Here is a 136,242-nt window from a genome sequence, read left to right as displayed (position 1 = left end):
TGCCTCGCCTAGAGACTTCAGACCTCCATGATGGTAAGACTTGGTCATGGGACGGCTGCTGTGTGGGGGTCACACATGAGTCTGCTGCTTGATGCTTCTGGGATACCTCAGAGACCGAGTGCACGCAAAGCTGCAGTCTTAAACACTAGCTGCAGACCTCACAGAAAGGGGCCCTCCTGCCCTCGGCTTGAGAAACCCAACCTTGGTGATTGTTTAGGCTTTAGGCAGATGCCTTCCAGTGACAAATTGTCACAGCAAGAGAAGGGGTTGAGCCTTTATGAGTGAGTCAATAAAAGCTTTAAATGGTACTGAGATGAGAAGAGAGAAGTAAGACCTGGAGGCTGCTGTGTTCTTAGGGGATGGTTTGTCACAGGGGTGAGTCCAAGCTCTCTCACCTAGAGTCCATGCTCTGACCTAGAGCATGTCACTTGGCCCTTTGGATCTCATTTATGAGTGGAGGGTGACAGCAGCTGCTTGTGTGGTGGCCCCTGTGTTTGTCTAGTTTGGAGGTAGATTCTGGAGTCTGTCCTGCACAAAAGTAAATATAACCCACACAGGCCGTGGTTCACAGAGAGAATGAGTGGTACTGGGTCCAGGGAAATGGCTCGGTGGGAGAGAATTGGCTGTGAAAACATGAGGACAGTTGAAGTCCCCGCACCCACAGAAGGAAAGCTTGAGGTGTCTGTGTGTGCCAGTGTTCCCAGTGTGGGGGTGCAAAAACAGGTTGATCCTGGGAGTTCATCGGCCATGCAGCCTAGCCAAATGTGGAGCTTCCGGATCACTGGGAGACCCTGTGTCAAGTGAATAAGGCAAAGAATAAAGAACAGAAGGGCTAGCCGGGCGGTGGTGGCGCACGCCTTTAATCCCAGCACTCGGGAGGCAGAGGCCGGCGGATCTCTGTGAGTTCGAGGCCAGCCTGGGCTACCAAGTGAGTTCCAGGAAAGGCGCAAAGCTACACAGAGAAACCCTGTCTCGAAAAACCAAAAAAAAAAAAGAACAGAAGGGCTGATAACCTCCTGTATCTTTGCTGGTACCGGAACAGGTACATGTACCGTTCCACAGATATCACACTTGTACAGCACACACAAGGAGACACGGTTTCCAGTCTGTCATTCTTTTTTTTTTTTTTTTTTAAATCTTTTTTTTTTTTTAAGATTTTTTTTTTTTTTTTTTTTTGGTTTTTCGAGACAGGGTTTCTCTGTGTAGCTTTGCGCCTTTCCTGGAACTCACTTGGTAGCCCAGGCTGGCCTCGAACTCACAGAGATCCGCCTGGCTCTGCCTCCCGAGTGCTGGGATTAAAGGCGTGCGCCACCACCGCCCGGCTTTTTTTAAGATTTTTATTTATTATGTATACAGTGTTCTGTCTGCACATATCCCTGCAGGCCAGAAGAGGGCGCCAGATCTCATTACAGATGGTTGTGAGCCACCATGTGGTTGCTGGGAATTGAACTCAGGACCTTTGGAAGAGCAAGCAGTGCTCTTAACCTCTGAGCCATCTCTCCAGCCCCAGTCTGTCATTCTTAATTAAAAGCAAAAGTAAGGACTGGAGAGATGGCTCAGTGGTTAAGAGCACTGGCTAATCTTTCAGAGGTCCTGAGTTAATTCCCAGCAACCACATGGTGGCTCCCAGACATCAATAACAGGATCTGATGCCCTCTTCAGCATGCAGGTGTACATGCAGAGCACTCATACATAAAATATTTTTAAAGAGGGCTGGATAGATGGTTCAGTGGTTAAGAGTACTGACTGCTCTCCCAGAGGACCTGGGTTCAGTTCCCAGCACCCACATGGTAGCTCACAACTGTCTGTAACTGCGGTTCCAGGGGACTGGACACCCATGGCAAAACACCAATGCATGTAAAATAAAAATAAAAAAGTAAAAAAAAAAAAAAAAAAGAGGGCTGGAGAGATGGCTCAGAGGTTAGGAGCACTGTCTGCTCTTCCCAAGGTGTCCTGAGTTCAATTCCCAGCAACCACATGGTAGCTCACAACCATCTGTAATGAGATCTGGTACCCATAAAAAAAAATATATAAATAAAGAAAAAAACAATTAATACATATTTTTTTGTTTGTTTTGTTATGTTTTATTTTGTTTTTCTTTTTCTTTTTTTTTTTTTTTTGAGACAGAGTTTCTCTGTGTAACAGTCCTGGTTGACCTGGATCTCAAGTTGTAGACCAGGTTGGCCTCAAACTCACTGAGATCCACCTGCCTCTGCCTCCCAAGTGCTGGGATTAAAGGTATGTGCCACCACCACCCGGCTTAGCACATATTTTTGTGTGTGTGTGCAGGTCAGAAGACAGCTTATGTGAGTTGGTTCTCTTTCACCCTGTGGGCTCTGGTGATTGAACTCAGGTGTCAGGCTTAGGTGCAGAGGCCTTTGTTTATTCACTGGGCCTTCATATCCATTCTTTCTGTTTATTTTGTTGTGGTGTTTTGTTTGTCTGTTTTGAGACAAGGTCTTACTATGTAGTTCCAACAGGCCTGGAACTCATTATGTAGCCCAGACTGGCCTCAAACTCAAAGATCCACCTGCCTGCCTTCTAAGTTCTGAGATTTTTAATATTTAAGGTAGTAAAATTTGTTGGTATGCCAGGGATGCGACCCATGGCCTTGTGCATGCCAGCAGGCAAGTGCTCTACCACTGAGTCACACACCTCCAGCCTTGAAGTAGTTCTTGTTTGTTTGTATTTTCTTCTTATTTTTAAATGCTTGGGTGTTTTGCCTCTATATATGTCTATTTACCATGTGCATGCAGTGTCTGGAGGCATCAGATCCCCTGGGACTGGAGTTAGACAGTTGTAAGTTGCCATGGGAGTGCAGGGAATTGAACCCGGGTCCTCTGGAAGAGCAGCCAGCACTCTTAACCAAGTCTCTCCAGCCTTGGAATAGTATTTTTCAACATTATTTGAAAAGGTTTCACATTCGGATTAGACTTAGAGTCTGTAAGCTGTCCATGGAAGGCTTCTTGCCGTGGACCCTCCCTTGGGTCACCAGCCTCACAAGGGTATTCCAGCATCAAAGCCACTGTTGTTGTCTCCCAAATCCAAAGTGTTCCTGTGGGTCACTAGACCAGTTGGGAGATGGGACAGATGAGACCCAGGGATGGGAGGGCCTTTGTGGACACACAGCCAACCAGTGAAGGTGCTGAGTCTAGAACCTGGCTACCTGGGCTGTTGCTGAGATACCATCCCATTTCTGTCCTGCTGTGCTGAGTAAGGTGACATCTCTCTGTCCTCTGACCATGGGCTGCCTCTGTCCAGTCTGTGACCGGATGTGCCCATCAGTGGTCAGCTTTAGGAGTTGAGTGACCTCTGGTCCTAGAGTGTGTGACTGTGATCTTTGTGTCATGACAGGTGTAGGAGAGCCTCTGGTGAGCTCCCAGAGCACACAGAGCCCTCCAGAACTGCTGGATCTCGAGGCTCCCAGCTCCTCGGGCCCAGGATGCCTAGGGGTCCTGGGCAAGGTGAGGAGGGGCCCAGTGGAATCCAGTGTGAGTCAGTCAGATGCTGAGAACACAGCCCACTCTTGCAAGGATGAATCGGATGCTCCACCCCGCCGCCGAGGGCGACCCTCCAGGAGGTTCCTAGGGAAAAAGTACCGAAAGTAGGTAGAGTGGTGCAGAGGTGAGCTTGCCAGGCTGGTGGGAGTTTCCTGGGCCTGTAGCCCAGCCAGTGGCTTCTCCTTCTCCATCCCTTCCTGGCAGGTACTACTACAAGTCACCCAAGCCACTGCTCAGGCCTTACCTGTGCCGCATATGTGGCTCACGCTTCCTGTCCCACGAGGACCTGCGCTTCCATGTCAATTCCCATGAAGCTGGCGACCCACAGCTCTTCAAGTGCCTGCAATGTAGCTACCGCTCCCGCCGCTGGTCCTCACTCAAGGTGTGTCCTCCAGGAGGTCACAGGGCAGGAAGAATCACAGTAGGGTGTGGAGTTGCCTATGCACTCTGGCCATCCAGCCTGTGAAGGATGCCTGTGGGTACTTCCTTCACAGTACCTGAGTCCTTCCAGCAGGTGGCAGTGGTATGCTTCAGGGAACCGCTCCTTTCCTCTCGCCCCAGAGGTGTTGACCAAAGCAGCCCACACCGTGCCCCATTGAGGTTCCAGGTGTTTACTGTACCAATTTACTGCAGAATTGCAACTTGGCCGCGCCCATGCTGTGGCAAGGTGGAGCGTAGGCTCGTCCTTCAGGCCCTGGTGGACAGTCCTGTGCTTTTCTCCATGTGCTGCTGCTTCCTCCCACACAGAACACACAGGCCTGGAGTTGTTTTCTAGGCCCCTCAGGACTGTCCCATAGTGAGCTGGGAAAGGGCTATGAGGCCACGCTGCCCAGCTCCAAGCCCTGCTGTCACAAGGTCCTTTCACTCTGAGTGTTGGTTTCCTTTTTGGTCAGATGGTAAGCCAGTACAAGGACTGGCACAGCAAGTGTCCTCTAGGAAGAGTCCAGCCAGGCAGCAGGCTCTGCTGTCCACACTCACCCCAAGGCAGGGAGCGCGGGTCGGGGTGAGGAAGAGGGAGGAGAAGCTGAAACTGCAGCCCTGTCTGTCTGTCCCAGGAGCACATGTTCAACCACGTGGGCAGCAAGCCCTACAAGTGTGACGAGTGCAGCTACACCAGCGTCTACCGGAAGGATGTCATCCGCCATGCAGCCGTGCACAACCGGGACCGGTCAGTGAGTTGTCAGGGGCAGGGAATCTAGGCAGGGAGAACGTGGCCAGAAGCACCATAGGCCCTCTGAGCATACCCGCTCCGGGCCTGCCCTGTTCACACGGTTTTAGAAACATTCCGAAAGGCAAGATGAACCCTCCCTGATTGTTGGTCTAAGAATCCTCAGGGCCAGGGCCTGGAGGTACCCAGTTCAGGCTCTTCCTTCAGTGGGAGCTTTAGTTTCTCATCTGGAGAATGGAGACAGTTGTAGAGGGGCCTGAAGGAAGTTGCATGACTACAGGGTTCATATGTGATGAGAAGGTCTTGTGCTGGTCAGGTGCAGGCCCTCCGTCAGTGCTGAGAGCAGATTAGGACTGGGCAAAGCCCATGTTTTCAGGCCTGCTGGCTGCTCAGTGAGTTATGGCTAGGCCTGTGGCTTCAGCAAAGATCTTTGGCATATAACCTCTGAGCAGAGAGTGGGTAGAGGGACCTGTGGGGTTCTGGAACCAGGGTGTGTGACAGTTTTCCAAGATGCTTACAGATTTCTTGAAAGAAGGGATTGTGTAGCCTGCTAGGATTCTGGTCACCAGGTTGAAGCCTGTTTTCTAGGGCTTTCCCCTGTGAGGCTTCTTGGAGCCTGTAGTACAAAAATGTGTTCTGTGAATGGAGGGGAGAAGACCGTGACCCCACTTAACCAGCACAGAGCATGTCGCCTGTGGAAACTTAGCATTCTCCCAGTGGACACCCGCTGTTTCTCCATGGGTTCAGAAGAGGCCATGGGTAACGAGGCGGTGGTCAGGGCTGAGACTGGGTGGCCATGGGGAAGCTGTGCTGTGACACTTGCTTTCTCCTTTCCCAGAAAGAAGAGGCCAGATCCGGTGAGTGTGGGGCCTTGGCCTGGGAGGCCCTGGACTGCTGATAGGGGTGGTGGCTCAAGAGGTGAGCGCCCCCTGCTCTCTCCCCTCTCTCTCCCTCTGACCTCTCATTCTATCTTTCCAGACCCCAAAGCTGAGCTCTTTCCCTTGCCCAGTGTGTGGCCGTGTGTACCCCATGCAAAAGAGGCTAACGCAACATATGAAGACTCACAGCACTGAGAAGCCACACATGTGTGATAAGGTGGGTGGGTCGGGGCAGTGCTGTGGCTGGAGGCAGGGCCTTCTCTGGGCCATCGCCACCTAATTCTGCCTTTCCCACTGCCAGTGTGGCAAGTCCTTTAAGAAGCGCTACACCTTCAAAATGCACCTGCTCACACACATCCAGGCTGTAGCCAACCGCAGGTATGTTCCCCCTGGAGGTCCCTGGGTTGGGAAGGGACCCCTCCTGTTTCTGAGCTCCCTGTAAACCGCCTCCAGGTTCAAATGTGAGTTCTGCGAGTTTGTCTGTGACGACAAGAAAGCGCTGTTGAACCACCAGTTGTCCCACGTTAGCGACAAGCCCTTCAAATGCAGCTTTTGTCCCTACCGAACCTTCCGTGAGGATTTCCTGCTATCCCACGTGGCTGTCAAGCATACAGGTGAGGCCAGCCCTCCAGTCCCAGCACCCCAATCAGAGCTCAGCTCTCTTTGTCCTCTCAGCAGCCCAAGCCACAGAGAGATCTACCCTTAGGCTGTAAAGGGACTCTGTGGCATTCTCTCCCTCCTAAGCCCATGCCAGCGGCTTCCTTTCTCTGCCTCAGTTATGAAAGAGTGAAATGGGAGGTATCTACTGTGTCCTGGTTAGGAAGGTGACCTTGAGAATGGCCCCTAGCAGAAGGGCTAACTGTGGAGGTGTCCCTGGTCCTTTCGGTTTAGTTCACCAGAATGGACAGCAGTGTCTGTCCAAGTATGGTAGTGACTTGCTAGAATGAGTTCAGGGCCCCTGGGCCCCCAGACGGCCTCTGGAAGGCTGCCTGGGTACAAGCCTTCCCTGTGCCCACAGGGGCCAAGCCCTTTGCCTGTGAGTACTGCCACTTCAGCACTCGCCACAAGAAGAACCTGCGCCTGCACGTCCGATGCCGACATGCCAACAGCTTTGAGGAATGGGGACGGCGCCACCCTGAGGAGCCCCCCTCCCGCCGCCGCCCCTTCTTCTCTCTGCAGCAGATAGAGGAGCTAAAGCAGCAGCACACTGGGGCCCCTGGCCTGCCCGCCAGCTCCCCAGGGCCCGAGGTAGGTCCTGCTGGGAGGCACACACACCGTGGGACAGGCAGTGTCCTCTGCACATTGTGATCAACGGGATGATCCCTGCTCAGTCGCTGTGGTAGACACCAGCCCAGTTACAGTACAGGTCTAAGCTTGGAGGAGGGTAGCCTTCCAGCCCTGGTCTGGATGGCAAATGTTCCGTTGGCTTAATTACAATAGCAGCTTAATTTTCTTAGATGTGAAATAATTGCAAAGCCACAGCAGTGGCTTCAACCCTGATGGTCAGGGTCCAAGCTGTGAATATTTTCAAACAACATCCTAGGATCTGTCTTTGGTCTTTCCGGTTGCCCTCATGGTCCAGCATAGCTTCAGGAACACCTTCCCAGCCACATTCCAGGCCCGAAATGGACTTCCCAGAGTGGTCCTCTGATAGCCATATGTGCCCTGTGGCACTCGTGCCTATTCACGCATACACACAAAATAAATGTAATTTTATTAAGAGGAGGATGGATTGGATTTGGGGTAAGCAGCTCGTATTCTGTCATGGAGCTCCCAGTGGCTCTAGAAGGATGGCCTCACTGACAGTACATGGGCTCTGGGGGTGGCAGTCATGGATTCAAGTCCCAGCCCTTCACGTTTTGAGGCTCACCCTCCACTGAGCACTGAGCTGGTAAATACCTTTAAAATAGTAGGTGAGATAAACCAGAAACTGGTGGGAAATGCACTTGGATCTGGCCACCCCTCTCAGACTTGACCCATTTCCTCCCCAGGCCCCCCAAGAGCCAGCACCTTTCCAGTCACCTGAGACTCCCCCACTACTCTGTCCTGATGCCCTAGGTGGTGCCACAATCATCTACCAGCAAGGTGAGCCTTGAAGAAGGAGGGAGTAGGGTAGGATGATGACAAGGGTGGCGTGGGGGGCCAGGTGTCCAGCCTGTTCTCAAGCCCAGGTCCACCCCACCCAGGAGCTGAGGAGTCCACTGCGATGGCCACCCAGACAGCCTTGGATCTGCTGTTGAACATGAGTGCCGAGCGGGGACTGGGAGCCACAGCCCTGCAGGTAAGCACCCAGGACTTCCCCGCCCAACAGCTGAACATGCCAGCCTGGCTGACGGTGGTGTAAAGGAGAGTAGTGACTCCAGCCTACCCCTTGGGGACAGATCCACCTAAACCCGATGGGCAAACTTGAAGGAACACAGGAAGGCAATCTTTCCCAGTGCACTGTCTAGTTACCAGTGACCATTTGTCTCAATCACGGTTTCAGTGCTGTGAAGAAACACCATGACCAAGGCAACTCTTATAAAATCAAGCATTTAGTTGAGGGCTGGCTTACAATTTCAGAGGCTTAGTCCATTGTCATGGCAGGAACATGGCACTGAGTGGTAGCTGAGAGCTACATATTGACATACAGACTGAGGAGGAGAGGAGAGACAGACAGACAGACACTGGGCCTGGCATGGGTTTTTGAACCCTTAAAGCCTACCCCCAGTGACACCCTTCCTCCAATAAGGCCACACCTCCTAATCTTTTCAGAGTTCCACTCCCCGGTGACTAAGCATTCAAATATATGAGCCTGTGGGGGCCATTTTTATTCAAAGCACCACACCATTTCCGTGCTGAGGGGTACGTGCTGCTGTATGTGGGTTCTCCTGTTCCTGTGGGGAGTCCTCGGGTGTAAACACCACTTTCAGCCAGAACACTTCCAAGGCTTTGTCTAGCTCGGAGCTCTCTTGTCCCTCAGTGGCCTTGACACCATCTCATACCCCACACCTCCCCCAGTTCATCATCTTCCTCCATCTCTAACGCACAGGGAAGCTCAGCAGCGCAGCACCTCAGTGCCCTGGCCTCTCAGGAAGGTGAAGCGTGAACCTGGTAGAGCATGGACCTATAATCCCAGCACTTGGGCAGCGGAGGCAGGAGCATAAGTCGGAGACCAGTCTTAGCTGCATACTGAGATGAGGCCAGTCTGAGATACAGGAGACCCTGTCTCAAAAGAACCACAGGGCTGGAGAGTTGGCTCAGCGGTAAAGAGCATTAGTTAGACCCAGGTTCAATACACAGTGTCCATATGGCAGCTCACAGTTGTCTAACTCCAGCTACAGGGGACCCAGTCAGTGTTCTCTTCTCGTCTCCAAAGTCACTGGACATGTGTGGTGCATAGACATACACATCATATAGGCAAAACACTCATACACATAAACTTTTAAAAAGTTAAATCAGAAGGTGAAAGCCTGAGCATGCCTTCCCTGCCCTCAGCTAGCCAGGGAGTGGGCTGGGGAGAGTTCTCCAGACTTTTATTTAGGTGCAAACCCCTAGATAGTCCCTTAGACTAGGTTCATTGCTCTGCTACTCAGTGATGTGGTGTTCAGGTGTGATAAGCAGTGTGGCCGCTGTGTGCACATGCCATTCTTCATAATGTGTCTCTCAAGTATATTCTGACCCATCATTTGGGAGGCAGGTGGATCTCTGAGTTCAAGGCCAGCCTGGTCTACAGAGTGAATTCCAGAACAGTCAGGACTACACAGAGAAACCCTGTCTTGAAAAACCAAGAAATAAGAAAAATAAAGTATAATCTGATAGAGGTATAGTTTATGGTCCTACGTTATAATTGTGTTACATTACATAGAGGCTGGACTTCTGTCCGTAGGTTCAGTCTGAATTACCTGTTTGTTGCCTGTCTCTTTTTTACCAAGTTGCTAGGCCTTTGTTATGGCTTGGCAAGAACTCATGGGATGTTTCTCTCTTTTTTTGGTTTTTGGAGAAAAGGGTTTCTCTGTGTAACAGCCCTGGCTGTCCTGGATCTTGCTTTGTAGACCAGGCTGGCCTCAAACTCGCAGAGATCCGCGTGCCTCTGCCTCTGGGTGCTGGGATTAAAGGTGTGTGCCACACGCCCAGCTGAGTGTTTTAGGAAGTCCATGGGCCGTGCAAATGAGTGGTGACAGGCTCTGGTAGGGTGGTAAGCTCTAAGGCACCGAGGACCTTGGCCAGCAGCTCTGTTCCATTGCTGTCATTGTAGGTGGCTGTGGTGAAGTCCGAGGGCATGGAGGCAGAGTTGACATCTACTGGTAGGCAGCCTTCCCCTGAAGACCCCACTCAGCAGGTGGTGACACTTCATGTAGCAGAGCCAGGGAGCAGTGTGGCAGCTGAGAGCCAGCTCGGCCCCCCTGACCTACAGCAGATTGCCTTGCCATCTGGGCCATTTGGTGGGGCCGGCTACAGTGTCATCACAGCACCCCCTCTGGAGGAGAGGACATCAGCTCCTGACACACCTTACAGGTACCTTGACTCCTTTCAGCCTTTCAGAGGGGCTCCCCACTCCAGCCTGGTTAGCGGGAGGCGGAGTCCTGGTTTGTAGGAGGAGATTGTGTCCTGTGCAGAGTGGGGAGCTATCATTCTTTGATCATTGGCTCTTCTGGGAACTTGGTGCTAATGGTCTTGCCTAGCTAGCTCCCACAAGATCCAGGTTTCCCTGCTTTTACAGATGTGGCAACAGGCTAGTGAGGTTAGGTCAGATGTTTAGGAGGTGAGGCTTGGAACCTTGGTTCCCAATCCTATATACTGCCACCCCACCCCCACCCCCGTAAATGTGCCTGTGTGAGTTTGGGGCTAGAAGGTATTGGATCCCCTGGGACTGGAGTTACAACATGTGGGTTCTGGGCATCAATCCTGGGTCCTCTGCAAGAGCAGCCAGTGTTCTTAGGTGCTGCACCATCGTTCCAGCTCTCTGCCCCCATGAGCCCCTATGTCCTGAGTGCTTGAAAAGTGTGGGTTCCTTTGTTGACCTGCTGCCTGAAACTGTGCTTGGCTTCCCTCTGGTGCAAACCTTGTGACGAGTGTTTCTCTGCTCCCTGAACTCTTTGGCCATCGAGGAGCTCTGAGCGCCTCTGCCCTCTCTTCTTGGGTAGCAGATCCATTCTGTCCCTTCCTGTTGGCTGGCCTCTCCTTCTGTCCCCCTTTTGGCCAGACCTGAGCTAGACACCTGGAGTGCTGTCTTCTTCCTACCAAAGAAAATGGGGGCACCCCTTAAGTAGGGTAAAACACTGAGTTCTTGGTAATCATTTATGGAAGAGACGGTAGGGGCTGGGGTAGAAATGGTTGAACAAGCCCGACGTTCACTCAGGCTCCTTCAGCTTGACTGTTGCTTGGTGAAGGGATTCTTGTAGGCTTTCATCTTTTTCTGGAACCCCGCCTCATGCCTCCACTCTGTGTCCTTAGCGAAGAACCCCCTGGGGAGGCAGCCCAGGCTGTGGTTGTGAGTGACACCCTCAAGGAGGCTGGCACCCACTACATCATGGCAGCTGATGGGACCCAGTTGCACCACATCGAGGTGAGTCTTGGGAGTGGCCACCCCACCCAGTGTCCAGCCCTTGCCCCTCCTCAGCACCTCATGCTGTGGGTTTTTCTACAGTTGACTGCAGATGGCTCCATCTCCTTCCCAAGTTCAGATACTCTGGCCTCTGGAGCCAAGTGGCCCCTGCTTCAGTGTGGAGGGCCACCCAGAGATGGTCCTGAGGTTCTGTCTCCAATGAAGACCCACCATGTGGGAGGCCCCCAGGGCTCTTCCACCCCACCCCCTGCAGCCAGCAGTACCCTAGGCCTGGTAGTACCCACCTCCCCACCATCTGCGGCAACTTTGTCAACAAAGAAGTTCTCCTGCAAGGTATGCTCGGAGGCCTTCGCTGGCCGAGCAGAGATGGAGAGTCACAAGCGGGCCCATGCCGGGCCAGCTGCCTTCAAGTGCCCTGACTGCCCCTTCAGTGCTCGCCAATGGCCTGAGGTCCGGGTACGTGCTCCCCCACCATGCCTCTGCCTTCATTCGCGTGGCCATTCATTTGTATAAGAACTCTTTATTGAGCATCTCCTCAAGCCTAGTCCCCTGTTCCCCTCTAGGATCAGAGGTAACTCAGCAAAATCCCAGCTCTCTGGGATCTGCCTGGTCAGGAGCCCAACCAGATAGAAAGTGACTAATGCCAGACTGTGTTCCCAGTACGAAGGATGGAGAGTGTAGAGCAGGGGCAGCAAGGTATTGGGTAGGGTGCAAGGAAGACAGCAGAGGTGGCAGTGGAGCCAAGCTGTGGAGCAGAGACAACAGGAGTGGTTGGGACTGAGATGCTGGAGATGGTGGGAGGCAGGCAGACCTTCAGAGCCAGCGTGGGTGGGATGGTGTGGAAGCAGCAGGACTGCTGCCCATCAATTGCTTGAGCTCCTTCCACTGGCCGGAGGGTTTCATTTCCAGATCCCACCCCCGTGCTGCATCCTCTGAGCTCTGGAAGGGGCCGGGGCCTAGAGCCCCACCCTCCAATGGGAAAGCTAAGGCCCAGTGAGGCAGGATTGAGCCCTAGCATGCAAGAGGTTCCTCTTCAGTAAGGGACAGTACAGAGCCACAGGCTGACACAAGTGGTGTAATGGCAGAGCCTCTCTGGCTTCCTTGCTTTGGATCTGTGGTAGTAGGCCAGTCTCAGTCAGGTCCGTGCTTTTGGTCCAGCTCCTCACCGACACGTGCTTTTAGTTTTTGTGGAGACCTGCTGTCTGTCATTCTGACCCACTGGTACCTGGTCTCTACCGTGTGTAGGCTCACATGGCACAGCACTCAAGCCTGAGGCCCCACCAGTGCAATCAATGTAGCTTTGCCTCCAAGAACAAGAAGGATCTGAGGCGGCACATGCTAACGCACACCAATGAGAAGCCTTTCTCATGCCACCTCTGTGGGCAGCGGTGAGGCTGGGGATGGCAAGTAGGGGGGCTTCCATGCACACCTGGTGGAGCCACTTCACACCTACTCTGCCCTCTCCTCAGTTTCAACCGGAATGGGCACCTCAAATTCCACATCCAGCGGCTACATAGTAGTGATGGGAGAAAGACTGGGGCTTCTACAGCCCGAGCCCCTGCCCAGGCCATCATCGTCAACAGTGAAGAGGAAACACTGACCACACTGCACAGTGAGCTACTCCTGGGCCACAGGGCGGGCCATTTGGGGCCAAAGGCTAGAACCATAGCTAGAACCAGGGAAGTCCAGGGATGAGGCATTCAGGCTTTCCATGAACCCCCTAATGAGCCTCCTCCTCTGTGCCCAGCTGCCCTCCAGTCCAGTCATGGAGTCCTAGGTCCAGAGCGGCTACAGCAGGCACTGAGCCAGGAACACATCTTTGTGGCCCAGGAACAGACAGTGACTAATCAGGTAAGAACAAGGTCTGGAGCCCCTGCAGAAAGGATGGGAAAGACAATTGAGGCTAGAGGAACTGAGAGGTGGCTCAGGGTTAGAGGCCTTGCACAATCATGAGAACCAGAGTTTGGATCCCACCACTCTACAAGCCAGGTGTCTGGCATCTCTTGCACTTGTAGAAGCCCAGCTCCAAGGAGGGTGGAGACAAGAGGATTCTTGGGGTTTGTGTGGCTTCCAGCCAAGCCAGAACTCTAGGTTCATGGAGAGACCTTGCCTCAGCAGAATAGGCAAAAAAAGTGGCGAAGAACAATGCCTGACCCCCTGTTCTGACCTTACGGGCTCCATACAGGGGTGGGGCCGCACATACACACCAAAAAACACTTAACACAGACAGAGCACACGCATAAATAAAAGAACTGAGGCTAAGCTGGGCTTGGTCTTGACAGGAGGAAGCTACCTACATCCAAGAAATCACCACGGCAGATGGCCAGACAGTACAGCACCTGGTGACCTCTGACAATCAGGTAAACTGGCTCCTTACCCACCAAGGCCCACCTTAGAAGTTTCCAGACTACCTGGGCCAGTGTCCATAGTTGTGTCTTCTACTCTGCCCACTTACCTCCGCTCCCACGGGGTGGAGCCCTACCACCCGCTTTGTCCTCTCTTAGGTTCAGTATATCATCTCTCAGGATGGCGTCCAGCACCTACTGCCTCCGGAGTACGTTGTGGTCCCTGATGGCCATCATATCCAGGTAGGCCAGGCCTGGGGCACGGTGAGGTTTGGAGGAAGGCTGCACAGCCTCTTTCTAGGATCACCGGCCAGCTTCCTATCTCCAGGTCCAGGAGGGCCAGATCACACACATCCAGTATGAGCAAGGGACCCCATTCCTGCAGGAGTCCCAGGTATGGTACCTGGAGGAACAGGTAGAGCTGGGGTAGTGAGGATCCTGTGGGACTCTATTCTTACTGGCTTCTTTCTCCAGATCCAGTATGTACCTGTATCCCCAGGCCAGCAGCTTGTCACCCAGGCTCAGCTTGAGGCTGCAGCACATTCTGCTGTTACAGGTATGGATGGGGCTGGACACTGACAGCCAGGAAACTGAGGCCAGGCCTAGTTCCCGGAGCCTTAAGCTTACTGTGCTTTTCCCTCCCTGGCAGCGGTGGCTGATGCTGCCATGGCCCAAGCCCAGGGCCTGTTTGGCACTGAGGAGGCAGTGCCTGAACACATCCGACAGCTGCAGCACCAGGGCATCGAGTACGACGTCATTACCATCACGGATGACTGAGCCTCAAAGGCCCAACGCTGATCTTGGATATCGGGGCCAGCTCTCCTGTAGTCTAGGGACTTTCCTGTCCTACTTAGGGCCTCCAAATATTGGACAGTCAGTGTCCCTTGACTCCAAAGGAGCCAGACCTGTGCTTTTGGGGGGTAGCCATGGGCCCCAGCCAGGACATGCTGGGTGCTTTAGCCTGCTGGCAGGCTTTGGGAGAGAAATTTATTTTTGTTTGGATGGACCCACTGGTTCCTCAGTCTCAATAAAGGGACCAGAGTCCAGCTCTTGTAGCTCTCTTTGTACACGTGCTAATAACCTGAACCAGGTAAGGGCCAGGAACCAAGCAGAAGTCTCAAGTGGAGGCTACCTGGCTCTAGAGTCAGCTGGCCCACTTGTTACAGTGGTCCCAGTACAGGCCAAACCAGCCTGACTCAGGAGAGGACTGAACTAGAGAACCCTGCTTTCCCCATGGGCTCCCTGTCTCCAGGATCTCAAAGGGCAGGGACTATACTTCGAGGCTCTACTTCCTCCTGAGCCTTGACTGTAAGACATTTAGCAGCCTGCAAGTCTGGTTTAGGCAGAACCCAGAGATACCCAGGCAGGCTCAGCTGTAATGCTCTGGACTCCTCCAACCTGTTGAGCTCAGAAGCCGCTAGGGACTCAGACCTGCAAGGACCCAAGGATGGATGGGTGTGAAAGCCTAGGGTTCTTGATAAGGGGCACCTAGATGGGGTACAGAGTGGTCACAGAGGCAATCGCCCCAAGACCTTCACACACTCTTGGGGGAGTTTCTGTATTTCCTTTTACAAATGAAACAAGGCAGCAACAGAGTCAGTGTGGGGCTGGGAAGGCATGGGCCTATTCACAAGGGACTTGGTGCATCTGAGGGGTGAGAGCAGGGAGGGGGAGCCCTGGCAGAGTCATAATATTCCTATGTCCCTGGCAGCTCAAGTCCTGCTGCCACCCCAGGGGAGGGCCCTGAGGACCGAGTCCCAGCAGGTCTGGAACAGCACCCCTAGGGCTCCTCCTCCCCGCAGGATGTGTTAAGTGGGGTGAGGCTCTCGACTAGGACCCTGCTCCCGGCCTGAGTCCCGGTCCTTGGCCTCTGAGGAGGAGGATGAGGAGCTGGAGCCGTGGCTGCGGCCCGACTGCTTGTAGGCAGTGGTGAGCTCCTGCAGCCGCTCCGGTGTTGGCCCCCACTTGGCAAAGCCGGGGTCATTCTGCAAGAAGAGCACGGCTGTGTTGTGGACGGCCTTGTAGTGCATTTCCTCCCTGTGGGCAAAGGCAGCTGCTCAGGGTAGGGCACAGACTGGCCTGCTCACCCAGCCTGCCAGCCTGACCTGGCTTCCTTCCCCTGCTGCCCGGGCACCTACTTCTTGCAGATGTGCTGGGAGCCACTGCGGTACTCGTGCTCAAAGGCAGGCAAGACCAGCTGGTGGCGTTTGAAGCGGCTCTGCTCCATTCGGGTGAGCGCTGGCGTGGGGGGCTCCCGCCACTCGGGGATGAACACAATGAAGGACAGGGGCTCTGGTGAGCTCTCCAGCAGTTTCTGTGGGAGGGAGAGTATGGGGTGGAAAGGAGGTACGGCCCTGAAGGGCAGTTTGCAATTGTGCCTGCCCCGTCAGTTGGCAGCACACCCACCTCAAAGTGAGAGACCATAGCATCCATGAGCTCCTCGCAGAACGGAGGGTTGGCCTCAAAGGAACCACTCAGCGGGGCGAAGTCCAGGCAGGGCCTACAGAAAGGTGAGCATTGTAGCGCCGCCAGCAGCACCCCGTCCCTCACACGTACTGCCCCCGCCTCTAGACAGCCACAGTGAAGATGACCACAGTCGGGCCAGAGGCCAACATTCACCCTTAATTGTGCTAGGACAAGGAAGTGACCCTGCCTCTCGAATAGGTAACCTGAGAACGGAGGCTAGGTGTGTGTACCTGTGTCCACTAAGTCGAACTAGAGTCCAAAGCCACCACAGCAGACGCCACACCCAGGGCTTCCCCAGCTGACGAGCACAGGCCTCTCCTTGTCCACCTAGCACTTTTTACTAGTTTACCTGGTCGTCTATGCTCCTCACCCTGCTACTCTCAAGATGCTCTCCCTTCTCACCCTTCAATGCCTGGAGCCAGGGGTTCCTAATCCAAACCTAAGCCAATGCACGGAGAGGCCTACAGGCCAGCTTAGGTTGTGTCCGTTACACGGTCTGCCCACGAAGCCAGAGACATGGAGGCTCCCAGAGCTCCCTCGGCGTGTAAATAGTGTGCACACATGGTAGACAGGGAAGCAGGGGCTACCTTCAAGACTGCCCGGCTCCAAAGCCCTAAACCTTAAGACGCAACTGGCATCTTTGTGGGCAGAAGGGGCCCAGCAACCCCTGGATCTCACCCGCGGGAGCCAAAGTAGCCATCTGTGTCAGGGAAGGCAGAACAGTACTGGCGGAAGTAGCAGTTGAGAGGGGAGGCGAAGCACTCGAAACTGACGCCGAAGAGTCGGTGCAGGGCCTCGAAGACATGCACAGGCAGTGACCCCTGCAGGCCAGTCCCCTCGTAGAGGCCCACGCCAAACATCATCTGCAGATCAGCCTTAGTCAGTGTGAGGCTCAGGCTTCCTGCTCCCTTCCAAGGGAGCCCTCCCTGGCCCCAGAGCTGTACCTGGTATCGACGGAGAAGACACCAGACTCGAGGCAGGAACCTCTCAAAGGCTGAGTCATCGACACAGCTATAGCGGTAAAGGAGCCACTGTGTGACAGAAAGAAAGGCATTCAGCAGTGATCTTAGGACCTCATTCCTGGCCAGTTGCTGAGGACTATGGTCAAGGAAGAGCCCAAGCCTCCACTCACACCATCAGTATGGGCTACCCCAGCTCTCACCAGTTTGCTGAAGTAGCTGCGGCTGACCTTGACCATCTCTCCCTTATACCGGATGCAGACCACACTATTCTCCATGTGCATCTCCACACTAGGCATGGGGGGTGCCGACACAGCCAGACGAACTGGGTAGCAGTACACCAGGCGGGGCTCCAGCTCTGAGGCCTCCACCTCATCTGTGGGTGAGGAGGACAGCCCTCGTACTTACTACGCCAGTGCTCACACAGTTTCCGTCACAAAGGAAACAGCCATTTAAAAAGCCACCAGGCAACTGGCATTAACTGGTGGCATGTATCAGTACACTCGGCACTGAAGCAGACTCCATTTGCAATGCCTTTGGCCTGCCAGACAATTGAAGTATGAAAACTGTGGCCTTTGAACAGTTGAGTTTGCTTATGTAGGGATCTTTGGGGCCTCTGTGGTTTTTTATATGAACACTCACATTATCATGGCGGGTATTATTACACTCGGGGCTGGGGAAAGCAAAGTTTTAGGGATATGACCCAGGTCTGCTTAACTAACTGTAGGCCCATCTTTCATCAACTTCTGGCTCTCTGATTCTCATTAGTTCATTTCCCGGGGGAGTACTAACACCCCAGAGCCAAAGGACAGCAGGTTCTGCCCAACATTACTCCAAGAAACAGGTTCTCCCAATCAGTCCAGTCCCTGGCTCTGAGGCACGGCCTCACATAGTCCTTCAACCAGGGCCTAGGACACAGGCTAGATGGCATTAGAGCTGGCTCGCCATTTCAGCCCTACCTGGGATGTTGTTTTCCTTGAGGATGGCGAGGTGCTTCTCTCGGATCCGTTTAACATACTCCAGGGAGATGTGGTAGATCTTGCTGCAGATGCCTTCCACAGAGTCCTTGGCTGCAGCGGAGACATGGGGCCCACACTGCCTCCGCAGGTGCTCCAGGCGGTCCTGGAGAAAAGCCCTGGTCAGGACACTGGTGGCCCAAGGGCCTCGGTGGGGCTGGCAGGTGGAACTCTTGTGGGGCTATTGGATCCCAGATGTCCCAGTTTTGAAAGTGGCTCTACTGTTTACTAGCCATGTCGCTTGGACTTCTCTGAATCTTGTTCCTATCAAGGGAATTGAAGCTAGCAAACAGGACATTGTGAACAGTCAGTGTCATTCCCTTGATCCACCAAGCCCGTCCAATGAACGGCTGCAGTTTTTGTTGCAGTTCCATGGGCAGAACCCAAGATGACTAGTGGACAGGCCCACAGCGTACAGCCCTGGCCTTCCACTGGAGGGCTGCTGCTACAGCACAGAGAACTTGGTTGGTGTAGACTTAAAGGTTGTACTTTAAAGTCCTTGTAAAGAAAATGATACCTGTGAAACTGCAACGGGAGCACAGGTCACTCTGGCCAGGGCTGGACCTGTGTGTGTCACCACATGTCAAGTACACTTAATGTTGTCATGTGTAAAACGTGTCTATGAGAAACAGTCCTGAAAGGAAAGCCCATTGCAAGTGCTGACGGAGAGGGAGAAGTGACAGGCACAGGCCAGAGAGCAGAAGGGCTGTAGACACACTAAGAGCAGGGACTGAGTCTGATGGTGGCTGGCTGTTTTTCAGTATTTCGTTTGTGTGTGATATTAGTGTTTACCATCTCTTATGTCTGGATACCAAATGCATGCCTGGTGCCCCCGGCAGCAGAAGCGGGCATCAGATCCCTTATAATGGGAGCTACAGGCAGCTGTACGCCCCACGTAGGTGCTGAACTGAAGCCCAATTCATTGGCAGAGCAGCCAGTGCTCTTAACTGCTGAGCCATCTCTTCAGCCCCTGAAGGTGGCTTTTAATTGTAACATGGATACACACAAGAAAAGGCAGACTGCTCTCACAGATCTACTGAGGAGACATGTTGAACATTCATCAGGTTGAAAGGCAGCTGTTTGTATGCGTCTGAGCTTAAGATTGCAGTAAGAATGGCTTAGAGAAAGCCATGGGCCTTGAGCATCTCCACAGTGACGGGCACTGACGGGCATCACGGTCTGCCTCACTGCACAAAGGCTGTTGTGGAAGCCAGCCTGACCAGCAGAGCCTTTCACCTCACCCTGGGGCCCTCTCACCATGTAGTCCTCCTTGGAGGCTGAGTGGTCCTTCCGAAGCCAGCTGAAGGTGTCTTCCACGTTCCACTTGACCACTTTTCTGCTGTCAGGGGATGCACTCCTGCAGGTTGATCGCAAGAGAAAGCTGTACTTTGTGCAGGGCCCAGCTGTTAGGTCTCTGCTCCTCCCCTCCTCCTCCTTCACTCCCATCTCAGGCACTAGCCCCATCTGTCTTGGGCAGCATTGACAAGCCTGTGAGCATTAGCCATTTTGATTGTGTGGGGCAGAGAAAGCCAAACCTGGACTCAATGAGCCGCCTGGCAGCCTCTGCGTATTTAAAGAGCAGGCGTTTGGCTTCCTCCCGGAACTTGATTCGGGATAACCTGAGTTAGAAAACAGGCAAGAGTTAGAACCCTCCTACATGTGACCTGGCACAAGGACCGAGCAGCTGAGCTGAGGAGCTATACCTGATGGGAATGTCATTCATGATTTCACGGAACATGGACGGTGACACAACTGGTTCACAGTTGCTTGGCAGCAGGGGGTCAGATCCTTTGTCTACTACTTTGCGCTCCAGCATCCAGCGGTTGAAAGACTCTCGGGGTGGCTCAATGCCTGTGAGACAAGAGAGCTGCTAAGGACCTGGAGTAGTCGGCGGGAGTCCACTGAGACAGGAAAAGGTGTTTTTCACATGCTTATTTCTTAGACTTCATTTTCCCAAGCTATAGTCTGAGAATCATGAGTACTTTATTTTTTTAAGACAGGGTCTGGTAATGCAGCCCAGACTAGCCTGGAATTCAAAATCCTGCCTGAGCCTCCTGAGAGCTGGGAGGTGTGGGCTCCGAGCAGGCTTTCTCTAAGAATTTTGGTTCTCAACTTACAGGTGTCCAAACTGCAGACAAGTTGAGAAGCACTCAGCATCACAGAGCTGGGACCCCAACAGGTCTGTTTCCCTACAGCACACACCAGTTCCCACCCACACCCAAGTGGTGAAGCCAAGGCGAGGGAGGCTGCAGAGCCCTCACCCTCCCGCTGCTGGCACAGCTCCCGGTAGTGCTGGCGGAGCTTCAGGATGAGCTGCGAGCGGAGCAGCTCGACCTCAGGGTGTGGGGGCAGGACCTCTGAAGGAGCCCTGTGCTTGATGACAGCATTGGTCTGGATGTCCAGGTCCCAGTACACCCTAGGGGCACAGACAGGAGTTGTGAAGATGGCCTGCCCACCACTGCCACACCACACAGTCCTGGGCAGGCTGCCCATCAGCAATGAAGATACCTAAGCCAATCAGCAAGAACTCACTCAGTGGGTCGGAGTAGAGCTGCTTGCTTATCTTCAGCAGATGCACCCCAAATCTTTAGTGTTGGGGTTCCTGGGATGCTGGGGGAACTGGGCACCGACTGGCTTGTGGGTGTCACAGGTATTTCTATCTGAAGGAAGAGAATTCAAAAGGTATCAAGTCAGAAGACGCCCAGCAGCCAGGCCTAGCACCAGGCCCAGCAGGCACCAGGCCCAGCACCAGGCCCAGCAGGCACCAGGCCCAGCACCAGGCCCAGCAGGCACCAGGCCCAGCAGCTGCACTTGGACTCCCTCTTGACCCAGCCCTCGCAGGGACCTGCTGGCCACATGCCCAAGGTAACCACTTACCAGCCAGGTCCTGAGAGCCCCAGACACTTACCTTGGGCTTCTTCACACCGTTGCCACTTGGCTGCTCTTCCGAGAGCTGCCGCTTCCTGGGCTTGTTCTCCACAGGAGGAGTTTCCAAGCTTGAGTCTTGGGGCAGTGGGGTTGCATTCAGCCCCAAAGGGTCCGACTAGTGGAGGGAAAACAGTGGAACTGCAAACAGGGCCAGTGGCTTAGGAGCCCCACACTTCAGACTCTTCCTTAAGGAGGCCAGAGGTCTGGGGTGCAGATGAAGAACCCTAGACTCCAGCCTGCCTGCTACCTGCTTCCTTATGCCCTCACCTTCAGAAAGGCCATGTTAACCCCACCTCAGCACTGACATTGTGACACAAGTCAGTGAGTGACTTGGTATGATGTCTGTGTTAGATCAGTGCCTTAAGAACAAATAGCAGGCTGGAGAGATGGCTCAGTGGTTAAGAGCACTGACTGTTCTTCCAGAGGTCCTGAGTTCAACTCCCAGCAACCACATGGTGGCTCTCAACCATCTCTGGCGCTTATAATAAATAGCTAAATCTTTTTTAAAAAGAACAAATAGCAATCAAGAATCAGGAGAAGTCAGGGAATGTTATTTTTCAGATACAGAAGCTCTGCATGGACCTCCTTTAGTGACACCAAGAATCGCTGCAGACACCCTTCTGCCTACAAGCAGCCATATGGCCTTGGGCTAGCTACTTCCCTTTGAACCTCACTGTCTTCACCTGCAAAATGAAGAGGTCCTGCCTGAATCTGTATAGTAAGGGTTGCTCCAGCTGAGGGATCCAAGAGCTGAGGTTCCTACCAGATAGCCTGTGGTTAGACTAGAACATTCTTCCCCTCCCCCTTAGCCAGCCTCACCTTAAACCTTGATTCTCTTCCTTCTCTTCCCAGACCAGGATTCCCAATGGATTTCAATACATTCTTTAAATAAGTCCACAACTGGAATCCTACTATCTACCACAGAATAAGCATATCACAAAGACAGGGAGCTCTTGATGACATCTCTCTACCTCTTTGCATGGTGCCCAGTATTCAGCATACTACACTAATAATCTGCTCCCCTGTCTCTCCTATTTGATGGTAGGGTCTTTGAAGACAGGGACTGTCTTGCTTGACATTTTATCTGTAGGTATCAGCACAGGGCAAGACACCTAGCTGTTTGAGATACATTTGTGGAAGGCCAGAGGCCTGCTCTGAGACCCTTGCCCCAAGTTGGCACTCACAAGCACATCGTGCTGGCCCAGCACGGGCATCTCCCACAGGGACTGGTTGGTGAATCGGTTGAAGTAGTAAGGACGGCTCTCCCTCCGGCTCCAGCACTTCTCCCAGCCTGCATGTACCAGCTCCTCTGCAAACAAGAGTACAACCCAGACAGTCAGGGCTGTGCACAGCACCCCTGCCATCTTACCAGCCCCACCACTCCCTTCAGTACCTGGGAGGTCCTGTACTAGGCGAACTGGCTTTGGAGAACAGGGCTGGCTCTGATTGGAGGTGCCTGGAGAGTGACTTAGAAGGGATGCTTCCTCCCGGGGGCTGCCGTGATTCTCATTGGCCATCTCAGCAGCCACTCGGGACCTGCCACACAGAGGACCGAGAGTGTCAGCTCCATCCTACTCACCAATTACAACTTAGGGCTCTGGCAACTTATCTACAGATTTGAGCAATCCAACACAGTCTTGTCCTGGACAGCCAGCCAACTGGTGCCACAGGAGCAGTGAAGTTGAAGTTTCTGTCCCTCAACTGTAAGATAGGGTGCCCGCCTAGCCAATCCTCCCCCTTAGTGGCCTGGCTTACCCTTGGACTCACATCTTCCAGGAAGGCACTTTCCTGCCTCCCTGCCCAGGTTTGGTGGACAAAGCTATTGCACAGTGTCACTGAAAATGCACTGTAGTGCCTAGGTGGCTAGACCTATCGTGGGACTGTCTCATTAGACTGGGTCCAGTGCATTGCTTTCCAGAGCTACAAATGCCACCCGGACCCAAAGGAACTCTACTAATCCTGCAGACATTTACAAAACACCAAGTGGCCAACAAGACCAAGGTCTGCCTTTGAAAAGTCACTCCTACAAGGACCAGTGCCTTCTCCTCTTGGGAAGACAGAGTTTTATTGCTTCCCACTAGGTAAAGTCTCAGTGGGTCAGCTGGGGAGGAAGCATGGACTCTGGTTGTAGTTTGTTGCTAAGGAAACCAGTGTAACTGAAGAGGGCTATCTGGTTCAGTCCCTCCGAAGCCCCAGGTTAACACTGAAGCCAGCTTCTTCAGGTCTGTATTCCCGCTACTCCCTCCCAGAGCACACCCAGCACAAGCCTCAACGGCTGGTGCTTCCCCGTTTGGGACTACTACACACCTAGGGCGCCACCTGAGATCACACTGGTGATGCTCATGTTGTTTTTATATGTTACAAAACCCACAAGAAACCCTCACCCACAGTAAGACCACAAAGGCTGATAGGAAGGTTTTCTTTGCATGCTGATCAGGATCCCTGACTGGTTGTTGACGACCACATAGGAATCATTGAACATTTATTTTATTGTACACTCAGAGACTCTGTTAATTTGGAAAAGTCAATAGTTACTTTATCTGTACAGTTTGGCAGATAAAAATTGCAGCAGCAACAAGACATGTATAACAAGAAGGCCTTGATTACAGAAAGGTTTGGAATGACTCCTTTAGGGGCTGAGCCCATGGGTTTCAAGGCTGAATAAGGTCCCCTTTTCTCTCACCCTCTGGGGTCTGCAACACTAGCATGAGAGGGTTTTCTTCTCTGGTTGGATTGAACCCACTTCACGGGGTCCCACAGAAGCGGGAGGGAGACCCACAGGAAGGTGCAGCACAGGTGGGTGGGCTGGTCAGCAGTGTAGTTGACAGGGACCCAGGGGACTCCGTGCATCAGCAGCTGGAGAGCAAATAGAAGAAAAGAGTCATTGGCCTGTGACACCTTACTAGGCAGGGACAACGACACACTGGGAGGGTCTGGAGGCTCCAGGAATCAAGGTTGTTCCTTCCCAGAGATCAAGACAAGCCTAGTTGATAATAGCGTGAACCTGTCTAAATAAATGTGCTGAAACAGATCCTTTTTGTTGTTATTGAGTTGGGTTTTTTTTATTGTTTTGTTTGTTTTTTAAGACGGCTTCCCTGTGTGGCCCTGGCTGTCCTAGAACTTGCTCTATAGACCAGGCTGGCCTCGACCTCACAGAGATTTTTGTGCCTCTGCTTCCTGGGTACTTAGGATTAAAGTAGTACCCCACCATCACCTGGCTTTTAAGAAATGAAAACAATGTACTTCTCAGGCTTTCAACCAACAAAGTTTGCCTTCCTAGGCCCTGAACTTGGTTTTTCAACAGAGCTCTACAGCTCTATACTTGGCTTAATGCTTTCATATCTATCACCTTGAGGTTGGTTGGTTGTTCTGAAGTGCTAGGGATGGAACCCTGAGCCTTGTACACGACAGGCAAGTACTCTCTCGTGGGCTACATCACCAGCCCCTGGCTGAGACCACTATGTACAGCTTAAAAAATATGAGGTACTAGAATAGAGTCTAGATCCTTGCTCATGCTAGAGAATTGTTCTGCCACTGAGCCAGGCCTCTTGAACTCTTGAGGCAGGCTCTCAAAAAGTGGATAAGAATGTCTTTGAACTTGATCTGTAGTTCAAGAAGGCATCAAATATACAATCATCCTGCTTCGGTCTCTGGGGTTAGCTGAGACAAGGTTAGTCCTGTACGACCAGGACTGGAAGAAGAAACAACTTGCTTGACTGGAGATCAAAGCCAGATCTGAGGGTGCTAAGTGAGCACTCCAATAAGCAATTCCACCTGAAATCCTAGAACTGACACTTTTTTTTTTCTTTTTTATTCTTGGGTTGAGATGGGGACTCAAGTATTCCAGGTTGGCCTCAAACTCACTTGGTAGCTGAGTATGACCTTGAACTCCCAATCTGTCTTCTTTGATTTCCCAAGTGCTACGATTTCAGGTGAGGGCCACCATCATCAGCTTTCCTTTCTGAATTGGATTTGACTGTGTTGCCTAGATTGATCTTCAACCACTGAGCTCAAAAGATCCTCCCACTTCAGCTTTCCCATTAGGTGGGATACAGATACATGGCAATGGGAATCATGTCTTCATTTTGAACACTGCAGTCCCATACACGGTACAGCAGCTGTGCTAACCAAAGTGTCTGTATACCAAAGAAGAGGAAACAAAGCATATATATGCAAGACTTGGGGGCACTCTCTTAAGTCACCCACAACTAGTAAAAGACACACTGCTTTGAATAACGTCTTATTAAAAAATATTATAAAATAAAAATAAAACATGCAAACACATATAGCACATCTCATTCGCCTTTATTGAAAAATGTTTATCCCAGAAATGTGACAGGGCGCACCTCGTAGATGCATTTGTTAGAGAAGGCAGAAGCAGCCCAGCCCACTGCCACCCAAATGGGACCGCCATAGCATTTCCCAAACCAGCTGTTACCAGACTCATCTAGGGTTGCTGTACCGCCTTATACCTGTTAGGAGTCAGAAACCGGGAAGGTAGTCACAAAAGAATTGGTAACTTTAGGTTACCTCACATAGCTGGGTCCGGCCTTAAACGCCTGCCGGTATCTCCAAGTATTGAGATTACAGGCCTACTGCCCTTGCTCGTCCTAGCCTGCCTCCATCTCTTAAGGGCTAGAATTCCAGGTCTATGCCATCACCCTCGACAAGACTTTGTAATTTTTAAATACACCACAAGTGGGCCTGGGAGACAAGATGACTGATTTTTTTCACTTTACACGGCTTGAAAACGTTACCAACTTAGAATTTGTTAAGGGCTAATGGTGACCCTACGTAGTGCAGTAACTGCCAGGCATATGAGCCCTAGGGTTACAGGACCAGCACACATTATGGGCGGGCGCGCGCACGCACGCACACACTAATAATAATAATTTTAAAATTAAATGAGGCGAGTATGGTGACAAACGCCTTTAATCCCTGCACTCGAGAAGCAAAGGCAGGCATATTTCTGTGAGTTCGAGGCCAGCCTGGTCTACGTAGTTGAGTTCCAGGGCAGCCAGGGCTACTACACAGGGAGATCCTGTCTCTAAAAACAAGAAACAAAAGAAATCCGCTTAGATGGATGCAGCAGGTCTCCGGCCAAAACACCAGCTTGGAAGCTGGCCAGACCCAAGTTCCAGGCCGTGCGCCATCCCGACTGCTAAGGCCGAACCACTCGACCCCTGCACCGTAGTCAGCGTCTACCGCTCCCATTAGGTTCATGTTTTCGCTTAGCCTCTGCCTTCCGGACCCCCACGCATACCAAAGTCCAAGAAACGTAGCGCAGTCTAAAGACAAACAACTGTATCTGCGTAACCAGCGGAACCCGGGAGAGGAAAAGTATCCGACTCCGGGATTGGAGGAACGTGGGGCGGCACTTCCCAGTGTACCAATCATAACGCTCCGGCTGCGGCGGGCGGAGCCACAGGGCCGGCCAAGTGCGCAGGCGCGCAGGCGGGGCCTACCCCAGCGCGCTCCCGCGCCCCCCTCCCCCGGGCCCAGCGGGGGCGGGATGCTCGGTGCGCGCGCGCCGGCCCATCTCCGGGCTCCGCCCCCCGCCCTGCCGCGCGCTCCCGCCCCCGGGCTGAGGCGACTCAGAGTCGGAGCCCGACACAAAGGCGGTGGCGACGGCGGCAGCGGCAGCAGCGGAGGGACCCTAGAGGCCGCTCCGTCCGCGCTCTCCGGGCCCACCGCACTCACCCCAGCCAGCGGCCCTGCTGCCCACCCGCGGGTCTAAGATGGCGGCGGCGAAAGAGACCGGGCGAGCGGCAGCCCCGAGCGGGAAGCGCCGGAGGGACCTCCGCCGTCCTGCTTCGGACTCCCGGACCCTGGCGCGGCTCGCGGCGGGACCATGGCTTCCTGGGGCTCTTACCTGCCCGAAACGGACTCGAGGGGATGCGGCCACACGTTCTGCTCGACCGCCCGTTTTGCCGCCTCCGCCTCGCCCTCCCCAGCGCCGCTGCCGCCATCTTGTGTCCCGGGCCGGGACTCCGCGCTGCGCATGCGTTGGTACCGCCTCTGAGGGACCTCGCCACGGCCGCGCCGCCATCTTGAGTGTGGCAATGTTGGCTGCTTCCCCAGACCCTTGATCGCTTTCGACCCCCTCCCCATCTTCCCGCCCTTCCCTGTGGTCTCGTGTGGTCCTAGGGAGCGGGGAAAAGCAGCTTTGCTTGTCTTGCGATGTAGGCGGGAAGGAATGAATCCACACGCACGCCCTGCCTCAGTTTCCCTGCCGAACACACTCGCAGGGCTGGAGGATCTTCTGAGACACTTAGGGGGACACGAGACTTGTTTGGAATCTTCTAGGGGCTCTGGCTCAGGTGCCGACGCAGAGGCGGAATGGTGACGTAGGCCTATGGGCACCTGGGTCCTAGCCTCCTCAGGGCTCTTCTGCTTCCATCCGATCTCGTCCTCTCGGGGCCTCTGTCCCTAAGGGCCCTGGAATGTTTTCTCTCTTTTGCCCAGAGGCCAGATGGCGTGCAAAAACGAACCCTCTCTCTCCCGTTAGCAACCTGTTCACAAGTTGCTCTTGAATAATCCCCCAGTCGGAGGAGTGTTGCGGTGTGGAGAAGCTGGCTTTGGGCGGCTGGAAAGTTGTGAAGGCTACACAGTTAAGCTTAGCAGGAGACACGAGAGCTCGGGACCTTCACCAGCTCCTGCCGGAATTAGGCTACTAGCTCCACCCACTTGTGGCCCGCTAAGGAAGCTGTCACCCAGTTAAGGTAGCTTGGAAGGAGGACAAGCTTGCCACCTGCTGCTGGACTGGTGCCGCAGATACCCTAGCTGGTCAGTTCTCAGATGACGCTTGTTCCTGTAGCTTCGAGGGCTAGCAAGAGTTGGGGGGTCTTCGCATGTCTTTTTCTTTCTTTTTTTTTTCCCCCCTGTTAAACAGTCTTACTCTGTTAACCCTTGCTGGCCAGGAACTCAGAGATCTGCCTGCTAATGCTTCCTAAGTGCTGGGATTAAAGGGATGTACTGCCATGTCCAGCCAACTTTTTTTTCCCTTTCAGCCAGGGTCTCACTATGTAGACCAGGATAGCCTCCTGAATGCTGGCATTAAGGCCCCCGTCACCATGCCTGGCCAATCACTTTTTTTTTATTTTAAGGAGTGGTTGTGTGCTCTGCTAGCACTTGGGGAGGTGGAGGCAAGAGGATCAGGAATCATCTTTGGCAACATTGCAAGTTCAAAGTTGTCTGCATTACATGAGACCTTATCTAAGCAAAAGTGGTAGCAGCTGGGCCTTTTGGCTCATACCTGTAATCCCAGCATTTAGGAGGCGGAGACAGAAGGGTCACCGTTAGTTTGAAGTTAACAGGGCTACAAGAGTAAAATCCTGCCTCAAAAAGGAAAGTTTTAAAAAGGGGTTGGTTAAGGGTGTCTAGCTTGATAATGGTGTTTCCCTAGTCCCTGAGTCAGTCCCAGTACTTTAAAAAAGTAGTCGTGATGGTGGTGGGCTCCTTTAATCCCGCCTCTGATCCACCTGGGCTTGCAGTGCCGCTCGAGGTACATAGTGAGACCTGTCTCAGATGAGAAGCAGATGGAGTCAAGAGTGTGCACACCTGAAACCCCAACATACCTAGCACTGGAAAAGCTGAAATGGGGACTCTGTCATAGGTCTGCCTGGTCTCCATCGTGACCACTATGTAGTGAAACACCCAAGCAAATCCAGAGTAGCACATGAGAGCCGGGCATGGTGGTCCTTACCTGTGGGTCCAGATACTGGGAAAGCTGCATGAGGAGAAAGCTGGATAACGGAAATGGCATCTGAAGAAGTGAGCGTGTGTACGGAAGCAGTCGTGTAAGGTACACGAGGACAGTGGGCTGGACAAGTAGACACTCTTCTGCTTTTGTAGCGGTCTCCCCTTTACAGCTGTGCTGCCCGCACGTTTAGCCTTTTTTAAAGATTTATTTATTGTGTGTACAGTGTTCTGTCTGCATGTGTGCCTGCATGCCAAAAGAGGGCACCAGATCTCATAGATGGTTGTGAGCCACCCTGTGGGTGCTGGGAATTGAACTCAGGACCTCTGTAAGAACAGCTAGTGCTCTTAACGGCTGAGCCATCTCTCCAGCCCACATTTAGCCATTTTGAGGCCAGCTTGAGCTATATAGCAACCTGTGTCTGTGTGTCTATCTGCCCCCTGCCCCCTCCTGTGTATCCCGAGTGCTGTCTCTAATTTCTTCTCCCACATGTGGCTAAGCACCAGGTAGCCTCCCTGAATTCCCCACCCCCCAGTTCATCCTCCCTCTGCTGTGGTCTCAGAGTGTGCTGAGCTTACTTTCTCTGCTCTGCAGCACTGTTCTTAACCAGACTGCACTATCTTCAGGAGTGTGCCTCCACCACTTCGAGAAAGGTGGCAGCTGGGTCTGTTAACCCCTCCCCTCATGGACACAGGTCGGGGGGAGGGGCCTGGGCTCTCACCTGAGTATTCCGCCAGCCACTCTGCCCTCATGTGTGAAGTCTTGGGGGGGGGGGGGGGGCTGGAGGATGTAGGTGCCAAGGAGGAGGAAGGCGGTTCTACCTGTGCAGCCGTTGGGGGAGCCATCATTTCTTGGTAACTTGACCCATTCTTCCATATGTATGCCTAATAAATGCATTGCTGCCACCCACCCTGAGGTGGAGAGAGATCTTTGGTGGAGCTCTGCCTTGGGGTGCTGTTGGGACATTGGAGTAAGGGTAACCATTGTATGCATCTTTCTCAGGAGGAATTTACCAACAGCCCATTAGACTGTATTTGTTTGATGACCACGAACAGGCCATACAGTGTGGAAAGCCGAGTGACTGGTTTAGGCATCCCCGTTTCTAATCCAGGCTCTGGTTTCTGCAAAGGAAACATGGAAGTGGTTCCCTTGGGAAAACCTAGCAAAAAATGAGCTATGTGCTAAGGCCCTGTGGTTGGTTTAATGTTCTATAACTATGATCCCCCTCCCCTCCAGATGCTGGGGATCAAACCTAGGGCTCTCATGCTCCTGGGAGAAACACTCACTGAATTACACTATCAGCCACTGAGACGGGGCAGAAGAAATGACTGCTTTTCTAAAGGATCTGAGTTTGGTTCCCAGCACCCAGGTCTGGTTGCTCACAAATACCTGTGCCTCCAACTCCCGGGGATCTGATGCCCTCTTCTGGCTTCTGCAGTCCACACACACACAAAATTAAATAGATATTTCAAAAAGCCAGTTTTGTTGATACAGTTTCAAAAGCCTGGAAAGATCATGCCTATGAACCCATCACTCAGGAAGTAGAGGTGGGAGGGTCAGGAGTTCAAGGTAGTCTAGGCCCTAGGGCAATTTCAAGACCAGCCTGGGCTACATAAGACCTTGTCTCAAAAAAAGACCAATGAGATGGATCAACCCCTAAAACCAGCTTTAAAAATCCTTACAAGCCAGGTGTTGTGGCACATGTCTTTAATCCCGCCACTGGGTAGGCAATGGTAGGTAGATACGAGTTAGATCAACCTGTTTTACATAGTTCCATGACAGCCAGGGGCTGTGTAGAGAAACCCTGTCTTACAAAACCAAAAATAAAAAATAAAAACGAAAAGCCCTATATGAAAGGGACTTTCTCTGTAGTTAAAATCACTTGCTGTTCTTGAAGAGGACTCAGGTTGGGTTCCCAGTAGCAACACAGCAGTCACAGCTACCTATAACTCTAGGTCCAGGGGATTTAATCACCTCTTCTGACCACCATGGGCATTAGGCACGCATGTGGTGCACAGATCTACATGGAAACAAAACACAAAAATTTAAAAATGGAGCCGGGCGGTGGTGGCGCACGCCTTTAATCCCAGCACTCGGGAGGCAGAGCCAGGCGGATCTCTGTGAGTTCGAGGCCAGCCTGGGCTACCAAGTGAGTTCCAGGAAAAGGCGCAAAGCTACACAGAGAAACCCTGTCTCGAAAAACCAAAAAAAAAAAAAAAAAAATTTAAAAATGGACTAGTCAGGCAGTGGTGGCGCACGCCTTTAATCCCAGCACTTGGGAGGCAGAGGCAGGCTGATCTCTGTGAGTTCAAGGCCAGCCTGGTCTACAGAGTGCCAAGAGAGCTGGGTCTACACAGAGAAACCCTGTCTTGAAAAACAAACGAGCTGGGGCTAGGGAGATGGCTCATCAGTTAAGAGCACTGGCTGCTCTTCCAGGGGACCAGGGTTCGATTGCTAGCATCCACATGGCAGCTCACAACTGTAACTCCTTCTTCAGGGGATCAAATACCCTTACACAGACCATACATGCCATGCATGCAGGCAAAACACAAATGCATGTTTAAAAAAAAAAAAGAAAAACTGGGCCTGGAGAGATGGCTCAGAGGTTAAGAGCAGTGGCTGCTCTTCCAGAGGTCTTGAGTTAATTCCCAGCAACCATATGGTGGGTCACAAACATCTCAGAAGGATCTGATGCCCTCTTCTGGCACAAAGGGATATATGCAGATAGAGCACTCATACATAAATATTTTTTTTTTTTAAATTATGAAAGGCCCGATGTTGTGGAATATTACTTTAGCCATGTAAAGGTGTGTTGCATTTGTTTAACCATGAAAAGATGTGTTGCTGTTTTACCTTGCCCACCTAAGGTACCGGATTGGTCTAGTAAAAACCTGACTGGGGGCTAGAGAGATGGCTCAGAGGTTAAGAGCACTGACTGCTCTTCCAGAGGTCCTGAGTTCAATTCCCAGCAACCACATGGTGACTCACAGCCATCTGTAATGAGATCTGGTGCCCTCTTCTGGCCTGCAGGCATATATGCAGTCAGAACACTGTATACATAATAAATCTTTAAAAAAAAAAAACCAAAAACCTGACTGGACAATAGCTAGGCAGAGGAGGGATAGGCAGGGCTGGTGGGCAGAGAGAATAAGTAGGAGGAGGAATCTAGGCTCCAGAGGTGAGAACAAGGGAGACACCCAGGGACAGCCAGCCAGACACGGAGAAAGCAGGAAAGTAGGGGAAAAGGCCCCAAAGTAAAGCGTAGATGAAGAGAAATGGGTTAAAATAGGTTATAAGAGCTAGTGGGACAAGCCTAAACTAAGACTGAGCATTCTTAACTAATAAGTCTCCACGTCAATATTTGGGAGCTGGTTGGTGGCCCAAAGAGAAAACCTGCTACATCCTGGTGAGTTGGTACCTTTAATCCCAACATTTGGAGGCAAAGCCAAGCAAATCTCCTTGAGTTCCAGGCTGGCCAGGGCTACACAGTGAGACATTATAAAAATAAAAAGTGACATCTGTAATCCCAGCAGGTGACCAGAAGAGGAACTGGAGTACTGGGACTTGAACCTGGGCCCTCTGGAAGAGCAGCAAGTGATTTTAACTGCCGATTTAGCCCCTTTCATAGAGGTTTTCTTTTTTCTTTTTGGTTTTATGAGACAGGGTCTCTCTACATAGCCCCTGGCAGTCCTGGAACTCATTATGTAAACCAAGTTGGCCTTAAACACACACACACACACACACACACACACACACAGTAGGTGAGATGGTAAAAGTCTTGTTACACAAGCCTGAGGACCTGAGTTCAATTCCCAGAACCCATGGAAAATGTGGAAGGAAAGAGCTGACCCGACAGAGTGGTCCTCTCACCTTGTACATGGGCTCACACATCATACGAGAGAATACTAAAAATAAATATCAGCTTGTATAAAGAGAGCTGTGCTCAGGCTCCCATGCATTTTAATCTTGTTCCCTCTCCCTGCAGCAAGAATCCCTGAGAGGGAACAAGACTTCGTCCTGCCTCCCAGGTCCTGGCAGCAGTGGCAGGGAGGCTCCAGCAGGATCCTACTCTGGGCTGCCTGCAGCTGCTCGGGCCCCTGTTCCGTGGTTTCAATTACACTAAGGCAGTTTCCAAAGCAAGTGGAGGGCGGGCTCCTGCCCTGGGTGAGGTTCTAAAGGGAGTGGCTCTCTGGCCATTCTGGGATCACATAAGAGAAGTCCTTTCAGCCAAGAATAGACCAGGGACAGGAGTGTCTCCCTGGGTCTTCCTGCCCCTGTGTGATGTGGTGGGAGGGTCCCTTCGTTTCTTCATTGGGCTAGGCAGGGTACGTGTTGAGGTTTGTACTAGGGCCTTGGGAACAAGCAATAAATAAGTCAGGCTTTGTGTGCAGGGAGCCCCCAGAGAGCCGTGGGGGAAGCAGACGCATAAACAATCCCTCTGTGCAGGAAGATAAGGCTGCAAGGGGATACCAGGCCAGGGAGTGTGCCAAGGAGCCTTAAAAGGAGGTGACAGTGGAGAAGTCTCCAGGTAGCCAAGGAAAGGGGACAGCCTGTACCATGGCTGAGAGGTATGGCAGGGGATGGTAAGCTTGGAGAACAGGCCAGTCTCAGCACAGAAGAGGAAAGGGAGAGGTGCAGGCCTTACCAGGGCCTGGATTTGTAATAAGGTTGCAGGTTAGCCTCTCAGCATACCTGGAGGACACCAGTGGCAACCCTCCACCTTCCACTGTATCCCTTCCAGTGCCCGTTTTTCTACTTCAATCAAAAGCCAACATATTTACACCGAGAGGGGCTGAGTCTGCGGATTTAAACTCCAAACTTCTCCAAAAGAGGAGACCCAGAACAGCTAGCAGCCCCTGAACTCTGAGATCACTGAAAACTGTGTGCTAGAGAAGAGGGAGAGGAGGCCACCGGCTGAGCGTTCCTAGCTGAAGGATTCCTAGGACACTTAAGTTCTAAAACCAGAGGGCTTGACGTTAGCTGGAAACACTTTTTTAAATGTTTTTTAGCTGCCCTTTAAACGAGCCTGACTTACACTGAGACTCCCTTGTGTTAAACACGCCTGTGTATTTATGTTGCAAACATGCACTCCAATGCTTTCAGCAAATTAGCATCATACGACCATCACAACTCAGTTTTCTGTGTGTGCACACGTGTGTGTGTGGAGGCCAGAGCACAGCCTCCGTGTCCGCATTCCTCAGGTGCTGTCCTGTTGTTTTGTCTTGTTTTTTCTTTTTGCCACAGGTTCCCTCACTGGCCTGCAGCTTAACATTTAGGTTGGGCTGGGTAGCAGTGAGCCTCAGGGCTCCACCTGTCTCTGCCTTCCGGATGCTGGGATTACAGATTCATTCTAGGGATCAAACTTACACTTTCAAGGGCAGAACTTTACCAACTGAGTGATCGTCCCAGGCCCCTAGGGTTTTTTATTTGTTTGTTTGTTTGTTTGTTTGTTTATTGGTACAAGTGAAGTGCATTGAGCACATCCTCCGTGTTTCCTTGTCTCAACTGGATCCTTCCCTTAAGTCCCCTTTGTCCTTGGAGACAGTTTCAATTCTACTCCTCCACCCCCTTTGAGACAGAGTTTCTCTATGTAGCTCTGGCTGTCCTGGAACTCATGCTGAACCAGGCTGGCCTCAAACTCAGAGATCCACCTGCCTCTTGCCTCCCAAGTGCTGGGATCAAAGGTACATCACCACCACCTGGCTTCAATTCTGCTTTCTTTTTCCCTTTTCCCCCATTACATTCATTAGCCATCTTGTAGGCCTTACTTCCATGTCACATACACAAACACGATTTCATGTAGCTGTATACAATCTAGACCAGGCCAGCTTCTAGCTTACTACCTCTGTTCTCAAGAGCAAGGATCAGAGGCTTGCCCTCCATATAAGTAAGAGAAAACACAATATCTGTCTCTTTGCTCGGTATCTCCAGGTGTATCCACTTTCCTGCAGACGCCATAACTTCTTTATGGCTAAAAATAAATCAATAAAAGTCTACTGTGAGCTGCATATTTTCTCTATTCCTCCTTTGACAGACACCCAGGCTCGTTCCTTCCCCTGTTTGCTTTTCTGCTGTGTTAAACAGCATGGCCGAAAGCAGTCTGGGGGGGAAAGGGTCGTTTGGATTGCAGGTTATATTCCACTACGAGGGAAGCCATGGCAGATGCTGCAAGCTCGCTGCCTGGTTCTCCATGCCTGTTCAGCCTGCGTTTGCACACCTGCTCCTGGAGCTGAGGGCTAAACTCAAGGCTTCATGCTTGCTGGACAAGCATTCTGCCACAGAGTAAATCCCCAGTCCCTGAGCTGTCTTTTTGTTGTTGTTGTTGTTATTTTGTCTTTTTTTTTTTCAGAGCTGAGGACCGAACCCAGGGCCATGCACTTGCTAGGCAAGCGCTCTACCACTGAGCTAATCCCCAAACCCATCTTTTTTTTTTCTTTTAAGATTATTTTATTTTGGGGACACGCCTGGATCAAACCTTCTAGAGAGTCTGATGCCAGGCAGCTTATTCCCAACAAATTTAAACACAGTATAATTTGGAAAAAAATTTCCTGGTATAATGCAATTCCAGTGCAGAAGGAAGAACAATTATATTAAAACTCGACTCAGGGTACATGTCATTTCTTCCAAAAAGATGGGTTCTAGAGATAGGCTACCTGTACTAGCTTAAGGGCCTAAGGAAGGTCTGGTCTCTGTCATATAAATAGCATAGAGGTCATCTGGGCTGTTAGCCACCTCTGGTCCTGATTGTGGGAGTTTGGGGGAGCCCCTGGCTATACAGATAACATAAGGGTCACTTAGACTACTGGGTGTCTCTTGTCCTGGTTGTGGGAGCTTGGGGAGCCCATGGCTGTAAGGGTCATTTAGATTACTAGCCATCTCCGGTCAGGGTTGTAGGAGCTTGATATGGCCTGGCCCAACAGAGAACACAGACCACCAGGCTATTAATCACTTCCAATTCCCAGATTTCTGGATGGAAGAACAGGTTTTACATCTTTCCCATTGGAAAGACAATCCTGCCTACTTAACATTCCTGGTTTCTGTGTGCAAGACCTTCCTCCGTGCTCCCAACACTATATAAAGGTACTCCTTTGTTGCTAGCTCTAGTTCTCGATCTCTCTCTCTCTCTCTCTCTCCCTCCCTCCCTCCCTCCCTTCACTCTCTCTCTCTCTTTGGGTGTATGTGTTTGTCTGCATATTCACGAGTGTATGGATGCACATCTGTGTGTGAATGTGGAAATCAGAGGTTGACATTGGGTGTCATTTGATTCCTGAGGCAGGGTCTCTTGCTGAACTGGAGCTGACTGATTTGACTGATTCAGCCAGTCTAGCAAGCCAGCTGGCCCTGAGGATCCCCTGTCTCAGCCTGCACTCGCCAAGCACTGGGAGGATAGGCGGTTGCTATGTCCACTAAACTTTTACATGGGTTCTGGGGATCCAAACTTCTGAAGTCTGGTCCTCTTCGCTTAGGAAGCAAGCATTTTATCCACTGAGCCATCTCCCCAGTCCTCTGTTTTTTGTTCTTTTGTTGTTTCTTGAGACAGGATCTGTAGTTGGAGAGTTTCTCTCCAACCCCCGCCAAGTCCCAACAGTCCCACAGCCCACTTATAAAATAAACACACAGACTCTTATATTATTTAAACTGTTTGGCCTAATGGCTCAGGCTTCTAGCTATCCAGTTCTTACATCTTAAGTTAACCCAGCTCTATAAATCTATACCTTGCCACATGGCTCGTGGCTTACCAGTATCTTACAAGTTGGTACTCATGGCAGCAGCTGGCAGTGTCTACTGACTCAGCCTTCCTGTTTCCAGAATTCTCTTCTCTGCTTGTCCTGCCTATACTTCCTGCCTGGCTACTGGTCAATCAGTGTTTTATTTATACAGAGCAATATTCACAGCAAGGATCTCACTATATTGCTCTGGCTGGCCTGAAACTCACTGTGTTTACACTAAGCTGGCCTCTTACAGAACTCTTTGTCTCTGCCTCCTGAGTGCTCAGATTAAAGATTGAGTACCACCACAGCCAGCTGACTTTGATTTTCTGATCCTCCTGCCTCAGCCTCCTAAATACCAGGAGTATACTACTGTACCAGCTATTTTTTTTTTTTTTTTGTCAACTTGATACAAGCTAGAGTCATCAGAGAGAAGGAAGCCTATGAGATCCTATAGGGCATTTTCTTAATTTGTGATTAGTGGGGGAGGGCCCAGCCTACTGTGAGGGGTGCCACCTCTGGGCTGGTGGTCCTGGATTCCATAGAAAGCAGGCTGAGCAAGCCAGTTAGCAGTACCCCCTCCATGGCCTCTGCATCAGCTCCTGCCTCCTGTTTGAATTCCTGTTCTGACTTCCTTTGATGATGAACAATGATATGGAAGGGCAAGCCAAATAAACCCTTTCCTACACACATGCTTTTTGGTCAGCAATAGAAACCCTAAGACAATTGCCTTGTTTTTCAGTTCCTTTCCCCTCCCCCCTCTTTCTCTGGGACAGGATCTTTCTGTGTAGCCCTGGCTGCCCTTGAATGCCCCAGGTAGACCAGGCCAGCATTAAGTCCTTCTACCTCTGTCTCCCAAGTGCATGCACCACCGCACCCAGCTTCCCCACTTTGGGGTAATGAATGCTATGAACATCTACACACAAGTGTTTGAGCACACATTTCCCTTTGCTGGTGAGTAAGGCTTAGGAGTAAACGTGTCTGTTTACTAAATACACCTTAACTTCAGGAAACTGCAGAGCTGACCCCTGAAAGCAGCCGCACTGTTTACATCCTGCCAACCCTTAGAGTTCCAGTCAGTTGAAGGTCTGTAATCACTCCAGTGGTGGAGGCAGGAGAATCAGATTCTCAAGGACATCCTTGACGACAAGTTGAGTTCGTGGCCAGCTGAGTCATTTAAGACCCTCTCCAACAAATGCCTACCTCTGTTCTAACCCAGTCAAGACAGGATCTTGGTCTTGGTTTGGACAAAAACTGTATCAGCCCTCCTCCCTTCCTTCTTTCCTTGTTTATGTTTGGTTTTGGCCGGGTTGTTTTGTTGTTGTTGTTATTGTTGTTTGTTTTGTTTTGTTGAGACAAAGTGTCATGAATCCCAGCCTGGCCTCAAAATCACTATGTAACCAAGGGGACTTTGAACTTCTGATCTTCCTGTCACCATCTGCAGTGTGCTGGGACAAGTGTGTGCCACGACCATCTGCAGTGTGCTGGGACAAGTGTGTGCCACGACCATCTGCAGTGTGCTGGGACAAGTGTGTGCCACCATCTCCAGTGTGCCACTATACCTGGTTCATAAGCCACTGAGAGTGAAATCTATGGCTCTGTGCATGCCCGGCAAGCACTGCACTGCTAACAGCTGAGCTACATCTGCAGCCCCTGGTTCTTTCTGAGACAAAGTCTCATTGTGTAGGCCAGGCTGTCCTGGAACTCACGGCAATCCTTTGGACTCAAGTTCCCAAATGCTGGGATTACAAGTATGAGCCACCACACCTAATTTAATTAAAATCTACCTATTTTAAAAACCACTGAGATGGCAGGTAAAAGTGTTTGTTGTACTGATGACGTGAGTTCAATCCCTGGAATCCACACAAAGATGGAAGAAGAGACTACACTCCTCAGAGTTGTTCTCTGGCCTTCACATACATGACACAGCACACCCATGCCCCCATACGCATGGCACACACATAATGATAATAAGTAATGTTTTAAATTGGCTGTTTCTTTTGAAATCAAAGGAAGGAAGGGAGAAAGGAAGAGAGGAAAAGAGAGAGAGGAGAGAAACTGCTGTTGGGTCTAGAAAGATGGCTCAATGGTTAAGAGCATGTACTGCTCATTCAGCTCAACTACCTGTAACTCTAGCTCTGTGGTATCTGTTGCCCTCTTCTGGCCTCCACAGGCACTGCACTCACATGAGCATACACACACACACACACACACACACACACACACACACACACACATATATATATATACACACACACACACACATAAATAACAAAACTTTATAAAGAAAGAAAGAAAACCTGCTATAATACAAGTTGTTTGGGAACTAAATTGGTCTAAGCTCAGGCCTGAAGTTCTGCCCTAGGAGATTGCAAGCAAGCTCAACATGGCCAGCAGCCTCTCCCACACCAGAAAACATTTGAGTTTTGAGTAGAAGACAATTACCTCCCTCACAAAGAAGGCAGACACACTGTTCCAGGGCAGCTTAATGTGTGGAAAGGGATGGGAGTGGGTTGGATCAAGAAGTCCAGATTTGTGTGCAGCCAACTGAGATCCCAAGGGGACACCTCCCATGACCATAGGGATCTGTGGGCCTCAGAGGAGATTAGGAAAGTATGACATTCCTGGCTGCAGACCAGCTCCACATAACCCTGGAGAAATCCAAGGAGATGGATGGTGCCAGCAGGAAGCAAAAAGAGCTTAGAGTCTCAGCAGGAAAGTAGGCCAAGGCCCACACAGCCAGCCACTGACTCTCCTCCCTGTGAGGGGTCGCTGATGGTTAACATCCACCCATCCTTGGATTCAGCAAGTGTTTATGGAGTTAGTGTAAACATGGGTATCAGTCCTGCCTGCCCTGAGGTCGAGTTTAGAGTGTATTGGAAAAGCCGGGCGGTGGTGGCGCACGCCTTTAATCCCAGCACTCGGGAGGCAGAGGCCGGCGGATCTCTGTGAGTTCGAGGCCAACCTGGGCTACCAAGTGAGTTCCAGGAGAGGCGCAAAGCCACACAGAGAAACCCTGTCTCGAAAAACCAAAAAAAAAAAAAAAAAAAAAAAAAACTAGAGTGTATTGGAAGACATAGGCAGTGAAGAACCCAAAAAAGAACTGGGTGTGGTGGCCCACACCAGTGACCCTAGCAGTCAGGAGGGTGGGGACAGGAGGAGGGAAGTTCAAAGTCATCTTCAGCTACATAATGAATTCAAGGTCAGCCCGGCCTTAATGGGACTGTCTCAAAAGGGGGGCGGGCAAAAAAAAAAAAACTAAGTCAACACAATGACAATTGGTGTCTGGGAAGGGACTCTCTCACAGAGCTCTGAATGGCAGGGAAAAGTCACGAGAAGCCTGAGGTTATCAAGCCCAAATAGCGGCAGATTGATGGAATTCCAGGAGGAGGTAATCAAGAACTAAGACCCTTCGTGTGTGGGGGGAGTCAGGACGTTGGTTTAGTCATGTGTGTGTAACAGGGGACCAATAGAGGATTTGGAAAGGGTAGGAAACCACCACCCCCCTTTTTTTGAGGCACACTGGCTTTGAATTTTGATTCTCCTGTCTCAGCCTTCCATACACTAGGATTATAGGCAGGTGCTCCCATGCCTAGCACCCTTATTTTCCTCTTTCTCTCTCTTCCGCTTTATTTATTTCTTCTGTTTTAATTTTTAGAGACAGCGATTGAAAAAGCCCAGGTTGACTCCAAAGTCACCATGTAACCAAGGATGACCTTGAACTCTGATCCTCTTGTCTCCGCTCCCCTGGGACTGTAGGCATTTGCCACTATAATTCTCATCTCTTCCACTCTCTGAAAGGAACTTTAGTTGCTACAGAGAGTCTAGACCTTTAGGGAAGAGCGTGAAGTCCAGGTAGACTATGAAGGTGGCTTGATGCTGGTGCTGACAGAGACGGGTATAGTATGGAACATCTTTTGGAAACACCAGGATTTGCTGATGTGGGTGAGGATGACGGACTCCAACTTGGATAAAGGAGGGTGTCATGATCTGAGATGGAGAAGATGGAGGGGGAGCAGAGTTGGGTACCAGTCACGTGGGGTTGACAACTTAGATCTAGAGAGGAGGAGGGCTGGAAGCTGTGAGTTGGTGGTCCTTGTTAGATCAAAGCCCATGTTGTCTGGCCCCAGAGATGTTGAGATTAGTACATCCTGGAAGTCTTCAGTAGTTGGAATGTGTTGAGTGGTTTTTTGTTTTGTTTTATAACCTTCAGGAAGGCCCTGAAAAAGAGACAAGAAGCTTAGGCTGGCGATGGCAGTCCAACTAAAGAGAAAGTCCCTCCCTCTGCTGCCCCTTCCTCCAGTTGCTTAGCTATTTTATCACCAGACACCAAAACTGCCCTGCTACAGATACCCCACCTCTTCTCCCAAGGGTTTAAGGCTAGAAAGTCCGTGCGGGGTGTAACGAATCCCAGAGAGTCAAAAGACCCAGGACCAGGGAGGGCGGAGGCTCGGGTGAGTCAGCATCAGGCCCAGGAAAGAGGCCCAGAAATGGGAAAGGAAGGAGTGGGGGAGGCGGGCTGGAAGATGGCTCACCCCCTGAAGACCTCAGGCTGCACCCCAGAACACCTTTGAAAATGCTGGGCGGGCATGGCAGCAAGACATGTTAATGCTGGGAAATGGAGACTACAGAAATCTCGAAGCTTGCTTGATGTCTAGACAGTCACTTAGTGAGATCCTGGTTAAGTGAGAGACCTTGTCTCAGAAGGAGACAAACAAAAAAGCAAGGTTGAGGCACCTGATACAGGAAACCTGAAGTTGATTCCTCCCTTCCACACTCTTTTCACACACACACACACACACACACACTCTCTCCCTCTCTCTGTGTCTCTTTTTCACACACACACACACACACACACACACACACACACACACACACACACACACACACGAAGGGTCAAGTGGCATGGTGGCCCACACCCTTTAATCTCAGTAGTTAGGAGGCAGATCTCTGTGAATATGAAGCCAGCCTGGTCTACACAACAAGTTTCAGGATAACCAGGCCTACATAGAGAGATCTTGTCTCAAAAATAAATAAATAAGGTGTTGGAGAGATGGCTCAGTGGTTAAGAGCATCCGCTGCTCTCACAGAGGACCTGGGTTCAATTCCCAGCACCCACAAGACAGCTCACAACTGTGTGTAATTCTAGTTCCAGGGAATTCATTGCCCTTTTCTGATCTTTGGATACCAGTCTAGCAAGTGGTGTACATATATACATGCTGGGAAAACACTCATACCCACTAAATAAACAAATATTTAAATAAGGCAGAGAGCTGGGGATAAAAGCTCTGTGTAGAGTTTTTGCCTAGTACAGACAAGGCCCAGCACCACCATAAGGAAACAGTAAAATTAATGACCGAAATAAGGAAGTGAGGGGCCGCTCAAGGCCAACACCAGGGTCAAGACAGAGGGGCCCAGGTCATCAGGGAGAATGACTCTAAGCAGGATCTGAATAGGAAATAGCACCTTGAAAGAAACTTTCAAACCCTCCAGTTTCAAACCTGGAAAGGCCCCTAGGACCAGGCAGATGGCTCATTCCCCCAGAAAAAGGAACTGGTTTTCAAGGAGGAAATGGGAGAGAAAAGAGGAACACAACACTCTGTCTTCAAGCGTTAATAGCCGCAGAGATTCAGTCAACACTTCTTCCCGGCTGAACTCAGAAAGCCCTAGCCCTGTGTTTCCCTTTTCCCTATTTGGTAAACATCCAGGCTCCATGGGGACTGTTTTGTCCAACTGCATTCTGGAAACAGATGTAAATCATGGTCTTTGAGGTCAGGAGGCTGCCCTTTCCTGGGTTCGCCACCCTGGGTCTCCTGTCTTGTGCTCCCAGGCCAGCCTGTGATGACCCACACAGGCACATGAATTGCAGTTCTCTGGATGGGGTGCTGGGGATGGGGTTATTTCCTGAGGAGCAACTTGGGTGGGCACTGGGGTGGGGGTGGGCAGGAGGGGAGATGGCTGATTCAGCTTCCCCAAGCTGGGCTACGATCCAAAGAAAACACAGCTGGAGATGATGAGGCGAGCGTCAGGCGAAGACCGTACATGCTAACATCTTGGGCAGAAATCCAGCTTGGCATCCCATGGCCAATGGAGCTTGTGTTTATCTGCTTGGACCAGATCTCCACCCCTCACCTTGTACCTCAGCTGCTCAATCTGTTTAACGGAGAGGCAGTAAGATGGGCACGGTGGCACTCCCCAGTCATCCTACCTACTCAAAAGGCAGAGGCAGGAGGCGCACAATCTCACAGCCTGGCTGGATTACAGCATGCGTGCAAGGTCGGCCTGGAAAACTTAGGAAGACCCTGTCTCAAAGTAGAAAGTAGAAAGAGGGCTGGGGAGGCCAGTGAGGTGGCTCAGTGGGTAAAGACACTTGCTGCCTTGATGTCCTGAGTTCAATCCCTGGGACCGTGTGTTGGAAGTGGAGAAAGGACTCAACAAGTTGTCATCCCGCAGCCTCTGCACACTCGCCGTGACTACACTACCCGTCCTAATCAAGAGTAAAATGTACTTGTGAGAAGGCTGGAGGCGTAACTCAGGGGACGAGGGCTTGCCTGGCATGAGCAACACCACCCATCAACACCAAGAGAACAAAAAGGAGAGAAGGTGGACAGTGTGAGCACGCGCTCTGGATCAGACTGGCTTGAACTAACTCCTAACCACCTTGGGAGCGATGATGCCTATCCTATAGCAGACCACATTAAAGCTGTGTTGTGTGAATTCACATTTCCAGGGCAGTCTGAAATAGTTAATACTGATTATCAGCTCTATTTATTGAGTCTTTGGTCTGCATTGCTAGTTTTAGCACTTTGTATACTTTATCATAATAGCCCTCAATGCCACTTAATCACCCCCATTTTGTAGATGTGGAGACTGAGGTTCAGGATCAGATTTGCTATTTCCTCTAGAACAGTGGTTCTCAACCTTCCCAATGCTATGACTCTTTAATACAGTTCCTCATGTTGTGGTGACCCCCCGCCACCATAAAATTATATTCATTGCTACTTCATAACTGTAATTTTGCTGCTGTTATGAATCATAATTAAATATCTGTGTTTTCAATCATCTTAAGCAACCCCTGTGAAAGGGTTGTTCATCCGTCAAAGGGGTCAAGACCCACAGGTTGAGAACTGCTGCTCTGGAACAATGTGCCCCCATCCACTTAGGCGTTGGTCATGTCTGTACATGCTGCAGCGGTAGCGCTGAGCAAACCCTAAAATATGTTCCCTCTGGCCCATTCCCAGAAAAACTGGCTGACATGCTCAAGAAAAAGCCTTGAACCAGGTCTGTGTGGACAGAGAGCACTTGACTAAAGGGCTAGGCTGGTGTTAGTGACATGGCTGGGATGGCCATGCACAAAGGATTTCCTTTGAATTCCAGGAGGCCTCCAACTTCCTCAAAGCCATGGGCAAAGGCAGAGCTGTGACACTCGGGATATTGCCAAAGCCCTCCCTGGGCACCACTCGACCAGCATGACCGAAGGGTGAGACCGCAACACACCGTGAAGGAAAGAGGAAACCCACACACCCGAAAGGGGAGGCTGAGCCTGCCAGTCCCCGGAGTCAGGGTGAGGAGCGGCACCTTCTCCTATCCCACCAGGTCACACCCGTGCCTGGGTTAAATAGTGAGTTCCAGGCCAGCCAGGGTTACAGATCAAGACCTTTTCTCAGAACAAAAACAAAAAGAAAAGGAAAAGAAAATCAACCGGGCTGTGTGGTTGGGAGTAAGGGTTAAGTAGACAGGGAAGGAAGTTGCTAATGTAAATGTCCCCATTTAACTAGAGAAGAGTTGACAAGAGCCAGCCTTAGGAGGTAGAGGAGCATTCTAGGCAGAGGGAACTGCAGATGCAAAGACCCTGAGCGGGGAAAAGGTGCATGCTCAAGGACTAGAAAGGACAATGTGTAGAGGTGGGATGAAGGGCGAGGGAGGAGACCAGAGAGCATGGCGGCAGGAGCCACTGGTGGCTGAAATGTTAGCGACTGTACTTAACACTTTCAAGCAACACAGTGACTATCCGAAAAAAGAAGATGGCAGGAGGGGAAGAGGCCGGAAGGGGTGAGAGAGGAAGGCCAGAACGGAAAGAGAGTCTCTTCTTTTTGGAGGGCACTAGGAACTGAGCCCAAGGCCTGGTGTATGTAAGGAAAACCTCACAGCACTGAGCTGCACACCAGAGCCCGGTTTTGTTTCTTCTTCTTGTTTTTTTTCTTTTTCTTTCTTTCTTTTTTTTTTTTTTTCTGAGACAGGGTTTCTCTGTGTAGTTTTGGTGCCTGTCCTGGATCTCGCTCTGTAGACCAAGCTGGCCTCGAACTCACAGAGATTCGACTGTCTCTGCCTCCAGAGTGCTGGGATTAAAGGTGTGTGCCACCACTGCCTGGCTTCTTCTATCTATCTATCTATCTATCTATCTATCTAAATCTATCTATCTATTTAATGTTTTATAAAATCTTTATTGACAAATAATTCACATAGTACACAATTTGCCTGTTTGCACAATTTGGTAGACTTTAAAAGTCCAGCATCCTCATAGGCCCATGACACCACAACCACTTTCTATTTTAGAACATTGCTCTCTTCAATTTCATACACACATATAGTGTATGGTGATTACATTCCACGTTATTTTTTTATTTTTTTTTAAAGATTTATTTATTTATTATGTATAGTGTTCTGCCTGCATGTATGCTGCAGGCCAGAAGAGAGCACCAGATCTCATTATAGGTGGTTGTGAGCCACCATGTGGCTACTGGGAATTGAACTCAGGACCTCTGGAAGAGCAGTCAGTGCTCTTAACCTCTGAGCCATCTCTCCAGCCTCCACGTTATTTTTTTAATGAACATAATATTTGCAATTGTAACCATTTTTAAGTTCACAATTCAGTGTCATGAATTATATTCAAGATATTAATTACACTCATTATATTCATTAATTACACTCATGATATTAATTACATTTGTGGTATCATTGATTACATTTGCAGTATTTATTCAATAACTATATTTATGATATTCAATAATTACATTAATTGTATTGACTTATTACATTCATGCTATTACGTCCTGATACTACTGTCCATTTGTGGGGCTTTTCCATCACACAAAACAGAAACTCAGGACTGGAGAAATGGCTCAGCAGTTAAGAGCACTTACTGCTCTTCCAGAGGACCTGGGGTTCAATTCCCAGCACCCACATGGCAGCTCACAGCTGTCTATAACTCCAAGATCTGACACCCTCACACAGACATACATGCAGGCAAAACACCAATGCACATGAAACAATAAATAAAAAGACCCTTAACAAAAAAAAAAAAACCCAGAAACTCTGTACTTAGGAAATCATTGCTCTATATTCCTTTCTTCTCCATCTTGAGATAACGTCTAATCTTTCTGTCTGTATGAATTTGTATATTCTATATATTTCATGTAATACAATTCTATGGTATTTTTAATTATGTGCATGTGACTACCGTACCTGCCAAGGCCAGAGGTGTCAGATGCCCTGGAGCTGGAGTTTCAGGCTGTGAGCCACTGATGTGGGTGCTGGGAATTGAACTCAGGTCCTCTTTAAGCGCAGTAGGTGCTTAACCTCTGAGCCATCTTTCCAGACCCCAGGTTTGTGTCTTGAGTCAGAATCCAGGAAGACTACTTGCCTCAACTCCAAGCCTTGCAGGCCTGGAATCCTCTGGATGGCCTCCGAACTCTCTGCTCCCTGCTCGGCTCACTCACAGTGGTGCCCTTAATCATACTGGCCTTCATTCCGTGCTGATGGTATGGCATAGGCTATGCCCAGCACTTGCAATAGACCCATTTATATTTACAATAACCTTCAATTAAGGCAGGGATGTAGTTCACTTGGCAGAGTATTGCCTAGCATGCACAAGGCTCTGTGTGTACCATCCCAGCACCACATAGACCAGGAGTGATGGTGTACACCAGAATCCCAGCACTCTGGAGCCGGAGGTAGGAGGATCCAAAGTTTAAGGCCATCTTTAGTTGCATAGAGATTTCCGGGCCAGCCTGGGCTACATGATAACCTGTCTCAAAAACCCCAAACCACTCCTCCTCTCTAACTTAACTCTTGCCATTTTAGGAGGAGCAAACAACCTGAGTGATTAAACAAGGGTCCTAAGACTGATATCCTAGCATGTAAACAAACTCTGGTCCCTCAGACAGAACAGTCTAGGCCTCTTCTTGAGCTAATCTCACCCATCTCGCACTGTTTACGAACAATCCCTGAATTCTCCAGTAACAGTCACAGAATTTGCCTCAACCTCCAGTTTCCTGCCAGAGAGAATTCCTAAGAGAGCCAGCCTCACAGACTATAAGAAGGTAAAGCCAGATCTAGGGTGATTAGCCACTCTGGTTTGTCTGAGAATGAGTGGATCCCCATGCACAGTTCTGAACCCAGGAAGGTACCGGACAAAACAAGACTGCTTGGTCAGCTGAGCGGGCTGAGTGCTCAGTAAGCATTCTCTTTGCCCACCCACAAGGCTATAAAAAGGTAGCCAGCATCTACTCCTCTACCTTCCACGTTGGTGCTTGGAACTATGTGGGCACCGCATGGGGCGCAGGGGCACTGTGAGGAGCAGCCAGCCCCAAGGGCTCACCAAGGAATTCACGGTTCCCCGGAAAGGAACCTCCCTCTGGCGTGATTCTAGTTGTCCCTGTGGTGTCCTCCTGGGCTTCAAATTCTTGTTAGGACTTGCTTCCCCCAAGAGAAGGTCCCAGGGTCCTAAAATTCTCTGATAGATTGGGGTCCCATAACAAAGCCAGCAAGGAGATGGTTATGAGGGAAAGGAAAGGGAAATTAGGCTCGGGCCTTGCCCGGATGCTGAAGAGGGAGTTCCCATAATGATTCTGTGCTGGATGAGGAAACTGAGGCTCCGCAGTGAAGTGAAGGGGTTTGCTGAAGAGCGTGCAGGAAGAGCTGCTTTTGACAGCTGTGGCTTGGCAAGCCGCCTTCGGCACTTTTCTCGCTCTTTTAGGAGCAAGTCCCCCCACTTGTCCGGGCTTGTCACAAGCTCGGTATTGCTCTCTCCACCCTCCCTGCTGCCAGCGTCCCGCCCCGTCCTCTCCCAGCCCCCAAGGAGGAGGGGAGAAGAGCAGCCAGGAGGGGGGTCGGGAGGCCCAGGCTTATAAAGGCTGCTGGACCCGCGCTGCCCGCCAGACCCCGCCGCCCGGATCCCCTGCACTGCCTGCCGTCCCGCGTGACCGCGCCGTCCCCCAGCTCCAACACTAAGTGAGTTGGGGCGCGTCCCCATCGCGCCCCTAGACCCTCCTGAGCCACATGGCCCACAGAACCCAGGTAGAGAGGAGAGCGGATGTCCTTAAGGAGGGCGTTGGGATGGGGCACCAGGCCGAACGGGAGAGATTTAGGACCTGGGAGAGCCAGGGGAGACGGGGAACCCAGGAGATAGCGGTCAGCCGGGCCACCCCTGCGCGCGGCCTGGGAGACCGCAAGCACTCAGCAGGAATGCGCGTGTGGTGGTTGCCATACCAACATACAAGCCAGCACACGCCCTCCTCTTAAGGAAAAGGGAAAGTGGTGGTGGGGGGATGGGGGATTTCATCCTCCTGAGGTCCAAACTCGTCACGCGGATGTTGCACGAGGGAACGGATCCCCGAGTCCTCTGGAGGCAGAGCGCAAGTCGCATCGCGCTTCGGAGCCTCGGTTTCTGCATCTAGCAAATGAAGACAAGATTATTGGTTCCGAGTGTCCCCGAACAGTTTTATGGAGAGTAACGGTCCGGGCCAGCACCCCGTTCTAGTTGCCCGTCCAAGGAGTGGTTTTGAGCCCCCCCAGATGACACCTGCGACCCCACCCCGCCCCCAGGCCTGGTCGCCATGGCCCTGCTCCCGGCCCTCTTCCTAGCGCTCCTGGCAGGTGCCCATGCCGAGCTCCCGGGCTGCAAGATCCGCGTCACCTCCGCGGCGCTGGAGCTGGGTAAGGCGCGCAGCGGGCAGCGTGGACCGGGTGGGGCGCTCTGGCTGTGGGCGCTGGAGCTGAGGGTCTCTGTACTACCTCAGTGAAGCAGGAGGGGCTGCGCTTTCTGGAACAAGAGCTGGAGACCATCACCATCCCGGACCTGCACGGCAAAAAGGGCAATTTCTACTACAACATCTCGGAGTAAGTAGGGCCTTGAGGCGGGGCCTCAAAGGTGGGCGGGATGACCTGGGAGACCCCTGGGGCTGGGCAGGTCGGGGCGTGGCCAATTAGACTAGGTGGGGATCTAAGGAACCCGTGGGGCTACTAGGTAACGGATGGAGGTAGGCGGGCCCAAGAAAGGGGAATACGAACCAGTAGAATTGAAGCTTGGATCAATGAACTCTGTGGAGATGCGCTGGAAGAATTTGCCAGTGGATGAGGGTGGAGTCTCAGCATAGGGTGGCGCTAAAAGGGAGGAAGTTTAGGATGGGAGATGGGAGATCTGTGCTGTGTGAGGAGTTAAGGTGATGGAGGCAGGGTCAAAGGACCAGGTGGAAAGCTAAGTCTGGCACACGCCTGTGGTCCGGGTATTCGGGGAGAGGGGAGGGGGTTGGGGCAGGATCACAAGTTAAATGCCAAATTGGGCTTTAAAACTCAAAACAAAGCCGGGCGGTAGTGGCGCACGCCCTTAATCCCAGCACTCGGGAAGCATAGATGAAATGAGTTCGAGACCAGCCCGGTCTACAGAGGGGCTATGCAGAGAAACCTTGTCTCAAAAAACATTAAAAAAAAAAAAAAAACACGAAAAAACCACAATGAAAACAGGTCTAGCAATCACAGTTTGGGCAGAGGATGAGCTGCAAGCAATAAGATTATATATAGATCTCTTTATTTTACTTACTTTTTAAGATTTAATAATTTCTTTTATGTGCATTGTTTTGTCATCATTCATGTCTGCATGAGGGTGCTGGATTCCCTGGAACTGTAGTTACAGAATTGTGAGCTGCCATGCAGAACATCTCTCTGGCCCCTATTTATTTATTCTTGGGTAGTGTCTTATCATGTAGCCCTGGCTGGCCAGGAACTCACTCTGTAGACCAGACTGGCCTTCAACCCACACTGGCTGGTCTGCTTCTGTCTTCTGAGTGCTGGAATTAAAGGCGTGTGCTACTATGCCCGGCTTTTTTTTTTTTTTTGGTTTTCGAGACAGGGTTTCTCTGTGTAGTTTTGGTGCCTGTCCTGGAACTCGCTCTGTAGACCAGGCTGGTCTCAAACTCACAGAGATCCGCTGCCTCTGCCTCCCAAGTGCTGGGATTAAAGGCGTGTGCCATTTTTTTTTTAAACCAAATCCTCTGTGTATGTTTATATGTGTGTGTGTGTGTGCGCGTGCGCGCGCGAGTGCATAATTTAATAGAAATACATATGTAGTTCCTGAAAAGGATCCCTTGGGCTCACAAATTCAAGATCAGTCTGAGTAACAAATGGAGACTCCCTGTCTTTTGTTTTGCCCTGGCAGTCTTGGAACTTGCTCCATAGACCAGGCTGGCCTCATGCTCAGAGATGTACCTCTGCCTCCTGAGTGCTGAGGTTAAAGGAGTGTACCACCACATCTGGTGACTCCCTGCCTTTTAAATATAAATAAATACGTAAGAAAAGAAGAAGGCCGTTTTAACCCCTGGGTCCAGAGAGCAGATCTCTGAGTTACCCAATGCAGGTTGGGCGCTTGAGGGGCAAAGGAAAACTCCATCCCTCCCACCCAGCTTCCCAGCAGGCAGCTAGAATCTCACCCACCAGCTCCCCAGCCTGAACCAGGAAGAGCAGGGAGGAGTCCCGTGTTGGGTGACTGACCAGACACCCGCCCTCCCGCCCTCCGCAGTGTGAAGGTCACACAGCTGCAGCTGATCTCCTCGGAGCTCCACTTCCAGCCGGACCAGGAGCTGTTGCTGCACATCTCCAACGCATCCCTGGGGCTGCACTTCCGGAGGCAGCTTCTCTACTGGTTCTTGTGAGGACCCTGCACGCTCAGGGCGGGGTTGGTGCCTGGGGCCCAGTATCTACTAATCTTCTCAGGTTTCAGTTTTCCCAATCAAGAGGGGGGTTTGGTGGGATGTCTGGTAAAGATAAGAAGGAAGTATGAGGAGGATTTATGAGTCTCCACCCCTAGCTGAGGAGCTGTGGGCAGTGAATGGCTGTGTGTGTGTGTGTGTGTGTGTGTGTGTGTGTGTGTGTGTGTGTGTGTGATTTTTCTAAAGTATTGTAGATGCTGGTACTTTGAGGATACTCCAGTTAGTAGCTCCGAACCCATGCTTTTATGCAAACAATACTAATTAAACTCATTGGATCATAAAAAAAAGTCCTGAATGTCAGGGTGGTTCATGTTGGGGAGAAGGGTTCAGGCGTGGAGTGGGATGAGAGGGCAATGGGGACATATATGATCAGAAACAGTTTGTACACATGTGAAAAAAGAGGTATCATGTTGTATGGGGTAAAGAGAAGGGTAGTGACACCTCAGTTAATCTCCCAAAGGGGTGAACACGAACCCCCCTTTGGCAGCTATGATGGGGGCTACATCAATGCCTCGGCCGAGGGTGTGTCCATCCGCACAGGTCTGCAGCTCTCCCAAGATCCCACTGGTCGGATTAAAGTGGCCAATGTCTCCTGTGAGGCCTCTGTCTCTAGAATGGATATGGCCTTCGGGGGAACCTTCAGGTAAGTCCGAGCCCCAGTACCTGCCCACCTTTGGAGCCCCACAGGCTCAGGAAAGGAAAAATGCAAAGCTTGGGGATCCCACTGAATGAGTCCAACCCTTGTCCCCCGACTTCCTGGCTGTGTGAACTTGGGCAAGTCACCAAAGCTGAACACGTCAACGTCTTCTGGAAGATGGGGAGAAGAATGGGAATCTATTTTGCCGGATCATCACGAGCAATTGTTAGGATTAGTATATCCTGGGCTGGAGCTGACTCCGTGGTAGACTGCCTGGCTAACATTCACACAGCCCTGTGTCCAATCACCAGCACCTGAATTTAGACAATATAAACTGGAGCCAGGCATGGTGGAGCACGCCTTTAATTCCAACACTCAGGAGGCAGAGGCAGGAGGGTCTGTGGGTTGGAGACCAGTCTGGACTAGGCCATGAGTTCTAGGCCAGTCAGGGCCATACAGTGAGAACTTGTGTCAAGCAAAACCCAGAAAATTCTGAAACTGACAGGATCAGTGTGCACAGCTGGGCCTGTACTTCATTCTCAACAGCAATAACACAAAGTGACATTTTTGGGTCTGGGGTCCTTGGTGCTGATTTTTTGACGGGAAATGGGCTAGATCTGTCACCTGGTGTTTGTTCCCTGTCAGATTTTGTTTCTTCAACAAGTGTAGTGGATCCCGGACCCTGAAGGTTTAGAAAGTTTAGAGCTCAGGGAGAAGGATTTAAATAGTTGTTGTGAGGACCCAGGAAGTGGAATCAAGACAGTGTTCAGGGGGATTTCGATGGAAGGTGATCTGAGAAGGCTGCCTGGAAGAGGAGGCATCTGAGCCCAGTCAGGAGGCCACAGAGGGCGGGAACACTGGGGAGGGCATCGGGAGTGTACAGGTTAGACATGGGGGTCTCTGAGCGGCTGTGAGGATGTGAGGCATGTGGCAGAGCAGAGAGCCTTGAGGGTCAAGCTGGAGAGGGGCTGGGCTTGGGTCTTGGAGAATTCTGTTGTGGAGCTGGCTGGGACTAAGGAGTCCCTGTTGTAACTGTTTCTTTTGGGCCCTGTCATTTTTCTGGGGCCTGGCTTGTGGTCGGGGCAGGGGCTGGGCTAACCCAGGCTCTCTTCTCCTTGCAGGGGGATATATAACTTCTTCTCCACGTTCATCACGTCTGGGATGCGGTTCCTCCTCAACCAGCAGGTGTGTGCGGTGACAGACCTGGGTAACAAGTAGGGGTGGCCTGGCTCTGAGAAGCCCTGACTCCGGCCTTGTCCCCCAGATCTGCCCTGTGCTCTACCATGCTGGGACAGTGCTGCTCAACTCTCTCCTGGACACGGTGCCCGGTGAGTCAGTGCTGGTGGGCCCAGGAGACCTGACCCAGGACTGAACCTGGGGCTAGGGCTAGAAGGAAGCTGTATGCTGCTGTCATACAGCCTTGTAGAACAGGCCCCTCCCAAGTCCTGGGTTCAAATGTGTCATTGACCTGCGGTCTAACCTTAGGTAAGAAAACTTCTCTCTGGGCTTTCGGTTTCCTGGTTTGACTGGCAATACTCCCCCAGGAGTTGTCAAGGTCTTTAGTATGTGCTTGCTGATCACGGGGCCCCATTTGTCTCCAGCTTCCATTTCATGGGTGCTCAATCAACATAAATCCCTCCTTCCTAAGCCACCGTGTCTGTCACTGTGGATCAGCCATTTTGTCCCTCAGGCTCCCTAGGTCAAGGGCATCGAAAAGGAAGGAAGGAGAAATGACTCCTTTGCCATCTTAAGCATTTTTTTTTTTTTTTTTTTTTTTTTGGTTTTTCGAGACAGGGTTTCTCTGTGTAGCTTTGGTGCCTTTCCTGGAACTCACTTGGTAGCCCAGGCTGGCCTCGAACTCACAGAGATCCGCCTGACTCTGCCTCCCGAGTGCTGGGATTAAAGGCGTGCGCCACCACCTCCCAGCTCATCTTAAGCATTTTAAAACACATTATTATTAACTCTGTGTGTGTGTATGTGTGTGTGTGTGTGTGTGTGTCTACCCATGTCATGGTGTGTGTGTGGAGGTCAGAGGACAACACTGTGGGGTTGATTGTCTCCCTGCCTTTGTATGGGTTCTGGCAACTGAACTCAGGTTGCCAGGCTTTGGCGGCAAGCTCCTTTACCTGATGAGCCATTTCACTGGCCCCTCCTTTTCAATCTTGCTTAATGATTTGATGCAACCTCTCCAGTAGTCACGGTAGTAGGGGGAACGAACACTAGCTTCATTACTGAGTGTGTACACCACCCCAGGCTCTTGGTGTTCCCCACTTTAAGCCAATCTGATCCTCATAAGAACCTTGTGACGGGGGGTGGGGGGTGGGGGGTGGGGGGGTGTCACTGTTTATGAAGGAAAGATGGAGAGGTTGAGCACCGGACCAGTGTCACCCAGCCTGGAGTGACTTGAGGCCCTTTCTGCAGTGCGGAGTCCTGTGGATGAGCTTGTCGGCATTGACTATTCCCTCGTGAAGGATCCTGTGGTCTCCAACGGCAATCTGGATATGGAATTCCGGGTGAGCTGCCTGGGCTAGTTGCTTGTGACCTCTGACCGCCAACCAGCTTCCTTTCTCTCTGTGGCTGAGCAGGGCTCTGCAGGGCTAACTCTACTCTGTTGTGGCTCCCTGCTGCTGCTGCTGCTGCTGCTGCTGCTGCTGCTGCTGCTGCAGGCTTGGGTTCAGCCTCCTGGATCTGGAGATCGAGCCCCACCTTTCGAACTGCATTCTGTGTCTCTATAGCTCTTGCCCAGCTGTGCCCCTCAAAGGTCCTTGCTTCAGGGACTTGCTTATGCCCTGCCCATCCCCTGCCTCTCCCAACCCTGTGAATCAGGTGCCGACAGTCCTCTTTTGGTTTCTGAGGGGGACTGAGTCCAAGTCCTCCATGGGTATCATGGTCTAAGGATGTTCAAGTTCATCATTTAAAATGGTGTCATATTTGAGTGACATATAGCCTGTACACGTCCATTGATAGATAAAATAGTGTGTGTGTGTGTGTGTGTGTGTGTGTGTGTTTGTGTGTGTGTGTGTGTGTGTGTGTGTGTGTGTGTGTGTGTGTGTGCAGACACATGCCATGGCACACATGGGGAGGTCAGAAGACAGCTTGTGGGAGTTGGTTCTCTCCTTCCACCTGGGGTCCTGGGGATCAGACTTAGGTCCTTAGGGCTCTCGGTAAGCTCCCTTACCAGATGAGCGGTCGTGCCAGCCCGACAGTGCTGTTTGTTTGTTTGAGACAGGGTTTCTCTGTGTAGATCTGGCTGTCCTGGAACTCGCTCTGTAGACCAGGCTGACCTCAAACTTAAGAGATCCGCCTGCCTCTGCCTCCTGAGTGCTGGATTTAAAGGTGTGCGTCACCATGCTCAGCAACCATGTTTTTTTTTTAAGATTTATTTTTATGTTTTGTATATAAGTGGTTTTGGCTCTCTGCATATATGTGCACTGCGTGTGTGAAGAGAGTGTTAATACCTTAGACCTAGACCTATAGATAGCTGTGAGCTACCACATGGTTGCTGGGAACTGAGCCCACGTCCTCTAGAAGAACACCTGGTGCTCTTAACCACTGAGCCATCTCTCCTTCCCCTAACTGCTGCTTTTAATTAGAACTGAATTTGTGGGTGTGAAAGTCTAGCTGTATTATTAAAACATTTTTTTTTTTCATTTTAGAAATAACGTATTTTATTATAGAGAACGTAAGAGATGGAGTGAAGAGTTCCTGGATAGCAGGAGAGGTCCCTGGAAGTAGGGTAACACTTAGCGGCTAGTCTGGGGCCTTTTTAGAGGACTGATGGTGAGAACTGGGGTGAGGTGTGGGGAGGGGGATGAGCTGGTCAGTCCGGTTGGCTTGCCCACCGTGTCCAGGGGAGTCCCTGCTTTCAGTCACTTCTGTAGCCATAGCTAGCCTTGCTGGAGGCAGCAGTGACCGAAAACCAGGAAGCCGGGAGCAGAGGACACTCCTTGTGTCCCTCCTCCAGCCAGGACATTCTCGTAGCTGCGGCTTTGGGGTCCCTGCCCTGCGTGGCCTGTTCCTACCTCCTATTCTCATCCCCCTGCCCCAAGGGGGGCTCTAACTCCCTTTAGGGAATTTGGGTAGCTATCAATCTGGCTTCTTTGAGTTGAGTGGATTGTCAGGTGGGCAGTTGGTGTACCCCTCCAGTGGGCCCCGTCTAAGGGAACTTGAGAGTTCCTCAGTAGGCTCCATTTGTTCCACAGATGGATTAGTGAGGGTCCTTGACTGGTTCCTGGATAGTAACGTGATGGGGGGTTGGGGGGGGGAGTAAAGGATTAGGGAGAAATGGATCAGGGGCACTTGCATGGAGGAAACAATTCCCTTCCAGTGGGAACAGGCAGGAATTTCTACAGCTCAGCATTACAAGCTCTAGGCAGAGGACCAGGACAGGGCTGAAAAGAAGGGCATGTTAAAATGTTTGAATCAAAACCCATTAGCGTCCTTAAAAGGTTCAGGCTGCATCCATTTGTGACTGGCTCGGTGGACTTTTTTTCCTCTGGCCTTCAAGGCTTGACTGGAGAGTGATGAACCCAGACTCAACCTTCCAGCCTTTCTGACAGCTGGAATGGCTGGAATAACAATGTGAGGTCTCTTCCCGATGGGTTCTCCCTTCAGTTCCTGCTCAGGAAATCATCAAGACACGGGAAATACTGGGGCGTCTCTGAATTTGATGGAGGCCTTTCTTTTGCCCAAGGTGGGCTTAGATAGGGGGCTAGAGGAAACTGGAAAGCCACCAAAGCCACCCTGAGCCAGCAGGTTTCAAGGTCTGTTTGTTTGTTTCTAGACTATGTAGCCCTCGCTGGCCTGGAACTCCTTTGAAGATCAGGCTGACCTTTAACTCACAGACATCCGCCTGCTTTTGCCTCTTGAGTTCCGGGATTCAAAGTGTGTCCCACCGTGCCTGACGACTTTCAGGTTATCTCACAAATGTGTGGCCCACAGGAGGCGACTTTTATAAGTTTAAGTCTTTTATTATAGGGAGGGGGAGAGCAGGCAGGGCTCCTGTCCAGCAGGAGTAGGTCCCAGGAAATAGGGCACCCCAGCCGGGTTCACTCGATGGACATGAAGACTTGTTGGTATGTGACCACCTTTGCTCCTCCCTTTCTGTGGTCAGCAGCAGAATATTCTAAAGACTCTGAAGCTCAACTGGCGTAAGTTCAAATCCTGATCCCACCCTGGGCCAGCAGCATGACCTTAGGCAAATTGTGTCACCCATCTGTGCCTGTTTCCTAATAAGTGCAAAGAGCATAAGTGAGATAACATGCCTTCCAGGGCTGTGGTGTGGACCAAAGGAACCTTCTGTTAGACAGACTGAAGGAAGCACCATGGTGGCACACGTGGGTATATTCCAACACACAAAAGACTGAGGCAGGAGGACTGCCATGATGAGCGCAGCCAGGGCTACATAGGAAGACCACATCTCAAAATCATACAAGCAGAGGAGGGCCCTGAGTACCTGGAACTGGGTGGCCATGATGGATATGTAAATGCAGCTGTGATTACTGCTGGCTAGTATCCAAGACCACTCAGACCTCTCCTGTGCCATGTTATATAAAGGTCCTCTCGGCCTTTCTTTTCTCGCTTTCTTTGCTTTTTTTCTGGGCTTATTTGTGTGTATGAATGTTTTGCCCACTCACATGTAAATGCAGCGATGTGTATGCAGTACCTGTGGAGGACAGAGGAGGGACTCAGATCCTCCGGAACTGACAGACTGTTGAGCGACTATGTGGGTGCTGGGAATTGAACCCCAGTCCTCTGGGAGATCAGTACTGCTCTTAACATCTGAGCCATCTCTTCAGCTCCATGCCTTGCTTCTTGTGCTCCCTGCCATACGCCCCCTGTGTTCCTAGCCTCTTTGCAATGCTTTTTGAGATGAACCCGTGACCCCCGATCCCCCACCACCACCCAGAACACACAGTCCAGTTCTCCATGGCTCCTGACTACGCCTTGCACAAATCCAATCTGCCTTGACCCTGACCCTGAACTCCCAATCCCAGGGAACATTCTTCCCCCTGACTGAGGGGAACTGGAGCCTCTTCAACAGGGCAGTGGAGCCACAGTTGGAGGAGGAGGAGCGGATGGTGTATGTGGCCTTTTCTGAGTTCTTCTTTGACTCTGCCATGGAGAGCTACTTCCAGGCGGGAGCCCTGCAGCTGACGCTTGTTGGCGACAAGGTATACCAGGCTTGTCTGTGGCTGGGTAAGAAGGGCCCATGATGGAGAGGCCAACAACCCTGTCTCATTCCTAATTCCCCTGTTCAGGTGCCAAGTGACCTGGACATGCTTCTGAGGGCCACCTACTTTGGGAGCATTGTTCTCCTGGTGAGTATTGGCTAGAGGCAGGGGAGTGGCTGGGGTTGGAGGTCACTTCACCTACACAACAGTGGAGGATACAGTTGGAGATCTCCAGCGCTGGCCATAGAGAAAACAGAAGGCCTGATCTTTTGCCTGTGGCCAAGTCCCTTCACCTTGCCAAGCCTATTTCCCACTCTGTGAAGCAGGGTTGGCACTTCCTGTCCTGTCCCCTTCACAGAGCAGCTGTGAGGTTGGGAGAGAACCCAAGCCTTCCAAGTGTAGGGGCCTTCAGGGTGGTTAGTACACTCATTTACTTGCTTTTATTTAATGGGGCAGGAGAGAGGGAATGAAAACCCTTAAAAACAGGTTTAGGGATACAACTCAGTTGGTAAGATGCTTGCCTCTGAGTTCTATCCCCAGTCTACAAACATTTTTAAAAAATATATACTCCGTGGGGCTGGAGAGACGGCTTAGTGGCTCAGGGCACTTACAGCTCTCAAAGAGAAGCCAGGGTTTGGTTTCCAGCACCTACACAGTAGCTAACTGTCTGTAACTCTAATTCAAGAGGACCCAATGCCCTCTTCTGGTCTCTGAGGGTACTGCATACATATGATATACAGACCGACAATTTTCTAAGTGACAGGAGTTTGAGTCCCAGTGACTTCAGGTCACGCGGGCCTCCTCTACACACATAACTGTAGCTGGAAGTTTTCCTGTGTCCTGCCCGGCCCTGAGGTCCCACAGCTGCTTATAAAATAATCACTCAGAGGCTTAATATTAATTACCAACTGTATGGCCTATGGCAGGCCTCTTGCTAGCTAGCTCTTTCATCTTAAATGAACCCATTTCTATTAATCTGTGTATCGATACGTGTTCCTTGGCTTGACCTGTGTCCCATTACATGCTGCTCCTTGGATGGCGGTTTGGTGTCTACCCTTACTGTCCTTTCTCCTTTCACTGTCTCTCTTGGATTTTCCCGCCTGAGGCCATCTTGCCCTGCCATAGGCCAATGCAGATTATTTATCAACCAATCAGAGCAACACATATTCACAGCGTATAGAAAGACATCCCACAGATTGTCATGAGTTTTCTTTTTTTGTTTGTTTGTTTTACAAGACAGGGTTTCTCTTGTGTAACAGCCAGGGCTATCCTGGAACCTGGAACTCACTCTGTAGACCAGGCTGGTCTTGAACTCAGAGATCTGCCTGCCTCTGCGTCCCCAGTGCTGGGATTCAAGGCATGCACCACCACTGCCTGTCTGCTCATGAGTTTCCAATGAAGTAACACCATGTAATTAGAACAGCACTTGCTATGGAGTACATGTTCAACAAAACAGCTGTTGCTGTTACTACGGTCATCGTCACGGTCAATGCAATGGCTGAGTAGTTACACGCAAGACTGTATTTCCAGGCTGTCTGTCAGCTCTGCAGCTGAATAACCACACAGCCTTGCACAACCTTGGTCTGTCTGCCTCAGTTCCCTGGAGGGAATGATTCAGTTAGCAAAGTGCTTGCCTTAACTATGAGGACCCGAGCTTGGATCTCCAGCACCCATGTTAAAAGCTGGGAGAAGCAGCCGGTCACAGCTCTGGGGAGGATACAGGAGGATCCCTGGGGCTTGCTGGTCAGCTAATCCAGCTGAATCAGCGGCGAGCTCCAGGTCCAGTGGGAGGCCCTGTCTCAAAAAATAAGGTTGGAAGTGATAAAGAAAGACACCAAAGTTGACTGTAGCAAGAACATACGTTCATGCACCCACATGTGTGCACACACATGCACACCACAGGCACATACACAAAATAAGGATAATAATACCTGGCTCGTTTGGTTGTTCAAGACTTAAGTGAGCTACTGTGTATGTATGCTGTGTTCAGAATTATACTTAAGGGAATGTTTGTTTTTGAGACTGGATGTCATGTAGCCCAGGCTGGCCTCAAATTTGAGATATATATATATATATATATATATATATCAATGTGAACCCCTGAACCTCTTGCCTCTACCTCCCAAAGACTGGGATTACAGGTTTTGCTACCACACCTGGCTCAGAATCACGTTTAGCAATGAGTAAGCACACTCATTTAATAGTGTTACGTGGCCTGTCGAGCAGCTCAGAGATGAGGAGGCAGGGTTTGGCATGTTTATGCAAAAAGGTCATCCCTGGGGAGTCCCAACTGGGATTTGATTCTGGATTAAATGTAGAGGAGGAAGGAAGGGGGAGTCAGGTGTGGGTACTATAATTTCAGCTCTTGAAGGCTGGAGTCGGAGGAGCTCTGGAGTCCAGGGTTTCAAGACCAGCCCAGCAACATAGCGAGAGCCCATGTCAAAAGAGAAGGAAGGAAGGAAGGACACTATTTTGACCAACTCATGGGGGCTGGGTGTAGGTCAGAAGGGCGTGGGGTGATGCCACACAGGTCTGTACTTGCAATCCCTTGCTTCCCACCCTCCCCAGTGCTCACCAGGTAACAGTCTGGGGTTGTGACCTGCCTTCCTCGCTCTGTCCCCAGAGCCCCTCAGTGATTAACTCCCCACTGAAGCTGAAGCTGCAGGCCACGAGTCCTCCGCGTTGCACCATCAAGCCCTCGGGCACCACCATCTCCGTCACCGCCAGTCTCACCATCACCTTGGCCCCGCCCATGCTGCCGGAAGTCGAGCTGTCTAAGATGATCATGGTATGGGCCCCAGAATGAGGGTGCCTGGGGGGTCAGTGGGAAGTGGGCCGTGAACCTTTCCAGTCCGTCATGTCTCCTCGTGTCCTTCTTCAGGAAGCCCGTCTCAGTGCTAAGATGACACTCCGAGGCAAGGCGCTGCGAACGAAGCTGGACCTCCGCAGGTACGCAGTCGATAAGGAGCCCGGGCGGGCCTCCTGAGTCTTAACATCTCCAGGGTAGTGACACCTGCCCAGCAGAGCCGTGGGGCTAAAACTGAGCTGCTCCTGTAAGCCTCCGACCAGCTGGGGGCTGACCTTGTTAGTACGTACAAAATTGAACTGGGTGTACATGCCTTTAAACACAGAACACAGGCAGGAGGATCTCTGTGAGTTTAAAGTCACTCTAGTCTACACAGTGAGTTCCAGGCTAGCTAGAGTTATATAGTGAGACCCTGTCTCAAAATGAATGAATGAATAAAGAAGATTTTAACTCGGGGCTGGAGAGATGGCTCAATGGTTAAGAGCACTGGCTGATTTTCCAGAGGACCCAGGTTCAATTCCCAGCACCCACACGGCAGTTCATAACTGTCATAGCTCCAATTCCAGATGATCTGGTACCTTCATAGACATACATGCAGGTAAAACACCAATGCACATAAAACAAAAATAAATAAATCTTAAAAATAAAAGAAGATTTTAACTCAAAGAGGCAGAGATGGTTCATGTGGTAAAGTGCTTGCCTTGCAAGCACAAGGACCCGAGTTTGAATCCCTAGACTCCCTGGGGAAAGCTGAACGCGGTGCCTTTAATCCCAGTGATGATGACCAGACGTAGGTGGATCCTTGGGAGCTCACATGAGAGCTAGCCTGGCCTATGTGATGAGATTCCAGGCCAAGGAAAGACCCTGTCTCATACAAGAGGTGGGAGGCACCTAAGGACCAAGACCCTGGAGGTTGTCCTTAGGACCTCCACATGCATGCCGTGTACACACATACCCACACCTACCCATCCACAATCTATCTTACTATGTAGCCGATGATGATCCTGCTTTCATCTCGGAGTGCTGGGATCACAGGCACACACCACCATGTCCTGTTTATACAGAGCTCAGGAATTGAACCCAAGGCCTAGGGCATGCTAGAGGACAACACTATACCAACTGAACTACATCTCCCCCACCCCCAAAGTGCTTTGATTTTTTTTTCCTTTGAGACAAGGTCTCACTATGTAGTATTGGGTGGACTGGCACTCGGTGTATATACCAGGCTGACCTCAAAGTCAAAGAGATCTGGTTCCCGAGTGCGAGGATTATAGGCATGTGTCACCATTCCTGGCTAACAGTGATTTCTTCAGGCAGTTCCTCTGCACTCTCCCAGCATCTGGAAACAGGCAAAGCAGGTATTATTAGAGACCAGCAAATTGGTTCAGTAAGGTCAATGACACACCCGCCCTCACACAGCGAAGAGAAGGGAAACACTGGCTAGGGCCTCCACCTCTGCTCAGCGAGTGCCGTTGAGACCTTGAAGGAAGTCATTTTTATCTTTCCAAGGCTCATTTCCTGCTGTGCTACATAGTGGGGGGGGGGGGAATACCGTCTACTCTCTAGGGCTGAGTATTTAGCGTCGTTCCCCTGGCCATGTGCAACTCTGCATGTGGAGAGTCATAATGAAACAGCACTTAGGCTGCAGTCACAGTTCATTAACTAGTTAGTGGCTATACAGTGCAGAGACAGGTCACTCCTAAGGTTGAACAACCTTAGGCTCCGAGGCTGCAGTGAGCCAAGGCTGGGGAGCGGGGAAGTGGGGCCTTGGAATCTAGAGGCGGGGTCTAGTCCACACAGCCACGTGACTTGAGTCACCCCTCCAGCTTCAGTTTCCTCATCAGCGACAAGCAATTTCTGAAAGTCCCAGATTCTCAGGGCTGTGAGTGAGGACTGAGTCACTCTGTGTGGACAGTGTTGCCGCTTGGCCAGGTAATTCTAGCACCCAGGAAGCTGAGGTAGGAAAATTGCAGTGGGTTTGAGGCCAGCCAAGGCTAACCCTGTCTCAAAACATCATCAACAAAACATCCCAAGGACTGGAGAGAGAGCTCAGCTGAATGAATTCAGGGACGAGGACCTCAGTTTGATGCCTAAAACCCACCTAAAAACCTGGGTTTAGAGACAATGGCTTGTCGCCCCAGCACTGGGGAGAACGCAGAAGGATGCCTGGGGATCCCCAGCCCCCTGGCCTAACCCAGGAGCTTCAGGCCAATGAGAGATTCTGTCTCAAAACAAGACGGTGGATGGTGTATGTGGAAAAATGACCGAGTTTGACCGCCAGCCTCCACGTGCACATGTGCATACACACCCCTATACACATGTGCACCTTTACCCATGCAAACACACACACACCACATGTATGTGCCAGCAGCATATGTATGTATGTATGTATATTTATGTGGCCTTGGGAATGGAACTGGGCTTTATAAACGCTAGGAAAGGGCTCTGCATCTCCAGCCCAGCATTTCAGGGTTCTTTTTTTTCTTTCTTTCTTTTTTTAACCCTCTTCTTGAGACAGGATTTCTCTGTGTAGCCCTGGCTGTCCTGGAACTCGCTCTGTGGATCAGTCTGGCTTTGAGCTCAGAGATCTGCCTGCCTCTGCCTCCCAAGTGCTTTTTTTTAGAGACAAAGTCTTCACATGTAGGCCAGGTTGACCTAGAATTCACAGAGATCCTCCTGCCCTCTGCCTCCCGAGTGCTGAGATTAAAGGCAGGGTGTTGGGATTAAAGGCCTGTGCCTCTGGTGGCTCCCAATTTTATTTTTTAAGGCTTATTTTTAGTCGTAGTTTGTTTTTAATTATATATATGTGTGTGAGAGTGTGGGTACATGCATGGGAGTTCGGGTGCCCAGAGGCCAGGAGCACTGCTCCCCTTGGAGCTGGAGCTCCAGGCAGGGGTACACTGTCTGAGATGGGTGCTGGTACCCTAGAGCAGTATGTGTTCTTCCTCTCTCCAGCCCCCTAGTTGTTATTTATATGTGTGTTGTGTGTGTAAATGCCATGTGTGCATGGGTGTCCGAAGAGGTCAGAAGAGTGCTTCAGATGTCCTGAAGCTGGAGTTACAAGCCATGTGAGCTGCCAGACACGGGTGCTGGGAATTGAACTCAGATCCTCTGGAAGAGTAGGAAACACTCTTAACCTCTGAGCCACCTTCCAGTATTGTGCCCCCAACTCCTTTTTGATAGGTCTCACGATGTAGACCAGGCTGGTCTGAGACTCAAAGAAAACCTCCTGCCTCAGCCTCCTGAGTGCTGGTGTTAAGAGAGCGAGACACCAGCCTGACTAGCTTTTCTTTTTACAATTAATTTGCATATGTGTGCTCCTGTGTGCACATGCACTTCTGTGTGTGGGTAGTCGGGTGCCATGGAGTGCACTGATGTGGTCATTGGACAATCTGTGGGAATCCATTGTCTCCTCTATCACGTGTCCCCAGGGGTCAGACTCAGGCTTGGTGGCAGGTGTCCTTACCCCCACACTGTGCCCTTTTGCAAGTCCTTTTTTTTTTTGGTTTTTCGAGACAGGGTTTCTCTGTAGCTTTGGAGCCTGTCCTGGATCTCGCTCTGTAGCCCAGGCTGGCCTCGAACTCACAGAGATCCGCCTGGCTCTGCCTCCCGAGTGCTGGGATTACAGGCGTGCGCCACAACCGCCCGGCGCTGCAAGTCCTATTTTAATCTTTTGAATAACCTTAGTATCTATCTGACAGGGAGTCAACATTGTGAATGTCATTGGATAAAACAAACCGTACTTGCTGACCTAGTCTGGCAAGTAGGCATTCTTGACCGATGATAAGTAGCAGACTTAATGAAAAGGGACTCCAAGGAGTCCCTCAGGGATGCACCCCTGGGCAACGGCAGCTACGTGGAAAGTGGAACGATGACTCGGTGGGACCAGGAAGGATGACACCTGGGGCCATCTTTTAGGTAGGGACGAAGGAAAGGATGTTCCCAGGTTACATGGACACAGGGCACGTTTCTCTCTTACAGGTTTCAAATCTACTCGAATCAGTCTGCGCTGGAGTCTCTGGCAGTGAGTTGGGAATGGCAGTGGGTGGGTCCGGGCCCTGGGGCAGGCTGGCAGCTCACACAAACCCACCACCCATTCCTGTCTGTGCCTTTTCCCCTCAGCTGATCCCACTGCAGGCCCCGCTGAAGACGCTGTTGCAAATTGGAGTGATGCCCATGCTCAATGGTGAGGGCTGAGGGTGTGAGGAAGGATGGGGGAGTGGCTCAGCTAGGGGGAACCCCGCTGAGCTTGCCTCTCCCACCCACAGAGCGGACCTGGCGTGGGGTGCAGATCCCCCTCCCCGAGGGCATCAACTTTGTGCGTGAGGTGGTGACGAACCACGCTGTAAGTAGACTGTGTGGGAGGGAGGATGCACACCAGGGCCTTCCCCTCCCCACACCCCAGTGCTATCTGCCCCCAAAGCCTCTTCTCCTTCCTATTTTTTTTTTTTTAAAGTAGTAAGGAATTTTACTCAGAAGCAAAGCCGAGGTATAGAGGAGACACACGGCAGAGGAGCTGGGGCCCCTGAGATTTGCCGAGTCTTTTTGGTGTTTGTTTGGAAAGGCTGCCTCCAAACTCCTGAAGGAGTGAGTGAGACTCCCTGTCCCCTTCCCAGGGCTTCCTCACCGTTGGGGCTGACCTCCACTTTGCCAAAGGGCTTCGAGAAGTGATCAACAAGAGCCGCCCGGCCATCGTTGTGGACTCCAGCGTCCCTCCACCCTCCATAGCAGCTGCCTGAGTCCTTCGTCCCACCCGGGAGCTGGCGTTGAGGAACTGAGTCTTCTCAGAAGCAGCCCTTCCCCCTTCCCATCCACAGCCAGTAGTGTTCCCAGTGCCACAGAGAATTCGGTTTGAAGCTGTACCCGATTTAATTTCATGATCAGTCAACCGACAATTACAATCCATCCACCCCTCTCCATGGGCTGCCCTAGAGCTCTGTTGGGGTCCTGGGACGGGGCATTCATTCAGGTCGGGGGAGGCCAGGCCACTGCACTGTGGCAGGGGACAGAGTGCTCACTGCCCCTAGGCTGTCTCTGTGAAGCCGAGGCCCAGGCTGGGATGCACAGGGCTGTGGGAAGTCAGAGACAAGGTTAGAGCAGGACCTGCCCCACAGGGGCATTTTCCATAAAGGAGGACCTCTCCATTGAGAGAGGCTGGGAGGGGCTGAAGGAGGTACGGAGGACTCCCGAGGGTCTCTTCAGTACGGTTCCTTGTTCAGGAAACGAGAGAACATGGTGAACGCAGCTCGGGGTTTGTCCGTGGGAACCATGTGTCCAGCACCCTGGGGAGCAACGCTTTATGAGATTTGGATCCCCAATATTTATCACCCTTCACCCCTGGTATTTCATCCCAAGACCTTTCTTCTCCTCTTCACCCTGAAAGCCTGCCCTGATGCGCTATCAGTGACCCAGAAGAAACAAAAGCCGGAGGGTAAAGATGGGAGGTCCCCCCCCATTCCCTCTGGCCTCAGCGTCCCTCACTAGGCTCAGAGTCCTACCTTGAGGGTGAGGAAGGTGATGTGGGAGAACTCCTTCACAAAGCCGGCTACCTGCTCTCCACTCTCCCCGTAATCCACTAGCCAGGGCCGGCGCTGTACCTCCATCTGTCCCATCAGGGAGACATCAGCCAGTGGGTCCCGCCATCCTTGTTCACAGCTGCCCTCAAGACCTCAGGACTGGAGAGTCCTCCAGGTTTGCCCTCTGCAGACTACAGTCACTCCTGGCATACCCGCCCCCACCACCCAGCACAAACTTACCTTCTGGTTGAGGGAATCCACAAACCACTCATCCCCCATGAAGTTGCAGGCCATGTCCACATCGCCATTATATAGTAGGATCTGGTATTTCTGGAGTAGGAGAAGGGGAAAACAGGAGTGTGGTTTAGGCCCAGGCCCTCAGCCCTTTCCTGGTTTAAGCCCTACCTTCCTGGGTATTCAGAAGCCCAGCTAATAACAGGAACCTGAAATTCTCATGTTTTCTGATTGCATATTACACGTCCAGTAAGCACCAACCAGACGCTTTTACTATATAGGGAGGAAGATATCCCCATACCCCAAATGAGACAGTCTCATCATGAGCCCAGACTGGCTTAGAACTTGAGGTTTCTCCTCAGTCTCCCCAGGGCTGGGCTTACATGTATGACTCACCATGCCCAGCTTATTAGGCTCATTTTTACAGACAGAAAATGCAGCTGAGAACGCCTATGACACTTTCCCAGAGCTGGGCGTGTTGGCACACACCTCTAATCTCGGTACTGAGAGAGGATTGCTGTGTTCAAAGCTAGCCTGGGCTACATAGCAAGACAGAGTCTCGGAATAACGACATAAAATAACCAGGTGGGGGTGGGGTGGGGGCAAGCTCTAACGGGGCGCCCCACTTGACATGTTGCCCTAGAGCTTACAGCTACCGTGATGTAAAGCTGTGGCTGGCTCCTGCTATGCTGTGCCCACATACCTGTGAGCTGAGCAGCTTCAGGTACTGGGAGTTCATGCTCTGGTAGAGACGATGGTACTGTAAGTTCACCACGAAGCTGCGGGGAGCACGTGCACAGGACACGGAAAAAACAAGAACAGAGGAGGACAGTCAACAGTCGCCCCTTTCCAGTTCCCAACTGTGGGTAGACCACCTCTCTTGGACTTATCTGAACGGAGCTGGCATTCAGAGATTCTCAAACCACCCAACTTGGAGATGTGTGGGAGCATCCTTTGGTTGTTACAATGGCTGGGATACAGCTGGCATTTAGTGTGTAGGGCCCAGCAGGTGTGACAGAAACAGAAGGCAATGACAGAGTAGAGCATTGGGCACTGACCAATCAGGAAAGACCTCACCAGGTTCTGACGAGCTAGGGTTATCACTTGAAGGGGTCACAGAATGAACTGAGCAGCTCTGGGTGGCAATGGAGTGGCAGGTGGGACGGTGCCTACTCACCAAATGTCAGACAAGGATCTGAAATTAACCATTGTGGCTACTTCCAAGTTAATTGTCTGAATGCCAGTCAAGATGGAGGTCAAGGCCTTTAAACACCCTGCACAACTAATTTTCACCCTGAATGTCCACTCCCCCCGCTTGAGGAGCCCTAGCTGTGAACCCTGTGAACCCTGCTGATGCCACCTCCTGAACCACGAGTGGCCACAGAAGCTCACTTGCACATGTCCCAGCGGGGCAGCTTCTCAGGGATGTGGAGGGCCTTCCGAACATACGGGTTGTTGAGGTAGGTAGAGGGGGCTGTGGTGTTGGTGCAGGGGGGATCCAAGCGTACCTTGTTCCCAGAACGCAGCAACAGTGCCTGGGGGCACAGACACAGGGTGAGGGCCTTTACTTATCTGCCACACCTACTCCCTGGGGAAAGTCCATGCCCCTGCATACCTGATGAAATGTCTTCTTGAGTGGCAGGCGAGTGAAGAGGTTGCCAAAATCCTGGATCACAAGAGTGTCTCCATACCTGGGGGGGAGTGGGAGGGAAGATGGGTGCTGGGCCTCTAGAGGCTGTTGGGATTGGCCCAAGGCATAACCAGCAGCACCTACCTATCACTGCCGGGCACCCCACCAGCACATGGGGCGTAGAGATTGTATATGTTGAGGCCAGATCTGCTCACAATTTGAGACACTTCCTGGAGCTGTGACAACATACCATTATGTTTTTTGGACCTCATGGTTCTCTATGACCTTACCCACTCCCCCTTAAGATTAACTGCTCTCCTACCTCATCTGCTGTCTCCACCCTTCACCCATTTTTTTTTTTCCCCACAGGGAGAGAGCCCAAAGCTCACTGGAAGCAATCTTCCAGGCCTGGGTCCAATCCTAGCACCACTGTTCCCTGCCATGTGACTTAAAGTAAGTGGCTTAAGCATCCTTGGAGATGACCAATCCTAGCAGAGACCACCGCAATGTCGGGAGGTCTGAGACAGAAGGGCTGTGGGGTGGGCTGGAGCTACAGCCCAGTTGGTAGAGTGCTTGTCTCGCATGCATGAGGCCCTGGGTTCAATCCCCAGTACCACCAAAGAGAGAGGCAATGGAGCTGGAGAGACGTGGGGTTCCTAAGGAGAGGAGTGAGCTGTCTCAGGACCAGAGCGGAAGGGCATAGGAGGGGCGGGACCTCACATTGTTGATGCATTCTTGGTCTCTGTTGTCGTAGAAGTTACACTTGTTCTCAGAGCAGCAGTGGGTCTGAAGCTGAGTCCAAAGCCTGTGGGGCCAGAAAGTGTGCAGGGGTGCTGAGAGATCCCTCCAACCTCTCGTCAGACCCTGACCCCAGGGGAGAAGAAAGATAAGACAGAGGGTATGGTGTGCAGGCTAGCAAACCCAATCCCCGAGAACCTGCCCCTTAGTCCACACAGAGAGCCCTCCTCAGGGCCTTTTTAGAAAGAAAAAAAAAATAAACGTTTTTGAGACCAGGTTTTTCTAAGTAGTCTGGGTTCAAGTTAGACCAACACTCACTATGTAGCCCAGCTGCCCGTGTCCAAGTGCTGGCTTACGGGTGTTTATCACCATGCCCAGCCGCCTTAACTGCCTGTAAATCTTCGTCTCTATTCCTGGCCTTTAAGCATCAAACTGTTTGGCCAACCCTACCTACTCATAAACTAGAGCAGGAATGTCATGTGCCGGAGGACAGCGCTAAGATCTCATGACTTGCCCCACCCTTGACATTGCCCTCTCCCATACCTGTTCCCCAGAAGACCATGGTAGTAGGCAAAGTAGACCAGAGAGTTGTCATTCTGTTCATAGGAGGCAAGTCCATTGCCCACAGCCAGCCCCTGCGAAACACCCAGGGTTCTCGGTTCTTCTGAAGGGTGAGAATGAGGGGGACCCTCCCTTGACCTCCACCCAGACCTGCAATCTAGAAGCTGACATCCGGAGTGGTGTGTGGGGGTGGCAGGCGGGGGAGGCCAGCCAATCGAAAGAACCTAAGTGGTAGCCTGGCAGCTGAGTTTCCGGTAGTAGGAGGCATGCAAGCTGACAGAGCAGTCAAGGGCCAACTCGTGGGCTAGGAGGGAGCACCCAGGCTGACCTGACTAACCCAAGGTCACGGCCCCAAGGCGTCCCCCTTCCCTCCGGCAGCTGCCTTGCACCTGGAGGTTCATGCTGGGGTCCTGCATGACCAGTACAGCCAACGTGGGGATGTAGATGCCAGCATAGCTCTCTCCCGTCAGGAACAGTTTGTTGTTCTTGTACTCCGGGAAGAGGCGGAAGAAATCCTTAAGAGCTTCAAAATTGTTCTGAGCCACCTGGGGATGGGGAGATGGAGGAGTCAGGAGACCTGATGTTTACGCTGTAAAGATCTTCAGAGATGAGTCCAACCCACTTTATTTTGTGCAAGAGGAAGTGACTTTGTTAGGAGCCTACCACAGAGCCTATGACAGAGCCAAAAGTGGACTGTGAGGCCATGCCCTCCCCCGCCCCCACTGTGCCACCTTTGGGGAAATGGGGAGAATGTGCAGGCAGGCAGGCAGGCACCAGACTCACCTCCGTGTCATTGGTCACATATGTCTTGTCATCCGAGTAGGAAAAGCCCACTCCAGCTGGGGACTCGATATACAGCATGTTGGCAATCTAGAGGGAGGAGGGAGTGAGCAGAAGAGGCTCCCCACCCCTTCAAGTACCCAGACACCCCCACAAGACCCACAGCTGCAGATGTACCAGGTTCCAAGAATAGGGGTTGTACTCCAGGGTGATGCCATCTGGCTGGATCTAGGGAGGAAAGACACAACTGTGTGAGTCCCAGTCAGCCGCTGGGTGGAAAGAGCCACACCGCTAGGTTCTTTACATATTGCCACACTCGTAGAGAGGTACAGAAAGGTAGTCAAGGGTCAGAGAAAACAAAACAAAATAGAATTGGGGTTTTTCTTGTTGTTATTGAGACAGAGTTTCTCTGTGTAACAGAGCAGTCCTAGAACTCGCTCTGTAGACCAGGCTGACCTTGAACTCAGAGATCCGCCTGCCTCTGCCTCCTGAGTGCTGGGATTAAAGGTGTGTGCCATCACCACCCAGCTCAAATTGTTAACAAAGAAAACAAACGTGGGAAGCCACAGGTTCCTTCTTCCTCCCTCTTTCTGCCCTTTCCTTGTTTCCTGCCTCTCCCGAGTCTCCCGCCCTCTCTCACAGCGGGAGAGGACAGAGGTCAACTCACCAGGAAGGGGCCGTGCTCCGTAAGGAACCCATCTAGGGAGCTGCAGCCAGGACCCCCGTTGAGCCAAAGCACTACGGGGCTGTTCTTTGGGTCTTTCTGCGACTCCACAAACCTAGGAAGGGGACAGGGCAGGATTGATACAAGTAAGAGACCCTGTCCTGCCTGGGGTCATCAGAACTCGCCCGCCCAGTTACCATGCCCTCCTCGGTAGGCAGGGCCGCATACCAGTAATGGAAGTGCTTGGAATCCGAGGCTCTGAGGTAGCCGGAGTACTGCTCGAAAGCGGGCTGCTTGGCCAGGCCGGGGAGGCAATCGATTTTATCCTGATCCGGAGCTGCTTCGCCCCGGGACATCCAGGACACGAGCAGCAGCAAGAGCAGTGGAGACAGCGCGGCTCGGAGCATCTGCGGGAGGAAGCATCGGCAGAGGATGTTTACCGGTCTCCCCGCTCCTTGGCCCTTTGGTGCAGCAGTCCCAGGGGAGGAGCTGGTGCGCATCTCCCCGGGAAGCCCTCACCCGGGTTCAGCTCCCGGCCCCAGAATCTCGTTCACTGCCCATCAGCCCGGGAATCTCCTTACCTCTGCTTCCCTGCGTCCTTGCTCTCCAGGAGGCGCCGGTGGACTGGAAGTCATGTGTAGGCCTAGTCACGTGAACTTCTGCATCACGTGACAGTTTGCTCATGTCCACTTTTTTGTCTGCGGGCCTGAGGGTCGGGAGCGGTCAGTTACCTGGTCAAAGTGCACTGCCCCGCGGATTAGTAGCTAGGGTGTCAGAGATCAGATGATCTTGGTGTTGACAGCAAGGTTTCCCAGACTCCTGGGGACATGTTACTGGCGAGATGCCAAGAAGCGGCGCTAGGACCCCCGGGCTGAGCAGGGGTTAGGTAGGCAAAGGGGAAATGCCTTACATGGTCCCCCCGCGGTCACCATCTGAGCCTGCCGCCCAAAATAGCCCTTGACATGAGCTTGCTTGCCTCATGGCGGCGAGATGGCTGCTGCCTCCGAACTCGTAGGGTTGGGTGACCCATGGGACCCTGTGCGCCCGGAGCCCCCTCCCACCCGCTTCCATCATGTGCACGGAGCCAACATCCGCGTGGACCCGTCGGGGACGCGAGCCACACGCGTGGAGAGCTTCGCCCACGGTGTGTGCTTCAGTCGCGAGCCCCTTGTCCCGGGCCAGGTATTCCTAGTGGAGATAGAGGAAAAAGAACTGGGCTGGTGCGGGCATCTGCGTCTTGGCCTGACCGCTCTGGATCCGGCCACTCTGGCCGCTGTGCCTGAGTTTTCACTGCCTGACCTGGTCAGCCTTGGCCACAGCTGGGTCTTCGCCATCACACGCCACCACAACCGCGTGCCCCGGGAGGGTCAAGCAGATGCAGAGTCAGCGGCCCCCAGCCGCCCCCAAGCCCTCTTGGTTGAACCCTACCTGCGCATCGAGCAGTTCCGAATACCCCGGGACCGCCTGGTGGGCCGCAGCCGGCCAGGGCTCTATAGCCACCTCTTGGACCAGCTCTATGAACAAAACGTGCTGCCTCCTACAGCGCGTCGTAGCCGCCTGGGTGTTCTCTTCTGCCCGCGTGAGGATGGGACCGCCGACATGCACATCGTCATCAACGGGGAAGACATGGGCCCCAGTGCCCGGGGGCTGCCCGCTGCCTGGCCCCTCTACGCTGTGGTAGATGTGTTTGCCTCCACCAAGAGTGTGCGCCTGGTCCAACTGGAGTATGGCTGTACGTATTCCATCCCTGTGCTCAGTGTAGGACCCCTCCTGGCTCAGTGTAGGACCAGGCACCTGCTAGGACTCCACAGCCAGCTAGTAAGGATTACTTAGATTGTCCAGCACTAGTTTTGAAGATGGAGAATCTGGTTTCGCTTAGGGCGTCTGCTTGGGATTTTGCTCACATTGCTCTTTGGCTGTGGGCCTACTTCAGTACACTCATCTCAGCTGCTCGACTAAGACCCTACGGGTCCCTTTTAGTTTGGACGATGTTTCAATAGGGATTTTGTTTGTTTGATGTTTGTTTTTGTCCTGGAAACCAAGTCAGGGTCTCATGCACGCTAGGCAAACATTCTTGCTGTGTTGTACACACCAGCGCCTAAGACAGGGATTCTAAAACCAACTTTAGACCTGGGGCTTCTTGAGAATTTTGTGCATTTTTATTTTTCGTTTTCTGAGACCAATTCACTCCGTACCTCAGGCTGGTCTGGAACTTGGTAGTTCAGTCAGGCCTCAGACTTTCAGACAATCCTTTCTGTCTCAGCCTGCTGAGGGTTGGGATTAGAGTCACAAGCCACCACATTCAGCTATGCGTTGTGTCTTTCTTTCTTTCTTTTTTTTTTTTTTTTTGGTTTTTCCGAGACAGGGTTTCTCTGTGTAGCTTTGCGCCCTACCTGGATCTCGCTCAGTAGACCAGGCTGGCCTCGAACTCACAGAGATCTCCGGAGTGCTGGGACTAAAGGCGTGCGCCACCACCACCTGGCGAGTTGTATCTTTCTTAGATGTTCATAGATTTAGGACCTATCGGTTTAGAGCCATCACAGACCCCAGACTGAGAACTTTTTTTTTTTTTTTTTTTTTTTTTGGTTTTTCGAGACAGGGTTTCTCTGTGGTAGCTTTGCGCCTTTCCTGGATCTCGCGCTGTAGACCAGGCTGGCCTCGAACTCATAGAGATCCGCCTGCCTCTGCCTCCCGAGTGCTGGGACTAAAGGCGTGCGCCACCACCACCTGGCGAGTTGTATCTTTCTTAGATGTTCATAGATTTAGGACCTATCGGTTTAGAGCCATCACAGACCCCAGACTGAGAACTTTTTTTTTTTTTTTTTTTTTTTGGTTTTTCGAGACAGGGTTTCTCTGTGGTAGCTTTGCGCCTTTCCTGGATCTCGCGCTGTAGACCAGGCTGGCCTCGAACTCATAGAGATCCGCCTGCCTCTGCCTCCCGAGTGCTGGGATTAAAGGCGTGCGCCACCACCGCCCGGCTCCAGACTGAGAACTTTTAAATTCTGAGGTCTGGCTTATTGTAGCCCAGTAAACTTTTCACTTATACCTCTGGTCACGTGTCATGAATTTGTTGAGCTGGAACCTGCTCTGTACTGGGCTGTGAGTAAAGGCAGAAGGAGTTAGGCTGCGTTATAATGGAAGCAGGTGTGGTCAGAGTCTCAGGGACAGGTGTATATCAGCTGTACAAGCATCCCCACCAGGCAGGCTGAGCCTGAGCAGAAAGTCATTCCCAGGCTGATGGCAAATAAGGGACCGAGACGTAGATCTTCCCAGTCCTAGTGTTGACTCCCCGAGATTGACAGACATCTCTCCACAGTGCCGTCCCTGCAAACTCTGTGCCGTCTGGTGATCCAGAAGAGTGTGGTGCACAGGGTGGCCATTGATGGGCTCCAGCTGCCCAAAGGACTGAAGGATTTCTGCAAGTATGAATGAAGACCTGTGGCCACCGGAGCAAAGCCACAGAAGTGCATCCTGCTTCCAGAGCCGTGGCTAATCTGAAGCTGGCCACACGGCTAACAATCAGGGCGGGAAATAAGTAACTGGTATTGATGTTCTGAGCACTGGAGGTCTCCTTGCCTCTGCAGCCTTGGAAGAGGCACTTCTGGAGTCACCAGGTCAGAGAAAGTGTTTTAGAACCCATCTAGATCAGGGCTCCCTAGTGTGTATGTCCCTTTGAATTGTCTGGGGCACTTGGTGAGTGCCAATACACCGCACACGCCCCTCCATATTCTCCTTTGGTTTGTGGTTTGTCAGGGAATTAAACCCAGTCATCGTGGCTTTTTGTGTTGTCTTGTTTTAGACAAGGTCTTACCTGCAGCCTAGGCTGGCCATAGACTTCCATATTCTGAGATGAAAGGCGTGAGCCTCCATGCCTAACTTGACACTATTTTTTTGTAAAGGAGTCTCTTCAGAGAGTCTAATACATGGTCAGAGTGGAGAGGCATTTCACTAGATCAGAGGTTTCACCTTCGGAAAAGACTGTATTTAGTGTTTTGTTTTTGGTGTGTTTGAGACAGGGTCTTACTCTGTAGCACAGGCTGATCTTGAACTGTGGCAGCCCTCCTATCTCAACCTGAGAGTACAGGCATGGCCTCCTGGTTCTGGCTTCTGTCTTTCGCAGTACTAAGGATTGAGTTTAGTGCCCCATGCTTGCTGGATGAGTGTGTACCACCAAACCACAGTCCCCAGCCTCGCCCAACCCTTTAAAGGCAAGGTCTCAATGTGTGGCCCTCGCTGGTGTGAAACTCACAAAGACCTGCCTGGCTTTGCCTTCTGAATGCTGGGATTAAGGCGTGTACCACCATGCCCAGCTGCCAGCCCTCTTTTTATTCATCATTTAGGACAGAGTCTAAGTTCCTCATGCTGACCTCAAACTTGTGATCCCTCTGCCCCAGCTTCCCAGGTAGCTGGATTCCAGGCCTGTTCCATCAGGCCTGACTATACTGTCTTCAGGAACTTCAGAATATTGGTACAGAGGTCTGTCCCTGGGATTCTGTTAGCTGCTAAGATGGAGCAGGGCCCTAGTGTTCAACGTCTCCTAGAGCCTGTGCTGGCCACCAATGACCTGGACCAACCATGTCACTATGCCTGGTTCTAGCAAATAATTTAAAATCAACAACAACAACAAAACAAGCCAGGGTCAGGCTGGAGAGATGGCTCAGTGGTACACTAATAAACTTTGAAGATCAGAGAACAGAGCAAGCTACTAGATTAAATATAGAAGCCAGGCAGTGGTGGCACACACCTTTAATCCCAGGAAGTGATGGCCAGACAGAGAAAGGTATATAACGAGTGAGGAGACAGGAACTAAAGCCTTCTCGGCTGAGGAAGCTCATTCGGCTAGAGGCCCATCGGCTGAGCTCTTTCAGGCTGAGGAGCTGGCGAACGAAGTAAGAGGTGGTGGCTGTGGCTTGCTCTGCTTCTCTGATCTTTCAGCTTTCACCCCAATATCTGGTTCAGGGTTTTATATTATAAGACAATTTAAGATTCGAACAAGTTAAGAGTACTAGCTGTTCTTCCAGAGGTCTTGACCTGAGTTCAATTCCCAGCACCCACATGGTGGCTCAAAACCATCCATAATGGGATTTGATGCCCTCTTCTGGCATTCAGACACTCCTGCAGATAGAGCACTCATATACATAAATAAATCAATCTGGGGAAAAAAACCAGGAGGGTCACCTGTAATCCAGTTTGCCTTCCAACTTGCTATAAATGGATAATGATCTTGGATTTCTGATCCTCCTGCCTCTACCACCTGAATGTTGAGATCACAGGCATGTGCCCTATGCTCGGTTTATGTGGTAGCGAATGATTGGATACCTTGACTCATACCGTAAGGCACAAGCACCAGGCTCATTTATTTGTATCTCTGGTTATTAGCTTCCACAGGGACAATCTTATCTCACCTCACAACTCCTGGTGAGGTTGGGGGCAGAATCACCCCCACTTTGTAGACGACGATATTGAGGAACAAAACTCTAGGTGAAGCCAGGTGTGGTGGCACACACCTACCTTCCCAACACCTAGAAGGCTGAGACAGGAAGATCAAGGGTTTGAGGCCAGTCACACAAAAGCAAAGACAGGCTGGCCATGGTGGTTCACGCCTTTAATCCCAGCAAGCTAACAGGAGATAGGCCCGGAACAGGAAGTACATCACAGGGAGCCCAGGCCAGCCAGGGCCATGTAGCTTGATCCTGTCGCAAAAAAACCAAACAAACAATAAAAAGCAAAAAACTAGAATGTAGTTCTGAGGCAGGGCTCACTCCTAACATTTGCAAAGGCCTGGTTTCTATCCCTAGCACCAGAAAAAAGCAAAACAAGACCACCTGTCCAAGCTGATCTTGACCAAGATAACGCCAAGAGCCCAGAACACCTGTCCAAGCTGATCTTGACCAAGATAACGCCAAGAGCCCAGAACATCCTGGTCCTGGCCAGGAGCCCATTTAACCCCTCCCATTGTGACCTATATGTTCTATAATGAATAGGTGAGTATTGTGAGGTAGAGTCCGGGTGTAAAGGGGACTATGAGGTGACATTGCAGAAAACTGGAGATAGGGCAGGAGGGATAGGGCTGTTCCCTCACAAACAGGGACTTTGGGGCAGCCATGTCCTACTTCATGTCTCCACAAACTCATCTGGGGCTTCTGCCTTCTGGCCAAGGTGAGAGGGGGTCCTGGAACTGGAGGGCACCACGGCTTCCTACGTGGAGTTGCTTCCTGGCTTTGGGGAGGAGGTTCTGGATGCTTTGGGGCTGACCATGGAATCCATTTTCTTGGAAGAGAAGATTTCCAAAAGGCCTTGCCAATTACTAATTACCCACTTACTCACTTATTTAACAAACACTTTCCCATCACCTGCAGTATGGGGACTGGCTGGAGTTATGGATATGAGTAATGCTTACATTCCCAACCTCTGACAGTCCTCTTGGGCTGCTTCTGACTGCCCCTGCTCCCAGGCCCTGCCCCTCAGGGCCTCTTCCTCCGAGAGACCAAGAATAACATTCCATCTCATTCCTGTCTCTGCAGGTGGGGCTGCTGCTTCGGGTTCGTCCCTTGGTCTCTATAGTTCTGCAGAGCCAGTGGTGGTGGCGTCTGGTGGATTAGGTCCACTCAGCCAGAAAGCCGAGCAGGTGGTACCTGCTGCTGCCCAGGCCTGGGGCCCTACCTTGGCAGTGCCCGAAGCCAGGGGCTGCTCTGGGGGTGCTAGCTGGGAGACACCGCGGAGGAAGGAATACAACCGATACTGCCCCAAATTGCCCCCCATGAGGCAGCTGGAGACCTTGGGCTGGGCAGACCCCTGCTCCCGAAGCAGAGCTCCCCACCTGGGTGGCCCTAACAGGCCCAGGCCCCTGCTGCTGTGTGGGCTGTCACCAGGGGTTCTGACGATGTCCTCCGAGGCAGGTGGGAAGGAGGCTGGCTCCCAACCTGACATCTGCATCCTTACCTTAGCCATGATGATTGCTGGCATCCCCACAGTACCTGTTCCAGGCCTGCGGGAAGAGGACCTGATCCGGGCAGCTCAAGCTTTCATGATGGCCCATCCAGAGCCAGAGGGAGCTGTGGAGGGGATGCAGTGGGAGCAGGCACATGCCCACATGGCCTCTGGACAGATGCCTCTAGTGAGATCCAGGAGGGGCTCCTGCTTGTAGCCAGATGAAATAGCATGAGATACATAGGGTGGCTTCTCCGTATGGTTTTTGGGCAGATAAGGTTTGGGATGGCTATGGCAGGGATGGGAAGAGGGTGTGGGTAACTGAGCCATCCTGAAAAATTGCACTGCTTTGTTAGGACCACCCCCAGAAAGCTCTTGATACCACTAAGAGATCTGACAAGGTTAAATCAAGTTACCTAGGTAGGTAAGCTAGATTTTAGAGAAGCTCTGTTTAGAGAGTATAGAGGCTTATTTTGTATTGAGGAACCTGAGAAATTTTTGTCTAAAGCTCTAGACAATATGGATTTTCCTCTTGCCTTGTGTCCCAGCTACCTGAAGGAAGATGGGACTGTAGGCAAATGATGGGAAACATGTGGCTGAACAAACGCCACGAATCCAGACAAATAGAAACCCATTCTTCTTTTATATGACCAACCCTGTGAGGATGCCCATTTTACAGATCAACTGAGGCATGGAGAGCTGCTTGCTGGGACTCTCACAGCTAGTAAAGGCGGAACCAGGCCTAAGAACTATGGCAGGTCAAGAGAGGACAGAGGCAACACTCCCACATGCACCACCCTGCCAGTTCTCTTCCTCTCACTGCTCCCAAGGACCACGTATAAAACAGACAAGACAACTGTGGGGTACAACATTCGCTTTATTGACCCCATGGTGGGATGGGAAAAACTGGGAAGCCTGGCCGAGTCAGCACAGCAGCCTCTTCCTTTGTGGGAAGGCTCCAAGGCTAGCATCAGGAGAAGCATCTCATGACTGGGGCAGTAGTTACCAACACTGAACCTTCAACCTCATCACCCACCATCTCTCTCAAGGAATCACTTGTTTTCAGAAATGTCTTGAGCTGTACCCTTCCCTTATAGAAAAGTTGTCAAAACCTAAGCCAGAATGTATGACAGAGACCATATTCGACCAAAGCCCACAATATTTACTACTGAGCTCTTAACAGAAAACATTATTTGTTTTATGGAGCTTGACACATTCTAGATAGAAGGCTGGGGTAGGGCAGGAGACTTCTGAAGGAAGCATAACTGTGTGGGTAGCGGAGTAAATGTGAATGAACATATGTACATGAACATTTCAGGGCGTCAACATAATCAGAAGTTGGGCCTGTAACACAGGCCTATAATCCCACGTACTCAGGAGGCTAGTTAGGAGGCTCACAAGTTCAAAGGCAGCCTGTCTATAGAATGAGTTCAAGACTAGCCTGGGCAACCTAGTGAGAGTATCTGAAAAAGAGGCAGTAGAGCTGGGCGGTGGTGGCGCACGACTTTAGACTTTAATCCTAGCACTCGGGAGGCAGAGCCAGGCAGATCTCTGTGAGTTCGAGGCCAGCCTGGTCTGCAGAGCGAGATCCAGGACAGGCACCAAAACTACACAGAGAAACCCTGTCTCGAAAAACCAAAACCAAAACCAAACAAACAAAAAAAAACCCAAAAAAAACCCAAAGAGGCAGTGGTCAGCACTCAAGAGATAGAGGATCAGGAGTTCAAGGCCAGTCTCAGCTATGTAGAGAGTTTCAGGCCAGCCTGGGCAATCTAATGAGAGGCTGTCTCAGAATAAGAGATAAAAAGAGGCAGTGGCAGAGTGTCTGCCTGACGTATGGACTGCTCTGGGTTCAGTTCCCAGTACTGGGTCTGTATGTGTGGTCAGAGCTGTACCTGCTCGTAAGGGCCGATCCAGCTGTCGGCCAGTTCCCTAAGGGTGCTATAGCGACGCTCAAATTCCTCCTTGCTACAGTGCTGTAAGAGCTGACCTACCTCCTCAGTGAGGAGAGTCACGGCCAGGTGCTTATCCAGGGTGGCACTCCACTTGCTTCCCAGGATGCTGTCGAGACTGGTGGCGCAGCCTGAGGCCCACTGAGCCTGCAGCATGTCAGGCTGGAGGACCTGGTGGCGGGCACTGAGCATGGCCAGGATGTGGCGGCAGGGCAGGTGGAAGGCTTGGTTAAAGTAGCAGCTGCAGCTGGCCGGGGACTGGGGCTGGACATTGTGCGTATCCTCCAGAATCTGTATGTTCACTTTTTCTGAGCCGGAGCCAATGAGGTGCATGGATTTCTGGACCACAGCAAGCTCACCTAGGCAGAGTTGGGCTGCTGGCCCCGTGCAGATGGCATTGAGGGAGTGCTGGATACGGGCTTCCACCAACTGCTCTGTGCTGGGGTTTTCAAGGCTGGCATCTGGAGGAGTGTGAGTGTCCTCGGGAGTCACGGCCAGGCTGAAGCTTGCTTTGTCAGAAGGGTTCTGCTGCATGTATCGGAACACGGATGCCATGCCTTGTTTCTCAAATGGAGTGGTGCCAAAAAACTGACTGAGGATGTGGGCTGTGACCTCCAGGCTCTGGAAGTATCGGTTGCTCTGGGCTCGGCTTCTCCAGCGGTGGGCCAGCCAGATGCGGTCATTGAGCAACCAGTGTGAGTGGAGCTCAGGCAGCCTGCTGGAGGGGATGCAGCTGCTCAGGAGTGTGTACAGCTTCCTCAGGTTGCCAGCTGTGGCTGAGCACATCGTGCTCTGCAGGGAGGACAGGAGGACACTTTGTACAGGCTGCTCTAGGGACAGTTGATAGAATTTACCCTGGAGGAACTTACAGATGTGGAAGGCTGAGAACAAGACCTCAGCTGCGGGGAACTCCATGGTCAGGGTGGGCAGCAGGAGGAAGTGGGGATCCACCAGGATGGTACAGACTCTTTCCCATGCTGGGTTAAACTTTTTGAACACCTGGAACATCTGGGCCAGGCCTTTGGCATCTTCATTGGTAGGGATAGCAAAGTACACTGCTCGGGCAAGAGGCCCCTCAAGCTGTACCCGGGGTCCGTCTACCAGGAAGGTGTACAACACCTTGCCTCTTGGGTTATAGGTCCGGTGTATAAATAAGACCTCGGGGAAATGAGCAAAGAGATCTTGCATGAAACAGCTTTGGTAGTTGAAGGCATCTAGCTGAGGGTTCTTGCCAACCTGGTGCAGAACCGTAGACGGGCTTGAGTCCTCAATAAGAAGTCCATTCAGCATTGTGAGGGCCATGGAGGAGCTGGGAGGTACCTAAAGCCCACGCTAGGATGCTTCCTCTGCAGGATTGCCGTCAGGAAAGCATTACGTTTCTCAAGTGCCACGTAATTTGATGCCTGAAGCTAGACTGTAGTTTTAGATTTTTGTTCCAATGGGCCTATGGAAAGGAAGAGACACTTAAAATAGTAAGGACCTGGCTCTTCGCTTATTTATCCAGACAATAATTCAATATTTATCAATTTTTATTAAATACATGCCCCTATGTATTTTCTAGGGGCAGATATACAACAAATACATACGGATACATTGGATAATGGTTATAAAAACCACAAAAATGAGAAACAGGGTCAGAGAGTATGTTGGGGAAGGCAGGACACATTAGTTAAAGTGGCAAGGTCTCTCTAGTGGAGATTACCCTGGATGAGATGGAAATAACAAGCCAGCCATGGGAACATAAGGTTCCCAGGAACTTAAATAGGCATGGAACCAGTGTAGTGGTGTGTCTTGTGATCCAAGCTACCAAAAAGGCTAAGGCAGAAGAACCAGGCCAAAGTCAGCCTGGACCAGTTTAAGACCAGTACAGACAATTTAGGGAGAGCCTGTCCCAAATCACAAAACCTCTAACAATAACACACACACACACACACACACACACACACACACACACACACACACACACACACACACACACACCAAAACCAAAAACCAAACAAAGGACTGGGGAGTTGGGTGTGGTAACACACACCTGCAATTCCAGCACTTGGGAGGTGGAGGCAGCTGGGTCAACTCAAGGTCATCTTGGATTATATGTGATCCTGTCTCAGGAATAAAGGCTCAGGGCTGGGGGATACAGCTCATTGGCAGTACAGGGGATTGAAAACATATGGCCTTTATTCTTTTTCTATACAAGGGCACTGCTGTGTGGACCTGGCTTTGACCCCCGCCCAGTCCACAGGAATCCTCTCACCTAAACTTCCTAAGAGCTGGGATTCAGGCATGTGTCACTACATACAATTCTTTTTAAAAATAACCTTCTGAATGTTTGTATAGCCTTTACGTTCACAAATTCTTGTAATTCTTACAAACTCTTTTGGTCCTGATATATACCAGGAAAAAAGCAATCACTCAAAATTTGCTGTGAAATATTGGGCAAGCCAGTGGCCCTCTCTGAAAACCGAATTCCTTTCACTATAAACCGGGGCTAACAGTTGGGTTTAGCTTTTCCCGTTTCTACATATATCCCGATTGGCTGCAAGGCTTTATGCAAATGCTTCCTGTTTGGCTCCATTTACTGTCCCCATTTCGCAGATAAGAGTCTCAGGTTCAAAGACAGATGAGAGACAGAGGTTCAAAGACGTAGGTTCAAAGACAACTGGAAGCCGAGTCTTTGGCTCCAGATCCTGATAGCATCCTATAGGGTCCAAAAAAGTGGACCGGGAAGGGAAGGCGGCCTCTGACCTCACCTGAGCCCGGGTGTGGGACGCGGAAGCTGAGGTTCGCGTTCGAGCCCAGCGGAGCCGAAATCTACCTCCCACTGGTGGGAGCTGTATGCCCTAAGCGCTGCAACCGGAGTCCACGCCTCTCCTGCTGAGACCGCTCACCCACCGGCAGACAGCAGACGCGGCAGCCATTTCTCCCACTGGGCCCGCCTCCGCCTGACTGACGCCCCGGCTCACCAATCACCACGCCAGCTTCTCAATGACTCAGGCCAAAGGACTAAAGAGCACGCCGTCGAACTTGGGAGCTACGGACCAATCCTGGACTGGCGGGCGCTGTTGCCAGGGTTACGGGGGCTCGGCCGGAGGTAGCCAATGAGAGCCTGTGGAAGGATGTTCGCTCCGGGAACCGGCGGCCCTAGGGCGGAACCTCCCTTCCGTCTAAGGAGGTTGGAAAAACCGCACCTTTCCAAGGTCAAACCGGAAAATAAAAAGCCCTGTTTTATAAGGGAACCTTTTGTTTGTTGGGTATGGAGCTGTCGGGCTCCGAGGAGACAGATGGATGGGAGAAGGTTCAAAGGTCGTACTTCATTCTCAGCCTTGTGGAGAAACTGAGGCCTGTAATTCCAGCTATTCAAGGGTTGAGGTAGAAGATCAAGAGTTTGAATCTAGCCTAGGAAACCTAGTAAGACCAAGTCTTAAAAAGCTGGGTGTGGTGGTACACGCCTTTAATCCTCCCGCGCTCGGGAAGCAGAAGCCAGCCTGGACTACGTATCAAGTTCCAGGCTAGGCCTCTCTCAAAAATAAAATAATTTAAATTAGGAATTTGCCAACAGCGTCCCAGAAGTGGCTCGAAGTAAAATCTAGGATTTGGGTCTCCTCCCTCCCGGTCCTCTTGCCCCTTTCCTGAATAGAATGAACAAGACACCCTAACATCAATGTTGCAGGCTCAGCTGGTAGGAAGAGGGCAAAGTGGTACTACATTACTAACTCTGACTCTGAAGCACCAGGTTCTATCTGGCCATTACCCATTAGTAATACTCAAGTTTCCTTTAAAATGAGAACGTTTGAAAACCTAGGCTACATGAGACCCTGTCTCAAAAAACACAAAAGTGAAACAAAAACAAAGTCACTTTATTAATGTGAATAAAAATACATCACAGGTATTTTCTGAAGAGCAGCGACAGTCAAGGGTCACCCTCCTCCCCTCCGTCTCAGAAAACAAAGCTCACTTTGTTTTATCCTATCCTGGGCAAGGGTTCATCTCTGTAGGGTCAAAGCAATTTGACCTCTGGGGCTGGGGAGGAAGGGGCATGACCTTTCAGTATGGAATAACTTTGGCTTTGAACGATGAATGAGCTGTCTATAGAATGTCAAAGGCAGGGCTGAAAGGGGGCAGGTCAAAGGACTGTCACAGAGGCGTCCCTGTCCCTCCACTTTAAGATCTTCTTAGCCCTTACCTGGGAAGACACTTGATTAAAATACTGACCTACAGTGTGACCCGCCCACTTTGAACCCTTAAACTTCCAAGGTTTTGAGACGCAGTGCACTAGTACAAACACTTCAATCCTGAACCATGGCTTCAGTAAGAGGAAGGCTGTCCCCTTCCTCCAGCTTTCCCCAGAGGAAAGGGAGGCACCCCACATCTTTGAAGTCCACCGGCTGCTGACTGGACTCGGGTAGCTGGTAGGGGTCAGCCCAGATGTCCACAATCTTGCGCAGGGTGGAACAGCGCTCCTCCAGCTCCGGGCCCTCAGTCTGCATCAGCAGGTTTGCCAGCTCCCTGCTTAGGTCCTGAATCCTGTGGTTCTGACCTTCCGCTTCCGGCTGGTCTGTGTTTGGGATTATGCCGCGGTCCTGAAGCTCCCCATTGGGCCCCAGGAGGTGCTGGTACTTCTTCTGCCACCGGCAGCACACCATGGCTTCCCCTACCGGCTGCTGGCTGGTATGCAACAGGGCCAAAATGTGCCTGCACGGCAGATGGTAGCACTGCTGGAAGGAGCAGCTGCAGCTGCAGCCATCCTTGCTCACCTGGTGCGAGTCTTCCAGCAGCTTAACAGCTACGGAGGAGCCAGCCACGTCCACCAGGTGGGTGGAGTTCTGTACCACCTCCCACTCATTATGGCACAGCTTGTAGGCTAGTTCAGAGCCACTTTGGTGCAAAATGTCCAGCATGCCACCTTTGCAGGATTGATCCTGGGGCTGTAGTGATTGAGACTGCTGTGAATCTGGCTTTGTCTCTTCCACAGGGAGCCTGGTGACATTCCCTGCACAAATTCTAAAAGGCTTCTTGGGCCTTGGGGGCGTGCTTGGGAGCTGAGTTCTTTTTAACTTGGGAGAATTGGTGGGCAAGCTCTTCAGACCTTTGGTATTAAAGAAGTCTATGTAATCCACAAAGTGAAGGATGCAGTCCAGGAGGGACCGCTGCTCCCGAAACAGGCTTGACACCTTGCTGGTGACTATGTCCAAACTGTCCATGTAGGTGTTACATGCATGCAGGCCCTTCCTCACATGCATGTACCAGAGCAGTTCACAGGAGAACCAATGGGCCTGGAGGAACATGAAGAGTTCCTCATCCAGCAGGGCTTGGGACATCTGACAGAGGTTTTTCAGGCTTGCATCAGAAGAGACAAACACAGCCTCCCGCAGGGCTTCCTTCATGAGCCTTTTAAAGGATGCATTTGCAGAGCTTTGATGTAACTTCTTCTCTAGGAGCCGAGTTGTATGATAGATAGAAAGGAGGATGCGGGCCGCAGGGAAGATCTCCTGAAGAACAGCTCGGTAAGGGAATGAAGGGTCCACAAAGACCACCTTGACCTTGGGCCAGTCAGAGTTGAATTCTGTAAAGATATTAAGCATCTTGGCCACAGAGGGGTCTGTCTCAGCCTTGAGCACAGCGAAATGTACCACTCGACTCTCTCGCTCCTTGTTTTCCACCAAGAAAGCATACAGAATATGGCCCTGGTTATTCTCCACCCGGTGCAGCAAGAGATTCTCTGGGAATCGGGTGAACAAGTCACTCATCTTGCTGCTCTGGAAGCTGAGCCGGTCCAGGTCTTGACTGGTACCCACGCTGAAGGAAGCCATTGAGCCCTCATCCACCGTAAGGAAGTTCTTCATCACTTTTGCTATCTTGGCCAGATCAGAAGGACTGATGGCCCCCTGCTTTGGGTTTGAGGGCAGGTGCGTCTTATCTAGGCAGAGAGATGGCGGCTCTACTGGGAGCGGCTCTGCTGCATCAAGGTCTTTCTTGATGCTGAGCTGCAACGGCTGGAGTTTATGCAGACACACTGCCTTCTGAAGTCTGCTAGCAGGGGCTCCTCCAGCAGTGTTAGAGTCAACATGTACATGCTGGGTATTCAGTTCACTGATAAACAGTCTATCTAGGCTCTCGTTGTACTGCAGGAGCAAGTATGCTGGGCACCTGTCCACCTTCCGTGTTCTCTTCCTGTTTGATTGCGTCCGAATACAGACAAATTTCACCTGCACATATCTAGGGAAGTAGAGGTGACAATGAGAAAGGTGTTGGCTGCCGCTCTCTTACAAGATAAGACCTGGTAGCCATTTATACTGACTAATGTTTCCTAGAGACCACAAGGTAGTGTGGAATGTAAGGAAGAAAAATTTACAGTAACTCCCTAGCCCCAACGTTTTCAGCTCCCTTCCTCAAGACTATCATCCCATTACAACACCCCTTAGTTTCCTCCATACATTTCTAAGGCCAACTGATTTGTGGTTTTTAGTTTGGGGACGGGCATGCAACCTTCCTGGTGAAGCTTCCCACGAGCTGGGGTTACAGAGATGAGCTATTTACTGTACTAGGCCTAAAGGCCCCATTTTTTTCATTCTGCCTGCGGCCATTTGTGGCTGCCAACAACCCAGTCTGAGGTGGGACGTAAGGAGAAGCTGACACAGCAACAGAGTGCCTGGCTAGTTTCTCCTCCTTGAAACAACCCCAGGTCTATGATGCTAGCATCTGGGAGGCTATGGCAGGAAGGCTGGAAGCTCCAGGGCAGACGGGGCTATATGGCAAGGCCTTGTCTTAAAAACAAAACAAAAAAACCCAAAAGTCCTCCTCATTCATCTGGGACACGACTGCCTGACTCCCCTCGACAGCAGCTTTCTGAGGACTGGTGCTGTCCACTGAGCTCTTCAGAATGCCCAGGGAAGAGCATGTGCTGGGGCTTAACTGTAGAAGAGAAAATTTCTGGTTGTTCCTGTAAAGAGAATGTTCACACCCTGAGTTGCTTATGCTTTGGTCTACGACGGAGAGTCTGAAGCATCTAAGAAAGCCCCCACCCCTGGAGCCTTAGCACTCTAGGTGGAAATGGATTATTCCAAGGGGATGGTTATCAAATTATTTGCTCTTTCTTTCTTATTTCTATTCAACTCTTGAGTTCAAGGCCCAATCAAATCTTCTCTTCTCAGCCTTTATGGATGACCCCAAGCTACAGTAATTAGTCCTGAATCTGAATTTACCGCATTCAACTACAAGGTCTTATAGACCTGTAGGTGTCAATACAACTGGAGGTGAGAGGGGAGCACTGGAGGCCAAGTTGAGCCCTTTGCATCCTGGCTGTCACTGGGAAGCTGTTTGACCTTGGGCAAGTCGATTCACCTCTGTGGATATAGTATGCCCATTATAAAATGAGACAGCCTCATTAGGGTTATCATAAGACTAAATGAACCACAGATAGAACATTTAGCCCAGAGCCTGCCTTGGCCTTTTGTTTATGTTAGAGCTAAAGTTAGCTGCTTTTACAGTTCCCATGCAGGGGAACATTTAGTGGGGAGTTAGTCCACCAAGTGCCAGGACTAAATCATTCCTCAGTGTATTCCTAGCTCCAAACAATGCTGCTCCTTCAGCAGATGCTTATTAGTGATATCATAGGTGAATGACTCATGGACCACCAGTGGGTGGGATGGGTCACAGCCCTGCCTCCTCTGGGAGTGGCTCAGCTGAAAACCAGGGGAGAGGGGAAAAGCTCAGCCTCTAGTATGACAGGCACAGCCTGGGAGCTCCACCTACTTTTCCAAACACTCCTATCCAGCTGGTCCAGTTTGCCCACCCTGTGGGGCAAGTTGAGGAAAACAGGACATGTCAGTCTTATGATAACAGGGTGGAGGGGCCTGGGGCTGAGAATGTCTGCATCTGTTGTGAGCACAGTGCAGGGGTGGCGCCATCTCTAGTTTTGGTCGGAAAGGGCTTGAGCAGTCCAGTAGAATGGCAAGGCCAGCAAGTAAGCACCACTGAAATCGTAGTTTCCCACCGTTCTCCACCTTGTTTGTGACAAACCACCCACAGCTTCTTATGTTCACTATGAGCTGCCTTCTGGCAGTTGCTTTTTTTTTTTTTTTTTTAAGATTTATTTTATTTATCATGTATACAGTGTTCTGTCTGTATGTTTGCCTGCAGGCCAGAAGAGGTGTCAGATCTCATTATAGATGGTTGGGAGCCATGGTGGCTGGGAACTGAACTCAGGACCTCTGGAAGAACAGCCAATGCTCTTAACCTCCGAGGCATCTCTCCAGCCCCATTCTGCTTATGTTTGTGCCTTTCTTTGAATGACCCTCCTACCCTTCATCCCAAAGTGTATTCATCATTTGGGATACATGCAACCACCACCTTTTCTAGAAAACTGGCTCTACCCTTCTGCTGGCTCAATATCTCAGCCCACCTCTAGTCATCAGATGATATTGACTTGCCATGTATTCAGTGATGGTTTCGTGGAGCCACTGCCAACCACAAAGCTCTTTTCACTATTCTTGGCTCTATTAGCATCTGCAGCCAGCCAGGGTGGAGTCCTGTGCATTCTGTTAATTCTTCCTTCTTATCCAGTTTCCCTCCTTTCCTTGCTTCCATTTTTTGGGGGGAGTGGTGTGGTAGGGGAACAGGGTCTTACTTCACGGCCATCTTCCTGCTGTAGCTTACAACTGCTGGCATTTCAGGTACTACCCTGCCCAGGATCTTTCTCCCTCCCTTCCTTTTCTGTTATGCTAGGGTTCAAACCCAGGGCCGTGCCCAGCCAGGCAGGTATTTTGCTACCGACTTGACTCCAGCCTATATCTATTCTGTGAACAAGTCTTTGCAACGTTTTCCTACCACCATTCCACGCACTGGAGATTATGTGCCAGGCAGCGTTGAGGCCTTAATGTCTCACTTCACACTAGCAAGAAGATGACTCAGGAGTTAAGAGCACTGGCTGCTCTTCCAGAGGTCCTGAGTTCAATTCCCAGCAACTACATGGTGGCTCACAAAAATCTAAAAATGAGATCTGGTGCCCTCTTCTGGCCTGCAGACAGACATGCAGGCAGAACACTGTATTCATAATAAATAAATGTTAAAAAAAAAATTCTAGAGTCATCTCCATTTTACAGAGGGACAGGCTGAAGGATAAGAATCTAGGATTCACTCTTCCAGCTAACACTAGCACATCTGAGGTTTAAGCCAAGTTTGCGTGTCTAGAGTCTAACTACTTAACCCATTTTCTTTAAAAAAATATTTCCGTCTCTGAGTTCCCTTTTTCATCTTCTTCATTTGACCCTCACCACATTGGTTAGGTTCAACAATCTTCTTCTAGACAGATCTCTAAACAGGGCAAGATGGCTGAACAAGCAAAGGTGTCCAGAGACCTGAGTGTGATCCCGCCAGAAGGTGGAGAGAACAGACCTCCCAAAGTCGTCCTTTGATCTATACACACGCATGCCCCACCCTCCCACCATACTAGTGAGTACACCAATACCTAAAATTCAGGTAAGCTGGCTGTGGAAGCTCATGTCTGTAATCCCAGCACTTGGGAAAGTGAGGTAGAAAGCCCGACATGTTTGACGCTAGCCTTACCCCTTGGTTAAATCAGCCCAAAACAAGAAGCAAAAAACAATTTGTGCTTGTACTGAATATACACAAACACTTCCCTTGTCATTAATCACCAAACAATACACTGTAATGACTGTTTACATAGTATTCAGTATTGTAAGTAATCTAGAAATGAAAGTAGGAAGGGTATAGGGAATATGTAGGTACGTACGATGCCATGTTATAGAAGAGGCTTGAGCAGCCAGGGATTTTGATGTGTGGGGGGCATCCTGGAACCCACCCCCTGACACCGAGGGACAACCACAGATGTAACTAACCCCAAACTGTCGCTTATCAGCTCTACATCCTGCTGCCCTCCTGACAAACACTGAATCATTTTACCCAGGCTGCCATCCCTCTCCCCAGCACAACTCCATGCTTGGAGTAGCTGATGCTCCCTAAGCCAATTAAGGTAATCTTGTGAGAACTGGGTAGGGACACTTGCCCAATGATGGAGAAACAGCCATGCTAGGAAATCTGCAGGAAACCAAGGAAGTGTTTGGACATCACATCTGTATTTGTGTCTCGTGGGGAGCTGTCCTGAATACAACAAGCCCGAGCACAGAGGATGGAAAGACCCAAGAAGCGTGCCAGTGACACGACCACATTTGGAGGCTCACTCTGAGCTATGGACTAGCAACTCATAAACAAACCATTTTCAGTTAGACTTGTTAGTTAATTGAGGACAAAAGGATCCAATAAACTGGGTGGAGTAGCACGTGACTATTTCCGGCACTCAGGAGACTGAAGCAGGAGGATTGTCAGGGCCAGTTTGGGCTATGTAGTACATAAAACAAAGAAACAATCCAACCCAACCCCCACCCCCTGCTGCCACCGAGAGAGAGAGAGAGAGAGAGAGAGAGAGAGAGAGAGAGAGAGAGAGAGAGAGAGAGAAACCAAACCAAAAAAAAAAAAAAAAAACCCAAAAAACTACTGCAAACATTTCATAGAAATTAATAGAAAAAAAAAAGATCTGAATGGAAATTTACCTTAAAAACTGAGGCTACAGCTGGTCAGTGGTGGCACACACCTTTAATCCCAGCACTCAGGAAGCAGAGCCAGGTGGATCTCTGTGAGTTCGAGGCCAGTCTGGTCTACAGAGCAAGATCCAGGACAGGCAACAAAACTACACAGAGAAACCCTGTCTCGAAAAACAAAACAAAACAAAAAAAAAAACAAAAAAAAAAAAAAGAAGAAAAAAGGAAAAAAAGCACAAAAAAGTGTACAAACACACATAAACAAGTACGAACACACACAAGTACACAAACATATAAACAAGTATACACACACACACAAATTAAGATTACAAGGCACAGTGATACATGCCTGTAATTTAAACACTCTGTAATGTGAAGTAGGAGACCTGGAGTAGGAGGCCTGTGGGCAAGATCCTGTCTCTCTCAGACAGACGAGTTGGGTGTTTGCACAAATTTGTAATCTCAACACTCAGCAGGCAGAGGCAGTTAGATCCGTGGAAATTCAAGGTCAAGTGGGTGACCACAGCTAGCTGGGGTTACGAAATGAGAACTATCTCAAAAGAACAAGAGCAGGCAAGAGACAGTGTACTAGTGGGTTTTTGTCAACTTGTCTACATCTGGGAAGAGGGAATTTTTTGTTTATTTTATTTTATTTTTGAGACAGAGTCTCTCTGTGTAGCCCTGATGAATCTGGAACTTGATATAGAGACCAGGCTGGCCTCAAACTCACAGAGCTCCACCTGCCTCTGCCTCTTGAGTGCTGGGATTAAAGGAGTGAGACACCACACCGGGGAAGGAAGAGAGGATCTCTTTTTTTTTTTTTTTTTTTTTGAGTTTTCGAGACAGGGTTTCTCTGTGTAGCTTTGCGCCTTTCCTGGAACTCACTTGGTAGCCCAGGCTGGCCTCAAACTCACAGAGATCCGCCTGGCTCTGCCTCCCAAGTGCTGGGATTAAAGGCATGCGCCGCCGCCACCACCACCACCCGGCGGAAGAGAGGATCTTAAGTGAGAAAATACCTCCACAAGATTAGCCTGTAGGCAAGCCTGGGGTATATTTTCTTGATTAATGATTGATGTAGAAAGGCCCCATCTACTGTGAACAGTGCCATCCCTGGGCAGGTATAAGATCCTGTATGGTATAAGAAAGTAGGCTGAGTAAGCCAGGATGAGCAAGCCAATAAATAAGTAGCATCCTCCATGGCCTCTGTATCAGCTCCTACATCCAAGTTCCTGCCTTGAGTTCCTGTCTGACTTTCTTCAATGAGAGACTGTGATGTGGAACTGTAAGTGAAATAACCGGTTCCCACGCCCACCCCCCTGCAAGTAGTTTTTGGTCACAGTGTCTTATCATAGCAGTAGAAACCTAACTACGGGTGAAGAGTGCTTGTTGCTTAGTTATGGGGGCTGGAGTTCAGATCCCAGTACCTATGTGCTGCAGACTCCAGTTCAGAGGGATCCAAGGCAGACTTTTGGCTACGGCACATGCACAGGCGTGGGGAACCCATACAGCACATGCTCACACACATAAATATTAAAAAAAAAAAAAAAAAAAAAAAAAGCCTCAAACTGAGAAGGCCAGGCAAATAGCATGACAGGCTCCAGATAACTCAGTTAAGAACTAGGCCTCAGATCCTGCCTCTTGAAACTGGACAGTTTCTGAGGACGCCACGATCAAAGGGCAATCAATCACTAATACCTCCAACAGCAAGGACAAGGGCAACTGCATGTACTCGGCCTGAGCCAGCCCTACAGTATCTCAAGGCAATAACCAAGAGGACAAAGCCTGGGACTTGTCCAGACTTGCCCCAAACTATAGCCTTAGCCACCCACTCCTAGCCCTAACCAATCAGGAATGTACTAATGTGATTGCCACTTGCGTAAGCCAATCCTAGACAGAAAGACCTCACTGCCTTTAGAATTCCTTTAGCTGTGTATAAAAGAGCCTGCAAGCTTCTCTGGAGGCCATCATTTGGTCTTTGTGTCAGATGTGTGGCCAGTGTGCTGGAACTTTTACTCTCGGGATAATAATGATTACACACATGGATGGTGGTCCTTTGGGAGATTCTCTAGGACCCTAACAAACACAAAAACCAAAACCAACTTCATTTTCTTGTTCCTGGTGCAACTTCCCCAAAGTCTATGATGTTTCTCAATTAATGTTTTGTTTTACAAAACTATTTCTGGCCTTTCTCAAGCTTCCTAGGTGGAACCCTGCTATACAAACCTCTGCTCTCCAAGGTTCCAGTACCCTGTCTTCCTGTAGGCTGCAGTCTCCACTTGGCCACCTCAGGAGGCTGGTGGCTTACCATCCTTACTTCTAGGGATTTCAGCAGTCCTTCAGCTTTTGGGAGCTGTGCGTGCAATTTCAGTTTGCATGGTTTTATCTGCATTGTGTTAACTTGATGTTTAACATTTATTCATCAGCTAGGTAGCCAATGATGTCAAGGATACTGCAGGACCGAGCAGGAAAGAATAGTTAACTAGAGACCAATTTTATAAGTGATTAATTTACTGGCAAGATTTTTGTTTTGTTTTGGAGACAGGGTCTCACTGTATAGCTCTGGCTGGCCTCGAGCTCACAGAGATCTGCTCTCTTTCCTGCCAAGTGCTGGGATCAAAGGTGGGCCTCACCATGCCTGGCTTACTGGCAAGATTTTTTTTTTTTTTTTTTTTTTTTTTTTATTTATTTATTATGTATACAGCATGTATGACTGCAGGCCAGAAGAGGGCACCAGATCTCATTACAGATGGTTGTGAGCCACCATGTGGTTGCTGGGAATTGAACTCAGGACCTCTGGAAGAGCAATCAGTGCTCTTAACCTCTGAGCCATCTCTCCAGCCCCTACTGGCAAGATTTTTGCGTCATGACTTTTTGCTTGTGACACAGCCTTGCCACCCTGATAACAATGATCTAGTTCAAAGGTGTGTGTTAAGGATTCAGTGAGAAAATGTCTGTGAAGCTCCTAGCTGAGAACTTGGATATGGAATGTTGGACCAAGAGTGTGAAATGGTAGTTACTGAACTGAGCACCAATGGAGAGAGCCATCAGAGTATATCAAGGACTCGGAAGAAGATGAACACTCAAAAAGAGGCTGGCAGGATGCAGTCTGTAAAGTTGATTAAAAAAAAAAATCACAGACTTTCTCAACTCTCTCACTTGATAGGGTGTTAAGGAAAAATAAAAGCCGGGCGGTGGTGATGCGTACCTTTAATCCCAGCACTTGGGAGGCAGAGGCAGGTGGATCTCTGTGAGTTTGAGGCCAGCCTGGTCTACAGAGCAAGTTCCAGGACAGCCAAGGATACACAGAGAAACCCTGTCTCAAAAAATCAGAACAAACAGACAAACAGGAGGGAAGGAAGGAAGGAAGGAAGAAAAAGACAAAAACCAAAATTTTGATATATTTATGATAACCGTGAAATCTGTATTTGGTCTTTGTCTTGCTTCCTGGTATACACATGCCCTGAACTGCTTTGACCTTTCAGAATAAGCAGCATCTTTATGTAGGCCAATGAACCGCCTGAAGGATGGAGGCTACTCACTGGAAACATTAGGGCAGAATTTGTTACAGCCAAGGTGTTCTGAAACTCACTGGCAACAAAACCCAGCTCTCCTGCATCGCATGGTGGCAGGTGCTTGTACTCCTAGCCCTCAGCAGACAGAGTGAAGAAGAGTGCCCCTCAGATTCAAGTTCAGCTTATTGTACACATGGAGCTCCAGGCCAGCTCCAAACCCTATCTCAAAAGCAAAACCAAACCAAACTCGACAAAGACAAAACAGCCTTACTTCCTGTAAAAAGAATGTTAATAAATGATAACCAGTCAGGGGAAAGTTCAAAGTGTAGTGTTTTCTCCTCTACAAACTGCCTCCATGACCTGCAAGGAGTTCTTACAAAGTTGGGCTTGAAGAAGTCTTTATTTATTTGTTTGTTTGTTTTGAGAAAGGGGTTTTACTGTGTAGCCCTGGTTGGCCTGGAGGTCTCTATGTAGACCAGGCTGACCTTGAACTCACAGAGATCTACCCATCTTCCTAGCGCTTGAGTTAAAGGTGTGTGCCATCACACCTCCATTCTTAAATTCTTGGTCACAATAAGCCCTTTAAGAATTTTCTTGCTGGAGCATGAGATGGTTTCAGGGTATAAGGCACCTGCTGCCAAGCCTGACTACCCGAGTTTGATCCCTGAGACCCACATGGTGGAAGGAGAGACACATATCCCCAAAGTTGTCCCCTGACACACACACACACACACACACACACACACACACACACACACACACACACACACACACACACACACACACGAGGCATAATCTCAGTATGTGGCCTAGCCTAGGCTAGACTCCAATTCATAACAATCCTCTTTCTTTGGCCTCTTGGGTGCTGGGATCAAAGGTATGTGTCACCATGTCAGGTTTTGATTTTATACTTTATGTTTCTAGTTAATGTATAAAATAGTGGGTGATGCTATCTTCATGCATATGTATGTATGTATCATACTGATTTTATTTCTATATGCATTTACATGTTTTTGAGGCTGTGTGTTACACTGTAGCCCAGGCTAGCCTAGAACTTGCAGTAATTTCCCGTGTTAGCCTCCCAAGTGCTGGACTTAGAGGTGTCCACACCGCACTGGTTCAGGCGGGACTAGAGACTGAACAGGAGCCATGTGCATGCTAACCAAGCACTGAGCCGCGTTCCCAGGCTGCCTCCTGCCCTTTCATGAATAAAGGTCTCCATCTCATTTTGTTTTCTGTGGTGCTGAGTAGTTACCTCAGTCCTTAAGAGTGTCAGGCACGTGTTCTACCACCCACAGTTCACAAACGATAGTCGCCGTTTCCCTTCTTTCTGTCCTGATGGCATTAAACTCAGAACCTTGCACCCGGAAGGTATGAGCTCTACCACTGAGCCATCCTCCCTGCCTTCCCACGGCTCCCTCCCTCCCCACTTTTTGAGACAGGATCTTACTGTGTAGCCCAGGCTGTCTTTTAACTCATTATATTGCTGAGGCTGGCCTCAAACTCACGGAAGTATTCTCACCTGGGCCTCCCAAGTGCTGGGATTACAGGCCTGGACCAACAGTCCTGCTAGATTCTATCCTACCTACCACTTTCTGTGGTCCACTGCAGTTACAGCTTCAGCAAACAGTTACGGATTCAGATGCTACATGTATTTTCTTTTTCTCAACAAACCCTCTGCTGGTTCTTTTTTTTCCTTCCCAGAGTTGGGGATCAGACCCAGGGCTGTGCACGGTAGTAGGTAAGCACTCTACCTCTCAGCTATACTCCCCAGCCCACCTCTTTTTTTTTTTTTTTTTTTTTGTAATATTTACATTTAAGACTAGAGAGATGGCTCAGTATTAAGAGCACTTGCTGCTCTTCCAGAGGACTCAGGTTCAATTCTCAGCACCCACATGGAAGCTCAAAGTTGTAACTAGTTTCGGGGGACTCTAATACACTCTTATAGTCTTTGTGGGCACCGCCTGCATGTGGTGCACAGAAATACACCCAGGCAAACACTCACACAAAATAAAATTTAAAAAAAAAATTTTTGTTTTTTTTGGTTGTGAGCCTAGCCTTTAACGGCTGAGCCATCTCTCCAGCCCTTTTTTTTTTGAGAGAGGGTTTCTGTGTAACCTTGGCTGTCCCGAAACTTGCTCTGTAGACCAGGCTGGCCTTGAACTCAAGAGGCCTGCGTGCCTCTGCCTCCCGAGTGCTGGGATTAAAGGCGTGTACCACCATCGCCTGGCCTCAAATTTTTTTTAAATATTTATTTTTAGTTTTAGTTACGTGTCTGTCTCTGTATATGTACATGCATCTAAGTGCAGTGCCCCAGCGTCCCTTGGAGGACATCAGATGCCCCCAGAGTTGGGATACAAGCAGTTGTGAGCTGTCTGATAAGGGTGCTGAGAACCAAATTTGAGTACTCTTCCAAGAGCAGCAACTGCTCTGAGCTGTTGAAGCCCCCTCTCCAGCCCCACTTCCTCATCTTATAAAGGCTAAGACTTCGCCATGGAGGTCAAGGGCCAAGGCTAGCTGACTCCTGAGTTCTCAACCTTTAACCCATATGTCAGCTTTTCCTGATCCTGAATTGCTAACTTCCTGGGTGTACACCTGCCATTGCTATCCATATAACATCTACACGACACCTGCCATTGCTATCCATATAACATCTACACGACACCTGCCATTGCTATCCATATAACATCTACACGACTATTTTCAAATAGGAATTTTATTTTTTTGGTTTTTCAAGACAGGGTTTCTCCATGTAGTTTTGGTGCCTGTCCTGGATCTCGCTCTGGCTTTGAACTCACAGAGATCCGCCTGGCTCTGCCTCTTGAGTGCTGGGATTAAAGGTGTGCGCCAGCGCCGCCTGGCCTCAAATAGAAATTTTAAGTTACTTATTTTATGTGTATGAGGGTTTGTTTGCATGTATGTCTGTGCACCATAGGCATGCAGTGCCTATGCAGAAAAGGGTATCAGATGCCCTGGAACTGGAGTTACAGACAGTTGTTAGCCGCCATGTGGGTGCTGGGAATTGAACCTGGATCCTCTTGAAGAGCAGCCAGTGCTCTTAGCCACCGAGCCGTTTTCCAGCCCCCAAATATTTTCTTTAAATCAGCTTGCTGCTTTTACTCCATTTAGTAAGGAAGTTCATGTGAATATACCTGTATAAGTTATTTATTATTAAAATCATCTCCCCATTAAGTGTATATACTTGGCTATGAAAACACCTGTTAAATTATTTCCTAAAAACATTTTCTACTACCCACCCTCCAATTCCTCCAACACAAACAGTGAGTTCTACACAGAGCCGGTTTGCCATACATGATCCAAAACGAATATTCAATAGTGCCTGGTATAGTGGCACATACCTTTAATCCCAGCACTCAGGAGGCAGAGGCAGGTGAATCTCAACAAGTTCGAGGCCAGCCTGGTCTACAGAGCAAGTTCCAGGTCTCTCTACATAGAGGGACCCTGCCTCAAAACAAAGAACATTCAACGTCCAGTGGAGCCAGGCACGGTGTGGGAAGAGGCAGGAGGATCTGCTTCCAAACAAACAAGCAGACAGACAGACAAACTATTCTAGCCAGACAAGGTGGACTCACACTTGTAATCTCAGTCCTTGGAAGCAGGTAAAGAATCACCGCTCGTTCAAGGCCAGGCTGGCATAAGGGTGAGAGCCTGCCTCAAAAACCAAACAAAAACTTAACCAGCAGCCCATTTGTCTCTGCTGAGGGTGAAGGTCAGTGGTGCTCCTGAGTTCTTAGTCCAATACTGTCCTCAGGGGCACAGCCACAGTGCACTCATCTTTGTGCCCTTCGAGAATGCCTGGCCAGGGGTAAAAAGTGTGTTGATGGAATGAGAAGTGATATTAGACAGTCTCTACAGCCAGTAGTTAAAACATCACAAGGTGGTGCAAGTGAGGTCCGGCTTAACACTCACACTTTCTGAACTCTGTGCAGCTCCTACCCTTCTCCCTGCTCCCACCTTTCTATCACTTGCTTTGTGTGCACAAGTCTCAGACACCCCCTGGCTCACACCCACTTTAGGGGGAGAGTGCTTTGGCGTGCTACTTTCCTCTTCCAGGTCATCATCCCTGCAGCCCTCACAGCTGCCCTCCCCTTGACATCTTCTCAAGCATGTCCAATGCAGGCAATCAGGTCTTCAAAGAGCAGAGCAGACGGGGAGGTAGGGACAGGAGGGTGTGTACACATGTGCATGCACATGAATGTGCATGTGTTTGGAGGCCAGAGGTCAATATTGGGTATCTTCCTCTATTGCTTCTCGACATACCCTGACTGGAATGCAGCAACTTAATATGTAAACCAGCTGCCTCAAACTTACAGAGATCTGCCTGCCTCTGCCTCTGGAGTGCTGAGATTAAAGGTGTGGGCCACTATGCCCCGCCTCTCTACCTTCTTTTTTTCCCCAAGATGGGGTTTCTCTGTGTAACAATTCTGGCTGTCCTGGATCTTGCTTGCTCTGTAGACCAGGCTGGCCTCGAACTCAGAGATCCGCCTGCCTCTGCCTCCGGAGTGCTGGGATTAACGGCGTGCACCACCACCTCTTGGCTTCTACCTTATTTTCTGAGATAGGGTCTCTCACTGATTCAGCTCACAGATTTAGCTAGGTGAGCTAGCCAGAGAGGCCTGGGCTTACAGAAGCACACAGCAGGGCCCAGCCTCTACACAGAACTGGGCATCTGAACTCAGTTCCCTATATTTGTGTGGCAGACATTTTACTGACTGAACCACTTCCCTAGCCCCTATTTACGTTTTTAAACCACAAAACTTGGGGTTGGAGAAATGGCTCAGTAATTAAGAATACCTGCTGCTCTTCCAGAGGACCTGACATCAGTCCCCAGTATACACATTAGGTAGTTCTCAGCTGACTGTGACTACAACTCCAGAGGATCCAATGTCTCTACGCATACACACAAATATAAATAAAAATGAGTCTTTAAAAATTTAAGATTAAGCCGGGCGGTGGTGGCACACGCCTTTTAATCCCAGCACTCGGGAGGCAGAGCCAGGCGGATCTCTGTGAGTTCGAGGTCAGCCTGGGCTACCAAGTGAGTCCCAGGAAAGGCGCAAAGCTACACAGAGAAATCTTGTCTCGAAAAACCAAAAAAAAAAAAAAAAAATTTAAGATTAAGAGCCAAGGCAGAGGCAGGTGAGTTCAAGGCCAGCCTGGTCTACAGAGTAAGTTCCAGGACAGCCAGGGCTGTTACACAGAGAAACCCAGTTTTGAAAAATCCAAACCAAACCAAACCAAAAATTTAGGATTAAAATAAACCCCTAATGTTGTTTTTAACTAAGGCTCTATCATTCTATCTTATCAATAAAGACTTGGGAGCCAGATGTTGGAGTGAAAACCTGCTAGCTCAGAGAGGGCGAGAAAGCACACAGCTGCTTCCTCTTCCAGCGCCATCCCAGAGAGTGTTCTCCTTCGCCATCTGAAGCAAAACACCTCCAACCGGATGTCCCCGCTTCTACTTCCTGTGCGTCCCTCTCTATCCTCCTGACTTCTTTTACTCTTTATGGTTTTTTTCCTGTCAATTGGTTGTGTGCTCCACCTCTTGACCTATGGTTGATTTTACTTAATCCTGTTGACAATATTCAAGCAGAAAGCTCTTGGATTAAAGGTGTATGCTAGGGCTGAGCCACACCACAACTAGGAACCAGTTTTCCCAGTAAATAATGCAATCTCGGGGGTTCACAGTGTGATCAAATATCCCGCAACGCCCTAAACTCATACATTTTTTTGGAGCAGCAAGCAGAAAACTAAATTCCCGCAGCACCCATTTCCCTAAATCATGTTTGACACTTGATAAGTCATTGACACAACAATTATTAAGGCCTGCTATGCTGGACAGTACAGCATCTGCCATGCTGGATGACCTGCCTGCAGGCGAGCTTAGCAGGGTACCACCACATAGCATGGAGTTCAGGTATCTCAGTCACGGAATGTACTTGCTGACAGATTGCAACTGGCCTCACCTCCTGCCAAGCCGGCAGCCCACGGTTTCTCAGCATCCTTCTTTTTTACAATCTGTGTTCACTCCCATTGGCACTTCTCATCAAACTCCTCCGTAGTAGTTAACCACGGATCTCCTGTCCTCGGCCTCTATTAATTCACAGGCCCAGGCAAAAACACTCATTTCAGTGAGAAGCCTTGCCTGATTTTCCAGCATCTGTTATTTAATCCTCCTGCCTCATCCTCTTGAGTGCTGGGATTACAGGCAAGAGCTACCACACCCACCTTTTCATTGATTTATTTTTATTTTATGTGCATTGGTGTTTTGCCTGCATGCATGTCTGTGTGAGGGTGTCAGGTGCCCTGAAACTGGAGTTACAGACAGTTGTGAGCTGCCATGTGGTACTGGGAATTGAACCCAGGTCCTCTGGAAGAGCAGTCAGTGCTCTTAACTGATGAGCCATCTCTCCAGCCCCTTAAATATCTTTTTGAAGGCAATTACCACATAGAGTCATGATTTCCAGATCCCACAATATGCAGCTGTTCAAGTATCTCATACAACATAGTACAGTGTTTGCATATAGTCTCCTATAGACTTTATAGCATCTCTAGATTATACTATCTACCATGATGTGAATCCTATGTAAATAGTTTTATTGCATTGGGTAGGGGACAATGCCAAGGCAAAAAGTCCCAGTCAGACATGGTGGTTCATGTCTGTAATCCTAGCACTTGGGAATCTGAGACAGGAGAATTGCCATGAGTTTGAGGTTACCCAGGCTATACAGAAAGGGCTTGTGTCCAAAACCAAACCAAAAAAGTGTATTTGTTTGATAGACTTTTATTATTTTCTTTTTATTTATTTTTGATTTTTTGAGATAGGTTCTTACTATGTAGTCCTTGGCTGCCCTGAATTCACTACTTAGACCAGAAGACTGGCCTTGTACTCACAGGCAGAGGCCTGACTCTGCCTCCCAAGTGCTGGGACCTAAAGGCATTCACCACCACACCACATGCATTTATTTAATGTGTATGTGTGTGTGCCTGAGTGTGTATATGTGCATCATGTGCATTCAGGAGCCCTTGAAGGCCAGAAGAGGGCACTGGAGCCCCTAGAACTGGAGTTAAAGGTGTTGGTAATCTGCCCTATGGGCACTGGGGACCAAACCTGAGTCCTCTTCTGCAAGAGCAGTAAGTCCTCTTAACCACTGAGCCCCGTTTGTTTATTTCAGTATTTTTTTTTTTTTTTTTTTTTTTTTTGGTTTTTTTCGAGACAGGGTTTCTCTGTGTAGCTTTGCGCCTTTCCTGGAACTTTGGAGACCAGGCTGGCCTCGAACTCACAGAGATCCACCTGCCTCTGCCTCCCGAGTGCTGGGATTAAAGGCGTGCGCCACCACCGCCCGGCTTATTTCAGTATTTTGATCCTTACTAGTTGCCTAGTCCAAGTCCATGTCATCTTTAACTCCTTAGTGGCACTTACTCATCTTTATGTGTAGCCAGGAATGGCCCTGGACTTCAGGAGAGCCAGAACACAGTCCGGCTCCTTGGCCTGTCCAGTGCTCAATCCTGATCTCCGATTCTGGTGTTCTTTGAGTCAGAGTTGGCCCCTATGTTGTAATTAATACTTGAATTGACTGTCAAATTGATTGGATTTCGAGACAGAATTCTGGCCTTCATTGTCACAAAGGAGTCATTAGCTAAGATGACTAGTTGGGGCCTGCTTCTCATTTTGTCCTGTATTTTAAAAAAATGGATTTATTTGCCTCAAATTCATGATCCTCCTGCCTCAGCCTCTCAAGCACTGGGATTATATACATGCACCTTATCATTCTTTTTCTCAAAGTAAAACTAAAAGCTACATTTATAGTGGGTGTTTCACTTGAGCCCCCAAACCATTTGAACTTTCAACAGCCTTTAGTTCATAAAGCCAAATGAGTTTAAGAACAACTACCCATAGATTCTGGCACACACCCCAGCAGAGCAAAGCAGATGTAAAAGGGAGAGCCGGCCCTGGTCAGAAAGGTGTTTGGAAACGGTTGTATCAGGAGCTCAAGAGTCATTTGCAAAATGAATCAACGGAAGAGCGAACCAACCAACGGATGAGCACATTACTGCTTTGTAAAGAGGGGACTAATGGAGGAAATTACCGAGGCGTTTGGATCCATTCCTCAACAACCTCTGAGCTTGAGATAGATGCTCTCAGTAAACAAGCGGACAAATAAAACAAACAACCAAAAAAAAAAAAAGAAAAGAAAAACCAACAACAAAAAATGCAGTTACTGCGAATTCCAGAAAACCTTGTGAATGAAGGAGTGGGGAGTAAGTACACCTGGTGGCACAGGGCCACGCCGGTGAGGTTTCCCTCGCTTTTCAGCAGGCATGCCGCAGATGTCCTGCCGAGTGGCCCTAGGCAGCGTGGCCCCATGCACACCCTCCTCCTCCTCCAGGAAGCCCTCCTCCCCACCCTCCTGCCCCGCCCTTACAGGATATCCTCGCGGAAGGAGGTGCCGTGGTTGAGGTTGTGGAAGCGGACGGAGATGCAGTCCCTGACAATGAAGGAGCACCTGGTCTCCTTTTTGTAGGCGCTGAAACACTCCTTGAAGTCCTCGTAGGTCTTAAAGCAGCTGCCTAGCTCCATGGCCGGGGACTGGCCCTCACCAAAGCCCAGAATCACGCCAGGGGTCAGAGGTCACTGGGCACCGGCTGGCATGGGCCCAGGTCGGGGGCCCGACTGGGTGGCCTATAGGGAGCTCCGGAGGAGCCGGAGAAGACACCGGCAACAGCAACCTGGGGGCGACTTTGCTCTGTGTCAGAAGGGAAATGACACTCATCCCTTATTATTCAGCCCCAAGGCTCCGCCCCCTTGCTGATTTACCCAATCACAGGTAGAACTCCCAAAGTGGCACAAATATTCTCCAATCGTAAGGTAGAGATGGACCCGCCCACTCTGCAATTGACAGGCATATCGACCAATCACAATCTGCATCTTACCCCGCGACGCCTTCGGGATTTCCGGCCGCTGGGGCGACCTGCCGGAAGCGCTGTGCGCCTATATAAGTTTCCGCGTACCTGGACAAGCGCAGTGTCTTCCGCGCCGGCAGTGAGAGGTCAGGATGTCAGCGCCAGAAGCCCCGGGGGATGCGGAGGGCGACGCCGACCGCGACGACCTTTCCGGAGACCTCCGTAGTGTGCTGGTCACCAGCGTGCTCAACCTCGAGCCGCTGGATGAGGATCTCTTCAGGTAGCCGGCTGCACCCTGAACCAGGCCCGCACCCCTGTTTCAGTATAGAGAGTTGCGATCACCGCCACTTCCCGGTGACCCCCACTTCTGGGGTTAAGAGTTCTGTTCAGGCTTCAAGCTCTGCGGCAGTTAGGAGAAGGCGTGTCCCTGACACCCGCCCTTGCTGTTCACCAGGAGGCAGGGTCACTGGGTTACCCTACTACAAGGCAGCTTAGCTTGGTAGAATCAATCCATCGAGGGCAGAGGTTTGCCTTAGGGTACTCAGCGGATCGTTTTTTAAAACCAATGCACAACTCTAATAAACTCACTGCCTTTTTTCCCCCATCCTGTCCCTGCACCATTAACTGGGGTCTGCTAAGTCATTACTTATCCTGGAGTATGTTTTCTCCCCGGCATCACTGGAAGTTGGTGATTGCAGTACGGGTTTATAACAGTTTTTTGTTTTGTTTTGTTTTGAGACAGGGTGCCACTCTATGATCCTGGCTGTCCTGGAATTCACTGCATAGACCAGGTTGGCTTGGAACCCACAGGGATCCACCTGCCTTTGCCTCCTGAATGCTAGCAGGACCTGGCTGGTTAGTGACAGTTTTTTTGAGACAGGGTCCTCTATATAGTTCTCCTTGGCTGTCATGGAACTCTTTGTAGACTAGGCTGACCTTGAACTCACAGAGATCAGCATGCCTCTGCCTCCCAAGTGCTAGAATCAAAGGAATGCACCATCATGCCTGTTTAATGACAATATTGGCCTCCACAGCTCTCTGATTTTATCAGAAGCTATCTTAACTTTGATCTTTCTTTCTTCCATCTAGGTAATTATAGCTTCTTGGGCCAGGAGTGGTTTTCAAAATGTATTATAATGAAAAATGGTGTCTTCAGGGTTCAGGCTCCAGCACTGAGCAAGCCCTTTCACCTAGAAAGCCAGGCCAAATTGTTCATCTGTGTTAAATTTCACAACCTCACACCCTTGGACAGTTTTTTTGTTTTGTTTTTTGTCTTTTAAAGAGGTAGATGGGATGTCTCAGGGCCTTTTTAGCACTGAAGCCAGTTCTTGGGAAGAAATGCCTTGTCAGTTAAGGAGTGCCGGTGACAAGTCTTCATCCATACAATCCAGCCCCAGACCTGCTTTTGGGTACCTCGTGTCCATTCAAGGCCTCAAGCGACTTCTGGCCTCCGCCTTCCCCTGGTTTGGGGAAGGGAAGAAACTATGGACTTGAAACTGCCCAGGACTGGTAATGGTTGAGTTGTGTGAACTTGCTCTCTGTACTCCTGCTATAAATCGAGGGAGCTAGTTTGTTATGCTTGACCGAACAAAGTCCACAGAAGGCTTGGGTAGACATAAAAACTGAAGTTTTATGCTGTGACCTAAGAGTGTTTGAGAGCAGAGTCCTTGGCTTTCCTCAGGTTCTCCATGAGAGATCCTTCACTGAGGCTTATGGAATTCAGAGCACTCCTCCTCAAGTCTCTTCCACTTTCCTCTCCCCACAGAGGAAGACATTACTGGGTACCCACCTCCCAGCGGCTCTTTGGGGGTCAGATTGTGGGCCAAGCCCTGGTGGCTGCAGCCAAGTCTGTGAGTGAAGACGTCCACGTGCACTCCCTGCACTGCTACTTTGTTCGGGCAGGTAAACCCCCTTCCCTAGTTCCTTGCTTGTAGCCACCCCTGATGGCCCAGCCGTCACTTCTTCCTGGTTCGGGCAGGTAAACCCCCTTCCCTAGTTCCTTGCCTGCAGCCACCCCTGATGGCCCAGCAGTCACTTCTTCCTGGTTCGGGCAGGTAAACCCCTTTCCCTAGTTCCTTGCCTGCAGCCACCTGATGGCCCAGCAGTCACTTCTTCCTGGCTTTGAAAGCTGACTCAAGAGGAGAAGAAATGGGAGAATCAGAGAAGAGAATGGAGAAGGGAGAGGGGATTCCCTGAAAGGTCCCTAGGGGGCTGAGGATGTAGCTTAGTAGTAGAGCACTTGGCTAGCACATGAAGGGGACTGTGTTCCATTCCCAACTACCAAGAAAAGCAGGGAGGCAGCCCATCGTGTTGGTTCAGGTCTGGTCTTGGGAGGCTGAGAAAGGCTCTGGAAGCAACCTAGATCCTTAGCACACTCCCTGAGACCCACTAAGTACTTGTTTGATGGTTCTTAATGCCACAGACTAATGCTTATCCGCTCTTGGTGGGCCTTTCCTTGTAGCTTTTCTGTTTTTTATTTTCTGTTGAGATAGGGTTTTTGTGTAGATAGAGTGTGACTGTGTATGCCTAACTGACCCGGGACTCACAGAGATCTACTTGCCTCTGCCTACCGAGAGCTGGGATTAAAGGCATTTGTCCTCTTTTATTTAAAAAAAAATATGTATTTGCTTATTTTTTTAAATGTATGTGTATATGTATATGCCTAAATGAATTTATATGCACCACGTTGCTTTCCTATTGTCTGACGAGGCCAGAAGAGGACATTGGATACCCTAGAATTAGCAGTTGCAGGGGATTGTGAGCCACCATGTAGGTGGCAGGAACCAAACATGGGTCTTCTGCAAGAACAAGAAGTGCTCTTAACTGATAAGCAATCTTACCATCTCCTTTTTCACTTTTTTGTTATTGTTTTGAGACGGGGTCTCACTGTGTAGCCTGGCTAGCCTGAAACTCACCATTTAGACCAGGCTGCCCTTGAACTCACAAAGATCTGCCTGCCTTTGACTCCTCAGTGTGTGGGACTAATGGCTCTCTTCTTCAGTCTGTATACTCTTCTAGGGTCAAAATTGCTAAATCTTCAGAGTACTGTCAACTGCTATTGGGCTAGGAGGTGGGCAGTTTGGGTTGGAAATTCAGTTTCAGCTTTATAATAATTACTAGGGTCATGGAGATCACCTTCTTCTGCTGAGATTGAGGAGAGGCAGGACCAGAGATATTTCAGTAGGATCTTTTAAACTCTGAAAGCTCTGGGCTCAGACATAGGGCAGTTCTCATTGCAGACTCTTGGTCTGGGCTGGTGATGTAGATCAACAGTTGCAGGGCAGCTTGTAGCTGGAAGTTTTCCTGTGTCCCACCCGGCCCTGAGGTCCACAGCCACTAATAAAATAATCACTCAGAGGCTTATATTAATTACCAACTGTATGGACTATGGCAGGCTTCTTGCTAGCTAGCTCTTTCATCTTAAATTAACCTATTTCTATAAATCTATGCCACGTGGCCGAGGTGTTACAGGTCTGCTGGCATCTTGTAGCTCCTTGAGCTGCCGGCTTGAGTCTCCCCTGACTCTGCCCTTCATTTCACTGTATCTCTGCTTGGATTCCCCACTTGCCTCTAAAGCTGCCTTGCCATAGGCCAAAATTAGCCAATGGGAGCAACACATACTCACAGCATACAGAAAGACATCCCACAGTAGCAGCTTGCAGAGTGGAGGCCCTATGTTCATCCCAGGACCACTAGGAAAAAACAAAACAATGGAACACTCACTGTCTTGTGCTCTCCTGGAAAAACAAACACATGTCCTTCTAGGTGACTCAGCAGGGAAAGGCCCTTGTAACCCGAGTTCAACCCCTAGAACCCGAGGAAAGGTAGAAAAGAACCAACACCATTGAGTTGTCCTCCATCCCCAGCATGCCTACCATGGCAGGCCACCCCTCCATATAGTCACATATACACACAATAATCAATTTAAAAATACACCCCCCCATAAACAACACTTACTTTATACTTTTTCCCTAGTTTTAGGGAATCACTGTATTCCATATAGCCTAACCAGCTGGTGGTGGTGCACGCCTTTAGTCCCAGCACTCAGGAGGCACAGGTAGGTGGATCTCTGTGAGTTCAGGCTAGCCTGGTTACAGAGTCAGTTCCAAGATAGCCAAGGCTACACAGAAATCTTGTCTTAAAAACAAACAAACAAACAAACAAAAAAAGAAAATATTGGGGGACCAAACCTGAGGACCTGCGTTAAATCCTCAGACCCACATGGGAGAAGGGCAGAACTGACTCTTGCAGTTAGTTGTTCTCTGGAGCTCAGTTGGTAGAGTGCTTGCCTGATGTGCTGAAACCCTGGCCTTAATCTCCAACGCCAAATAAACTGGCTGTGGTGGTTGTTAGGGTCCTGGAGAAGCCTCACTAAAGACCACCACCCACGTATGCAATCAGCAAGAGTCTTTATTACCAGCATGCTGGGGCAGTCCCTCTTACACAAAGGCAAAATGTTGACAACCCCCAGAGGCTCCCAGGCTTCTTTTAAGCACAGCTAAGGGGAGTTCCTAGGGCAGTTAGGTCGTTTCAGATATGATTGGTTTAAGCAAGTGGCAATCATATTAGTATATTCTGATTGGCTAGGGCTAGTCAGGGGCTGGTTAAGGATACGCCTTTTCCATTTTGGGGCAGGCCTAGACAAGTCCCAGGCTTTGTCCTTATTTGGTTATCACCTTGAGCTCAGTGTGATCACTGGGGTTCAGGCCTGGTACTGCATGTACCAGGCCTCCTCATCCTTGGTGTCTGTTGGGGTGTTGGAGATTGGTTGTCCTTTGTTCTCGGCTCTTCCTCAGAAACTGCTTGCTCATTCTCAGGAAACTGAAACTGAGGCCTGCTCTCGGACAGAAGGCTGAGCAGCCTGTCATGGCGTCTGCTCGGTCCTCTCACTGGTGTGTGCTTGTAATCCCAGAATTCCAAGAAGTCTAGGCACAGAGATCAGAAGTTCAAGGATGTTTTACATAATGAGTTTTACAAGACCCTGTCTCAAAGAAAGAAAAGAAGGGGCTGGAGAGATGGCTCATCGATTAAGAGCACTGACTGCTCTTCCAGAGGACCTGGGTTCAATTCCCAGCACCCACATGGCAGCTCACAATTGTTTATAACTCCAGTTCCAGGGGATCTGACACCCTCACACAGACATACATGTAGGCAATGCACATAAAATAAAAATAAATAAATTATTAATAATAAATTAATTTTTTAAAAAAGAAGGAAAATGGAGAGTTGAGGGTGTGGCCCATTGGTAAAGCTCTTACCAGCATGTGACAAAAGCCTGGGTTCCATCCTCGGTTTAGGGAACGTCAGTAGGACCCACCCAGGGCACTTTACAGATACGGAGGTGATGGTGATCTTTCCCTTCCCAGCCTCCCTTTTGCTTTTCAGTGCTATAAAGTGTTTGAGTGGTTACTGGGCCTGGCCCAGTCCTTCCCTATATGCTAGTTGAGAGGGATTTGTGCTTCATTTCGAGACAGCCTCATGTGTCCCTGGCTGGCTTCAGACCTGCTGTGTAGTCATGGGTGACCCTGAAGTTCTGATCCTCCTGCCTGCACCTCCTGGGTGCTGGGATTACAGGCACACATCACCACACCTTGTTTACTTGGTATTGGTTAGAACCCAAGGTTTCCCTCATGTTAGGCAAGTACTATACCAACTGAGGCATGTCGCAGCCCAACATGTGGCCATACTGTGATTCTTCCAGCCTAGTGAATGACTGGGTTTTGTTTATCTTTAAGCTAGATTATCTAGTCTGTCTTGGAATCCCGATCCTTCTGCCTCAACCTCTTGCAAGTTGGCATTACAGACTGATCCATAAGTATAATAATTGGCTTTGATTCTGTAATCAAACTATTCTATAATAGTTTTGATTCTGAAATCAGGGAACACTTAATTTAAAAAATAGAATAAGTGTGGGCCCAGCATGGTGGCACATGCCTTTAATCCTGGAGTATCCTCTGTAGAGTGAGTTCCAGGCTAGCCAGGGCTACACAGTGACATCCTGACTCACAATCAAATCAAAAGGAAAAGAAAGAGATATTAGAATAAGTGTTTCAATGAGCCAAGCAGGGGAGATTGGTATTTATAAACAGAGAAAGGCTAAAACCATAGAAACAAGAAGCGAATGGTCATCTCAGTTACTCTCCTTGGGGCTGGAGGTGTCCTTCGGTGGCGAAGCACTTGCCTAGCATGCATGGAGACCCTCGGCAGCCCCAAACAGCAAGGACTTGGCTACTAACTGACAGCTCTTCTAATGTTCTGCCTGTTTCAGACTTCGTACTAAGTGGAGAAAGCAATTGTGTGTCCTAACCAATCACCTAGACTGTCCCCTTCCAGTTGGTCCTCCTGCAGCATCCCCAGCCTCACAGCCTCCATCAGGGCACACCTAGCACATCTGTTTTCTATTGTGGAGATGCCACACTCCCATGCCTGTCTGGGTCTCTGCCAAAAGCAAGTGATAGCAACATATTGAGAAATTTATCTTTAAAAAGAGAAAAAGAAAAACAAGAGGGGTGTGATGGTAATTCCACCTGTAATTCCAGCACTTGAGAGGCGGAGGCAAGAGGATTGCCCTGAGTCCTAGGCCAGCCTAGGCTATAGGGTGAAACCTTGTCTCCAAAGAACAGCAACAGAAAATGAGGATGAGTAGAACAGAGGTGTCTGCTTACCAACTGATGATGACAGACAGGGCCCATGGACTTACTCAGGGTCACCTTGTCCCTTCTGTCCACTGCAGGAGACCCAAAGGTGCCAGTGCTGTACCATGTGGAGCGGACGCGAACCGGAGCAAGTTTCTCAGTGCGCTCTGTGAAGGCTGTGCAGCATGGCAAGGCCATCTTCATCTGCCAGGCCTCCTTCCAGAAGCTGCAGCCCAGCCCCATGCAGCACCAGTTTTCCATGCCCACTGTGCCCCCACCCGAAGAGCTGCTGGACCATGAGGCCCTCATTGACCAGTATTTAAGGTGAGACCTGAGGACTCCAGGGAGGTGGCTTTTTGTTGTTGTTTTTTAATTTTCAAGCTTGTTTTATTCTTTAGTTTTTATGCTTTTAGGGATCAAACCCAGGGGCCTCATGTGTGGTAGGTAAGTGTCTACCACAAAGCTATACCGCAGAGCTTGTGACATTTACTACTTTGACCTATAGTAAAAATCACATTTAGGCTCTGGGTATGATCCACATGCCTTCAGAGACAGGCAGATCTATGAGAATTCAAAGCTAGCCTAGTCTACATGGGGAGTTCCCGGCCAGCCAGCTAGCCCTATGTAGTGAGAGCCTGTCTTTCAATAAAAAGAAAACAGTACCTAGATGGCTAGATTTTAATGCATTCTGATATTTCCATACTATTGTCTGTTTCTTCCTAACAATTATCACCATGTGTGTAGTGTGTATGGTGTGTTTGTGTATGTGCATGCCACAGAATATGGGGTACTCGGGATGACTCTGGAGTTGGTTCTCTCCTTCCACCTTTATATGGGTTCTGGGGATGGAGCTCAGGTCATCAGGTCTGTATGCCGTCTCACTGGACCCCCATTTCTTTTATTTTTAATTAGTGTATATTGTGTGAAGTAATGGGTTTCATTTGGACAGTTTCATGGATGTATATAATGTATTTTTATTATTATTTCCGCTTATTACCTCTCTTGTTCCCTTTCTCTTCCCATATAGTCCCAGGGCAATGTTCTCTCTCTCTCTATCTCTGTCTCTGTTCTCTCTCTCTCTTTCTTTTGAGGCTGTTTTCTCTGTGTAAACCTGGCTGTCCTGGAACTCTCTGTAGACCAGGCTGGCCTCTGCCTCCCAAGTCCTGGGTCTAAAGGCGTGTGCCACCACCACCCAGCAGTGTTTTCAGACTCTGGCTCCTACTCATTAGTGGGCCATGAAGCCCCTAAGTGGGTTCTGACTAAAAATATAAACTAGATTCCAGCACTTGGGAGACAGAGACAGGTGGATCTTTGTGATTCCTAGGTTAGCAAGGGGGTACATAGTGAGACCCTATCTCAAAACAATGGGGGTGGGCTGAAGAGATGGCTCAGCCATTAAGAGCACGTGCTGCTTTTGCAGAGGGCCTAAGTTTGGTACCCAGCACCCACAGGGAGGCTCGTAGCCACCTCTAATTCCAGTTCCGAAGGCTTTGCCGTGCCCTTCTACCCTCCATGCGCACTAAACATGAGTGTGGCACACGTAATACATGCAGATAAACGCTGATACACATAAAGTAAAAACAAATTATTTAAAAATTTTATGTACATGGGGGGCTGGGGGTTATACTCTGTGATAGAGCATGTGCTTAGCATGCCCAAGGCTCTAGGTTCAACACCAATGCTGCATGCACATATATGTATATAGAAATATATGTATTTTATATACAGTATATATAAGCAGAAAAGGAGATATTGGAGTCCACTGTGCAATTTCAATTTCAGTTGTGTTTCTTGTTTGCATTAGCATACGTGCATGTGTATGTTGGGTCCTAATGTAAAAGGCAAAGCTTACACTCATCCCGCAGCCAGCACAGGCCTGGGGTAGCTTTACTGTTATTAAGATATTGGCTTGGGGCCGAAGAGATGGCTCAGCAGGTAAAGGTACTTGCTGATGACCTGAGTTCAATCCCTGGGATCTATAGAAAAGTGTAAGTAGGAAACTGATTCCGTGTATCATCTTTGCGTACATGCTGTAGAACATGTGCATACTGCCCCTACTCATCCATAATAAATGAAATAAAATATTTTAAAAAATTGACCGTGGGTTCAATTCTTGTACTTGAATCCAACAATACACATTTTTGCAGCCACTGGGTAAATAAATCGCCTCCAGTCCTCTGACTGACCCCTCCTACTTCAGGCCTATGATGCAGCAGCTTTGGAGTTCATGTATGGCAGGGTGAGTGTCCTCCTCTGGGACCCTGTTGCAGAGTATGGCCTACTGGTTAGTATCTTCACTTTAGTGTCTTCTAAATATTTTGACTCTACCTTGGTAAGATATATTTCTCACTGAGATCACAACAAATAAAGTTTGACAAATGCTGGACTATGGGCAAGAGCTCTGGATACAGACACAGGCACATGGCTTCTGGCCAGGGCTGTGGCCTCTGTTAGTGCCTACCTGCTATGCGACTTCCCCATCCAGCAGCCTCTCAAGGCCCCGAATTCTTCATCTAAAGTATGGGAGCAGCCATTTCTCCAGCTGTGCCGATGGGCAAGAGGTCCTGTAGCATGTGCTGGACACTGGGGTAGCAGCAGGGCATGTGGGATGGGTGTGGGTTCAAGAGCCTGAATAGCCAGGATTCAAGTCTAGACTCGGTCTCTAATATCTGTATGAGCTTGGACAAATGCTTGCCCACTCTGAGTCCATACCTTTGGTTATACCTGGATCTAATCATAACTCACCTCATAAGGCTGCTGTGAGGATTAAATGAGGTAAGAGGTACACAGGCACTTAGCAGGTGCTATGTGAGTATTATACCACTAACAGCCAAGAATAAAACACAGGGCTTGGTGTGCACAGAAATAAAAATAATGTATTCTTGTTAAAGGAGCCTGAATTTAGGACTGTGCTCATTAATAAGGTAGCTACTAACCCTATAGGCTATATTAAATTAATGAGCTAGAATGAAGAGTTCTTTTTGTATGTGGTGCTAGGGATCGAATCCCCGGGGCTTTGTGCATGCTAGCTCTCTGTCATGGAGCTGCATCCCCATCCCACATCCCTCTTCAATGTTGTTCTTTAGTTACAGTAGTCACATTTCAAGTTCTCAGTCCTCATGTGACTGGTGGCTGCCATGGTGGACAATGCAGATGAACAGTCCACCAGATGGGGTGGAAAGAGCAGAGCCTACTAAGAGCACTGAGGGGTCCATGGAAATGGTCACCCCAGCACACAGGCTCCTAACTGCTCAGGATAGAGAATGCAGACACATTGGGAGACTTTTCTTCAACGTTCGCAGTAATGAGTGGTTGATGTATGAACTGTGTGTGGGTCCAGACTGCCTGACATCAGACCCTTCATTCTCTGAGCAAGCCACCTGGGTTTCCTGTGATCATGTCTCATCAATTGGAGTGAGGACCACACTTGTCATGTGACATCCTGGCAAGGAATGGGTTATGGTCGTGTGCAATGCTTGGGTTGGTGCCGAGGTCTTAACTGTGTGTTTGCTGTAAGACAGGTCACATCACCTTTCTCGTGTTTCAGATGGGAATAGGTTCAGAGAGATAACAAGGCTGCCTGGCTGAAGTGATGAGGAAGGGGTTCAAACACTTTGCCAGCTCCATGAGGAAGCTTTGCAGGACAGCAGACCCTGTGGACAAATGGTGGGGACCAGAAGAGGCAGCACAGAGAAGCTCCCTCTCCTTGGGCCTCCTTGTCCCTGTCTTTACTTTCAGGGACCCTAACCTCCACGAGAAATACCGAGTGGGGCTGAACCGAATTGCTGCCCAGGAGGGTACCTATTGAGATCAAGCTAGTGAACCCACCCACCCTGAGCCAGCTGCAGACACTGGAGCCCAAACAGATGTTCTGGGTGCGAGCCCGGGGCTATATTGGTAAGAAGGACCCATGAGTTGGAGAAAAACACTCCAAGTGTCTATTTGCCCTTGTTGCTAGAGTATCCCACTCTCTCTTTGGGCCCATTTCCTAATCTGAGTTCTGCAGAATTTGGCTCTGTCTCACCAGAGCCCTTCCCCCTTTAACATGAGAATAATGAGGTGACTGTAATCCCATTGTTGGCCCTTTCTGGGGGAAGCAAGGTACCTTGCTGAGGGTTCTTATCTAGGTCAGCGGCTAACCATAGACGTCTTTGTGTAAACTGGAAGGTGCCTGTTCCAGGACTGCAGAGTGGTTGGGGGTGAGAGACTTGGGAAGAATGGCTTTGCATTTGTCTTACCCCTGGCCTCCCTAGTCCCCACCTCCTTTATCCTTCCACACACACACACTCCCACCCCCCAACCCTGGGCCAGGTGTCCTTGCACAGTGACTACTTTGTGTGTGGTAGTCCTTTTCTCCCCCACCTCCCTGCAGATCCTGAGCTGGGCAGCCAGGAGCCCAGGACTGATGGGGTTGGGACCTGTTGCAGGGGAGGGCGACATCAAGATGCACTGCTGTGTGGCTGCTTATATCTCTGACTACGCCTTCCTGGGCACAGCACTGCTGCCCCACCAGTCCAAGTACAAAGTGAAGTTCATGGTCTCGCTGGACCACTCCATGTGGTTCCATGCCCCGTTCCGAGCTGACCACTGGATGCTCTATGAGTGCGAGAGTCCCTGGGCTGGTGAGTGTGGGCCTGGGGGCCAGTGTCCTTGGGATGGTAGGGAACCTGCTTTATTTGTAACTGTTGCTGCCTCTTCCTGCTTTCTGGGGATGCTGCACAGGGCCCTTGCACACTGCTGCCCCTCAAAAGTATCCAAACTATGCCAGGAATGATTGAGTTTATCTCAGAGACCCAGTGCATGTGCCCAGACCACTTTAGTTTCCGTGTACGAACTTGGGAAAATCCTGTCTCCTTTCTGAAACCTTTTCTTTTTTGTTTCTTTTTTTTTTTGGCAGGGAGGGGCAAGGTCTCACTATGGAGCTCTGACTTGCCTGAGATCCATATCTCTGCTCTGTGAATATTTGTGTGCTCCTGCACCCCAGCTCTTTTTTTTTTTTTAAACCAACCAGGGTCTCATGTAACCCCTGTTGTCTTGAACTCTATATGGAGTGGAGTCTGGCTTGGAACTACTGATCCTCCTGCCTCTACCTCCCAAGTGCAGGAGCCACCATGCCCTGCTTCTCAGTTTTTTCATCTGAATAAATAGGGTTATATTTGACAGCACTATCTAAACCTAGTAAGCCATCAGGCTGCCACTTGAGGGAGCTTTTTTCTAAACAGATTGCATTCTGCCCCAGCAGGTCCTGGATCAGGTCCAGGAAACTGCCCTTTTTGTTTGTTTGGTTTTGGTTTTTCAAGACAGGATTTCTCTGTGTAGCTCTGGCTGCCCTGGACCTTGCTCTGTAGATCAGGCTGGCCTTGAACTCATAGAGATCCGAATGCCTCTGCCCTCCCGAGTGCTGGGATTAAAGTGTGTGCCACCATGCCTGGCTGTAAACTGTGTTCTAAGGAGCTCCCTGAGTGATTTCATGAGTTGGCAGGATCTGGAAGGGCACTCAGTGGTCTCTAAGGATGCTCCTGTAGCGAGCCGAGAGAAACCCAGACTCATTGATGTCTATGTTAGAGCCCTGGCTCTTTTCTAATGAAGTACACTTCAAAGGAAGAAAAGCTTTGCTTTATAAAACGGACAAAAACTTAAGCAACCCCTTACAGTCAGGAAAGGGTTACTGGGATACCACCGAGCATCACAGGACAAGATTCACGACCTTGAAGTTAGGACACTCAATCAGCTTTGGCCTGATCCTTGGGGCCAAGCCTGAGCCTCTTTGTACTTTAGTGTCATTGTCTGCAAAACAGTACAAGAAACAAAGCCCGTGCTCTCTGGCTACAGTTAGATCTGAGTGGGCTCTGCTGCATGTAAAGAAAGCCAAAGTTAGCTTCTTAAGAATAACTATCTCGAGCCAGAGCCACCAAGGTTAAGAACCTCTAGATGGAAAGGAATGGGAGGCCATACCTTGTGGTCTCAGGTCCTCTCTCAGCACTCCCTCCCCTTGGTGGTGGATGACCAGCTGGGAGGACTTGCTTGGCTTATTACAAAAGGAAAGAATGGGATTTCTGACCGGTGGTCTGAGAAGCGGCATCTGCTTGGCCAAGCCTGTGGAGACTCTTGTCTGAGTGTCTTTCTCTGGTCTTCTGAGGAAGTGAGCACATATATGAAAGTGCTTTTAGACCATCTACAGGAGGGGAGCCCCCTCCCCCAGTGACTATAACAGGCTCACACGGGTATTTGGAGTAGTGCGTGATGTTCCAATGTACCCTCGTGTGGGGCAGCTCTGCCCTGTGTCAAACCCCTCCCCAGGCAAAGCAGGGTTGTGCTGAAGCAGAGGCCATCCTCACCCTTCTCCTTGCCCACAGGTGGCTCTCGAGGGCTAGTGTATGGGCGGCTGTGGCGTCGGGATGGGGTCCTTGCTGTGACCTGTGCCCAGGAGGGCGTGATCCCGATTGAAACCTCGGGTGTCAGCGAGTAAACTGTAGTCAAACGTAACTGGCTTGGCCTGGGCCTCAAAGAACTCTTGCTACTGCCATTTCTAGGGCAGGAGTCACAGCTGAGAGCTGGGCTTCCTGCCTCTCACATCCAATAAAGAGATTGCTAACACTGGAGTAGCTGATCCTTAATTCCCCTGGGCAGAGCTACAGCCCTCCTCCTGTCTCTAAACTCCAGGACCCCAGCAGTCCCCAGCGCTTCAGCCAAGCTGTTGTACTGGTGTAGAGGCCCACGGAAAGGAAACATTGATCCTGACCTCGTGGTAGGCTGGAGAGCCGATGCCAAAACTTCCGAATCCTTGTATCATCCTAGGATAACCCCAGCCAAAGCTTGTTTGGGAGTCCAGCCCCACAAAACGAATTCCTCTCAGTCTGCTGCAGACTCTTTCTGGAACTACTTTTGGGGCTCCCATAACCCCTTTCAGCCCCCGGTTGCTCACTGTGTCCTCTACGGCCCCCAACCCCCTGACCTAGGGCAGCCCCTTTCCCAGAAGTGGCCTTAAGACAGGTAAAAGTTAGTCCAGCACCTCTTTGATGAGCAGCTCCTTGAGGCTGGGGGGTGGGATAGGGGTAAGGCCTGCCTCCTGTAGGGACTGAAGCTGGGCCTCTGTCTGCCGTTTGTCTAGGCCCAGGCGCCAGGAGAGCCGGACATGGGCCTCTAGAAAGGGTGCCAGGAAAGGATGAGGCCTCTTGTCCCCCAGCAGCTGCAGAGCCTTCTCACTACATGCTCGCGCTTCCCCAGGATCCTCCAGCTCCTGATGGCACACAGCCAACCCAGCCAGAGTCACCAGGGGGCGGTCTGGGCCAGAAGGGGTGCCCAACTGGGTCTGCAGCTGCCAGGCGTTGGCCCAGAGTGCCAGAGCCTCGCGATAAAGGCCAGTGCAGGTGAGACTCTGTGCCCGCCGCAGCTCGGGCAGCACGAAGAAGTCCTGCAGGTCTGGAGCATGGCGTAGCTCGGGCACTGCCTGCAGGTGGCTCAAAAACTGTTCAAAGGCCCGGCTCCGGCGGGCAATGGTTTCTGCGGTAAAGTTCCGGCGCAGGCGCTTACGGGGGAAGGAGATGGCAGCCATGGGGCCCCGGAATTGCCTCTGCAGGTTTCTGTGCAGCCGCTCAAAGTCCGAGTAGCGGCGGGAGATCTGGGCTGGCTGGCGATCTGGTGGCCCTGGGCCCATCACGGCGAGGGTGTAGAGCTGTAGGGAAGGTGGATGTCAGGACTGATGTAAACCGTCTGTGGGTCCTTTCCCTCCCTTCCGCACTCCTGGCTTTACTTTTCCACCTCAGCTCCCCCCGCCCCCACCCCCGGGACTGTGTAGGAGGGAGGACGCTGCAGAGCAGTGGCCAGGAACCCACTCCCATCTTACCTGAGGCTCCTCTGAAATGACCCAGCCCAAGGAAGCACAGGGGAGAAAAAGACAGAAACGAACTTCAGTGTCTGGGGCTGCCACCTGCTTACTGCTTCTGGGGAAGTTTTCCCTGCCCCTAGGGAGTTCATTCTTTTTTTTTCTTTTTTTTTTTTTTTGTTTTTCGAGACAGGGTTTCTCTGTGTAGCGCTGGTTGTCCTGGAACTCACTCTGTAGACCAGGCTGGCCTTGAACTCACAGAGATCCGCCTGCCTCTGCCTCCCGAGTGCTGGGATTAAGGGCGTGCGCCACCGCCCGGCAGGGAGTTCATTCTTATGGGTTCACTAGACCAGGACTCAGGTAACCCCAAGTCAGCCTCCTTCCAGTGACCTCAGTCAGGCCAAGCAGGAACCCTCAGATCTGTCTCTGCTCTAGGGAAAAGTTCCTGGGTCAAGGTCATCGTTTGCTCAGGTAGGGAATGTCCAAGTATTGGTGCTCAAAGTTTTTAGGTGGCGCACTCTGGAGTATACTGCATCATAAACAGGGTGGTTCCTGTTTCTGTTGGCTTCCTTTCTTTTTGGTCCTCATCCACGATGGCCCCTAATTCACTAATCTGGCCCAGCCTCCTGAGTGGAGGGACTAAAGGATGTGTCACCATGCCCAGTCCCTTTAATTCTTTTTGTTTCTTTTTTTTTGGGAGGGGGGAGGGGGGGAGGGTGTGTGTTGTGTGTGTCTTGTGTTTGGGAACACATACCTGAGCTTGATACCATAGCTTACAAATGGGGGTCAGAGGATAACTTTTGGGATTCGGTTCTCTCCTTCCATATGGATTTGGAGGACTGAGCTCATGTCATCAGGTCATGACAAGTACTGGGCTGTTTTGATGACTGTTTTGTTTTTTGAGAGTTGTATGCTCCTGGCTGATCTCAAACTTGTTATGTAGTCGAGTGCTGACATTACAGGAATACAACACCACACCCAATGTATGAGGAGCTGGGGATTGAAGCCAGGGCTTTGTGTATGCTAAGTAAGCCACACCTCCAGTCCTCTGGGATACACTGAGTCCAGGCTAGCCTTGAACTCCTGGTGATCTTGCCTGAGCCCTGAGTGCTGAGATTACAGGCACAAACCACCAGGAATGGCTTTTTTTTCTTTCTTTCTTTCTTCCTTCCTTCCTTCCTTCCTTTCTTTCTTTCTTTCTTTCGAGCTGCGGGTCTTGCTTTGTTGCCTGGTGGCTTTTGACCTCCTAAGCTCGAGTGATCCTTCTAAACAGCTGGGACTACAGTCATGTGCTGCTATGCTCATCTTTTCTACTCTTTTTTTTTAAAGCACAACTTGGTGCTACTCTAACACCATTCATCTTTATTTTTAGGAAAGAGCCAGAAATCTCAGTTCAAAGCACTCTTCAAGGAACAGTGTCTGGGCAGGGTTTAATGAACCCTGGCCCTTCTAGGCACGCTGTACCACATCTTTAGCCTCAAACTGTGTGTGTGTATGTGTTTCTGGGGATTGAACCCAGGGCTTTGCCCACGTTAGGTAAGCATCTACTACTACTGAGCTATATCTCCAGTCCCTGTCCCCATTTATTTGAGACAGGGTCTCATGTAGCCCAAGCTGCCTCAGACATGCTGGGTATCTGAGGATGACCTCCTCCTAATCCTCTTTTCACACATTATAGTTACGCCTCACCATGCCTAGCTGTGTGTGTGTGTGTGTGTGTGTGTGTGTGTGTGTGTGTGTGTGTGTGTGTGTTCTGTAAGACAGGGTCTCACTAAATTGCCTGAGATTGCTTTAAATTCACTATGTAGCAAAAGCTCCAAACTTATGACCCCAGTCTCCAAGGAGATGGGGTTACAGACCTGAATCACTGGCCTGGCAACTATTTCTTCTCTTTTTTGACAAGTAGTGCTATAGAGGTGGTTTTAAACTTATTTTAGAAAAAGAGGGTTCTTTTCTTTAATGAACAATGTTATGAAAGCAGGACTGAGGCAGAAGGATTGAATGCTCAGGACTGCCTGGGTTCAATACCACCCCGGGGCACTTAGTGAGACTCTATCTCAAAATACACATTAAAAAGAAGATTGAGAATATAACTCAGGGGTAAAGCACTTGCCTAAGCATGCACAAGGCCCTAGTTTCAGTACACACACCACCACCACCACCACCACCACCACCACCACCACCACCACCAAAAGGTAAGCCAAGAGTGGTATAAGTTACATTTTATTTATTTTTAATTGTATCTGGTGTGGTGTGGCATGGTGTGTGTGTTATATTTGTGCACATATGCCACAGTAACATATGGAGGTCAGAACAACTTTGGGGGGGGTCACTCTCCACCATGGGTTCTAGAGATCAGATTGTCAGACAAACACCTTTACCCACTGGGCCATTTCCCTGGCCTACCAGCAACATTTTAAAGGAGACAAAACTGTAAGGATGTAATCATTCCCGTTTGGTAAACACTAGCAAGGATGTCCTGAGAACCAGAGTAAGGATTAGTTAGGGCTAATGAGGACTGATGGAAGCCGAGGGTTTAAAGGGGCGTCTGCAGGTGTTCCATATGAAAGGGCTACCCAGCAAACCCAGTCCCTCAAATGTGTCCAGTGCAACTGCTAACTGTCCCCTTATTCCACTTAGGTTTACCTAGCCTTTCTTCTTTGCAAAGTTCATAGTGCATTTTATAAAACCTGTTCTATACCTATCAACTCTGCATTGCTCAGACACACTGCCTATGGAACTTTTTCTTTCTTTTTTCTCCCAGGCTGGCTTTGAACTCTTGATCCTCTTGCCCCTATCTCCCAAGTACTGAACACACAAGTCTGCACTACCAGGCCTCACTCTTTTCTTGTTTTCTACAGTTATTCACAGCCTAGAAAAGCTGTTTTCCAAAGGACATACTTTAGGAAGAGCCCTTTATGCATCTAGGTTGATTTTTAAAATTTTAATATTTTTATTCTTTGAGAATTTCATATATGTATATGACATATTTTGATCATATTTACTCCCTACTCCCCTCTTTTTATTTTTACTTTTTTTGCCAAATACCTTTTTTTTTTGTTTGTTTTTGTTTTGTTTTTCGAGACAGGATTTCTCTGTGTAGCTTTGCGCCTTTCCTGGATCTCGCTCTGTAGACCAGGCTGGCCTCGAACTCACAAAGATCCGCCTGGCTCTGCCTCCTGAGTGCTGGGATTAAAGGCGTGTGCCACCACCGCCCGGCGCCAAAGACCTTTTTATATCTATTTATTTCACCTGATGCTCGTAACGAGGTAACAGTGATTGTGGTTGTCGGGGCTCAGCTGTCCCTCAGTGGCAGAGTACTTCCTAACATGCATGAGGCCCTGGGTTCCATCGGAAGCACCTCGACCCCGCTCCGCCCACGGTGTGACTGTTGTTCTGTTGACTGCCCTAAGTGTGGCCTCGTGCTGGACCAAGTACTTCCCCAGTTAAGTGTCACTTCGTCATTGTCAACAGCGCTGCAAGGAAGGTGTCTTGTCTGTCAGCTGAGGAAGCAGGTTCCAACAGGGAGTGAAGGGCACAAAGACTGGCCCAGAGATCTGATTCTAAAACCTGTGCTCTTGACCTCCAGGAGAAGAAATATGGAGACATGGGGTGCCCACTGCACAGAGGAGGTGGCTTCACTTTCTAGACATAGATCAGGACAGGAGATGCCCCTGCCCTTCCTTGAGCCTTCCCACCTAGGTCCCCAGAGTCACCCCCATTCTTTTCTGAGAGATGCTCTGTGCTGACTGATCCGTGGTGTCTCATTCCTGTGCATGACCCCTTACCCACTCCAGAGCTCTGGAACGTTTGCCACTGAAGACTGGACCATCGGGGCCAGGAGTGTATAGCTCAGTGATAGAGCACCTGCTTAGTGTGCGTAAGGACTTGATCCTTAACAAGATATAAAGCCTGCATCATCTATCAGTCCCTGCACAAAGTGGAACAGTCACCCCATGGGCGTGGTCCTTGTTACTAACAGCAACAGAGAGGGGTGGAGAGACCCAAATATGGGCCAGGGCTCCAGGACTCCAGGCCCCCTTTCTTGCTGAGTCAGAGGTGGAGGAGGGTGTGAAGAGGAGGGAAGTGACAAGCTGGGAGCTACCACTGCCAGGACAGGACCAGCTAGCTCATGGGTTTCAGACCTGGAGGGAGCAGGACCTGGCCAGTCTCTCCTGCACAGCAGGAGAGCAGGGACTCCAGGCCCAGCTCCGTATGCCTCTGTACTCAGCTCCGTAGTCCTGATGCTGCTGGAGGTGGGAATGCTGGAGAACTGATTGTCAGGAGGTTGCTGCAGGCCCTAGATACCTGACATTTCCAACCTAAAGTTAAATAAGAATCCAGGCCGAGGATCCCTTGTCCAAAGTGCTTGGGACCAGAAATATTTCAGATTTTGGAATATTTGCATCTACACAATGAGATTTCTTAGAAATGAGACCCAAATCTAGATACAAAATCTACAGAGTAAATAAAAAATATTGTTTTGAGACAGGCTCTCATATATTCCAGAAGACTGTCCTTGAGCTTACGTAGCTGAGGCTGATCTTGAACTCTCCATCCTCCTCCCTATTCTAAGCTCTAGGACCAAGGTGTGTGCCACCACACCCAGTTTATGTAGTGGTGGGCATACACTCTACCAACTGAGCATTACATCTGGGCCCCTAAAACTCATTTATATTTCTTATGTACTTTGGGTTTTTGTTTCTGAGACAGGGTTTTATGTGGCCCAGCTGGGCTTGCTATGTATCTGGACTGGTCTGGAGCTCCTAATATATCTGCCTCTACTTCCCAAATGCACCAGCACACTCAGCCCTGAAGGTAGTTTTATATGACTTGCAGGATTTGGGATAAAGCTCAGTTCCAGAGCGTGGTAGGCAAGTGCTGTATCAATGAGCTACATTCCCACTTGGTGTTTGGCCCTTTTGTGTGTGTGTGTTGGGGGGAGGGGTGTCTAGATGTGTAGCCTTAGCTGGTTTGGCACTCACTCTTTAGCCCAGGTTAGCTTTGAACTTGTGACTACTGCCTCAGCCTTTCAAGTCCTTATGCAATATTTTTAAATGGGCCTACATGTCGAGTACACTTCACATGAAGTTAGATGTGGAATTTTCCACTTGTGGCATCATGTTGACACTCAAATGCTTAGGATTTTCAAGCATTTCAGATTAGGGAATCTGAAACTATTTAGCTACCATTTTAATATTTCACAATGCCAGACAATGCCAAGGGTTCTTTGTGCCTGGTCTCATTTACCTCCTGATATAATCCTGTGAACTGTTCTACTTCTCAAACGAGGAAACTGGGGCCATCAAGGTTACAGAACCCACCCAAGGTGAAGCCACTGATAAAATATACGGGATGTGAATCAAGGCTGACCTGGATCCAAAGCCCATTTCCTTAATCCTGACCCATGCAACTGGGTCTCAAGTCTATGTCTTGCTGAAGGTGACAAAAATCCATGGGGTACCGGACAGCACACACTGGTTGTGACAGGAGGCAGCTCCTTAAAGGTCACTTTCTCACTGTCACTTGCCTGAGGATTTGCTCAAGCTACATTCATCCCCTTATCCTGCCTCAGTTCCCCCTGGGTGTAAAATTAGGACAGCCATTTATAACTGCATAGCCAGAAAGCTGTAGTGTTCAACACTTTCTCAGTCAGACTTCTAGACACACTGCCTAAGGGTTCCTGGAACCTCACTCACCACGTACTTGGAGGGAGGGTCCTTGACAACATTGGCGCTGGTCACCTCAAAGAGCAGCCGCTGTGGAACTAGGGTGTTCCGAGACTTCTTCCAGAAATCCTGCAGCTGCCGAGCCAGGAGTTGACTGCCCCGTTGTCCATCAGGTGGGGGGCTTCGTTCTGCACAAGCACATGACCAGTCATGTTAAGGGGCTAGCTAGCGCCGGGGTTAATGTAAACAAAATGCCATGACCTCATTCACGCCAGCGAGATGGGCTTTATCCCAGCGCCTGGCTTACAGTAGATGCTAAATATCTCCACCCAAATCAGCTAGCACGCCATACATTTGTTTCCCTGGTCCTGTGCATTTAAGATCCACAAAAACCCTGAGATGGGGTGGTTCCCATGGTTGTGACTCAAGGTCACACAGCCAAACAGTGTCTGGAAACGCTTAAGGTGTCAAGAGTTTCAGGCAGATAACTCAGCCCCCGAGATGCTCTCGGAACGCAGCCAGCGGGGAGGCCTAACCAAGCCCGGAGGTTCCTGTCTTCGATCTCCCGCACTCGCCTGCGTCTTCTCCCGATGTCCCGTCTCCGGAGGGCAGCGAGTCGGGGCCGGCCTCGTCGTCCTCGTCCTCGTCGTCCGGGTCATCCTCGGCACTGGTGAAGCTGAGGGTGCCGCTGAGGCGAGAGGACAGGCCCTCGGCGTCGTCGTCCTCCAGCTCGGAGCTTTCAGGGAACTGCTCGGCCTCGGGGCCTGCCGCCGCCTCCCCGGGGCCATCGCTAGCCAGGGCGTGTCGCAGCCGGTGCAGGAGCCGCGAGGCCATGGCACCCGGGGGGGAGCTGGCTAAGCTCGGTCCAGGGCCGGAGAGGGAGGGGACCCCCGCCCGGAGAGGGGCCCGGGGGCGTGTCAGTGGGTGGGACTGAAGAGGCCACGCCCAGGGGCAGCCGTAGCCCGGGCCGTGCAGGAGGCCGGGCTCTACCTTGCCCCTCCCCGCAGCCCGGGCCGCGCCTCCACCCTCAGCGTCCTGATTGCGTCCAGGGCGGGTTCCCCGGATCCGGTGCAGCGACCCGTGGCTTTAAGGGGCTCTCGACCCAGGGCGCTCACAGCGCCGCCTAGCCGCTTCCTGTCACCGCCCAGCTCGGCCCCGCCCCGCCCCGCCCCGCCCGCCCCTGGAACTGCTAGAATCCCGGGATGCTGCCTTCGGGAGGGATGCAGGCGGTGGCCGGGCTAGCCCAAGCCTCCCCGGAAACCGTCCCGGATCGGGCTGGCCTTGCACCCCTACCGGACTCCCGGGGCAGCCCCAAGCTTTCCCCCTAATTTCCATGCAGTGCTGTGTAACTTTACAATGTAATTTCGGGGCATTTGGGAGCTCGGTTCTCACGTGAGAAAAGCCTGAAATCGGCCTCGCCCAGCCTAGGTTTTCTCCTATGAAACATGAATTCTAATACTAAGACTACATTTTCAGCTCTTGTAAGGCCCTTACAGCAGTGCCTGGTGTGAGCGTTCGTCTGGGCTTCACCTATGGGAAGTAGTCAAACAGGAAAACAGACGCAGAGAGGCTGTTACTTGTACAAGGTCGCACAGTTTGCCAGAGATTTCTAGTGTGGAGCTCTTGGATTTGACTTCTTTTCCCACGCTCGCAGGGTCGGTCGGGTAATTTCTGTAGCTCTCGGACAACTGCAGTTTTATCTTTTACTGCCGAGTAACAGTAGTCAAGAAAACTATTGCTGCTTCCTGTCGCAAGGCCTAGCAGGGCAGAGTCGAAATCGGCCAGCTAGACAATAAAACAAGGTACCTCAAAGACCAAGCATGGTGGCGTGGTGGCGCATGTCTTTAATCCCAGCACCCTGGAAGCAGAGAAAGGGGGATCTCTCTGAGTTCAAGGCCAGCCTGCTCTATGTAGCGAGTTCCAGGACGGCCAGAATAGAGAAATCCTGATTCAAAATAAAATGTCTCAGCCGGACAGTAGTGGCACACGCCTTTAATCTCAGCACTCCGGAGGCAGAATCAGTTGGATCTTTGTGAGTTCGAGGCCAGCCTGGTCTACAGAGCGAGATCCAGGACAGGCTCCAAAGCTACACAGAGAAACCCTGTCTCAAAAAACAAAAACAAACAAACAAAAAAGGTGTCTCAGAAGGTATCTCCTACCCCGTTTCAGGGCCCAGGGACGGATGGGAAGATACTTTTGAATGGAAAACCTGGCCTTCATTGAACAGAAAGTTCTCAGTTTTTAGGACTCATGCTGTCTTCTTGTAGGCATTTCACACACTGTCACATGTCGTTCTCATAGGCGGCAGCTACTGGACAGTAATGATTCATTTTCAATATGAAGAAATTGAGGCTGGGGCTGGAGAGATGACTTAGTGGTTGAGAGTGTGTGCTGTTTTTGTAGAGGACCAGAAATCGGTTTCCAGCACCCACAACTGGTGGCTTATAACCTCCAGTAACTGCAGGGGATCCAATGCCCTCTTCTGGTCTCCAAGGGTATCTGCACACATGTGCACAAACCCAAACACAGACACGTATATACATATAATTAAAAATAAATAAGTCTTAGAAAAAAGCCAGGCATGGTGGTACACACTTTTAATCCCAGCACTTGTGGGTGAGTCTCTGTGAATTCAAGGCCAGCCTGGTCTACAGAGTGCGTTCTAGGCCAGCCAGGGTGACATAGTGAAACCTGGGAAAAGAAGGGAGGTACTCCCATCTGGTGGAAGGAAAGTAGGGAAGCTGGGACTTAAGCCTGACCACTCTGCATGTGCATACAGGCACACTGTGAAGACAGAAAGACACCACTCATTCTCCTGCTACTGGCCGGTCATTAACTTTTCAGTATATGCCATGCAAGTCAGGATGCACAGCCGAGGTTCGGCCAGGCATGATCATGCACACCTGTAATCTCAGCACCTGAGTAGCTGAGGCAGGAGGATCCTGACTTCAAGACCTCACTCAAAACAACTACAGCAGTAACTAAACAAACAGGAAGGAATGAAGGAAAAAGAAAGAGCTGATGTTCATAACATGGAAAGAAATCTGGTCTGTCCAGTCAGGCAAGAAAGACAGCATGCTGGCAATTGTGGCACCTGGGAGGCTGAGGCAGGAGGATCGTAATTTAGAGGGCAATCTGAACTAGGTAGTGAGGCCCTATTTAAAAAGAAAAAATCCTGCCACTGCCCAAATAAGTGGGCCAGTGAGATGGCTCAGTGGGACCCTCCAGGAAGCCTGACAACCCACGTTCAATTCCAGGGACCCACAGGTGGAGGGGAGAATTGCAGCTTGTCCTCTGACTGCCCCATGTGCACTGTGGCATCTGAGTGTGTGTGTGCACACAAAATATTAAAGTTTTAAAAAGTGAGCCATCGCTGGGCAATGGTGGCGCACGCCTTTAATCCCAGCACTCGGGAGGCAGAGCCAGGCGGATCTCTGTGAGTTTGAGGCCAGTCTAGTCTACAAAGTAAGTTTTAAGACAGCTAGGACTTACACAGAGAAAGCCTGTCTTGAAAAACAAAAACAACAACAACAAAAAAAAATGAAACAAACAAAAAAGTGGCCCATCACTTCCATTGATGTATTTCTCATGTAAATGGGGTCAGAGTTAGGAGTGCTCTGTCTGGTTGTGTGTGTGGTGTGTAGTGTACACGTGTGTGTGTATGGAGGTCAAATGTTGCCATTTAGCTAGGCTGGGTGGCCAGTGAGCACCAGGGATCTGCGAGTCTCCGTTCCTACCCCATCCCCCTTCCATTGCTGGGCTTACGGTCCCACATGGCTAATGAGAATCTAAACTCAAGTCCTGATGCTTGTGTGGCAAGTACTTTACTGATAGAGACACCTCCCATGGCCTTTTTTCTCCTTTTTCTGAGATGTATCCAAGGCTGCCATTAAATCCTTAGTCCCCATCTTCCTGCCTCCACCACGAGATTACAGCTACCACGCTGGTTCTCTGTTTTTATTATGATTGAGTGTGGGCTCACACGTGACATGGCTCAAGTGTCGAGGTCAGAGGACAGCTTTTGGAAGTAATTTCTCTCCTTGAACCACATAGCAGGAGTGGAGGGGAGAAGGGATACAGGAGGAAGCGATTTGAAAGCTGAGAAAGATGTCAGGGAGCTTCTAGCAAATGCAAAGTCCTGCCTTTCATAGAGGGTGGTGTTTGGGGCAGTACTGAAGTCTGGCCAGAGTGAGGCAGCAAGGTGAGAAGAGAGGCTGGAATGAGAGCGGATGATCTGCTTGACTGCACTTGGGACCTTGGTTCTTACTGGTTCACCAAATAAACAGGAATGAATTAGTGACGGGTGGTTGCTAAGGGCTGTCTTCCTCCTGCTGCAGACAAGCGATCCCAGTGTGCATTGTCCAAGCTGAACTCCCCTGAGTATCATGCCTTGATCCTCTGCCTGGCAGAGGGAGGCCTTAGTTAGCCTGGCCCAGTTCCTCTGAGCTTTCTTTGGAATGTCTATATATAGGGAAGAGTGCGGTCCAGCTGCCACTGTCCGTCTGCCTTCCTTGGGGTCTGGTCCACCATTCCCTGGCCCCAGACTTAGTTGTCTCCACGTTCTTTCTGTTGATTTAGCAACTGTCCACGAGGCTTGCCTACCTCACCGCTCAGCCTGGACCCTGTGGATTCTTAGGGTGCGTTCCCTTTGGACTCCTTCTGCCTCCCACTTTCACTCTACAGAGGATCAGCTGAACTTCGGGAAAGGGCTAGCTGCCCCCTTTCATATTGTCATACTTTATGTGTATTTACGAATATTTCATATATACACTTACATTCCAAACCCCAGGGATTTCACCATAGAAATAAAAACTGAATAACTACACTGACGAATGAACGTTTTGCTCATAGAAATGAAGCCTCCAGTGCTAGGGCAGCAGCTCACTGGGTACCGTGCTTGTCTATCATGCACAAAGCTCTGCTTTCAGCTCCCAACATCAAATGAAATCAGGCGTGATGGTGCATGTGCCAAACCCCAGCGTCTGGGAGGTAGAGGCAGGAGGGTCAGAAGAAGTTCAAGGTCGTCCTCAGCTACATAGTGGGTTTGAAGCTAGCCTGAGTTACATGAGACCCTATCTTAAAAAATTAATAATAATAAGGAAAGACGAAGAAAAAATGAAGGCTCAGCCTTGGATACTCTACGACACAAATAGAATACTCTAGAACCTGACTTTGCAGAGGCAGGGAAGGTCTAGACATATAATGTCTAGGACAAATCCACTTGCTATCTCTTTATTGTTTAGAGAACCTGTCTTTCTCACCAAAAAGTGGTTCTAAATGCTTTTTCCCTGGATGAGCATAGCTTGAGAGAAGAATCCTTTTTATTTTTGTCATGTTCATTTCTCCTAATATAAGCCCCACTCTCATAGCTCTGTACACTTCTTCTGGGTGGGTCCCCAAGGCCTGCTTGTCCTAACTTTATTCCACAGTAAAGGTTCAATGATAAGAACTGGTTAAGAGCACTTGCTGCTCTCCCAGAGGACCTTGGTTCAGTTCCCAGCATTCTCACAGTGGTTCCCAGCTGTGGGATCTGATGCCTTCTTCTGGTCCATTTGGGCATCAGGCATGTACATCGTGCACAGACATCCATGCTGACAAAACACCCATACACATAAAAAAAAATAAGTTTGAAAAGAATCACCAGGGCCGGGGACGTAGCTCAGTCGGTAGAGTGCTTTATAGCATGCACAGAGCCCTGACTTGTATAAATCTATCACGCCTACAGTCTCAGTGATCTGGGAGACTGAGGCAAGAGGATTGCTTGAGCCCAGGAGTTGCAGGCCAGCTCAGTTGACAGTGGAGACTCTGTTGTAAAATCAATCAAAGGACTTAAAAAGGGCTTAGTGGCATATGCCTGTAGATCCCAGCACTCTCTGGAGGTGGAGGCAGGGGGATTAGAACGTCAACATCATCATAGCTACCTAAGGCGTTCAAGGCCAGCCTGGAACACATGAGATCTGGCCTCCAAACGGGGGAAAAGAATTCTTCAGTAGACCTGTGTGACTTACAAAGCACTCTAGTCAGATGGGGGTAATAATAGTTACCACCTCACAGGATGAACACCAGATGAGATCATGGAGCTGAGATGCTCAGCGTAGTGTGGAGACGTGACGTGTTGTGAGAGTTCAGTAAGTAGTGGCCTAGGTATCCCTTCCCCATTGGGCCAAGCACCAGCCCTAGGCGCCTAGCATAAGCTAGGTGACTTATTCGTCTGGGCTCACATCTGCCGTTTCTATCTCAGAGGAAGGTGTGCTTTGAGGGCCTCACCATGGACCCACAGTCACGTGGACTTCAAGCCTGGGCTCTTCCCATTCCACTTCCACTATGCTGTCTCTATTCTGAACATCCCCTCCCATCTTGGAGCAAATGTACTGGGGGAAGGGAGCCGCATAGGACAGTGGAGCAGGGCGAGCCCTTCTCCTAAGAATCTAGGAGACGTCAGAGCCTGCCACCTGCTCAGAAGCTTAAATTTCCCTGCAAAGGCCCTTGGCTAAATTAGGTAATGGGCTAGGACTCTGGGAGGGGTGGGGCTTACTGACCCCCGGATCTGATTGGTCAGGGTATCTAGTTCTGGGGAGCAGGGAGGAGGGAAGAGAGGATGCCCCTACAAATCCTGGGGGCTAGAGAGATCTAGGGCACCTTTGGGTGGTGGAGTGCGAAGGAGACAACCCACAGCAGAGGAGTCCCTGTAACCAGCAACCATGGTAAGGACATGTTCGCGGGCTGCTTCTGGGCAGGCTGCTTCTGGGCCTCCTTCAGTCCCAGAACTGGGTGTTCTGTGGGCAGCAGTGTGGACATCTGAAGGACAATAAGAGTTGCTGGAACCCAAGTGGACATCCTGGGAAGTCTGTGACTTCTCTTGCATGGGGAGGGCTGGTCAAGATGTTCCTCAAGGCTGTGATGTCCTGGCTACCTTCTGAGGCTTGAGACAGTGTCTTTCTGCAGTCAGGGTTGTGTGGAAAAGGTCTCAGCCTGTCTGCTTCATTGGAGAGATGGAGACCCTGAGGGCAGGAAAAAGTCACCCAGCAAGGCAGAGGCAGAGTTGGCTTCCTAGGCCCAGCTGAGCCTGTGGCAGCCAGAGAAGAAAGGCTTCCCTGTACGGTGGGAGGCCTATGGGGCCTGCAGCCAGCTCGGGTGCATCCTCAAGAATCCTGAGGATGATGGGAAGTGGGAGTGTGTGACAGGCCAGAGTTAGAGACCCTGACCATCCACAGAGGGGGTCTAACCTGGGGCTGCCGTTTTCTTCTGAGATCCTCCTTCCCACTTCACTTGAAGGAGTAATTGGACTCCAGAGACCAGCTGCCAATGCCCATGCCCATCTAAAAATAGCCTACCCTCCGGATCAGGCCAAGGGGCAGAGGAGCGATGGAGGGTCTGGGCCAGCTGGCTGAAGAACACCTTGGGGCTCATCACTCCTTCCTCACCACCAGGCCACCAAAGCCCTGACCTAGATGGCCTGGCTTGGCTGTGACCTGGAAAAATCCACGGAAACCATATATTAAGGGTCATACGTTATGCGCGTGAAAACCCCAGTACTCAGGAGGCCGAGGCAGGAAAATGGAGAACTTGAGACTAGCTTGGTTTACATCATGAGTTCCAGGCCAACCTGAGCTACATAGCAAGACAATCTAAAAACCAGAACCGAAATCAAAATGTTGAAACAGAACAAAATTTCCTTGCTTTCACACCAAGGCAAGGCCCCACCACATTTGACACAGTGCCGGAGGTGTATTCTTCATTGACTGAGTGTGAAATTCCACCTCTGCAAACCCTCTGAGGCGAAGCTGCCCATGTCTTCCTGTGGTCTCAGCCTCTGAGCACTTGGCAGGTGTTCTGAGACTCTGCATTCCATTATTTAGCTCAGGACAAATAGTACCAAGCAGCATCAGGAGATAGGGAAACTAGAAAATCACCCTGGAATGGTGCTAACACATCCCAAACCCTCTCCCACCCCTGATTTCCTATTATCCCCACAAAGCAGCCCAGGAAGTGTGATTTGCCAAAGGTCACTGCTGGCATGGGGGTGGGGGAGTTCCTGGCTTGGCTGTCAGAGGGTACAGTGAGAAAACTATGGGCACAATCTAAATGTCTCCTCTCCTCAGCACTGGGGGCGGGCACTGAGGGCTACCTGGGAGGTGCAGCAGATTTGGAGTAGTTCTGGAGGGCCCAGGGGCACTTCCTAACAAGTGGGGGCTGAGGAGAATGGAACTGAGGTAAGAATCCTGCCCTTCTGCGCTCTGATTCTCCCTTTGTCTTCTCCAGACGGACCAACAGGCTGAGGCCAGGTCCTACCTCAGCGAGGAGATGATCGCTGGTGAGTGACAGTGGGCCCCCGGGGGAGGGGAGAGCAGGTGTGAGGCTGACAATCCGACTGGCCTCACCCATCCCTCCCCGCTTTAGAGTTCAAGGCTGCCTTTGACATGTTCGACGCTGACGGTGGTGGGGACATCAGCGTTAAAGAGCTGGGCACCGTGATGAGGATGCTAGGGCAGACGCCCACCAAAGAGGAACTGGATGCCATCATTGAGGAGGTGGACGAGGATGGTGAGCTGGGCCCTCCAGGGCAGGGGGCGGTGGGGAGGGGCTCAGTGCGTGCTGGGCTAAGTCTGACGCTCGCCCCCCGCTCCCCGCAGGCAGCGGTACCATCGACTTTGAGGAGTTCCTGGTCATGATGGTCCGCCAGATGAAAGAGGATGCGAAGGGGAAGAGCGAAGAGGAGCTGGCGGAGTGTTTCCGCATCTTTGACAGGTGCGGGGGAGGGGGGCGTCTGGGATCACCGACTTGGGAGCCGATGGGGGCTGCTGGCCTGAAGCGAAGGAGCAGGCTGGCCAGGGTCAGGGTGTGAGCTGAGGCGTCAGGCAGGCCCGGCTCCAGAAATTCACCGGGTCCCTGCGTCCTGCTCGGTCCCTTTTCCCCAAAGGAACGCAGACGGCTACATTGATGCTGAGGAGCTGGCTGAGATTTTCCGGGCTTCTGGGGAGCACGTGACAGATGAGGAGATCGAATCCCTGATGAAGGACGGCGATAAAAACAACGATGGCCGCATTGATTTCGATGGTGAGGGCCAGAGGGTGCTCTTAGCTTTGTCGGTGGGGCTGGGCAAGTTCCCTCCCACTCTCTTGAGGGCCTGAAGGGTGCTCGGCAGCTTAGTGCAATTTACCCATTAGCGACGGGGCACCCCTCTGCGAGCCAGGTCTCTGCTGCCGGAGTGGTACCCCTGACCGCGTCCCTCTTTTCTCCGCAGAGTTCCTGAAGATGATGGAGGGCGTTCAGTAAAGAGCCGGCCTTCGCTTCCACCCAGATTGCAGGCCCGGTGGGTGTGGACAACTCCACCCTTGCCTTCCCCGCCCCACCAGGGAAAGGAAGCTCCTTCGGGCCTTGTGGCTGGAAGGAATAAAAGCTGACAATGAATGCAAAACTGGCCGGACTGACGGGGGAGTGATTGAGGGCAAGGGTTCTTGGGGGTCGCCTGGCTGGCTTGGCGCCCAGAGCGTGCCCCGGAGCGGCGGCATAGGAAAAGGAACTGGGTCATGCGAGCCCGAGGCACGGGCGGCGGAGTGCTGGGCGGTGCTCGACCGGCTGTACAGGTTCGCGGCCGGCTACCCGCATCTGGCGCTGGCCGTGGGCAGCTCGGCAAGTGGGCTGCAGTTGTACCTGGCGCGGAGCGGGGGATGGGGGGTGGAGGGGGATCGGGGGGGGGGTAAGAGGGTGGGGTCGTGGGGAGGGGCGGTCCGCAGGGTGAGCTGGCCGCCGGTGAGCAAAGGCGCCTGGGACCGGTAGGGTGAAGGTGTGCGGAAGCTGGGACCCAGCAGGGGGCAACGCTTCTCCCTCCCGCCCCCCACCTCCCACCATTTCTGGAAACTCTGGGGTCTTAGGTGTAGTACGTTCACACTCTGCAGGACCCTCCTGAGGAGGAGGGGTCTTTCCATCCATCCCAAGCAGCGCTGCTGCTGCATGAGTTACTTTGTTCGAGGCGCAAAGCTGGAAGGAAGCGTCGTTCCTGCCCCTGTCCCCCATCTCCCTCCCTTCAGCCCCCTTCTATTGCTCTCCAGGGGGCCAAGGGCATGACCTAACTAAAGTGAAATCCTATCCCGAAGTACGGTGAAGTTCTTCTCACCCCCAGAATGCCTTTCCCCTTCTTAGGAACCTGGCAGATTCCCACAAGCCTGGGCTCAGATACCGGCTCCTCCCTGGATCCCAGCCCCAACTGGTTCAGACAGCGCCGGGTTAACCTTCCCTACCACTCAGTTCCTAACAAGCCAGAGCTAATTGCCTGTAGGACATTCGCCAGAGAGTCAGGTTCTTTGGGTTTGAATCCTCACTGCCTGTGACAAATTCAACCAATCTGTGCCTCAGTTTCCTCATCTGTAAAATGAAGATAACGAATATTTATTGGGGGATAGGCGTTCTAGAATACTTGGGTGTGAAGTGCTTAGAACAGCTCCTGACACTTAGCAAACATCATTTAATAAATGCTGGCACTTACTTGGTTCTGGAGATGGGCCCAGGTGCATGCTAGGCAAAGGCGGTCCCACTGGCCACATTTCTACTCCACTCCATTGCATACAGCATATGGATCTTTTGCTGTTATTAAGATCACCCGTACTGCCTTTGAGACAGGCTCTCTCCATGTAGCCATGACTATCCTGGAACTTACTCTGTAGACCAGGCTGGTCTCAAACTCACAGAGATCTGCCTGCCTTTGCCTCCCAAGTGCAAAGGTGTGCGCCACGATGTCCTGCCTGCTACTGTTGGACCCCGAAATCTTGAGTCTCAAGTAGGCACACCAAGAACCCAGACTCCGGTCCAGTTGATGCAATAGCAAGAGGTGTTTATTGATGCGGCTGTACAGTCGGGCAAACTGTGCTCCAAAGAGCAAGAGTCCCATCGTACTGTAGTCACATAGGTACTTTTTTTTTTTTTTTTTTTTTGGTTTTTCAAGACAGGGTTTCTCTGTGTAGCTTTGCGCCTGTCCTGGAACTCACTTGGTAGCCCAGGCTGGCCTCGAACTCACAGAGATCCGCCTGGCTCTGCCTCCCGAGTGCTGGGATTAAAGGCGTGTGCCACCACCGCCCGGCCAACATAGGTACTTTTAAAGGAAAAACCCACAAAAGCCTTAAGATTACAATTCCCATACAATTTCACTTCACAAGATCATGGTCCGTCTGCATGTACATTCTTCCCAAAACCTCAAGGGGGGTATCAGGGCCGGAGTGGAGTTTACACAAAGGTCACAGTGGTCCTTCCTGGAACACTTGCAACTATCCAATCACAGTTGAGCACATCTCTTAACAGAAATCTTTTTACATTGTTACATTGTAGCAGGGGTGGTTGAATAATGGCTGAGTCAGGTTGCCCTTGGAATTAATTTTTTAGTTCCTTATTCTCCTGGGGCTTGGGGAGTGCAAGCCTGAAGGGTTAGGGTCTTTCACCACCACTCTTGAAACCGGGAACTTATTGTTATTTTATTCATTACTGCAGCTCACCCTCTCCATCCTTGTCCTGTCTTCTTCTCCCATGGAAGCATTTGTATTCTTTCAGATTTATGTGTGTAAATGCTTCACCTACATGTGTGTCTGTGCACCACATGTATGCTTCGCACCTGAGGAGGCCATAGATGGTATTGAATCCCCTGGAATTGGAGTTACAGAGGGTTGTGAGCCTCCATGTGGGTGCTGGGAACCAAACCCAGGTTTTCTGCAAGAGCAACAAGCGCCCTTAACCACCGAGCCATCTCTTCAGCCTCTCCACTTACATTTTCTTTCTTTCTTTCTTTCTTTTTTTCTTTTTGGTTTTTCGAGACAGGGTCTCTGTGTAGCCCTGGCTGTTTCTGTTTGCTTTGTAAATCAGGCTGGCCTCGAACTCACAGAGATCTGCCTGGCTCTGCCTCCCGAGTGCTGGGATTAAAGGCGGGCGCCACCACCGCCCGGCAGTAATTTTTTAAATTATATTTAGGCCACGCGTGTTTGCTGGTGTGCACCTACACTGTATGCGTACATGTAGGAGTCGAAGGGCTTTTGGGTGTCATTCTCCCTTCGCATCATGTGTGACCTGGGATTGAACTCAGGCCAACGGGTTTGCCGACAGGTACCTTCCAGCGCCTCCTCTTCCTTTTGTTCCATCCACACACCTCCCAGCTTCTGTTTCCAGCCCGTCCCAGTGCTGGGGTTAGGAATCACCACTGTTTGTGAAGTGCCTACTGTGTGCTGTGCCATTGTCTCTCCAGCCTTCCAACCCGAGCGGCCACCATTGCTTGCCTGGTTCTTGATAACAGTTGCTCTAAGCTGCAGCCAAGAGGATCTTTCTAAACCGGTCTCACCTACATTCTCTAGTGTGGTAACAGGCATTTCGCCATGGCTGGAAGCCCTGGGAGACTGGACATCCAGCTACCTTAGCAGCCCGCACTCCTCCCAGTGCGCACCCCTGGAGTGCTTGCACCCCAAGAAACACCCTCCCCCCTTTCTTCCCTCTGTAGCCCTGGCTGTCCTGGAACTCAATTCTGTAGCCCAGGCTGGAGTTAACTCTGCCTCCTGAGTGCTGGGATCAAAGGCGTGCACCACCACTTTCTGATCATAATCATTTTTTTCTCCCCCCTGAGACAGGGTTTCTCTGTGTAGCTCCAGCCATCCTGGAACTCACTCTGTAGATTAGGCTGGCCGCAAACTCGGAGATCCACCTGCCTCTTTTTTAATTTTTATTTATTTTTGTAAAGAGATTTTGTCTCACTGTGTAGCCTAGGCTGGGCTCATACGCTCAATCCTCCTGCCTCAGCTTCCTGAATGCTGGGATTACAGGTGTGTGCCACAATACCTGGTTCTCCTTCTTCTTTCAGCAATCCCACTAGGAAGCAGTTTTCTTGTGTGATGTGTGTTGGTGCACACTGCAGTGGTCATGTGGAGGGCAGGGAATGACTTTGTGGCATTGACCTTTCACCTTTCCGTGGGTTCTGGGGATGGAGCTCAAGCCACCAGGCTTGCTTAGCCTATTCACCTACTGTCCAGGCCCTTATTTTCCTGGAACTCACTTGGTAGCTCAGGCTGGCCTCAAACTCACAGAGATCCGCCTGGCTCTGCCTCCGGAGTGCTGGGATTAAAGGCGTGTGCCACCACCGCCCAGCCAACCTTATTTGGTTCTTAACTTGTTATAACTCTGGGTTCTTGTGACAGGGTAGGTCAGCTGACCATGTAGAGAACTAAACACCACCACAAGGATATGTCACAGCCTTCCAAGGCAGACACAGGGCCACGTCAACATTTATCTGAAGTCGATTTAGTATGGGTTTCTGAGCTCCCCTGTTCTCAGGCATCCTAAGTCTGTTCTAGGTGGCACCTGTGCTGTTTCCAGGACCACACCTTTTTTTCTTTTCTTTTCTTGAGACAGGGTTTCTCTGTGTAGTTTTGGTGCCTGTCTTGGATCTCGCTCTCCAGACCAGGCTGGCCTCAAACTCAGAGATCTGCCTGGCTCTGCCTCAAGTGCTGGGATTAAAGGCGTGCGCCACCACCGCCCCAGCCACATCTTGTTTCTTTGCTAGAATTACAGGCATGTCTCATTATATTATACCTTTTTGTGTGTGTAAAATAGGGCTTTGATATATACTTCTGCCTTAGAACTCTATGTAGATCAGACTGGCCTTGAACAATCCTCCTGCCTCTGCCTCCAGGTGCTGGGATTACAGAGGAGTCATTGCCAGCACCTGCCTCAGTTCCCCTCCCCTTTCCTAGGCAGGGTATATCTCAGACTGGCCTCGAACTATGAAGTCAAGGATGATCTTGAACTTCTGATTTTCCTGCCTGCACTTCCTGGAGTGCTGGGATTACAGGCACACATAGGTTAATGTGGTTCCAGGGACTGAACACAGGGTCTAATGCACTCTACCAACTGAACCACACCCTTTGGTGAACACCTTGAATGTTAACTAGACCACAGCAAAAGTAACCTGGGGCTCACCAGAAATGAAATCCTGTCTGTCAGCCCTCCCAACGGAAGTTGTATTTTAACAAGATCCCAAGTGGGTTTGTCCACATTACCATGGGCAAACATTATGATGGATAAAGCTCTCTGCCCAAGAGAAACGCTAAGCATACAACTAGCTTCTGAGCTGGCAACTCAAGATTTTTTTTCCACGTGTAGGAAGGGCCCAGGACTGAGCATAGGCTAACAGTAGTTAACAGGAGCTGGCTCTGCCTCTCCTGCCTCTTCCCATAGGCCTGCACAACCAGCTGCTTGCAGAACTGACAACTTGGGCAGGGTCTGTCACTGCATGGAGAAAGAGGAGGTCAAAGTGCTCCCCAACACCAG

The 136,242-nt window shown here is 50.5% G+C and overlaps 11 protein-coding genes and 1 long non-coding RNA gene across 17 annotated transcripts in view; 7 read left to right on the top strand and 5 right to left on the bottom strand.

Moving 5' to 3' along the window:
* The window catches only part of Znf335 (zinc finger protein 335), a 19,324-nt gene extending 4,839 nt beyond the window's left edge, over nt 1-14,485 (top strand). Inside the window, exons 6-27 of the mRNA XM_052726217.1 lie at nt 1-33; nt 3,355-3,604; nt 3,705-3,882; nt 4,556-4,668; nt 5,507-5,525; nt 5,647-5,763; nt 5,848-5,924; nt 6,000-6,160; nt 6,565-6,794; nt 7,538-7,631; nt 7,733-7,827; nt 9,784-10,043; nt 10,983-11,094; nt 11,176-11,550; nt 12,340-12,482; nt 12,564-12,706; nt 12,842-12,945; nt 13,377-13,454; nt 13,599-13,682; nt 13,768-13,833; nt 13,914-13,995; nt 14,089-14,485. The exon at nt 1-33 is cut by the window's left edge and continues 114 nt beyond it. Coding sequence (XP_052582177.1) covers nt 1-33; nt 3,355-3,604; nt 3,705-3,882; nt 4,556-4,668; nt 5,507-5,525; nt 5,647-5,763; nt 5,848-5,924; nt 6,000-6,160; nt 6,565-6,794; nt 7,538-7,631; nt 7,733-7,827; nt 9,784-10,043; nt 10,983-11,094; nt 11,176-11,550; nt 12,340-12,482; nt 12,564-12,706; nt 12,842-12,945; nt 13,377-13,454; nt 13,599-13,682; nt 13,768-13,833; nt 13,914-13,995; nt 14,089-14,216 — 2,942 coding nt within the window. The 3' untranslated portion in view covers nt 14,217-14,485. The remainder of the gene's footprint in view (nt 34-3,354; nt 3,605-3,704; nt 3,883-4,555; nt 4,669-5,506; nt 5,526-5,646; nt 5,764-5,847; nt 5,925-5,999; nt 6,161-6,564; nt 6,795-7,537; nt 7,632-7,732; nt 7,828-9,783; nt 10,044-10,982; nt 11,095-11,175; nt 11,551-12,339; nt 12,483-12,563; nt 12,707-12,841; nt 12,946-13,376; nt 13,455-13,598; nt 13,683-13,767; nt 13,834-13,913; nt 13,996-14,088) is intronic.
* A 483-nt stretch (nt 14,486-14,968) lies between these two features.
* Pcif1 (phosphorylated CTD interacting factor 1) lies at nt 14,969-30,350 on the bottom strand. Its single transcript, XM_052726218.1, has 17 exons — nt 26,681-30,350; nt 23,492-23,664; nt 22,202-22,344; nt 21,993-22,117; nt 20,789-20,923; nt 20,413-20,540; nt 20,142-20,296; nt 19,584-19,731; nt 19,416-19,499; nt 19,138-19,237; nt 17,824-17,986; nt 17,068-17,240; nt 16,850-16,936; nt 16,584-16,768; nt 15,846-15,939; nt 15,578-15,753; nt 14,969-15,476 (listed from the first exon to the last, which is right to left on the bottom strand). Exons 1-17 carry the CDS (start codon nt 26,855-26,857, stop codon nt 15,248-15,250), a joined length of 2,475 nt encoding a protein of 824 aa, XP_052582178.1. The 5' UTR covers nt 26,858-30,350; the 3' UTR covers nt 14,969-15,247.
* On the top strand, nt 27,486-43,872 carry LOC128102463 (uncharacterized). The gene is made up of 2 exons (XR_008215415.1): nt 27,486-27,594; nt 43,594-43,872. It is a non-coding gene; the product is annotated as an uncharacterized LOC128102463 (long non-coding RNA).
* A 3,456-nt stretch (nt 43,873-47,328) lies between these two features.
* Nucleotides 47,329-64,734, top strand: Pltp (phospholipid transfer protein). Its single transcript, XM_052726221.1, has 16 exons — nt 47,329-47,448; nt 48,043-48,153; nt 48,237-48,336; nt 50,012-50,140; nt 50,689-50,844; nt 51,960-52,023; nt 52,103-52,166; nt 53,260-53,351; nt 56,835-57,011; nt 57,099-57,158; nt 59,635-59,799; nt 59,893-59,960; nt 63,799-63,841; nt 63,940-64,003; nt 64,086-64,162; nt 64,434-64,734. Exons 2-16 carry the CDS (start codon nt 48,054-48,056, stop codon nt 64,554-64,556), a joined length of 1,482 nt encoding a protein of 493 aa, XP_052582181.1. The 5' UTR covers nt 47,329-47,448; nt 48,043-48,053; the 3' UTR covers nt 64,557-64,734.
* Ctsa (cathepsin A) lies at nt 64,663-70,696 on the bottom strand. Its single transcript, XM_052726222.1, has 15 exons — nt 70,522-70,696; nt 70,169-70,347; nt 69,944-70,055; nt 69,454-69,504; nt 69,280-69,366; nt 68,886-69,041; nt 68,479-68,570; nt 67,918-68,002; nt 67,342-67,433; nt 67,183-67,258; nt 66,960-67,102; nt 66,271-66,346; nt 65,574-65,663; nt 65,316-65,420; nt 64,663-65,099 (listed from the first exon to the last, which is right to left on the bottom strand). Exons 1-15 carry the CDS (start codon nt 70,573-70,575, stop codon nt 65,016-65,018), a joined length of 1,482 nt encoding a protein of 493 aa, XP_052582182.1. The 5' UTR covers nt 70,576-70,696; the 3' UTR covers nt 64,663-65,015.
* A 231-nt stretch (nt 70,697-70,927) lies between these two features.
* Neurl2 (neuralized E3 ubiquitin protein ligase 2) lies at nt 70,928-73,715 on the top strand. Its single transcript, XM_052726227.1, has 2 exons — nt 70,928-71,672; nt 73,257-73,715. The coding sequence occupies exons 1-2, from the start codon at nt 70,931-70,933 to the stop codon at nt 73,370-73,372; spliced, it is 858 nt and encodes a 285-aa protein (XP_052582187.1). The 5' UTR covers nt 70,928-70,930; the 3' UTR covers nt 73,373-73,715.
* Nucleotides 73,716-73,845: 130 nt separating this feature from the next.
* Nucleotides 73,846-78,559, top strand: Spata25 (spermatogenesis associated 25). Its single transcript, XM_052726234.1, has 2 exons — nt 73,846-76,099; nt 76,465-78,559. Exons 1-2 carry the CDS (start codon nt 76,045-76,047, stop codon nt 77,085-77,087), a joined length of 678 nt encoding a protein of 225 aa, XP_052582194.1. The 5' UTR covers nt 73,846-76,044; the 3' UTR covers nt 77,088-78,559.
* On the bottom strand, nt 77,730-101,451 carry Zswim1 (zinc finger SWIM-type containing 1). Of its 3 annotated transcripts, none has more exons than XM_052726224.1 (2): nt 101,338-101,451; nt 77,730-80,266 (listed from the first exon to the last, which is right to left on the bottom strand). In XM_052726224.1, exon 2 carries the CDS (start codon nt 80,122-80,124, stop codon nt 78,754-78,756), a length of 1,371 nt encoding a protein of 456 aa, XP_052582184.1. In that variant the 5' UTR covers nt 80,125-80,266; nt 101,338-101,451; the 3' UTR covers nt 77,730-78,753. The 3 variants fall into 3 exon arrangements, with proteins under 3 accessions (XP_052582184.1, XP_052582183.1, XP_052582185.1); XM_052726223.1 differs by lacking the exon at nt 101,338-101,451 and adding an exon at nt 81,573-81,904; XM_052726225.1 differs by lacking the exon at nt 101,338-101,451 and adding an exon at nt 80,855-81,563.
* On the bottom strand, nt 82,659-101,699 carry Zswim3 (zinc finger SWIM-type containing 3). The gene is made up of 2 exons (XM_052726220.1): nt 101,338-101,699; nt 82,659-85,038 (listed from the first exon to the last, which is right to left on the bottom strand). Exons 1-2 carry the CDS (start codon nt 101,490-101,492, stop codon nt 83,109-83,111), a joined length of 2,085 nt encoding a protein of 694 aa, XP_052582180.1. The 5' UTR covers nt 101,493-101,699; the 3' UTR covers nt 82,659-83,108.
* Nucleotides 101,700-101,857: 158 nt separating this feature from the next.
* Acot8 (acyl-CoA thioesterase 8) lies at nt 101,858-115,052 on the top strand. Its single transcript, XM_052726226.1, is given in 8 exon segments — nt 101,858-102,095; nt 103,581-103,717; nt 108,549-108,774; nt 112,189-112,246; nt 112,248-112,347; nt 112,878-113,072; nt 114,807-114,889; nt 114,891-115,052. Coding segments are annotated over 8 exon segments (963 nt in total). The 5' UTR covers nt 101,858-101,967; the 3' UTR covers nt 114,927-115,052.
* Nucleotides 115,053-115,444: 392 nt separating this feature from the next.
* Snx21 (sorting nexin family member 21) lies at nt 115,445-123,004 on the bottom strand. 4 transcript variants are annotated; one of them, XM_052726228.1, is made up of 3 exons: nt 122,520-123,001; nt 121,975-122,132; nt 115,445-116,125 (listed from the first exon to the last, which is right to left on the bottom strand). In XM_052726228.1, exons 1-3 carry the CDS (start codon nt 122,776-122,778, stop codon nt 115,451-115,453), a joined length of 1,092 nt encoding a protein of 363 aa, XP_052582188.1. In that variant the 5' UTR covers nt 122,779-123,001; the 3' UTR covers nt 115,445-115,450. The 4 variants fall into 4 exon arrangements, with proteins under 4 accessions (XP_052582188.1, XP_052582189.1, XP_052582192.1 ...); XM_052726232.1 differs by having other exon boundaries at nt 115,991-116,125; nt 121,982-122,132; nt 122,520-123,004; XM_052726230.1 differs by lacking the exon at nt 115,445-116,125 and adding an exon at nt 116,233-116,307 and having other exon boundaries at nt 122,520-123,003.
* Nucleotides 122,904-131,427, top strand: Tnnc2 (troponin C2, fast skeletal type). The gene is made up of 5 exons (XM_052726233.1): nt 122,904-130,258; nt 130,345-130,488; nt 130,578-130,692; nt 130,865-131,001; nt 131,189-131,427. The coding sequence occupies exons 1-5, from the start codon at nt 130,249-130,251 to the stop codon at nt 131,218-131,220; spliced, it is 438 nt and encodes a 145-aa protein (XP_052582193.1). The 5' UTR covers nt 122,904-130,248; the 3' UTR covers nt 131,221-131,427.
* The last annotated feature ends 4,815 nt before the right edge of the window (nt 131,428-136,242 follow it).

The sequence above is a fragment of the Peromyscus californicus genome, unplaced genomic scaffold, assembly GCF_007827085.1.
Source record: "Peromyscus californicus insignis strain IS unplaced genomic scaffold, ASM782708v3 Scaffold_7__1_contigs__length_154581171, whole genome shotgun sequence".
NCBI lineage: Eukaryota > Metazoa > Chordata > Mammalia > Rodentia > Cricetidae > Peromyscus > Peromyscus californicus.
This window is presented reverse-complemented; position numbering and strand designations above follow the sequence as displayed.

Coding starts and splice junctions, on each gene's coding strand:
- Spata25 (XM_052726234.1), top strand. CDS start 76,045: ATGTCCTACTTCATGTCTCCACAAACTCATCTGGGGCTTCTGCCTTCT. Junction 76,100..76,464: donor GCTTCTGCCTTCTGGCCAAG/GTGAGAGGGGGT, acceptor CTGTCTCTGCAG/GTGGGGCTGCTGCTTCGGGT.
- Zswim3 (XM_052726220.1), bottom strand. CDS start 101,492: ATGGAGCTAGGCAGCTGCTTTAAGACCTACGAGGACTTCAAGGAGTGT. Junction 85,039..101,337: donor TCCTTCCGCGAGGATATCCT/GTAAGGGCGGGG, acceptor CTACTTCCCTAG/ATATGTGCAGGTGAAATTTG.
- Neurl2 (XM_052726227.1), top strand. CDS start 70,931: ATGGCTGCTGCCTCCGAACTCGTAGGGTTGGGTGACCCATGGGACCCT. Junction 71,673..73,256: donor GGTCCAACTGGAGTATGGCT/GTACGTATTCCA, acceptor ATCTCTCCACAG/TGCCGTCCCTGCAAACTCTG.
- Tnnc2 (XM_052726233.1), top strand. Junction 130,489..130,577: donor TGAGGAGGTGGACGAGGATG/GTGAGCTGGGCC, acceptor CGCTCCCCGCAG/GCAGCGGTACCATCGACTTT. Junction 130,693..130,864: donor TGTTTCCGCATCTTTGACAG/GTGCGGGGGAGG, acceptor TTTTCCCCAAAG/GAACGCAGACGGCTACATTG.
- Pltp (XM_052726221.1), top strand. CDS start 48,054: ATGGCCCTGCTCCCGGCCCTCTTCCTAGCGCTCCTGGCAGGTGCCCAT. Junction 48,337..50,011: donor TTCTACTACAACATCTCGGA/GTAAGTAGGGCC, acceptor CGCCCTCCGCAG/TGTGAAGGTCACACAGCTGC. Junction 52,024..52,102: donor GGTTCCTCCTCAACCAGCAG/GTGTGTGCGGTG, acceptor CTTGTCCCCCAG/ATCTGCCCTGTGCTCTACCA.
- Snx21 (XM_052726228.1), bottom strand. CDS start 122,778: ATGGCCTCGCGGCTCCTGCACCGGCTGCGACACGCCCTGGCTAGCGAT. Junction 122,133..122,519: donor GACATCGGGAGAAGACGCAG/GCGAGTGCGGGA, acceptor GTGCTTGTGCAG/AACGAAGCCCCCCACCTGAT. Junction 116,126..121,974: donor ACCCTCCCTCCAAGTACGTG/GTGAGTGAGGTT, acceptor CCTTCCCTACAG/CTCTACACCCTCGCCGTGAT.
- Ctsa (XM_052726222.1), bottom strand. CDS start 70,575: ATGACTTCCAGTCCACCGGCGCCTCCTGGAGAGCAAGGACGCAGGGAA. Junction 70,056..70,168: donor TCCAAGCACTTCCATTACTG/GTATGCGGCCCT, acceptor TCCCCTTCCTAG/GTTTGTGGAGTCGCAGAAAG. Junction 67,259..67,341: donor GGGGTGCCCGGCAGTGATAG/GTAGGTGCTGCT, acceptor ACTCCCCCCCAG/GTATGGAGACACTCTTGTGA.
- Zswim1 (XM_052726224.1), bottom strand. CDS start 80,124: ATGGCCCTCACAATGCTGAATGGACTTCTTATTGAGGACTCAAGCCCG.
- Pcif1 (XM_052726218.1), bottom strand. CDS start 26,857: ATGGCGGCGCGGCCGTGGCGAGGTCCCTCAGAGGCGGTACCAACGCAT. Junction 23,665..26,680: donor CTCGAGTCCGTTTCGGGCAG/GTAAGAGCCCCA, acceptor TTTGCTCTCCAG/CTGCTGATGCACGGAGTCCC. Junction 22,118..22,201: donor CCTAGTACAGGACCTCCCAG/GTACTGAAGGGA, acceptor TCTTGTTTGCAG/AGGAGCTGGTACATGCAGGC.